The 144179-nt window shown below is 42.5% G+C and overlaps 4 protein-coding genes, 4 long non-coding RNA genes and 1 pseudogene across 26 annotated transcripts; 4 read left to right on the top strand and 5 right to left on the bottom strand.

The window, feature by feature from the left end:
- Positions 1-3129: 3129 nt before the first annotated feature.
- LOC139574012 (regulator of chromosome condensation-like) lies at positions 3130-12164 on the top strand. Of its 3 annotated transcripts, none has more exons than XM_071398101.1 (10): positions 3130-3450; positions 4289-4420; positions 4612-4805; positions 6077-6256; positions 8292-8388; positions 10049-10171; positions 10322-10465; positions 10848-10967; positions 11097-11249; positions 11408-12164. In XM_071398101.1, the coding sequence occupies exons 2-10, from the start codon at positions 4345-4347 to the stop codon at positions 11581-11583; spliced, it is 1263 nt and encodes a 420-aa protein (XP_071254202.1). In that variant the 5' UTR covers positions 3130-3450; positions 4289-4344; the 3' UTR covers positions 11584-12164. The 3 variants fall into 3 exon arrangements, with proteins under 3 accessions (XP_071254202.1, XP_071254204.1, XP_071254203.1); XM_071398103.1 differs by having other exon boundaries at positions 3294-3450; positions 4618-4805; XM_071398102.1 differs by having other exon boundaries at positions 3298-3454.
- Positions 12165-16267: 4103 nt separating this feature from the next.
- Positions 16268-55375, bottom strand: LOC139574011 (transcription elongation factor A protein 3-like). Of its 14 annotated transcripts, XM_071398085.1 has the most exons (21): positions 55110-55375; positions 36053-36115; positions 35730-35835; positions 35514-35622; positions 34895-35398; positions 34669-34812; positions 31521-31607; positions 31149-31238; positions 29888-30019; positions 29637-29705; positions 28040-28096; positions 27590-27700; positions 25421-25489; positions 22636-22698; positions 22401-22475; positions 22127-22287; positions 21850-21905; positions 21493-21648; positions 19961-20107; positions 19640-19711; positions 16268-19512 (listed from the first exon to the last, which is right to left on the bottom strand). In XM_071398085.1, exons 1-21 carry the CDS (start codon positions 55176-55178, stop codon positions 19504-19506), a joined length of 2349 nt encoding a protein of 782 aa, XP_071254186.1. In that variant the 5' UTR covers positions 55179-55375; the 3' UTR covers positions 16268-19503. The 14 variants fall into 14 exon arrangements, with proteins under 14 accessions (XP_071254186.1, XP_071254189.1, XP_071254187.1 ...); XM_071398088.1 differs by lacking the exon at positions 27590-27700; XM_071398086.1 differs by lacking the exon at positions 28040-28096.
- Positions 55376-56682: 1307 nt separating this feature from the next.
- LOC139574010 (uncharacterized) lies at positions 56683-59150 on the top strand. Of its 2 annotated transcripts, XR_011674685.1 has the most exons (4): positions 56683-56851; positions 57276-57415; positions 57605-58588; positions 58782-59150. It is a non-coding gene; the product is annotated as an uncharacterized lncRNA (long non-coding RNA). The 2 variants fall into 2 exon arrangements; XR_011674684.1 differs by having other exon boundaries at positions 57276-58588.
- A 10153-nt stretch (positions 59151-69303) lies between these two features.
- LOC139574009 (uncharacterized) lies at positions 69304-75893 on the top strand. The gene is made up of 3 exons (XR_011674683.1): positions 69304-69619; positions 73411-73510; positions 74206-75893. It is a non-coding gene; the product is annotated as an uncharacterized lncRNA (long non-coding RNA).
- Positions 75894-79795: 3902 nt separating this feature from the next.
- Positions 79796-80512, top strand: LOC139574008 (uncharacterized). Its single transcript, XR_011674682.1, has 2 exons — positions 79796-79969; positions 80408-80512. It is a non-coding gene; the product is annotated as an uncharacterized lncRNA (long non-coding RNA).
- A 3062-nt stretch (positions 80513-83574) lies between these two features.
- On the bottom strand, positions 83575-86114 carry LOC139574007 (GPI mannosyltransferase 2-like). 2 transcript variants are annotated; one of them, XM_071398083.1, is made up of 3 exons: positions 85724-86114; positions 84414-85580; positions 83575-84251 (listed from the first exon to the last, which is right to left on the bottom strand). In XM_071398083.1, the coding sequence occupies exons 1-3, from the start codon at positions 85784-85786 to the stop codon at positions 83961-83963; spliced, it is 1521 nt and encodes a 506-aa protein (XP_071254184.1). In that variant the 5' UTR covers positions 85787-86114; the 3' UTR covers positions 83575-83960. The 2 variants fall into 2 exon arrangements, with proteins under 2 accessions (XP_071254184.1, XP_071254185.1); XM_071398084.1 differs by having other exon boundaries at positions 83575-84201; positions 85724-85926.
- A 443-nt stretch (positions 86115-86557) lies between these two features.
- On the bottom strand, positions 86558-110852 carry LOC139574006 (AT-rich interactive domain-containing protein 1A-like). 2 transcript variants are annotated; one of them, XM_071398081.1, is made up of 20 exons: positions 109080-110852; positions 103423-103641; positions 102653-103276; positions 102307-102441; positions 101367-101607; positions 101027-101116; positions 100528-100701; positions 99591-99915; positions 97085-97230; positions 96465-96571; positions 96001-96216; positions 93973-94177; positions 92853-92982; positions 92491-92678; positions 92242-92401; positions 91885-92010; positions 91579-91675; positions 90516-91377; positions 90186-90316; positions 86558-89755 (listed from the first exon to the last, which is right to left on the bottom strand). In XM_071398081.1, the coding sequence occupies exons 1-20, from the start codon at positions 109992-109994 to the stop codon at positions 87830-87832; spliced, it is 7017 nt and encodes a 2338-aa protein (XP_071254182.1). In that variant the 5' UTR covers positions 109995-110852; the 3' UTR covers positions 86558-87829. The 2 variants fall into 2 exon arrangements, with proteins under 2 accessions (XP_071254182.1, XP_071254183.1); XM_071398082.1 differs by having other exon boundaries at positions 96007-96216; positions 109080-110850.
- An 8946-nt stretch (positions 110853-119798) lies between these two features.
- LOC139574005 (GPN-loop GTPase 2-like) lies at positions 119799-127906 on the bottom strand (annotated as a pseudogene).
- Positions 127907-135221: 7315 nt separating this feature from the next.
- On the bottom strand, positions 135222-138125 carry LOC139572501 (uncharacterized). Its single transcript, XR_011674435.1, has 4 exons — positions 138030-138125; positions 137535-137655; positions 135668-135784; positions 135222-135510 (listed from the first exon to the last, which is right to left on the bottom strand). It is a non-coding gene; the product is annotated as an uncharacterized lncRNA (long non-coding RNA).
- Between the last annotated feature and the right edge of the window lie 6054 nt (positions 138126-144179).

The raw sequence follows: 144179 nt of genomic DNA, 5'->3' as shown, positions 1-144179 counted from the left end.
AGCAATTCCAAATGTTTGGCTATGATATTCGAGAAAATTTCAGAGGTGTTAAACTCGGATTTCACATAAATTGCAACCCCTCCTCCTTTACTCATCCGATCCGTTCTAAAAAAAACGGGTACCCATCAATAGAAATCGAGTTATTTGACACAGATTTATTTAGCCATGTTTCTGATAAAACCATTACGTGTGCATTTTGTCGTTTTGGCCCATTTTCTAATCATGTCTATTTTTGGAAATGGACTTCTGACATTAACATGTAAGAGGCGTATATGTAAGAGTGCTACAAATGTAATTGCAGAGAGACACTAAGTTCCTGGTGGTATTGACATGATGGTATCGTCGGAGTGCTTGCAAATTGTATGGCATAAAGCATTCAGCCTGTTTAATCCAGGATAGCATTGAATAAAGAGCAGGCAACAGTAACCGATACATAATGCCGGTTTTTAGAGGTATTTCAGCACTGGTGTGCAACGACCAGTAGACGTGTAGAACAAGGTAGGTTTTCTAATTCTACTGCGCTCGCGTAGCAGGTATTGCGCGCAGACGACGGTCCTGACAACGCAAGCTCCAACTCCAGAAAGGTGAAGAAAAAAATAAAGGCCTTCTCAATCTGAAATATTTGTACAAGTAAAATAGAGACTGAGATCTAAAAATAATAGTTGTTATATACAGCATCTACCTTCACATAAAAAGTATTTGCTTCTGTAAACAGGATCAGGGTCATTAAAACATGGAAACTCTTAACTCTGATCTCAAGGATCACACATACAAACGGACAGACTGATTGGCTACCAAATCTGATAATACTTTTGGAATATAATAATACTTGCTTGGTATATGATTTCCAGTCTCTTGAAATACTTTGCAAATGCAACTTATTTCGATGTGAAAACTGAAATGGTCCATTCATTCCTTTTCCATAGTCACTCTTATCCTGAGCAATTGCATACATTTTCGTACTAGTCTCATGTTGAATTGAACCCACAACCCTAGCATTGCAAGCGCCATGCTCTTCCAACTGAGCCACATCATCACAAACCACTACTTGTCTCAATGTACTCAAATACTGTATTGTGCATTGTTTTTCTTCATGGTGATGGAAAGTCTACATGTACAAACCTAGATGACCAGCCTATGTACAATACAGTAATGTACATTTACATTAAGTGGTTTGTAAGAATGGTAAATTAATACCCTACTAAAAGTGTTTGTTTTCCATGTTATTTGATCAAGAAAAATATTTAATTTGATGTGGATGTTTTGTGTCTTTGCCCATAACTTTTCACATTTTGATGTAAATGTTTGAGGACAGGGTTTTGTTCTTTCTGGATGCCATTAGAATGACAATTGCAGAGAAAGGAACAGGGCAACAACTTTTACAATTCCAACTATTGAATCCTGCAAGATACTGTTCTAAATTATACAACTACCCTTTTCGCCAAAGCTGAGATGCTGAATTTTTGGGGGGCCAGCCTTGTTGCCCAAGTCTACATTGGTAGCTAATACTAGTAAAGGCCCAATGTACTACTTTTGTGGGGGGAAAAATATATATATATAATATAGCATTTATCAATATAGCTAATACAGTATGTATATTATATATATATATATATATATTTGATATCGTTTTTTGGGGGGGTGCTGCAGCACCATCAGCACACCTTCTTCCCGCAGCTACGCCTCAGTTGCCAGTCTGGGCCTAAGCCTGTGTTCCTGGTCTCGACCCAGTATCTCTTTTATGAATGACTTCGGATAATTCCAGAGTGTACCAGGCATTAGATTTACCTTTAACCCTTAATTAAATCCCTTAAGGGATTATCATTATCCACAATAGTATTGAAGACATTTGCAAAGAGGCTCAAAGCTAAATCTGGTTCAGGGACAGCTGAAATACAATCAAAGTCACTAAAATAAAGATTGTGTAAAAAAGCCTGTTCACGGAAGTTTTTGAAGTTTCTCTGTGATGACACAAGGCTTAGATTTTTGTATTCTCACATCTCTAACACAAACAACTGGGCAATGGTCACTAATACGCCAGTAGAAACATATTTCTCAGAGGTATTCGTTAAAATACAATGAATCAGAGTTGACTTTGAAGGATCTTTAGGGTTGGGCCGTGTAGGCTTAGTCACTAGCTGGCCTAGGTTTAGATCCTTAATACCTACCACATACATGTGTACTCCTCCTTTTATTTCCTAGATTCCTTTCCTCCCATCCTCTCTCCTTTTCTGTTCCTCCTTTTTCCTCCTTTCGTAGCGTTCTTTCCTTTCCTACCTTCCTTCCCAATCTAAATGTTCTCTCCCCCTTCCCTATCCTTATCTCCTTACCTTTCCTAGCTCCTTTTCTCTGTTCTCTTTTCCTAGCTACCTTTCTTTCACTACATCCCTTTCCTCACCTCCATCCCTATCTACCTTTCCTATATTAATTTAACTATTCCTTTTATTTCCTCCTTTTCTTTCCTATATTCCTTTTCTCGCTCTCTTTCCTACCTTCCTTTCCTTTCCTAGCTTCCTTTAGAGAAGCACCTGCTATCAATATGCTTTGTATCCCACATTTACTCAAGTGTTTCCTTTTTTTGTGGCAGATATCAACCACAACCAGTAGAGGAAAGGAACGGAAGAAGGAATGGAAGTTAGGAAAAGAGGAAATGAAAATAAGCTAGGAAAGAAGGAAATTAATATAGGAAAGAAAAGGAGGTCACGTGTGTGGTAGAGATTAACCACAGCCAGTAGATGGTGATAGTATTTGTTTTAGTGACAGGCTAGTTTAAAGCTGCAATATGTAACTTTTGGGGCAAACCGACCAAATTCACATAGAAATATTAGTTATGTCATTCTCTCATTCAAAGCAAGTCTAAGAAGCGCTAGTTCTATTTTATGTGCGCTATTTCTGAGTTTTTGCTTCTTTTACTTTGTTTTGTACATAGGCTTCAAACAGCTGACAATACGATATTTTTTTTGTTATGGAAAATATATTTCACAGCGGTTTAGCTCGTACAATGATTATCTACACTAGAAGTGCTTGTTTTGTCACATAAACGTATTAGAACTATTTTAATTTTAGCAACCAGGAAATGGCGGAGCGATTTCTGTGTAGCAGCTTTAAGACCTTGATCAGACTGACAGCCATTGCAGCATAATCGATTCTGCAGTCAAACTGTTTTTAATGGATATGTGTGCAACAAAAGTTCAACATTTACCCTTTGCTACTATTTCTGTCAAGTCTATGCATACGTTAAGACTGCATTCGTTTTTACTTAACGGTACGTTCTAAATAGTACATACAGTGTGCAGTAATAGGCAAGACAGATGTCTAACACGGCCGCTGTCTCTTTAAAAATTGATGGGGCGTGGTCTGTGTGGAACAGTTGTAGACTGGGATAGCATACAGTACACCGCACGAGTGGTGCTTCGTCTCTGTCAGCTACCAAAGTGATCCACGGTACAGGCAAGTATGTCGGTATTTAATATTTTTACTTTGGGGGAAACGCGTATATCCCGTTTATCTGCGAGATGTTTAGTTATTTTGATTCGTGTTGTCGGATATGTTCATCTATGTACCAATGAATCAGCTAGCAAGCGTTAGCCAACTCCTGTTAAATGTTTGCTAGCCTTCCCTTTTAAAATGTAGCTAGATAGTGTTAGCCTTGTGTTAAAATAGCGAACATGATAACACACTTTATGGTTTAAACAAACACATTTTCCAAATGTTAGCCAGCTAACGTTAGCTAGATAAGTTAACGTTGTCATTGCAGTCACTGGCGCTTGTATGCGAACATTAGTTTAGTTCTAGCTGACTAAGTTCTGTATTTACTTTAACAATGTACGTTACACCAGTATAACAAATGTACCGACAATTGAGGTCAGTACTAGCTATAGCCATCACCATATTCTTGGGACGTGTATCAATCACATGGCTAAAGTTAACAGGGTGGTTGTTTGCAGCCGGGAACAACTAGCTATATTATTGTGCGCCTTTTCGGTTGTAACGTTGCATACCACCCTACTCATGTCCAAGTCTCGCTGCACGTACATCTTGTGGAACAGCTGTCCGCACTGGTTAGGCTAGCCATTGAATGAATAATAGATAGTCCCTGACATCTGTTCAAGTCCAAAACCACACTGCCCTCTTTCATAGGTCACATTTATTTTGTAACTGATATCCTACTGCAGCAATATTATTGTACCCCAGTATTGGAACTGTTATCTGGAATAGTTCTTCCTCTAATGACCTTCCTAAAACAACTGTTTGCTATATTAAATGCAGTCATTTTCTGTCCCTACAGGCTTGTTTCCCCCTCAAGTCTTCTCACACTAGTTTTGTGCAGGGTCTGTTGCAGCCATGCCTGCAAAGAAGGCTCCTAAGAGACAAAAGGAAAGTAAACCAGAGGAAGTAAAGGATCCTAAGAAAGTTAAAGGTAAGCCACGGACTAACTCCATTAAGCCAATGTGAAGTCTATTGTGAGATGTTCGATCTCTTTGTCAAGCCGACTACTTGAACACACCCTAGTATGAGTCCTTTTGAAATAAAATCTTTATCAGTGTCTCTGCCTGTTCATTTTGCCGTTTTCATAAAGATACTACAGTTTGGATTAAACAATACTGTTAGTGTCAGTTTCCCACAGCAGCCATGGGGAGGAGAAGGGTCTGGTTCTAGTGCTGGGCCAAGGGGACGTAGGACAGCTGGGTCTGGGAGAGGACATAATGGAGAGGAAGAGGCCAGCCCTGGTGACACTGCCTGAGGGTGTGGTGCAGGTGGCGGCGGGGGGCATGCACACAGTCTGTCTCAGTGACACTGGAAATGTGAGTGAAGGCGGCAGATCCAACTACAACTGTCAAGATACTGCATCCTATTTCAGTAATCCAGATTAACCATGCTACTGGTCTTTAAAAGCATGCTCAATTGAGAATATTAAGTGCTTTTTAGTTCAGGCCCTGTATTCATGAATTGTCTCAGAGCCGTGTTTATTTCTTCAACAATTACAAAAAATACTCGTCAATGACTTATTTTTCCTGACAACCAAGTGACGATAACGAGATGCCCTGAAGAAAAACAATAACTGTTGAAAAATATTTTTCGTTTTAGATGACATTTGTAACGAGATCAGAATTCCACGAAATCTTATGATTGTGTCCAATCATGAGCATGCATGCCTTTGTGGAATTTAATGCAATTCTCTGAGGTCTTTCAGTTGCGCTGGCTGATTTAAGCTGATCTGTCTGTCTCTATCACACACATCTACCAGGAGGTCACTCCAGTCACTTCTCTCTTTTGAGAACCCTTCAATTGTAACTAACCTCAACTAGAACCACACTCTTACTTTCATATAGGCTATTTTTGCTTTGATCACATCAGAAGCTCTTATTTTGTGCTCTGTTATTCATCTGTGATGCTCTCGCGTGCGGCAAATGCGAGGACCGTTGCTTTTTCCTGATTGGAAATGCTAAGGCTATTTGATAAAATGTTAGGAGTACATTAATCATTTTGGCATTGTTGGAAAGCTCAGGTTTTCACACTTAAAAAAAAAGGGGGATTACTGTTATTTACCCACATCACAAGGTTGTGATGGGGAGAAAATGTGAGTTGTATGGGCCTAAATTGTTTAACCTGTAGGCAAGGCTTTGTAGCCAATATGATAAATAATGGCTGGCATTGTAACCAATCTGCCACAAGCAACGTTGCCAGCTATGTGGGAATAGTAGGCCTATTTGGACAAGGCTATCTTAATGTGAACATTTATTGAAGTTGGAGGTAAATATGAATTCTTTCATGGGGGAAGAAATGTAGAGTAAAATGTGACAAACTACGAAAGAGGATATTTCTAAACTGCCTGATAGCTAAGACTACAAAGCTAAATCTAAAATGGCTGTCAAAATTAACACTGGCTCATAGAGTGCTGATCTAGGAAAAGGTCACCTCACTTTTATTTAAAAGGCAAAACTGATCCTAGATCAGTACTCCTACTTGGGAGATACTTTGTGAATATACATGCTGTACTAAGATTAATTTGGGGCTGGGAAACCGTATCTTAATGAAATATGACTTAGTAACAAGATGCTTGTCACTGGTGTAGATCTACACGTTTGGCTGCAATGACGAGGGTGCTCTGGGTCGAGAGACTACAGATGAGGGCTCTGAGATGGTGCCAGGGAAGGTGGCCCTGGACAAGAGGGTGGTTCAGGTGTCTGCTGGGGACAGTCACACAGCTGCACTCACAGATGACGGTGCAGTATACATTTGGGGCTCCTTCAGGGTGAGTAGGGGACAGGGTTTAACCGCTGTCAAACACCCTGGAAACTGTTGCGCCATTCCGTTACTCAAATAATCTTAAATTGACTTGCATTTGCATCTGCCTTTAACTAATCAAATGGAATACAATTTTATTTGTCACATGCTTTGTACACAACAGGTGTGGAATAACAGTGAAATGCTTACCTATGGGCTTTTTTCAACAATGCAGAGAAAGAAATTGAAAAAATAATAGAAATTAACATGTAAAAGTAATAATAAATACACAATGAGTAATGATACCCTGTGCATATAGCCAAGTTATCTGTACCGAGTTGATGTGCAGGGGTACGAGGTAGGCATGTACAGTTGAAGTCGGGATGTTTACATACACCTTAGCCAAATGCATATAAACTCAGTTTTTCACAATTCCTGACATTTAATCCTAGTAAGAATTGTTTTAGGTCAGTTAGGATCACTACTTTATTTTAAGAATGTGAAATGTCAGAATAATAGTAGAGAATGATTTATTTCGGCTTTTATTTCTTTCATCACATTCCCAGTGGGTCAGAAGTTTACGTACACTCAATTAGTATTTGGTAGCATTTCCTTTAAATTGTTTAACTTGGGTCAAACGTTTCGGTTAGCCTTCCACAAGCTTCCACACTAAGTTGGGTGAATGTTGGCTCATTCCTCCTGACAGTTGGTGTAACTGAGTCAGGTTTGTAGGCCTCTTTGCTCACACATGCTTTTTCAGTTCTGCCAACAAATCTTCTATGGGATTGAGGTCAGGGCTTTGTGATGGCCACTCCAATACCTTGACTTTGTTGTCCGTAAGCCATTTTGCCGCAACTGGAAGTATGCTTGGGGTCATTGTCCATTTGGAAGACCCATTTGCAACCAAGCATTAACTTCCTGGCTGATGTCTTGATGTTGCTTCAATATATCCACATAGTTTTCCAGCCTCATGATGCCATCTATTTTGTGAAGTGCACCAGTCCCTCCTGCAGCAAACACCCCCACAACATGATGCTGCCACCCCTGTGCTTCACGGTTGGGATGGTGTTCTTCAGCTTGCAAGCATTCCCCCTTTTTCCTTCAAACATAACGATGGTCATTATGGCCAAACAGTTCTATTTTTGTTTCATCAGACCAGAGGACATTTCTCCCAAAAGTACGATCTTTGTCCCCGTGTGCAGTTGCACATTTCTTTATGGCGGTTTTGGAGCAGTGGCTTCTTCCTTGATGAGCGGCCTTTCAGGTTACGTCAATATAGGACTCGTTTAACTGTGGATATAGATACTTTTTGTACCTGTTTCCTCCAGCATCTTCACAAGGTCCTTTGCTGTTCTGGGGTTGATTTGCTCTTTTCGCACCTAAGTGCGTTCATCTCTAGGAGACAGAATGCGTCTCCTTCCTGAGCGGTATGACAGCTGCGTGGTCACATGGTGTTTTATACTTGCATACTATTGTTTGTACAGATGAATGTGGTACCTTCAGGCGTTTGGAAATTGCTCCCAAGGATGAACCAGACTTGTGGTGGTCTACAATGTGTTTTCTGAGGTCTTGGCTGATTTCTTTTGATTTTCCCCTGATGTCAAGCAAAGAGACTGAGTTTGAAGGTAGGCCTTGAAATTCATCCAATTGACTCAAATTAGAAGCTTCTAAAGCCATGACATAATTTTCTGGAATTTTCAAAGCTGTTTAAAGGCGCAGTCAACTTGGTGTATGTAAACTTCTGATCCACTGGAATTGTGATACAGTGAAATCTGTCTGTAAACAATTGTTGGGAAAATTAATTGTCATGCACAAAGTAGATGTCCTAACCGACTTGCCAAAACTATAGTTTCTCAACAATAAATTTGGAGTGGTTGAAAAACGAGTTAATGACTCCAACCTAAGTGTATGTAAACTTCCGACTTCAGGAGTACATGCACTGTATAACTAGGAATAAAGTAACAGATAACAAACAAAAGCAGCAGCATATGCCACCTATCATATACTAATTTCAGGTAACCTGCAATTCTCACTAATTTCACACATTGTCCCATTTGCGTTAGGATAACAGCGGAGTCATTGGTCTACTAGAGCCCCTGAAGAAGGTTACTGTGCCTGTCAAGGTCCCCATGAAAGGGCATGTGATGAAAATAGCATCAGGTGAGAAAAGGGAGATCTGTCCCCAAGTTTTAACCTTTCTAGGACACACATTCCGCTAGCGAAGCCCCCCCCCCCCCCCTCACAACATTCCGCTGAAAAGGCAGTGCGGGAAATTCAAAAATATTTTTTTGAAATATGTAACTTTCACACATTAACAAGTCCAATACAGCAAATGAAAGATAAACATCTTGGTAATCTACCCATCGTGTCCGATTTAAAAAAAAAAAAAAAAAAAAAAAAAAAAAAATTATAATAATGCTTTACAGCAAGAACACAACATATGATTACGTTAGGTCACCGCCAAGTCCAAAAAAAACAGCCATTTTCCCAGCCAAAGATAGCAGTCACAAAAAGCAGAAATAGAGAAAATTAATCACTAACCTTTGATCTTCATCAGATGACACTCATAGGACATCATGTTACACAATACATGTATTTTTTGTTCGATTATGTGCATATTTATATCCAAAAATCTTAGTTTACATAGGCGCCATGTTCAGAAATGCCTCCAAAATATCCAGAGAAATTGCAGAGAGCCACATCTAATAACAGAAATTACTCATCATACACTTTGATGAAAGATACATGTTTTACATAGAATTAAAGATACTTGTTCTTAATGCAACCGCTGTGTCAGATTAAAAAAAAAGAATCGGAAAAAGCACACCATGCAATAATCTGAGACGGCGCTCAGATATAAATAACATTTCTCCGCCATGTTGGAGTCAACAGAAATACGAAATTACATCATAAATATTCCCTTACCTTTGATGATCTTCATCAGAATGCACTCCCAGGAATCCTAGTTCGACAAAGTGTTGTTTTGTTCGATAATGTCAATTATTTATGTCCAAGTAGCTACTTTTGCTAGCGCGTTTAGTACACATATCCAAAGTCCCGCATAACGTCGGACGAAAACTTCAAAAAGTTATATCACAGGTCGAATAAACTTGTCAAACTAAGTAGAGAATCAATCTTCAGGATGTTGTTAATGAACTTATCCAATAACGTTCCAACCGGAGCATTCCTTCGTGTCTGTAGAAGTAATGGAACGCAAGGCGACATCATGTGGAATGCGTGTGACCAGGAACTGGCAATCTGCCAGACCACTGACTCATTCCCTCTCATCCGGCCCCCCAACACAGTATAAACTTGATTCAACATTCTACAGACTGTTGACATCTAGTGGAAGGCGTAGGAAGTGCAAATAAATCCATATCTTCCTGGGATTTGAATAGGCGACGAGTTAAATCAACCAGCCTCAGAATCTCCATATCCTGTTTGGAAGTTTGCCTGCCATATGAGTTCTGTTGTACTCACAGACATAATTCAAACAGTTTTAGAAACTTCAGTGTTTTCTATCCAAAAGTAATAATAATATGCATATATTAGCATCTGGGACAGAGGAGGCAGTTCAATTTGGGCACGCTTTTCATCCAAAGTGAAAATGCTGCCCCCTATCCCTAAAAAGTTAAGGTTTCTCTGCAGAAGTTCTGCTTTCCCGGAGGTCTTGACCACATTCAATAAAAATATAATGATTATAACTGACTTGATTCCTTATTCTGCAGGTCAGAGGCATGTTTGTCATACAGCTACCATATAGTTTCTTGCTCAATGCTGCCCTGGTTATAAGACAATATTCATAACCTCTGACCCCCAGGTAATGACCACTTGGTGATGCTGACCGCAAGCGGTGACCTCTACACATCAGGCTGCGGAGAGCAGGGGCAGCTGGGAAGGGTGCCGGAGCTCTTTGCCAACCGAGGGGGCAGGAAAGGGCTGTGTATGTACCAACTGAAACCATTTACTTCTGACAGTATTCATTCAGCTGTAGTTTGGGTGTGAGCACTTGTATGATAAATGGATATCTGCACAATTATTCTCTGTTTTGACTGCTGTGGGTGACAGGACATGTGTTTCTGTATGATTACAGTGCGGTTGCTGATACCTCAGATTGTGAAGGTCCAGTCTAGGGGCAAGGTTCACTTCACAGATGCCTTCTGTGGGGCTTATATGACCATTGCTGTGTCAAAAGGCCACGTCTATGGATTTGGACTGTCAAACTACCATCAGCTTGGTGAGCGTAGATAAAAATGTATTTGATAACCTTCAGATATACTGTAACAGAACTTGGTTTATCCTTCAAATTTATCATCCAATTTGAGCTTATTTCATCTTCAACTATAGGTTTCCATCCACTTGGCAAGGTTTTCATGGGAAATTTAAAGATCTTTATAAAGAATATGCACATTTTTACTTTATGGTTATATCAGTATATGCGCATAAAGGAATTCCCATTGCCATTTTTTTTTATCCGACACGATACTTGCATAGAAAAAGGTTGGCTGGAAACCTGGTTATTTATGCACACTGAGTCTCTATGCTTTAGAATTGCAGTTGGGTGGGTTGGAGAGTGTCACACAGTAACCGTTGACCATAAACTTCTGTACTGTTTCCAGGGACCAAACTCATCAACACATGCTTTGTTCCAATAAAACTTACCTCCTTCAAAAACTCCACCATTAACTGGATTGGCTTCTCAGGGGGACAGCACCACACAGTCTGCCTCGACTCTGCCGGTAAGCGCATTGGGGTCCATCTTTTATTTTAAACACTCCTGATCAACTATGTCAGAACTTGGACTGTTCAAGAATCTGTCAACTGCACAGTGCAGCACAAATTGGGAAGATGTCTCTGTCCCCCTATAGGGAAGGTGTACAGCCTGGGTCGGGCGGAGTATGGGCGTCTGGGTCTGGGCCAGGGGGCAGAGGAGAAGAGCGAGCCAACGCCTGTGGAAGGACTGGATCTAGCCCAGGTGGTGGCATGTGGGGCGTCGGTCAGCTATGCTGTCACCAAACAAGGTGAGGTCATAGCTAGTGTGTTTCTTCTCGTTTATGAAAAAATAAAAGAATTAACCTGCTGATGCTGTGCATGTCTACGTTATGGTGTGTAATTGTGATGGGAATGACTCCAAGGCCATTGTCTGTATATGGTCCACTGATGTGTGTATCTATTGCAGGGTCTGCATATGCCTGGGGTATGGGCACTAACCTCCAGCTTGGCACAGGTGAGGAGGATGACGAATGGAGCCCTGTAGAGATGACGGGCAAGCAGCTGGAGAACCGCATAGTACTGATGGTGGCCAGCGGCGGGCAGCACACAATCCTACTGGTCAAAGACAAGCAGGAGAGTTGATGTATCCTCAGGTAGGGGAAGGTTGCCCTTGTTGGTCTGTACCAGAAGGATCTGTGTTAAATATCTACATGTGGGGGAGGGTTTTTTGGCTGAATGTGACTTCCTGTGTTGAGCCAGGTAAGCCGGAGCGGGAACGTGGTGATGGGAAAGGGGCTAGTCTATGTTAGAGGGCTATGATCCGTCCCGCTCAGTGCAAAAATCCCCAAATGTATTTGGATGTGGTTCAGTAGATCGTGATCAACAAGCAAGCGAAACCATTTTTTATTTAGTTTATGCTTAGTATTTTTTTTTTATGAGAATCTTTAGGATGCCAGTCTGTATGTTTGCGGGGGAAATAATGGACAAGCCTTTTAATGAAATCCAAGTCACAGCCTTTTAAGAATCCCATTTTTGATCCAAGCAATAAACCCTTCCACGGCATCCGTAAGATGAGTACTAGTATTTCTTGTCAGCAAGGTCCTTTCATTTGAAAGTCTGGCCTAAGGTGTCTTGAACCATGTAGTTTAGACAGCTGTTCACTGTACCCCCTTGCACAATTATTTGCTGGTCCAATTTGGAAATAAAAGTACAATTTTACTGTTTTGATCTTTATTTTGATTTGTGTACTGCAATGACAAACTTTGTTCAGGGGTTGGCGCTCGCAATACAGTGAGGGCCCACTTAGTAGATGGCCATAGTGATGACTTGAATACAACAGCCACACATTTATCAGTCCGCCAACATATATTTCTATAAGGCAGCCAACGTAAATTGAAATAACTTGAAGTTGTAAATGATTGTTCTGGGGCATAGATCAAAGCTACAGGCTACCTTTGTGCTAGTGAGAAGGGAAATGTTGTGTCCTTGGATTTTTCTACTGGCTTTCATCTGACTTAAGTATGTGGAATTTCTTAAGCCCAGGTAGCTGCCATTTTTCTCAAAGCTTTGAAATGCTAAAGAACCTCTTCTATGCACTTAATTGACGAGCATGGCCTCATCCCACTGTTTGTATCAAATGTATTTATATAGCCCTTCGTACATCAGCTGATATCTCAAAGTGCTGTACAGAAACCCATCCTAAAACCCCAAACAGCAAGCAATGCAGGTGTAGAAGCACGGTAGCTAGGAAAAACTCCCTAGAAAGGCCAAAACTTAGGAAGAAACCTAGAGAGGAACCAGGCTATGAGGGGTGGCCAGTCCTCTTCTGGCTGTGCCGGGTGGAGATTATAACAGAACATGGCCAAGATGTTCAAATGTTCAGCATGGTCAAATAATAATAATCACAGTAGTTGTAGTCAGTTAAGAACAAATTCTTATTTTCAATGACAGCCTAGGAACAGTGGGTGAACTACCTTGTTCAGGGGCAGAATGACATTTTACCTTGTCAGCTCGGGGATTCGATCTTGCAACCTTTTGGTTACTAGTCCAACACTCTAACCCCTAGGCTACCTGCCACCCATATTTAGCTATCATACTCTAATTCCACTGATTTCAAAACTTGATCCTCCAGAAAGTGGAGAACAACACTTATGCAGCTTCACTACACAATACATTTTTTTTAAAAGCCGTGTTCGACAGGATTACCAACACAGACTGACGAGCTCAAATAGCCAGAAGACTTCTATATGGCAGACCAATCTGAACTCATCTCTCGGCATGTCCAGCCCACTCATTATCTCAGCCAATCATGGCTAGGGGGAAGGTTGCTCGCTTTTTCTGTGGCTTAACCAAGGCTCATAATTTAACAATTTTATTCGTATTACAGATGGCATACTAGTTTGTTAAGGCACATGAAAGTTCACGTTTGAGAAGGCATTTCTGCCAAATAAAATGCATTTTGATTAAAAAAAATGGGACTTGCGACATATGCCTGGGTTCCTGAATCAAGTCACATGCTCTCAATGCAATTTGATAGGAGTGACGCCAAATCCAAAGTGGCTTCCCTTGACACTTTTTTGGTGAGCCAGGATCATTCGCTGTTGAGCACACTCAGTTTAGCTCAACGCTGATTGGCAATTATTTTATACTTTTTTTTTTTTATCAAGGGAGGCCAAATGCTTGCTGACTTCCTTTGCTTTCAATGCTACATGTGGCAACAATGTCATACTCTTTTGGACCAGACAGCATCAGATAGATGGCCTACACATACAGAGACAGAGGGGCACCGTTTCACTCGAATGCTTTCTCCGGTGAGATACAGTACATTCAGCCTCTTGTGAATTGAAGGAAAATTATGAAACACAGAGAGACGAAAGATATCATTTTTTTTTCTCTGTAAATGTTTTGTGGAAGCCTGGCTTCCCTTGGCATCCATGAATACACACCACTGAGGCTATGTGAGAGATTATAGACCTGCAGTCATTGTCCAGATTTCAGTTTCCATTTAACACATCGGAACAGCAGGCTACAGTTCCCATGACGTGCCATAGGTCTATTTGAAGTCCCCATCTTGTGACTGTCAAATTTGTATAGCGCCTCACAATCATCACACATAACACTGCTATCTGTCTTTTACCACTTCACCAAATCTTTCCAAAACATTACTTTTCTGGCCCTCGTTTTATTTTCCACTCTCTGTATACACCCTGTATTACATGCCTGTATTTTGTTTGCCCACACTAGAGTTGAGCTTACCCCTCTATTCTGCCCTCAGTGATGTCCAGTCCCTAATACACACTCATCGACTTGGTTAGTTCCCACACAGACACTGTTAAAACACAACTGAGACTTTTGCGTTAATCATGCATTGATGTAATTTGGAAAGAATTTGAGCTACATGGATTTTAAATTGGGATTAAACCCTTAGACTTCATACTACTAATTCCATTTCCTGTCCTCTATAGATTGCAAGAGAGCAATTTGAGAAATTGAGAGTGAAAACTTGACAAAGACATGTAACTATTGTTGGTGGACAATTTGATGCTTTCAAATACATGTTTCTTAGCTCATGGTTCTATATTTTTTTATTCATTTTTATTTGTGGCAATGATATTCTGCTCGACCAAAGTCACACTTGCAAGCCCTCAAGTTTGGCCTGTCCGCTCGCGGGACACATCCTCTGCTCTCCGCAAAATTTCTGTGCTCCCGACTGGTCTGTATTCTGTCGGCTCTCATCCTCTGCTCTCTGTTTGCTTGCTCAATGGTGCTCGACAGCACCATCTCGCTCACAATAGACAGGCTGCTTTGAGGCTATACATGTAATGTTTATAACTACAAGGGGCTGTAGAAAGAATCTGTGAACAACATGATTTCTTATATTTGGTCTGTTGATATTTCATGTCTGTCTCCTAATCCTGTCATGTCCTGTCAGGCTACCTTCCAATGTCGTACTTAGAATGAATGACTTCATTCTATGTACTGTAAATATTGAAACAGAGCCTCAGTGAATTTGAAAATATTGTTTTTCCTATTAATAAGAGACATTACAAAGAGTCAATGATTTAAAAAGCCTAATTTCACATAGCTGGAAATGTGAAAAAGGCCAGATAAAAAGGGATGGATCAAAATGTACATAATGGGTACCTGGAGGAAAATGGGGAGGGTTTAGTAATTTTTTAAATTTCAGTCAATGGGAGGGTTTAGTATTTTTTTAATTATAGTCCAGGGGAGTGTCATGTAACTTGTAATAGATGAATTGTCAATATTTCTCAGTGTTTAAGAATTAGTTGCTTATTAGGCTTTATATAGATGTGTGCCCGATGCCGCCCATTATCTCCGATTCTCAGCTTTGGTCAGCGATGCTATTTAGTATGGCTTCAATCAAATGACCCATGGCCTATAGGCTACAAAGTGCATGCTCGGAGAGGCACAAAGCAAAGTTATATTTCTAAGATTTCTGCTGGGATGGTGTAAATACAACTAGGCTGCATTACACACTGCAATGGATATTTCAACCCTGAGCCCCAGCCTGCTCTGCTTTTGCTGATCAAAAACGTTGTATACTGCCTAACCAATGGTTGTGCTGTGTAGACCTACGGCGGCAGTTCAGGAGGCGAGTCAAAGGTTCTATAGATTTGTTCATTTTATTAGGCCTATTCCAAAAAATGCACGCAGACTAGCCTATAGTCTGTTCAGTTTGAGAAGGAGGACCAGAGGTCAACTTTGCCAGCTTGCTACTAGTATAATTGATTTTATTAAAAACAATAGGTTTCTCACCCATGATGTATTTATCAGACATATTGACCTCACAATAAGCCAGATTCAAGTAACTTAAAATGTGGTGCTGAAATGGACAGCTCATGGTGCTGAAAGTAGGTAAATTCGAGGAAGCATAATTACTTTAAACTGTCTTCATTTTAATTAGACTTTACTAACAACAAAAGGGCTTTGTGTTGGAGCCTCCTCCTTCCTATTTAAGAAATAAGAGTTAGGCCTACTTGTTTGACAGATGGAATTAGGCTCGACTGCTATATCCATAGATTTGTCAGTCAATTCCTCTAGCCACCATGTACTCTTTAAATAGCTTACCTCAGTGCCAGTGAAGGGCTGTTAAGTTAAGACTAGAATTGAGGGGGTATGACAGAGTATACCATAGCCTTTCATTAAAGAAAATGGTATAAAGCACAGGCCTACTCTGTTTAACTTAAGATTTTGAAAATAAAACGGATCTGATTAAATAAAGTGATCTAAAACAACGCTTTGGTCAGCGATGCTTTGCTAGAAACAAGCTGTAAAATACATGAGAAAGAAGTGACTCCGATGCATGTGGGGATATCATTGTTTAGTTTATTTAACATTGAGGCTGATCTACAACCTTCTATAGCCCAGGAGACAACATTTACTTTGCTTGGGAAGTAATCTAATTCTGTCACAATCAATTGATTAAGTGATTCACTTTCTGTACAATAGAATATGTTTAAACATAGGCAGCTTTTAGGGAAACACTTGTGACCTTCTCTCATTGGGTTGAGCCAAGGAAGAAGAGTAGCCAGCATGTAAAGCTTACATTTTTCTGCATTGGTAGGCCTACTTTGTCTGGGTTGGAAAGGTAGGCCTGCCTTTTGAAAGTACCATCCTCAGATTCCAAAGGATATCTCAGATTTAATTATTATTGTTATTATTATATTCATTGCAAACAAGACACACTGATTTGGCATTGGAGAAATATGATAAGATGAACACATAGGCCTAGCTCGGTAATTTGTGTGGTATTAAAGATTCTGCTAATGTGTAAAATGTCTATAAAATGCAATTCTTTTGATAGATTCATGCAATGTTTTTACTATGAAGGAGATCTTTCCACCCCATCTCTTGTCCATGGTGGTCTGCGAACCCACAACCTGCAGCCCTGTGAGCTATCAAAATTCCTGCGATGCCATGGTTAAAGTACAAAGAAAAGTTTCTAAAACTGCATATCTAAAGCTCTGTTCTGTCCAAGAAGTGAGGGTAAACGGTAGACATGTTCTCTGCTATTCACTTTATACTTTAATTATTATTTTGGGTATAGGGGAGGGTCACTTGTTTTTTTTAAAGCGTTAAGTAAAATATATTTTGCTGAAGGGCTATCCATTTTCATTTCAGAGGTCCATTTCTCTCCATGTAACCCTCATTATACAGTACCAGTCAATAGTTTGGACATACCTACTGATTCAAGGATTTTTCTTTATTTTTTACTATATTCTACATTGTAGAATAATAGTGAAGACATCAAAACTATGAAATAACACATATGGAATCATGTAGTAACCAAAAAAGTGTAAACAAATCAAAATATATTTTAGATTCCTTAAAGTAGCCACTCTGCCTTGATGACCGCTTTGCACACTTGGCATTCTCTCAACCAGCTTCACATGGAATGCTTTTCCAACAGTCTTGAAGGAGTTCCCACATATGCTGAGCACTTGTTGGCTGCTTTTCCTTCACTCTGCGGTCCAACTCATCACAAACCATCTCAATTGGTTTGAGGTCGGGTGATTGTGGAGGCCAGGTCATCTGATGCAGCACTCCATCACTCTCCTTCTTGGTCAAATATCCCTTACACAACCTGAAGGTGTGTTGGATCATTGTTCTGTTGAAAAACAAGCGCAAACCAGATGGGATGGGGCATCACTGCAGAATGCTGTGGTAGCCATGCTGTTTAAGTGTGCCTTGAAATCTAAATAAATCTCAGTGTCATCAGCAAAGCACCCCACACCATCCCACCTCCATGCTTCACAGTGGGAAACACACATGCAGAGATCATCCGTTCACCTACTCTGCGTCTGGAACCAAAAATCTCAAAAATTGATTCATCAGACCAAAAGACAGATTTCCACCAGTCTAATGTCTGTTTCTTGGCCCAAGCAAGTCTCTTTTTATTGGTGTCCTTTAGTAGTCGTTTCTTTGCAGCAATTCGACCACTAAGGCCTGATTATTGCAGTCTCCTATGAACAGTTGATTTTGAGATGTGTCTGTTACTTGAACTCTGAAGCATTTATTTGGGCTGCAATCTGAGGTGCAGTTAACTCTAATGAACTTATCCTCTGCAGCAGAGGTAACTCTGGGGTCTTCCTTTCCTGTGGCGGTCCTCATGAGAGCCAGGTTCATCATAGCGCTTGATGGTTATTGTGACTGCACTTGAAGACACTTTCAAAGTTTTGACTGACCTTCTTGTCACAACACAACTGATTGGCTCAAAGACATTAAGAAGGAAACAAATTAAACAAATTACCAAGGCACGGCTGTTAATTAAAATGCATTCCAGGTGACTACCTCATGAAGCTGGTTGAGAGAATGCCAAGTGTGCTAAGCTGTCATCAAGGCAAAGGGTGGCTACTAAATGTTTATATTTTTTTGGTTTACTACATGATTCCATATGTGTTATTTCATAGATTTGATGTCTTCACTATTATTCTACAATGTAGAAAATAGCAAACGTAAAGAAAAACCCTTGAATGAGTAGGTGTGTCCAAACTTTTGACTGGTACTGTAAATAACATTCACTCTCTAAATGATATGTCATTTGCAAGTGGGTGCTGTTACAGGATACATTTTTCTTCCTCGCCACTTAGTGGTACAGTATATTGACATTCCATTTCACCTGTTACTCAAACACAATTTGACAATTACATAATTTGATAAATTAGCATAATTTCAATACTGTTTACTCATTCAATTATGCTGCAAAGCAATACATATGAAAATAACCAACTCCACTTATTCATAAATATTTATAGACATTTTAGCTGCTCTTTGAAATGTCAGAGCGAAACCCACAAATGACAAATTGTTTTTTGGTCTTTAACTTATCTAGAAAAATGAATTATATTATTCCCTGAAGCCCAAACTGAAGACCAAACGGTGACAATAAAACCTCAGAAGTTGGGGCTTGAGATATTAACAATAAATATGTCTTAATTGAAATGGGTTGCATGAAAAGCTTTCATACTGTATTTCTGATTTGTTCTGTGGTCTTTGCAGATTTAAATAGAATATACCCCAAAAAATTAAGATGCATTTTTGTTGTCTGTGAAATTCATAAAAGGCATCTCCTCAGCACCATTGAATTACCTGTGTTCAACTAGGACAGATTAAATGACACAGCCATCAATCTGGAGACTCTCAACAAGTCTCTTACACAAATGTTTTCAACTCCCATTAATTTATCATTATTTTTTAAATGTAAACTTTATTTAACTAGGCAAGTCAGTTAAGAACAAATTCTTATTTACAATGACGGCCTACCCCGGCCAAACCCGGATGACGCTGAGCCAATTGTGCGCCGCCCTATGGGACTCCCAATCACGGCCGGATGTGATACAGCCTGGAATTGAACCAGGAACTGTAGTGACGCCTCTTGCAATGAGATGCAGTGCCTTAGACCGCTGCGCCACTCGGGAGCCCATCTTAAAAAGTCAATTATAAATCGTAAGTATTCATTTTTGTAAAATTACTCATTGCGAAACATTATAACCCTTCATAGAAAAATGTGGTCTGCAACATCGTCATTGGAGCTGGGCCACATCAGCAGAACTGGAATAGAAAACAAATTAATATTAGTAAATGTATAGATTATTTATGTCTGTGGACCATTGTTATGCCTCAGAGACACCACTGTATGTGCTCGGCTTTATCTGAACTGGTGAGGGAAATGTCTCACCTTCCAGCGGTTCCCGCACTCGTTACACAGAACAAAAGTAGTCATAGGCTCATCAGCGCTGCGGGTCTGCATCTACACACACACCCCAAGAAATACGAAGGCAGCTTTCATACAACAGCATAGGCTGTATCCACTGTATCTCACTGTGTAAAATGGAACTGGAACTGGTAGAGCGAACAAAATAAAACTGATATTGGGTCAGTATGTAGAGCATATGTATGTTTTCAGTGCAGTGAGCCGTGTGTATCTGTTTAAGTAAAATACAGTATATACTTGGTAATAAGCAGAATAGGGTGTGTATGCAGAGTATGGTATGTTTACCTGGTTGTAGGTGCAGTTCTTTTTGTTGCACTTGCTGCACTGAAACAGGTCAGAAATGGTACCGCTGGTTTTGGACAGCTGGTGTTCCCTAATGGCCTCCTTAGTCAGATTGTTCCTGAGCTGTTTCAGCTCATCACTAGCCATCTCCTAGATAGATAGATAGATAGATAGATAGATAGATAGAGTTGAAGTCGGAAGTTTACATACACCTTAGCCAACTACATTTCAACTCAGTTTTTCACAATTCCTGACATTTAATCCCAGTAAAAATTGTTTTAGGTCAGTTAGGATCACTACTTTATTTGAAGAATGTGAAATGTCAGAATAATAGTAGGGAGAATGATTTATTTAATGTTTTATTTCTTTCATCACATTCCCAGTGGATCAGAAGTTTACATACACTCAATTAGTATTTGGTAGCATTGCCTTAAAATTGTTTAACTTGGGTCAAACGTTTCGGGTAGCCATCCACAAGCTTCCCACAATAAGTTGGGTGAATTTTGGCCCATTCCTCCTGACAGAGCTGGTGTAACTGAGTCAGGTTTGTAGGCCTCCTTGCTCGAACACACTTTTTCAGTTCTGCCCCCAACTTTCTATGGGATTGAGGTCAGGGCTTTGTGATGGCCACTCCAATACCTTGACTTTGTTGTCCTTAAGCCATTTTGCCACAACTTTGGAAGTATGCTTGGGGTCATTGTCCATTTGGAAGACACATTTGCGACCAAGCTTTAACTTCCTGACCGATGTCTTGAGATGTTGCTTCAATATATCCACATAATTGTCCTCCCTCATGTAGCTACCTATTTTGTGAAGCGCACCAGTGCCTCCTGACTGCTGCGTGGTCCCATGGTGTTTATACTTGCGTATTCTTGTTTGTACAGATGAACGTGGTACCTTCAGGCGTTTGGAAATTGCTCCCAAGGATGAACCAGACTTGTGGAGGTCTACAATTTTTTTCTGAGGTCTTTGCTGATTTCTTTTGATTTTCCCATGATGTCAAGCAAAGAGGCACTGAGTTTGAAGGTAGGCCTTGATACATCCAGAAGTACACCTTCAATTGACTCAAATGATGTCAAATAGCCTATCAGAAGCTTCTAAAGCCATGACACCATTTTCTGGAATTTTCCAAGCTGTTTAAAGGCACAGTCAACTTAGTGTATGTAAACTTCTGACCCACTGGAATTGTGATACAGTGCATTATAAGTGAAATAATCTGTAAACAATTGTTGGAAAAATTACTTGTGTCATGCACAAAGTAGATGTCCTAACCGACTTGCCAAAACTATAGTTTATTAACAAGAAATTTGTGGAGTGGTTGAAAAAACGAGTTAATGACTCCAACGTAAGTGTATGTAAACTTCCGACTTCAAATGTAGTTGGATAGACGAAATCTCTGAGGGAAATTTGTCTACTCTACTCAATATTTTGGTAGGTGCTTGACTTTCTTGACTCTCTCTCTTTGATACAACATCTTAGGAATATGTTTGAGGCAGGGGTGGGTCATGGGTTGATATGACAGAAGTTTACAGTACCTCAGCAGACATGATGGCGAAGCGTCTCAGCTCGATGCCTCCAGCCAGGACGTTCTTCCGCAGTCCAGGGTTTTTGGGGTCCTTCAGGTTGCTGATGCGGCTCCGCACCCTGTTTTTATACTTCATATCTGTGGATCCCATCTCTGTGTAAATATGTGCAGCGGAGGATAGTTAAGGAAGCTTTCATCACCGTCTGACTGAAATATCTAACGGTGACAATAAAATATCAAACAAATATAACATTTGTTATATTCAAAGCCAAGAGAGCAAATGGCAGCTCTGCAAACACACTGCAACCTGAAACCAACCCAAATTGGTAAAATACTTCAGAAACACATGCAGATTTAAAAGGATATGATCTTCAATCTCTGCTGCCATGGAGTCACAGTTTGTCCCAAATTCTTTGAAGTTGTCTGAGGAGATAAAACTGAGGATATTACGTTTCCTCCTTTTCATCTACAAAATCTATCAAGCTGTGTGTAATGTAACCATTAGTAATTTCCATACTGTACTGTATGTGTGAATGAATGTGCATTGAATGAGTCACTTAATGTGTAGATTGATCTCTTTTATCTCTGTGAGTGTCTGTACTTGTACTCCGAGTCATTCAGTTAGTGGCTGGTCTTTTCCCCACCATCTGTACGTAGAGCAGCAGCCAGCATCTCGATGCACTTGTCCCTGATGGTTTCTCCAGTGGCAAGGCAAGGGGACAGGGGAACCCCTGCTGAGCTGAAGGAGGGGGACATGGGACTGGTGGGGGTGGAGGGGATCTTTGGCATCTCTGGTTTCCCTCTCCTGGTCATCGTTTACACAAGCCAGATAGCATATACGTTAATCAAGAGTTTAAAATCTGATCCATATTGATTTCAGTAGTACAGTAGATAGTATTTTCCAGTTAAAAAGGGTACCGTTCAATACTGTCCGTTGAGGACTTTCTCTGCAGAGGGCCAGGGTGAGAGGACTTGGAGCCATGAAATTCTTTCCTGAAACAAACACAGAGACAGAAAAAGCAATGGAGTGAACTAACATCCTTATCTTAATGTGCTCCATTATGCAATAAATAAAAAGGCCTTAATGAAGCAGTAAAATAAATAAGGAATGGAAATGTGCTTTTCTATCTGCATAAGAAAGGGGCCCTCTTACGTCTCGCTAGAGAGCTTCTTAGCTGAGGGTGAGTTGCTAGTCTTGGAATCCACAGAGTCCCTCCTAAAGAGAGGTAGTAAATGAGGAATGATTTGAAAGTGAGAAAAGGGGGTTACTACCCACTGATTGATTCAATGTAATTTCAACAAATAAAATAAAAAATCCATGTGACAACTTTGTCAAGAATGTGGAAAAAGTACACTTTTTTTCATCCAAATTTTAACTAAAATGCAATGACATGGCTCGCTTGCAGTGGTGTAAAGTACTTGAAGGAAAACTCCACCCCAAAATGTGTCTTTTAGTATTTGTTTCATTAGTCAATTGTTGATATAGTCCCAAAATATTTTTATATAATATTTAATAGTCATAATATGACACAAAATGCATCATACAGGCAAGATTGGTTTCAGAATAGAGCAATTCAGAAAAGAGCAAATCAAGTTACAGAACTTTCAAAATGCAGAAATGCATTTTGCTTCATATGACGCAAGATTGCTGTATTTAGAAAGTTGCAAAACGCAGCATCATATGATGCAAAAACCATCATACAGGCTAGATTTCTTAGTCCATTGTTGATGTAGACCCAAAATAGTTTGTATGTCAGCAATCAAGATGCCTGATTATTGTATTTTTCAAGTTACGTATCTTGAAAACTTGATTGCTGACATACAAACTATTTTGGGTCTAGATCAACAATGGACTAAGAAATCTAGCCCATATGATGGTTTTTGCATCATATGATGCTGCTTTTTTCAAAATACAGCATTTTCTGCATTTTGAGTTTTTCTTTAAGTAAAAATACATAAGTAGTTTTTTGGTGGTATTTATACTTTACTATTTATACACTGAACAAAAATATAAATGCAACATGCAACAATTCAAAATATTTTACTGAGTTACAGTTCATCTAAGGAAATATGTCAATTGAAATGAATAAATTAGGCCCTAATCTATGGATTTCACATGACTAGGAATACAGATACGCATCTGTTGGTCACATATACCTTTAAAGAAATGTTGGAGAGTAGATCAGAAAACAATTCAGTATCTGGTGTGGCAATCATTTGCTTCATGCAGCGGGACACATCTCCTTCGCATAGAGTTGATTGTGGCCTGTGGAATGTTGTGTGGCCTGTGGAATGTTGTCCCACTCCTCTTTAATGGCTGTGTGAAGTTGCTGGATATTGGCGGGAAATGGAACCCGCTTTCGTACACATCGATCCAGAGCATCCCAAACATGCTCAAATGGGTGACATGTCTGGTGAGTATGTAGGCCAAGGAAGAACTGGGACATTTTCAGCTTCCAGGAATTGTGTACAGATCCTTGCAACATGGGGCCGTGCATTATCATGCTGAAACACGAGGTGATGGCGGCAGATGAATGGCACGACAATAGGCCTCAGAATCTCGTCACGGTCATTGATAAAATGCAATTGTGTCCGTTGTCCGTAGCTTGTGCCTGCCCATACCATAAACCCACCACCACCACGGGGCACTCTGTTCACAACGTTGACATCAGCAAACCGCTCACCCACACAATGCCATACACGCTGTCTGCCATCTGCCCGGTACAGTTGAAACCGGAATTCAGCCGTGAAGGGCACACTTCTCCCGCGTGCCAGTGACCATCGAAGGTGAGCATTTGCCACTGAAGTCAGTTACGTTGCCGAACTGCAGTCAGGTGAAGACCTTGGTGAGGACGACGAGCACGCAGATGAGCTTCCCCGAGAGTTTCTGTGCAGAAATTCTTCGGTTGTGCAAACCCACAGTTTAATCAGCTGTCCGGGTGGCTGGTCTCAGACAATCCTGCAGGTGAAGAAACCGGATGTGGAGGTCTTGGGCTCACATGGTGAGACTTGGTCTGTGGTTGTGAGGCTAGTTTGTTGTACTGCCAAATTCTCTAAAATGACTTGAGGTGGCTTATGGTAGAGAAATGAACATTCAATTATCTGGCAACAGCTCTGGTGGACATTCCTGCAGTCAGCATGCCAATTGCACGCTCCCTCAAAACTTCAGACATCTGTGGCATTGTGTTATGTGACAAAACTGCATATTTTAGAGTGGCCTTCTATTGTCCCCAGCACAAGGTGCACCTGTGTAATGATCATTACTTCTTGATATGCCACATGTCAAGAGGATGGATTATCTTGGCAAAGGAGAAATGCTCACTAACAGGGATGTAAACAAATTTGCGCACAGAATTTGAGGGAAATAAGCTTTTTGTGTATATGGAACATTTCTGGGATCTTTTATTTCAGCTCATGAAACATGGGGCCAACACTTTACATGTTGCTTTTAGATTTTTGTTAATTATATTTTTGGCAACTTAATCCACTACATCCCTAAATAAAATAAGCACTTTTAACATACATTTTCCCTGGTACCAAAAAGTACTTGCTCAGGCAGGACAGAATAATGGTCCAATTCACACACTTATGATGCGTTGTCATCCCTACTGCCTCTGATCTGGCGGACTAACTAAACACAAATACTGCATTTTGTAAATTATGTGAGTGTTGGAGTGTGCCCGTCTGTCTAAAAAAATCTACTAGCATTTACTTAAGTATGACAATTGAGTACTTTTCCCACCACTTTTCGCTTGTTATGTAGATTTCATATTGATGTCACATAATTTGGCTATTCAATCGAATATCAATTAAAACTAGATGCTGACGGATGTACTTCGCCCACTGGGTAGCTCATGGCAACGTATTATGGCATTTAGCAGTAATGACCAGAGAAGTGTCAGTCATAGTATTGAATCTGAATGAGAGCCGGTACCTACCTGTCTGATTTGGAGTCAGTCGAATGACGTTTCACAGAATGGCTGGGCTTGGAGTCAGTGGAGTCCTTTCTACAACAACGAGAGAGAGAGGAAAACATGTCACCTTGTGACACTGCTGTCTGTTCATCTGAGTGAGTGTTAGATATTGAGAGTGACGAGGTAAAGCTTTAAATTATATCCTGTTTTTACTTTCATTTGACCATTTTACTACTACTACTCCCAACTGATCAGCAACAGCAGTGGTAACTCCCAGGTACTGTTCTCTACTGTGAGCAAGCTCCTTAAACCTGTGAACAACTCTGCTACCTCAGCCTCCCCAGAACGGTGCAATCAATACCTTCGCTTCTTCCAAAGCAAAATTGAAAACATCAATGACACCATGCTGTCCTCTCCAGCCCCTGTAGTTGATCTACACAGTCCTACGCTCCCTGAGTCAAGGTTCTCCATGTTCACCACAGTCACTGCAGCTGATGTAACCAAGCTGGTTAGAACAATAAGGCTCATCACTTGCTCACTTTACCCTATCCCCACCTCATTTGTCAAGACCTAGTTACCTGCTCTGGAGCCTTTTTTTCACAGACAATCATTAACAAGTCCCTCACCACTGGATGTGTCCCTCCACAGCTCAAACTCGCCACAGTCACAACAGTACTTAAAAAGCCTGGATCTGACCCTGACAACCTCCAGAACTACAGGCCTATCTCCAACCTGCCCTTCCTGAGTAAGCTCCTCAAACGTGCTATGTCTAGCCAACTCCAACAACATCTTGCCACTCACAACCTACTCGAGCCCTTCCAGTCTGGTTTCAGACACAGATACTGCCTTGGTAAGGGTCACCAATGACTTCCTCATGAATGCAGACTCTGGGGCTGCCAGCATCCTCATACTGCTGGACCTCAGTGCAGCATTTAATACGGTCAGCCATGCCATTCTGCTGGACCGCATGGAGAAGCTACTGGGCCTGTCAGACACTGTCCTGGACTGATTCAGGTCCTAAGATCACTGATCCGCCAGGGGGGTCCCTGAAGGCTCGGTCCTAGGGCAACTACTGTTTTGGATCTACATGCTGCTACTGGGAAACATGGACTGGGCTTTAACTTTTATGCTGATGACACTCAGCTGTATATCTCCACAAACACTTCCAATGCCACTGCATTCCTCGTCAGTTGCCTGTAGGACATCAAAGTGTGGATGCAGCGGCGTTTCCTGCAGTTAAACTGCAAAAAGACAGAGGTCGTCCTGATTGGCACTCGCATCATCGACTAAATAGGCAGCTACAGTCTCAATATTGATGGTGTCAAGGTCCTCCCCTCCAGTGAGGTTTGCAATCTGGATGTGATATTTGACAGTCAGCTCTCGTTTTAGGCCCACACCAAAGTGTTTCCAAAGTTACATTTTTCCATCTATGGAACATTGCCAGGTTACGACCTATACTTTTACAGCCTCCAGCTGAGCAACTCATCCACACCTTTATCTTATCCCGTCTGGACTATTGTAATACCCTGTTTGTTGACAAATCTGACACGTGCCTAAGAAGGCTACAATATGTCCAGAACTGTGCTGCATGTGTCCTCACCCACAACTCCCCCATGAGCACATCACTCCAGTGCTGTTCAACCTCCACTGGCTCCGCATATGCTCACACATTGACTTTAGAATCCACATCTACCAAGCTATCCACAACTCTGGACCCAACTATCGGTCTGACCTCACACTCCCTTCGCTCCTACAGGTCCATATCCCTTCAGCAGTACCACAGCAGACAAAACAACTATGGGTGACAGGGTTTTCAGTGGCGCGGCTTCTCGGCTGTGGAACGCACTTCCAGCTTCCAGTCACTGTCAGGGCTGCAGCTTCTGGCCTTGCTTAAGGCACAGCTAAATAACTGAGCTGTTCACAAAAGCTTTCAATGACCTATGTTAATTCTGTTCACCGGATCGGACGACACCTGTATATAGCATTGATTGTTTTCTGCTTTTATTATAATACTTTTTTTTCAGTGCCTTGGGTGTGTGAAAAGAGCTTTACAAATTCAAATATTTCTTTAATTATTTTCCTTCAAAGTTCACATCATACAGGTTTAAAAGTGAGGTCAATAAGTGTTTTTAGAGTGAAGTTCACTACATCCACCAATTATTGTGTACAGAATATGATCCTGCTTATGCAGACCTGTCTTTCTTGCCATCCAGACTTGGCCTTTTAGAACGTTTTGATTTGGAATCTGAGGAGTCCAGACTCTGCCTTTTAGCAGGTTTTGGTTTGGAATCTGACAAATCCTTTCTGAAACAGGACACATTTGTATGTATGTAACATTTGCATGTATTGCAGCCATAGCTGATTGGCAAAAAGCACACAGCAGTCAGGGAGCAGGCATGCTTGATCAAACAGCCTCACCAGCAGAGGGCAGACTAGATGACAAGGTGGCAAAGCACTGACAAATATACATATATTATTTCCCTAATGAAGACCTCTGCTCCAATGAAGGGGTTAACAAACAATTCTCTAATATCACAAAATACACAACCACAACTCATGTCAGTGGGATTCAATTTAAACAAGCACATAGGCCCACATGCAGTGTATAATTATGCATGCACCTGTGGACTATGGCTTGCCAACCTTTCTTTCTTGGCATCAACAGATGTTTTTTTGGGCACTTTGCTATCGGAGTCTTTTCTGCAAACGGAGAACGGTTAGCAGTGCTTTGCAACTGTTGTCATAATAATCTTAATCTAATTTAACAAAATTACATCATTATCATCATCCGCATTTACAGAATGTCATGATAAATACAGTGTCTTCGGAAAGTATTCAGACCCCTTGACTTTTTCAACATTTTGTTTTGTTACAGCCTTATTCTAAAATGGATTAAATAAAACAATTTCCTCAGAAATCTACACAGAATACCCCATAATGGCAAAGCGAAAACAGGTTTGAGAAATGTTTGCAAACTTAAAAACAAAAATACCTTATTTACATAAGTATTCAGACCCTTTGCTATGAGACTTGAAATTGAGCTCAGGTGCATCCTGTTTCCATTGATCATCCTTGAGATGTTTCTACAACTTGATTGGAGTCCACTTGTGGTAAATTCAATTGATTGGACATGATTTGGAAAGGCACACACCGGTCTATATAAGGTCCTGCAGTGGACAGTGCATGTCAGAGCAAAAAACAAGCCATGAGGTCAAAGGAATTGTCCGTAGAGCTCTGAGACAGGATTGTGTCGAGGCACAGATCTGGGGAAGGATACAAAAACATTTCTGCAGCATTGAAGGTCCCCAAGAACACAGTGGCCTCCATCATTCTTAAATGGAAGAAGTTTGGAACCACCAAGACTCTCCCTAGAGCTGGCCGCCTGGCCAAACTGAGCATTCGGGGTAGAAGGGCCTTGATCAGGGAGGTGACCAAGAACCCGATGTTCACTCTGACAGAGCTCACGTCTGGAGGACACCTGGCACCATCCAGCCATTCAGCGGCAGGGACTGGGAGACTAGTCAGGATCGAGGTAAAGATGAACGAAGCAAAGTACAGAGAGATCCTTGATGAAAACCTGCTCCAGAGCGCTCAGGACCTCAGACTGGGGTGAAGGTTCACCTTCCATCAGGACAACGACCCTAAGCACAAAGCCAAGACAACGCAGGAGTGGCTTCGGGACAAGTCTCTAAATGTCCTTGTGTGGCTCAGTCAGAGCCCAGACTTGAACCCGATTGAACGTCTCTGGAGAGACCTGAAAATAGCTGTGCAGCAACGCTCCCCATCCAACCTGACAGAGTTTGAGGGGATCCGCAGAGAATACTGGGAGAAACTCCCCAAATACAGGTGTGCAAAGCTTGTAGCGTCATACCCAAAAAGACTCGAGGCTGTAATCCCTGCCAAAGGTGCTTCAACAAAGTACTGAGTTAAGTGTCTGAATTCTGATATATTTTTTTATTATTAATAAATTAGCAAACATTTCTAAACTCGTTTTTGCTTCATCATTATGGGGTAGATTGATGAGAGAAAAAAACAATTTAATTGATTTAAAATAAGGCCGTAACCTAACAAAATGTGTAAAAGGGGTCTGGATACTTTCCGAAGGCACTATATAACAGGAACTATTAACTGACTGTTGAGTACTATATTTATCATGATATTAGGAACATGTACTGAAAAGGCTAAACACAATTGAGCACACTCAACATGAATGAGGTAGTATAATTTACAGATCCCAGACCTATCTTTTTTCACATGGTCAGAGGACGTCACCTTCAGAGAAACGGGTTTGTAATCTGACGACTCTTCTCTGGGTAGCAAACAGCAAAGAAAGTGATGTTTGAAACAAAAAAATGCATTGTATCGAAATGAATAGAATCCATTAAGCATATCTGTCAATAGGAGCAGTTCAACAATGTCACAGAGAACAAACATCGCTGACACTCAAAAGTAACCACACAACAACAAAAAAACATGCAACATCACAGCGACCTCTCCTTTTTGACTTCCACTGACGGGCGCTTCACATGAGGGGGAGGATGGAGATGGAGAGGAAGAGGAGCAAATGGAGCATTGGGGTCCGGAGGCTCTTTTCGAACCACAGAAATCCGCAGAGGCTCTTTTCTAAATGTAAAATATTATTTTCAATCACTACTATTCATCATTACTATCAATACTATAGTAGCAAACTCATGTTTCAAGTTTTATTAGTCGTATATAGGGAATACACATGCACCACCCAACGAAACGCTTACTTGCAGGCAGTGGTGTAAAGTACTTAAGTAAAAATACTTTAAAGTACTACTTAAGTAGTTTGAGGGTATCTGTACTTTACTATTTATATTTTTGACAACTGTTACTTTTACTTCACTACATTCCTAAAGAAAATTATATACTTTTTACTCCATACATTTTCTTTGACACCCAAAAGTAATTACATTTTGAATGCTTAGGAGGACAGCCAAATGGTCCAATTCACACACTTATCAAGAGAACATCCCTGGTCATCTCTACTGCCTCTGATCTGGCAGACTCAATAAATACAATAGCTTCACAATAGCTTCACAGTGTTGGAGTGTGCCCCTGGGTATCTGTTAAATTATTATTATTTTTAATTGGTGCTGTCTGGTTTGCTTAATATAAGATAATTTAGGATAATGTATAATTCAACTTTTGATAACTGTTTTATTTATTTAACTAGCCAAGTCAGTTAAGAACAAATTCTTATTTACAATGATTGCCTACCGGGGAACAGTGGGTTAACTGCCTTGTTCAGGGGCAGAACGACAGATTTTTACCTTGTCAGCTCAGGGATTCGATCTAGCAACATTTCGGTTACTGGCCCAACGCTCTAACCACTAAGTTACCTGCCACCCCAAGTAAATATACTTTAGTATATTTTTGCAATTACATTTACTTTGATACTTAAAGTATTTGGTTTTAAATATACTTAAGACTTTTACTCAAGTAGTATTTTACTGGGTGACTTTTACTTGAGTCATTTTCTATTAAAGTATCTTTACTTTTAGACAAGTACGACAATTACGTACTTTTTCATCACTGCTTGCAGGTTGCTTCTCGACAATGCAACAACAATAAGAAGTAATAAAAGATACGAATACGAACGAACATAAAGTAGAATAAAATACACATTTTTAACATAAGTATAATACAGGAAGCACAATATATACTGTAGTCCAATATGTCTTATGAAATAAATCTAGATTACGACAGAAGAGAAGCTGACTCTAACCTCTCCTTCTTGACCTCTGCTGCAGTGGGCATAGAAGGATGAGGATGAAGAGGAGGAAGTGGGGAATTAGGGTCAGGAGGATCTTTTTTCCTAAATGAAAAACCAACAAACTAAATAATCCATTGCGATTCTGAAAACTTTAGTCATTTTCTGTGTATCGCTGACAGTTTTCACCAAAAAAGGAAGAACATGCACATAGTTGCAATGTTTTTGACTTTGCTGTGCTGTATAATGTTTAACCTATGATAACAAAACAAAGAGTGAGGGGCAGTTTTCACTGTGTCTGATAAAACAGAGGTAGGTGATGATCGAACACAAACTATGGACCATAGTACACAACTCAGTCTATTCACAAACAGCATGCCCTCTGACCTCTCTTTCTTCCCCTTCACTGAGGGACGTCTGGACGGAGGGGTGGGACGAGGATGAGAAGGAGACAGAGTGTCTGAAGAATCTCTCCTGAATGGAAATCGAAATATTCCAAATGAAATCTGAGAAGAAAAAAATCTATCCAGAACTAATACAACTAGCACAAATCGAATGATTAAGGAAAGCATGCATAATTTACCATGATCACACTGTGCACCATGCAGAAGTGGGTGCTGGGTAAGTCACTCTTCAAGTCACTACCCACTGGGCACAAACTGATTTAGTTGTATTCTTTAACGTTGATTCTTGGTTGAAATTGAGAAATTAATCTAACATATCAATTATTCATTTGTAAACAAACTGGAAATAAAGCCAGACTAAGTCAGTGGCACAAAATACACATGTTGATGTCCAAATGTTGATATTTGGTTGAGTTGACAATCAAACGATTCAAGATCACTTTTGCAATACAGTTAAGACATTTTGTCTCCAACTAAATAAAAGGTTAAAGAATAGGATTAGGCCAGTGGCTTAGATGAAACTATCCAAGCATTATATATCCTTTAAATGTTGATATTTGATTGTGTTGACAACCAAACAATTCAATATGACTTTTGTAATACAAACTAAAGTAACAGTATTTATTCAACCGTTTTACTGCAGTGGGCAAAACAGGGTCACACAGTGTTTCAAATCTACTTTGAAACAAAGGTATACACCTCACACACATGGTTATGGGCTTAAAAAAAGAAGACACCTGTACCATGTCAGATATATACAGTTGAAGTCGGAAGTTTACATACACTTAGTTTGGAGTCATTAAAACTTGTTTTTCAACCACTCCACAAATTTCGTGTTAACAAACTATAGTTTTGGCAAGTCGGTTAGGGAATCTACTTCGTGCATGACACGAGTCATTTTTCCGACAATTGTTTACAGACAGATTATTTCACTGTATCACAATTCTAGTGGGTCAGAAGTTTACATACACTAAGTTGACTGTGCCTCTAAACAGCTTGGAAAATTCCAGAAAATGATGTCATGGCTTTAGAAGCTTCTGATAGGCTAATTCACATAATTTGAGTCAATTGGAGGTGTACTTCTGGATGTATTTCAAGGCCTACCTTCAAACTCAGGGCCTCTTTGCTTGATATCATGGGAAAATCAAAAGAAATCAGCCAAGACCTCAGGAAAAAAATTGGAAACCCCAAACAAGTCTGGTTTATCCTTGGGAGCAATTTCCAAACGCCTGAAGGTACCAGGTTCATCTGTACAAACAATAGTACGCAAGTATAAACACCATGGGACCACCCAGCCGTCACACCGCTCAGGAAGGATATGCGTTCTGTCTTCTAGAAATAAATGTACTTTGGTGCGATAAGTGCAAATCAATCCCAGAACAACAGCAAAGGACCTTGTAAAGATGCTGGAGGAAACCTGTACAAAAGTATCTATATCCACAGTAAAACGAGTCCTATATCGACATAACTTCAAAGGTCGCTCAGCAAGAAGCCACTGCTCCAAAACCACCATAAAAAAAGCCAGACTACGGTTTGCAACTGCACATGGGGAAAAAGATAGTACTTTTTGGAGAAATGTCCTCTGATCTGATGAAACAAAGATAGAACTGTTTGGCCATAATGACCATCGTTATGTTTGGAGGAAAAAGGGAGAGGCTTGCAAGCCGAAGAACACCATCCCAACCGTGAAGCACGTGGGTGGCAGCATCATGTTGTAGGGGTGCTTTGCTGCAGGAGGGACTGGGGCACTTCACAAAATAGATGGCATCATGAGGAAAGAAAATTATGTGGATATATTGAAGCAACATCTCAAGACAACAGTCAGGAAGTTAAAGCTTGGTCGCAAATGAGTCTTCCAAATGGACAATGACCCCAAGCATACTTCCAAATTGTGGCAAAATGGCTTACGGACAACAAAGTCAGGTGTTGGAGTGGCCATCACAAAGCCCTGACTCTGACCCTAAACTTCTGACCCACCGGGAATGTAATGAAAGAAATAAAAGCTGAAATAAATCACTCTCTACACTATTATTCTGACATTTCACATTCTTAACATAAAGTGGTGATCCTAACTGACCTAAGACAGGGAATTTTTACTTGGATTAAATATCAGGAATTGTGAAAAACTGAGTTTAAATGGATTTGGCTAAGGTGTATGTAAACTTCCGACTTCAACTGTAGATGTATAAAATGTATAATTTTTTTTTTGTTTGCATCCCAATATTACATCACAGAAATATAACAAACCCGTTTGACTTGAAACACCGTATATATAATTCTATTTGTTTATTAATTTTGAAATTATGAAAAATATTAATAACATTCCACCCATGTGGCCACTAGGTCATTTGACTGCATGAAAGGGCTACGATGAGTAACACATCTATGGCCACATGTTGAGGCTAGCCTACTGTAACTATAAATGTCTTCTTATGTAATCATAGAAAGTGTGCATGTTCAAGATAGCGTGCAAAGGTTGCAGTTCTGTGGAGGTCTTCACAATTGCTATAATAATCTGTGCAGAATCTCTACAGCATTGAACACTTGCACTATGTACTTGTAATGTTATCTCAACTGCAATCCAGGTAATTTGGTAGTGCAATTAGATGAAGCACAGTGATAAAACATGAAGTTGTTTTATAAATACCTGACATTGTTTTCACCTTTTGAACTTTGTTGTGCTTTTAAAATGGTTGAAAGCACACTGATAACACATTTAAATGAGAACTAAACCAATCTAACATTGTTTTCCCATTGGAATTGAGATATGCTTTTAGATGGTTGTAAGCATAGTGATAACGCATTAGTAATTCAACAAACTTCCGGCTGACTTTTTGAGTGGGTGAATAAAGTTTGAAATCTCAATGATCAACGTCTCCACCAAATATTACCCACATTTCCACGTTGAAATGACGTGGTGTGCCCAGTGGTATGCTGTATGAACAAGTCAGTTAAACAACAAGGTTAGTGTGCAATCCATCTCAAGGGCGTCCAATATAAACATCTCAAACTATACCCTTATATCTGTACAAACCACTCATCATTCAGTAATGCACCAAAGCATCTGAAAGTAATACAGTGTTCTCAGAAAAGTTCCATGCGTAGACACCAGAGTATCTAACCATCCTGACCTCTCTCTCTCCTTCTTCACCTCTTTTTTCACCCCTTTATTCACCTCCCCAGACATACATCTGACAGGGGGAGGAAGGCGGGGTGGTCGGGGGGGGCGAGGAGGAGAGTAACAAGCGGGGTAAAGATCATCCAAGACGCTTCTCCTGAAAACACAACACATCCCTGAGGCCCAGCCTTTGTCCTCTCTAGACTGTATGGAATCAAATTAACAGAGGCATCTCTCACCTCTCAAACCCTCGTCTGTGGTTTTCAACAGGTCTCTCTTGTCGGGGTTCGTACATTGGTATCTCCTTTCTGCGTTCCTCTGTGTGTCTTTCCTTTCTCAGTTCATCTGCGAAACGCTCCCTTCTGGGTTCGTCTGTGTGGCTCTCATTTTTGGGTTCTTCGAGATAACTTTTTTTCTTGGGTTCTTGCACATGTCTTTCATTTTTTGTTTCATGTATAGGTACATGTCTTTCTTTTCTGGATTTTTCGAAGTGTCTCTCCTTTTTGGGTTCTTCTAAGTGTTCTACATGTCTTTCTTTTCTGGCATCTTCTGTATGTTTTCCATTTTTGGATTGTTCTGCATGCCGTTTGTTTTTGAATGCCTCTGTATTTCGCTCCTTTTTTAGGTCAACAGCTCTCTCATATTTTTTGTGTTCAACATTGTGCTTCTCTTTTTTCCGTTTGTCAGAGTATTCTTCCTTTTCAGATTCAGGATCTGAATCAGAAACATCCAGCCTCTTGTGACTATAGCAAAAAAACACAGACCACACCAGATACCGTATCTTCCCCTTTTCTATGTTTACATTTTTGCCTTCACACGCAGGCAATGGTTTGAGTGAGTGTGTGTGTATGCACCTACCTGGTGTCTTTCTCTAAGGGGGACCTGACTGGAGACGCTGTGGATTTGTTGGAGTCAACCCCATTCTTCATCTCATTGGGCCTCTCAGTACTCTGAGTACGTGCAGCATCTAGGGGGCAAAGAGGGTTGAAAATGATGTCTCTACATACTGTGTATACTGTAAAACACAACTCCAGACAGCTCCACTTTCTAAAAGACAGTCTCCTACAATCCTACCCAGCAGTCTCTTCCAGTCCTTGATGAGGATCTTGGCCAGGGAAACGACCTCGTCGTCTGTGCAGTGCTTCCTGATTCCATTCACAGACATGCCGATCCTCGTTTCCTATTCAGTGGAAAGAATGGTTTGTTGCATGTGATCCTTGAAATAATGAGTTTACACTTTTATAATGAGTTCACACTTTTGGAGTAGGCATAACTATATAATCCATTCCCTGTTTGTGGGGAAATTGCACTGACTGCAATGTATTCCTAAAATAGCCTAAAATATTAAACTTCTGTACACCTAAATAATACATAACAGGATATTCCTGGTCCTCTACCTGCAGAAGTTTCAGCGTCATGTTGAAGCTCTTCAGTTCATTCAGCAGGTCCAGGGCACCCTCCTATGTACACAAACATGGAGATGATGGTATTGGAAGTTGTAGCCAACAGGGAGAGGAGCAGAATTATTTATTTCCATTACATATATAGTACCAGGGGTGCAACTTTCACTGGGAACGGGGGGGGGACATGACCCCCCTCATTCTGAAATTGCATTTTTGTTACCCCCCAGTTTTAGCATTGCATTGTGATACAAAAAGCGGCATCGGTGTGCTTTAGGACCATGCGGACGACTCAGAGTGGTCGGGTAGGCTGTTTGGTGGTTTTAACCAGCTGGATTTAGGACCGTGCGGAGACAACAAAGCATGCGAACAGAGGCAGCTGTTGTATGTGTGTGTTGTACTTTTTTTTCTTAGTTGTAAAAGCAAGCAGAGCAGAAACTGTCTACTCTTTATTTGACTGATGTAGCTGGCAAGGTAACTGCTTTTTGACCTAACAGAAAAAAAAGTATTTATTCCCAGAGCTGAGCTACTACTGTAACTGACATGTAATGTTAGCTAATGTTTCATCCCCTCTCGACTGAAGTTCTGTCTGAAGTGAATGAACTAACTTAGCTAGCTTGCAAGCTATCTAGCTAGCTAGTAGCTACCACAGCCAGTTCAGCCTAGCTACCTGTCAGGTAGCAATATCTAACAGCTGTTGTGCAAAAATGTTTTCTAGCTTTTGTTTTGTCTCGTTTCAACAGAAGTAAATTAACTTGGCTCGTTTTCGCCAGTTGATGTACCATTAGAGCTAGCCAAAAGTTGGCTAACGTTAAGATATTATTTTTCCCCCAACAGTCAGTATACAGCAGCAATGAAATGTTATTGATCTGTCAGTTTCCCTAGGTAATTAGCTACTTTTCACACTGACAATAATAAACAGCTCTAGAGGCTTCACTGTCATGGTGCACAGTTAGGACACAACACTATTCTCATCATGTCTTAGCAGTATCAGATGGTGACAGATGTCCCAGCAGTGTCAGACAACCAGGGACGACCAGTCTACGGAGCTCAGGTGAATTTTACAGTATATTATAACAATCAATGAATGGATACAAAGTTCCATCTTGAGTTCATGGGTAGTCTACAGTCTGGGATCTGGGAATAATGGTAATTTAAATTATTGAACCATTGATTCTATTCTTGGATAATATAATGTATGAATGTACACCAAGTTAATTGTTTGTCATGCCTCATCTGAGCAGTATCAAATGGTGACAGGGGTCTCAGCAAAGTCAGGCAACCAGGGAAGACCAGTCTGTGACGGCACTAGAGGTCGACCGATTAATCGGAATGGCCGATTAATTAGGGCCGATTTCAAGTTTTCATAACAATCGGAAATTTGGACGCCGATTTTTTTTTTACACCTTTATTTAACTTGGCAAGGCAGTTAAGAACACATTCTTATTTTCAATGATGGCCTAGGAACGGTGGGTTAACTGCCTTGTTCAGGGGCAGAACGACAGATTTTTACCTGTCAGCTCGGGGATTCAATCTTGCAACCTTACGGTTAACTAGTCCAACGCTCTAACCACCTGCCTTACATTGTACTCCACGAGGAACCTGCCTGTTACACGAATGCAATAAGAAGCCAAGGTAAGTTGCTAGCTAGCATTAAACTTATCTTATAAAAATCAATCAATCAATCATAATCACTAGTTGACTACACATGGTTGATGATATTACTAGTTTATCTAGCGTGTCCTGCGTTGCATATAATCGATGCAGTGCGCATTCGCGAAAAAGGACGGTCGTTGCTCCAACGTGTATCTAACCATAAACATCAATGCCTTTCTTAAAATCAATACACCGAAGTATATATTTTTAAACCTGCATATTTAGCTAAAAGAAATCCAGGTTAGCAAGCAATATTAACCAGGTGAAATTGTGTCACTTCTCGTGCGTTCATTGCACGCAGAGTCAGGGTATATGCAACAGTTTGGGCCGCCTGGCTCGTTGCGAACTAATTTGCCAGAATTTTACGTAATTATGACATAACATTGAAGGTTGTGCAATGTAACAGGAATATTTAGACTTATGGATGCCACCCGTTAGATAAAATACGGAACGGTTCCGTATTTCACTGAAAGAATAAACGTTTTGTTTTCGAAATGATAGTTTCCGGATTCTACCATATTAATGACAAAAGGCTCGTATTTCTGTGTGTTATTATGTTATAATTAAGTCTATGATTTGATATTTGATAGAGCAGTCTGACTGAGCGATGGTAGGCAGCAGCAGGCTCGTACGCATTCATTCAAACAGCACTTTTGTGCGTTTTGCCAGCAGCTCTTCGCAATGCTTCAAGCATTGAGCTGTTTATGACTTCAAGTCTATCAACTCCCGAGATTAGGCTGGTGTAACCGATGTAAAATGGCTAGCTAGTTAGCGGGGTGCGCGCTAATAGCGTTTCAATCGTTGACGTCACTCGCTCTGGGACTTGGGAGTAGTTGTTCCCCTTGCTCTGCAAGAGCCGCGGCTTTTGTGGACCGATAGGTAACAATGCTTCGAGGGTGGCTGTTGTCGATGTGTTCCTGGTTCGAGCCCAGGTAGGGGCGAGGAGAGGGACGGAAGCTATACTGTTACACTGGCAATACTAAAGTGCCTATAAGAACATCCAATAGTCAAAGGTATATGAAATACAAATGGTAGAGAGAGAAATAGTCCTATAATAACTACAATCTAAAACTTCTTACCTGGGAATATTGAACACTCATGTTAAAAGGAACCACCAACTTTCATATGTTCTCATGTTCTGAGCAAGGAACTTAAATGTTAGCTTTTTTACATGGCACATATTGCACTTTTACTTTCTTCTCCAACACTTTGTTTTTGCATTATTTAAACCAAATTGAACATGTTTCATTATTTATTTGAGGCTAAATTCATTTTATTGATGTATTATATTAAGTTACAATAAGTGTTCATTCAGTATTGTTGTAATTGTAATTATTACAAATACATTTTTTTTTTTTTTTAAATCGTTATCAGCTTTTTTTGGTCCTCCAATAATCGGTATCGGCGTTGAAAAATCATAATCGGTCGACCTCTAGACGGCACTGAAGAGAACTTTTGCAGATGAAAAAAAAGAATACAAAAAGGTACAAGAACACATTTACCTACTTAGGACATCCCCCCAAATATATTTTACTAAGAAATTCCAAGAATTCTTAAATAATATAAAGTCAACTTGGAAAATCATCAATCAATTGTTGAATAAGAAAAAGTAATCTACAACTATCCCATCTCAATTTATTGTTGGAAATAAGACATATAGTGATCCTGAGTTAATGTGGGTTTTAATAACTCTTTTTGTGAATGTGGGTTCCTCTTGCTCAAAGAAAATAGAGAAAACTGATGTAAATCCCTTGTTAAGGGACATTTCCCTTCTCCGTTTCAGTTTGATCCTACTGATATAATGGAGGTAATTGGTAACTTAAAGATATCAGCAGCAGGTCATGATGAGATTGGTGCCTCTGGTGAAATCAGTGTCTTCTTCGATTATTGAGCCTCTAACGTACATCTTCACCAAATCTATGCAAACTGGTATTGTTACTAAAAGTTATCCCCTCTATAAATCTGGGGATCGAAGATATTTTACAAATGATCTCCCATTATCTGTACTACCATGTTTTTCAAAAATCCTACAAAATTGGTGTATAAGAGAATGTTTAAATCAACACTGTATTCTATATGAGCACCAATATGGTTTTCATAAAAAACTACTCCACAGATATGGCTCTTTTGCAACTTGTTGATAAAATCTTTACAGCCCAGAACAATAATGAATACACTCTTGGAATCTTTTTCAATTTATCCAAAACGTTTGATCATGAAATATTACTTTCTAAATTGCAATATTATGGTTTGATCACGATTATGGTTTGATCATGATTATGCATATAATTGGTTACTTAGTTATGTTTATGATAGAAAACAATTTGTTTATGCTAACTGCTGTGCATCAACCAGGGTTAAGACATCCTGCCACATGCCACAGGGTTCGATAATTGGATCTTTGTTATTCCTAATCTATATCAAATCAAATTTTATTGGTCACATACACGGGATTAGCAGATGTTATTAAATTACACAACATATACCCAATACACACAAATCTAAGTAGGAATTAATTAAGACTATATACATAAGGACGAGCGATGTCAGAGCGGAACGGACTAAGACACAGTAGAATAGTATAGAACACTGTATATACATACGAGATGAGTAAAGCCAGATATGTAAACATTAAAGTGACCAGTGTTCCATTCCTTACAGTGGCCAGTGATTTCTAGTCTATGCCTATAGGCAGCAGCCTCTGTGCTAGTGATGGCTGTTTAACAGTCTGATGGCCTTGACATAGAAGCTGTTTTTCAGTCTCTCGGTCTCAGCTTTGATGCACCTGTACTGACCTCGCCTTCTGGATGATAGCGGGGTGAACAGGCAATGGCTCGGGTGGTTGATGTCCTTGATGATCTTTTTGGCCTTCCTGTTACATCGGGTGTTGTAGGTGTCCTGGAGAGCGGGTGATTTTCCCCCAGTAATTCGCTGGGCAGACCACCCTGTGGAGAGCCTTGCGATTGCGGGCGGTGCAGTTGCCGTACCAGGCGGTGATACAGCCCGACAGGATGCTTTCAATTGTGCATCTGTAAAGGTTTGTGAGGGTTTTAGGTGACAAGCCAAATTTCTTTAGCCTCCTGAGGTTGAAGAGGCTCTGCTGTGCCTTTTTCACCACACTGTCTGTGTGGGTAGTCCATTTCAGTTTATCAGTGATGTATACGCCAAGGAACTTAAAGCTTTCCACCTTCTCCACTGCGGTCCCGTCGATGTAGATAGGGGGGTGTGCACCCTCTGCTGTTTCCTGAAGTCCACGATCATCTCCTTTGTTTTGTTGACGTTGAGTGAGAGGTTGTTTTCCAGGCACCACACTCCCAGAGTCCTTACCTCCTCCCTGTAGGCTGTCTTGTCATCATTGGTAATCAAGCCTACTACTGTTGTGTCGTCTGCAAACTTGATAATTGAGTTGGAGGCGTGCTTGGCCACGCAGTCATGGGTGAACAGGGAGTACAGGAGTGGGCTGAGCACGCACCCTTGTGGGGCCCCAGTGTTGAGGATCAGCAGAGTGGAGGTGATGTTTCCTACATTCACCATCTGGGGGCGGCCCGTCAGCAAGTCCAGGACCCAGTTGCACAGGGCGGGGTTCAGACCTAGGGCCTCAAGCTTAATGATGAGCTTGGAGGGTACTATGGTGTTGAATACTGAGCTATAGTCAATAAACAGCATTCTTACATAGGTATTCCTCTTGTCCAGATGGGATAGGGCAGTGTGCATAGTGATGGCGATTGCGTCGCCTGTGGATCTATTGGGGCGGTAAGCAAATTGAAGTGGGTCTAGGGTGGCAGGTAAGGTAGAGGTGATATGATCCTTGACTAGTCTCTCGAAGCACTTCATGATGACAGAGGTGAGTGCTACGGGGCGATAGCCATTAAGTTCAGTGACCTTTGCCTTGGGTACAGGAACAATGGTGGCCATCTTGAAGCATGTGGGGACAGCAGACTGGGATAGGGAGAGATTTAATATGCCCGTAAACACACCAGCCAGCTGGTCTGTGCATGCTCTGAGGATGCAGCTAGGGATGCCGTCTGGGCCGGCAGCCTTGCGAGGGTTAACACGTTTAAATGTTTTACTCACGTCGGCCACCAAGAAGGAGAGCCCACAGTCCTTGGTAGAGGGCCGCATTGGTGGCACTTTGTTATCCTCAAAGAATGTGAAGAATGTGTTTAGACTGTCCGGAAGCAAGACGTCGGTCTCTGCGACGTGGCTGGTTTTCCTTATGTAGTCCCTAATTGCCTGTAGTCCCTGCCATATACGACTCGTGTCTGAGCCGTTGAATTGCGACTCCACTTTCTCTATACTGACATTTAGCTTGTTTGATTGCCTTGCGGAGTGAATAACTACACTGTTTATATTCTGCCATATTCCCAGTCACCTTGCCATGGTTAAATGAGGTGGTTTGCGCTTTCAGTTTCGCGCAAATGCTACCATCTATCCACGGTTTCTGGTTAGGGTAGGTTTTAATAGTCACAGTGGGTACTACATGTCCTATACACTTCCTTATAAACTTAGTCACCGTATCCGTGTATGCGTCTAGATTATTTCCGCAAGCTACCTGAAACATATCCCAGTCCATGTGATCAAAACAATCCTGAAGCGTTGATTCTGCTTGGTCAGACCAGCATTGAATAGTTCAAAGCACGGGTATTCCTGTTTGAGTTTCTGCCTATAGGAAGGAGGAGCCAGATGGAGTTGTGGTCAGATTTGCCGAAAGGAGGGTGGGGGAGGGCCTTGTAAGCATTCCAGAAGTTTGAATAGCAATGGTCAAGAGTCTTAGCAGCGCGAGTAGTACAGTCAATATGTTGATAGAACTTTGGCTGCCTAGTCCTCAGATTTGCTTTATTAAAATCCCCAGCTACAATAAATGCAGCCTCAGGATATGTGGTTTCCAGTTTGCATAAAGTCCAATGAAGTTCTTTGAGGGACGTCGTGATATCGGCTTGAGGGGGGATGTAAACGGCCGTGGCAATGACAGAGGAGAATTCTCTTGGGAGATAATACGGTCGGCATTTCAATGAGAGGAATTCTAGATCAAGTGAACAAAAGGACTTGAGTTCCTGTATGTTCCTAGAATTACACCATAAGTCGTTAATCATGAAACACACCCCTCCGCACTTCTACTTCCCGGAGAGATTCCTGTCTGCGCAATGTACTGAGAATCCTGCTGTCTTTACAGACTGACAGAGTATCCTGAAAGAGCCATGTTTCCGTGAAACAAGGTATGTTACAGGCCGCGATGTCTCTCTGGAAAGAAATCCTAAGCTCATCAACTTTGTTATCCAAAGACCTTCCTACTGTGTCTTCTACCGTACTTCCCATTCTCTTTGCTGATGATACCAATTTGATTTTATCATCACACAGCCATTTTTATGAACTAATTAATGAAGCCAACTCAGGCATGGCCCAATTTTCTGAATGGTTACAGATAAACAATTCAATCTTGAAAATGTAAAAAATAAAATCTAACTTCATTGTATTCACTAGCAAGAATAAGAAATATTGTAAAGAAAAAGAGCCAGAATCTCAATTGGTGGGAATGAAATGAAAAAAGTCACATTCACTAGATTCCTTAGAGTTCTAATTGATGAAAAGTTAAATGGAAAGATCATATTCAATTTGTCAGCAGCAAAGTGAGGAAATCTGTTGGTATCTTCAGAAAGATTAGTGGTTTGGTTCATCAGGCTTGCTTCCTAACTCTATACTATAGCTTAATTTACCCATATCTCATTTACTGTAATATTGTCTTGGCCAGTACATAGGCCTCCATCCACACAAATTACTCATCATATTCTTCCAGGTTAATTCTGAAATCCATCTATATAATGGTGTATGGTGAGAACCTTGACCCTTCCCACTGCCGCACCTCACATAGTCAATTCTCTATCAGATACAGAGGTACCATACTCTGGATTAGCTGTCTGAATCGCCGTGTCTCCAGCTCGCCCAGCTACTCACTGGATCCAATGATCACTCGGCTACGCATGTCTCTCCCTAATGTCAATATGCCTTGTCCATTGCTGTTTTGGTTAGTAATTATTGCGTTATTTCATTGTAGAGCCTCTAGCCCTGCTCAATACACCTTAGTAAACCCTTTAGTTCCACCTCCCACACATGCGGTGACCTCACCTGGTTTAAAGGATGTTTCTAGAGACAATATCTCTCTCATCGTCACTCAATGCATAGGTTTACCTCCACTGTATTCACATCCTACCATACCCTTGTCTGTACATTATGCATTGAATCTGTTCTACCGTGCCCAGAAACCTGCTCCTTTTACTCTCTGTTCCGAACGTACTAAATGACCAGTTCTTATAGCCTTTAACCATAACCTTATCCTACTCCTCCTCTGTTCCTCTGGTGATGTAGAGGTTAACCCAGGCCCTGCAGTGCCTAGCTCCACTCCCATTCCCCAGGCGCTCTCATTTGTTGACTACTGTAACCGTAAAAGCCTTGGTTTCATGCATGTTAACATTAGAAGCCTCCTCCCTATGTTTGTTTTATTCACTTCTTTAGCACACTGACAACCCTGATGTACTAGACGTGTCTGAATCCTGGCTTAGGAAGACCACCAAAAACCCTGAAATTTCCATCTCTAACTATAACATTTTCTGACAAGATAGAACTGCCAAAGGGGGTGGAGTTGCAATCTACTGCAGAGATAGCCCGCAGAGTTCTGTCTTACTATCCAGGTCTGAGCCCAAACAATTTGAGCTTCTACTTTTAAAAATCCACCTTTCCAGAAACAAGTCTCTCACCGTTGCAGGCTTACTATAGACCACCTTCTTCCCCCAGCTGTGCCCTGGACACCATATGTGAATTGATTGCCCCCCATCTATCTTCAGAACTCGTGCTGTTTAACACCCTGGCCATCCTACAATCTAAGCTTGATGCCCTCAATCTCACACAAATTAATCAATGAACCTACCAGGTACAACCCCAAATCCGTAAACATGGGCAACCTCATAGATATCATCCTAACCAACCTGCCCTCCAAATACACCTCTGCTGTCTTCAACCAGGATCTCAGTGATCACTGCCTCATTCCCTGTGTCCGTAATGGGTCTGCGGTCAAACCACCACCCCTCATCACTGTCAAACGCTCCCTAAAACACTTCAGCGAGCAGGCCTTTCTAATCGACTTGGAAGGATATTGACCTCATTCCGACAGTAGAGGATGCCTGGTTATTCTTTAGAAGTGCTTTCCTCACGACCTTACATAAGCATGCTCCATTCATAAAATGTAGAACCAGGAACAGATATAGCCCTTGGTTCACTCCAGACCTGACTGCCCTTGACCAGCACAAAAACATCCTGTGGCGTACTGCATTAGCATCGAATAGCCCCCGCGATATGCAACTATTCAGGGAAGTTCGAAACCAATATACACAGGCAGTTAGGAAAGCAAAGGCTAGCTTTTTCAAACAGAAATTTGCATCCTGTAGCACAAACTCCAAAAAGTTCTGGGACACTGTAAAGTCCATGGAGAATAAGAGCACCTCCTCCCAGCTGCCCACTGCACTGAGGCTAGGAAACACTGTCACCACCGATAAATCCATAATAATTGAGAATTTCAAGAAGCATTTTTGCATGGCTGGCCTTGCTTTCCACCTGGCTACCCCTACCCCAGTCAACAGCCCTGCACCCCCCAAAGCAACTTGCCCAAGCCTCCCCCATTTCTCTTTCACCTAAATCCAGATAGCTGATGTTCTGAAAGAGCTGCGAAATCTGGACCCCTACAAATCAGCCAGGCTAGACAATCTAGACCCTCTCTTTCTAAAATTAGCCGCCGGAAATGTTGCAAACCCTATTACTAGCCTGTTCAACCTCTCTTTCGTATCGTCTGAGATCCCCAAAGATTGGAAAGCTGCCGCGGTCATCCCCCTCTTCAAAGGAGGAGACACTCTAGACCCAAACTGCTACAGATCTATATCTATCCTACCCTGCCTTTCTAAGGTCTTCGAAAGCCAAGCTAACAAACAGATCACCGACCATTTCGAATCCCACCGTACCTTCTCCGCTTTGCAATCTGGTTTCCGAGCTGGTCATGGGCGCACCTCTGCCACGCTCAAGGTTCTAAACTATATCATAACCGCCATCGATAAGAGACAATACTGTGCAGCTGTATTCATCGACCTGGCCAAGGCTTTCGACTCTGTCAATCACCACATTCTTATCGGCAGACTCAGCAGCCTTGATTTCTCAAATGACTACTTATCAGACAGAATTCAGTGTGTCAAATCGGAGGGCCTGTTGTCCGGACTTCTGGCAGTCTCTATGGGGGTGCCATAGGGTTCAATTCTCGGGCTGACTCTTTTCTCTTTATAAATCAATGATGTCGCTCTTGCTGCTGGTGATTTTCTGAGCCACCTCTACGCTGACAACACCATTTTGTATACTTCTGGCCCTTCTTTGGACACTGTGTTAACTAACCTCCAGACGAGCTTCAATGCCATACAACTCTCCTTCCGTGGCTTCCAACTGTTCTTAAATGCAAGTAAAACTAAATGCATGCTCTTCAACCGATCACTGCCCACACTTGCCCGCCCATCCAGCATCACTACTCTGGACGGTTCTGACTTAGAATATGTGGACAAATACAAATACCTAGGTGTCTGGTTAGACTGTAAACTCTCCTTCCAGACTCACATTAAAGCATCTCCAATCCTAAATTAAATCTAGAATCTGCTTCCTATTTCGCAACAAAGCATCCTTCACTCACGCTGCCAAACATACCCTTGTAAAACTGACTATCCTACCGATCCTTGACTTCGGCGATGTCATTTACAAAATAGCCTTCAACACTCTACTCGACAAACTGGATGCAGTCTATCACAGTGCCATCCGTTTTGTCACCAAAGCCCCATATACTACCCACCACTGCGACCTGTATGCTCTCGCTGGCTGGCCCTCGCTTCATATTCGTCGCCAAACCCACTGTCTCCAGGTCATCTATAAGTCTTTGCTAGGTAAAGCCCCGCCTTATCTCAGCTCACTGGTCACCATAGCAGCACCCACCCATAGCACGCTCTCCAGCAGGTATATTTCACTGGTCACCCCTAAAGCCAATTCCTCCTTCGGCCGCCTTTCCTTCCAGTTCTCTACTGCCAATGACTGGAACGAACTGCAAAAATCACTGAAGCTGACTAACTCTCCCTCACTAACTTTAAGCACCAGCTGCCAGAGCAGCTCACAGATCACTGCACATAGCCTATCCAACTACCTCATCCCCATACTGTTATTTATTTTGCTCCTTTGCACCCCAGTATCTCTACTTGCTCACTCATCTTCTGCACATCTATCACTCCAGTGTTTAATTGCTATATTGTAATTATTTCACCACTATGGCCTATTTATTGCCTTATCTCCCTTATCCTACCTCATTTGCACACACTGTATATAGATATTTTCTATTGTATTATTGACTACATGTTTGTTTATTCCATGTGTAACTCTGTGTTGTTGTTTGTGTCGCACTGCTTTGCTTTATCTTGGCCAGGTCGCAGTTGTGAATGAGAACTTGTTCTCAACTAGCCTACCTGGTTAAATAAAGGTGAAATAATTTTTTACATTTTTTATTTTATTTTAATTCCACATTATTTATTACAAGATTTATTTGGGGTTCAGTGAATGATTTGTCCCAAATACAATGCTTTAACTTTTTGAAATATTTAGGTCTAACTTATTCCTTGCCACCCATTCTGAAACTAATTGCAGCTCTTTATTAATTGTTGCAGTCATTTCGGTCACTGTAGTAGCTGACATGTATAGTATTGAGTCATCCTCATACATAGACACACTGGCTTTACTCAAAGCCAGTGGTATGTCTTAAGTAAAGATTGAAAAAAGTAAGGGGCCTAGACAACTGCCCTGGACAATTCCTGATTCTACCAGGATTATGTTGGAGAGGCTTCCATTAAAGAACACCCTCTGTGTTCTGTTAGACAGGTTACTCTTTTTAGCAGTATAGCAGGGGTTGTAATGCCATAACACATACATTTTTCCAGCAGCAGACTATGATCGATAATGTCAAAAGCCACACTGAAGTCTAACAAAACAGACCCCACAATATTTTCATTATAATTTCTCTCAGCCAATAATCAGTCATTTGTGTAAGTGCTGTGCTTGTTGAATGTCTTTCCCTATACGTGTGCTGAAAGTCTGTTGTCAATTTGTTTACTGTAAAATAGCATTGTATCTGGCAAACACAATTTTTTTCAAAGGTTTACTAAGGGTTGGTGAAAGGCTGATTGGTTGGATATTTTAGACAATAAAAGGTGGCTTTACTATTCTTGGGTAGCAAGAATATATTCTTTACTATTCTTGGGTAGCATAATGACTTTTGCTTCCCTGCAGGCCTGTGGGTACACACTTTCTAGTAGGCTCAGATTGAAGATCGGGCAAATAGGAGTGGCAATATCGTCCCCTATTATCCTCAGTAATTTTCCATCCAAGTTGTCAGACCCCGGTGGCTTATCATTGTTGATAGACAACAATAATTGTTCTACCTCATCCACACTCACTTTACGGAATTGAAAAATTACAATCCTTGTCTTTCATAATTTGGTCAGATATACTTGGAAGTGTAGTGTCAGCGTTTGTTGCTGGCATGTCATGCCTAAGTTTGCTAAACTTGCCAATGAAAAAAATCATTCATGTATTTCACAATATCAGTGGGTTTTGTAATTAACCTTCTCACACATGAGTTCCAAATATTTCTAACGGTCACCCCAGCGTGAGTTGTTTTATGCACGTGATGTCAGAATGCCCTCACTGTTCCAAAATGTGATTATTACACAACAGGACAGTTAACACGCGCTGCCTGCTAATTATCTATAGGCTGTGTTTCAACTTGTCAATTTCAAATTATTCTATAACAAGTTGTACTTTCTAACAACAGTTTGTAGTGAGGTGTGTTCCGCCTCCTCTTTGATTCACATAGAAGTAGTCCATTTCAGCGTTGAGGACAATTTATGTTTGAGGCTTTACTGAGCCAGATAAAATTCTCTCTTCCAGGAGAACCCACCGCACTTCACTCATGTTAGAACATTTTCTTGCTGGCGCTCGCTTTGCCTTCCTTGTTGTTTTCCTTACACATAATAACTTTGGACATGTGTGCGTTCCTATCAAAAGTAAGTTCCTTATTTTCTGTACATCGTGTTGTCGTTTCGACTGTAGGCGCATACAGTATGTATATCCTCATTACACACCACAGATCAGTATGTATGTATGGAGCATAATGTATTTACAGTTTTATTCACAGGTTTTCAATTACTGGTGACAAATAATGCATCCCGATTATTGCATATATTGTAATGGACACCTATGATCTGTGTAAAATACTTTTTTGAAGGTTGTACTGATTATAATGAGCTAAGCTATTTGCCAGCTATGTGTGGCGCCATGTTTGTTGACATTATACAATGCATTCTGGGTGTCAAGTAATCTGCCAGACCAAAGATGTTATAATGAGGTGAAGGAATGGTTCACTCATCTTTCAGGTAAACTTCCAGAAGTGAATGAAGGGAAGTGGAGGATCGTAAAGGACACACCCCCTTCAACATGCATACTATAAACAGACGAAAACTCATCTTGTCTCCTCTTATCATCTTTGGTTGATGCGAGAAAAAAACAAGCATGGCGGCGCGCACATACTACCCATCGTCGGATTACTTTTGATTTCTAAAAAGTGTTTTATTTATAAATAGTAATTTATATTAGCTAATTCATATTGTAGTTTCTGTCAGCCGAGAGATATAAAAATATGACCGCTTGTGTTATGTCAATCTTTCCTCAGTTAGTGCTACGACAAATGTAGCTTACATTTTTCCGGTTTGGATGATTGTGTTTGCTGTAGCTACTTCTGTGAACGTCTTAACATTGCAACATTGCATCCAAAAATAAACTGCTCACATTCTGGACATAACTTTGTAAGGACTTTGTTTGTGCAAAATGTTTCTGAAAAAACTGTGTGGCCAGCTCAAACGCTGATTGTTGCGTCATTCGAAACTGGACATTCTAAATAAGCGTTCTAATCACACCGGTTTGATCGTACGCTACAGGGACCACTGTAGAATGATCACACCTGTGTGTTGGTACGTGTAAAAAGGTTAAGTGCCTTATTACGTTATAATAGTTTCTGCATGTCGTGTTGTCATTTCTACTGTAGCATAATATTTTTGTGTATATTCCTTATAACTGCGGCCGCGCGAGGTAACGTTACTCATTTCATAACCTTTATGGTGTTATACTCAATGCTTAGGTAGCTAGCTACATTCTTCTATTAGCTCTGGGAAACAATGCTAATTGCATCAGAGAAGTATTAGCATGTGTTGTATTTTGAAGCTACCCTGGCCTTATGACTCCCAAGTGGCACAGCTGTCTAAGGCACAGCGTCTCAGAGCCTTAGGCGTCACTACAGACTGCGTTTCTATCAAAGTAAGTGCCTTATCACATTATAATAGTTTCTGTATGACATGTTATACCGTTTCTACTGTAGCTCACTGTGTGTATGGAGCATAATATATGTGTATATTCCTTATAACCGCGGACACGCGAGGTAACGTTACTCATTTCATAACCTTTATGGTGTTATACTCAATGCTTAGGTAGCTAGCTACATTCTTCTATTAGCTCTGGGAAACAATGCTAATTGCATCAGCGAAGTATTAGCATGTGTTGTATTTTGAAGCTACCCTGGCCTTATGACTCCCAAGTGGCACAGCTGTCTAAGGCACAGCGTCTCAGAGCCTTAGGCGTCACTACAGACTGCGTTTCTATCAAAGTAAGTGCCTTATCACATTATAATAGTTTCTGTATGACATGTTATACCGTTTCTACTGTAGCTCACTGTGTGTATGGAGCATAATATATGTGTATATTCCTTATAACCGCAGACACGCGAGGTAACATTACTCATTTCATAACCTTTATGGTGTTATATTCAATCGTGCTTATGTAGCTAGCTACATTCTTCTATTAGCTCTGTAAAACAATGCTATTTGCGTCAGAGAAATATTGAGTTGTTGTATTTTGAAGCTACCCTGGAAAAATGGAAAAAGATCTTATACCACTTGTTCGTTTTCTGAGTCCATTCCACAAAGCAGTTTATCATGTCCGCCTTATCCACTGCCCCCATTTTGAGGTTATAGTCAAGCACGCAGTCTGGTTTGATTTTTCTCTCTCCCGTCAGGTGGTCCACCTTCCCAGGTGGTCGACATGGTTGCTGTATGGACAGTGGAGAGGACATGGATATCTCGTTTGTCATGCCACTTTACTGCCAGCTGTTGACATTTCTTATTTTGTATAACGGGTCATTTAGGATGGCGGTAACATTGTTAATGAAATGCAGTCATCGCAGCAGAACTAGGAAGCAGTCTTGGGAAAAGAGGGTGGCAAAGAAGGGAGTTGCAAACATAGGATCTGTGCTCCAGTATTCTCTTAGGGAGTTCTTCTTTACTATCCCCATGAGAAGGACTGTCACCAGGAAGGTATACATTTCTCTAATTGTGGTTGTTCCCCCCACTCCTGGCTCTCTCTTCTCCTGTAGCTCCAAGGCATAGTGATTGGTCCCCTCTACTATGTCTCCCACCAGCTCCTCTGTCAGAAACAACTTGAAGCACTCTTTCTCAGTTGGAAATGGCAAGGGTGTTGCACTCCAGACTGGGACTCATCAAAGCAAACAGCAGCGCCAGGAGGGGTGAAATGGCTGGTGGGTTTCCAGCTACCACAGAACTCCTGTACTTCATCCACTGTCGGTCTGCCTCCATCACCACCAGCATCTTCAAAGGGACCTGGGACTTTGTCAGTGGACAAGGGATCCTCAGATTTAGGGTTCTCAACGGCTACAAGGTTGGGGGGCAGCTCCTCACTGTCACTATCTGATTCCTGACCTTCATACTCATTGTCAGAATTTTAAAAAATCTCCAGAATTTCCAAATTTGTGAGTTGTCTCCTTTTGAAAGACATTGCTAATGCTACAGTTTAGCTCACTAGCTACATACATAAACAACAACACTGAATGGCTCAGAGTGGGAGTGAGAGATTACGTGATTGACTGCCGGCACATGCCACTTGTATAAATAAATCACTATCAGAAAATGTTTTGGGTGGTAATTATTTATATATTTACTGTTTTAGTCACGTTTTCAATTACTATTGACAAATGATGCATTCCGATTCTTGCATAGATTGTAATGGGCACATATGTGTGTAAAATACTTTTTTGAAGGTACTGATTATGATGAGCTAAGCTAATTCCAGCTGTGTGTAGCCATGTTTGGTTGACATACAATGCATTCTGGGTTTCACGTAATCGTCTGCTGGACCCAAGATGTTATAACAAAATTAGGTGAGTAAGGGTTCATTCATTTTTTGAGGACTTCCGGAAATGAATGGTGGGATGTGAAGGATGGTAGATGACACCCACCCTTGAACATGCAAACTATAAACATACCAAACTCATCTTGTCTCCTCTTATTATCTTTGGTTTCTGTGAGGGGAAAAAAGCATGGCAACGCACAGAAACAACCCATCGTCGGATTACTTTCAAATTCTAAAGTGTTTTACTCAATTATTTAGATCAATGGTGAGCTCACCCGTGATGTGATTAATTATAAATAGTAATTTATATTAGCTAATTCATATTGTAGTTTGTCAGCGATTTATACAAATATGACCGCTTGTGTTATGTCAATCTTTCCTCAGTTAGCGCTAGGACAAATGTAGCCTACTCCGTACGGGAGTTGTAGCGATGAGACAAGATAGTAATTACTAGCGATTGGATACCACGAAAATTGGGGAGAAAATGGGATAAAAATTAAAATAAAAAAATAATAAAAAAAAGATGTGATCAATACATGTTGATGATTTCATTCCTGTGCTGTTGTAGGTTGACTGAACCGGAACCAGGTTGCAGGCACTGGTTACAGTTTGAAGCTTTTTCTTCAGTGGGAAGCTGTATTGTTGTCAATCACTTGTTTTCTTTGGTGCAAATAAACTAAACTAAAACATATTATCTATGTGCAGCAAACACTTGACAAGCCAGAAGCTTCAAGTTGTAAAACACAAAAGGAAACATATTTCAATATGTTATGCTCTTGTGAAGGCTGGCTGAGTTCTGGCATAGAGTATGTTCTTTTATGTCTACAGATTCTCTCTTCTCCCTGTTTTTGTTGGCTTGGAAATGTTGATAATTGAGCCTTATCAGAATACATTGTGTAACCTAGCATTTATAGTGGCTAAGAAATGCATTGCCATTAAGTTATGTATCACTAGATTTAATTTTTTACAAGATTAAGGCTATACTGTGCAACTTTCAAAAGGTCTGAATGCCTTATATGGAATACTATATGACAAAAGGAGTCTGTATTGAAAACATGCCCACATCAGGGGAGATACCTATTTAGGCAATCCCTAGCTACTGGGCTGCTCAGTCCTGGCCCTGGGGGTCTGCCGTACTGTTGGTTGTAACAATGGCCTTGGCCTAACACACCTGAAACCAATAATGAATGTTTCTCTAAGATCCTAAAGCTGAGTGGGGTGTGTTGGGTTGGGGCTCTGCAGGGCCGTGGACCCCTAGGGGCAGGAGGGGGCGATCCAGCTATATTGTGTGCAAGTAAAAAGAGCTCTACAGTACTATTAGGCCATGATATGAATTATAGTGCCCTCCGTAATTATTGGGAAAGTGAACCATTTTTTATTCTTTTGGCTCTGTACTCCAAAAGCTTGGATTTAAAATCAAACAATGACTACGAAGTTAAAGTGCAGACTGACAGCTTCCATTTTAGGGTATTTTCATCCATATGGGGGAACCGCTTATAAATTACAGCACTTTTTCTACATATCCCCCCAATTTTGGGGGAGCAAAAGTATTTGGGACAAATCCCCGTATATGTGTATTAAAGTAGTAAAAAGTTTGGTCCCACATTCATAGCATGCAATGACTACATCAAGCTTGTGACTCCACACATTTGTTGGATGCATTTGCTGTTTGTTTTGGTTGTGTTTCAGATTATTTTGTGCCCAATATAAATTAATGTTAAATAATGTATTGTGTCATTTGAGTCACTTTTATTTAAATAAGAATATGTTTCTAAACACTTCTACGTGAATGCTGCCATGATTATGGATAATCCTGAATGAATTGTGAATAATGATACATGAGAAAGTTAGACGCACAAATATCATACCCCCAAGACATGCTAACCTCTCACTATTTTTGGGGGGGTATGATATTTGTGCATCTAGAACTTTCTCACTCATCATTATTCACTATTCAATTAGGATTATCCATAGTCATGGTAGCATCCACGTTCATGTAGAAGTGTTTAAAATATATTATATTCTTACAATGAAAGTGACCGCAAAAGGGTCATATTAGATTGTGTAGAAATGCAGGAAATGAGCTCTAGATGCCTAAAAATTCTGAAGGAGGACCTCCAGACCCCCCACCAGGTTATGTCCCCGTACTTCTAAAACCAAAGTTGCACCCCTGTGTTGACTTGGAAGAGCAGAGTGATGGTGGGACCATAGTATTCTTTCATTCATGCTGCAAGCAGGGTTTGTACTGTAGTTAGTAGGTCTACTGTAGCTGCTGCACATGTTTCTACAGTCTGTTTTTATGGAGCATGGTATTATTGAATTCATGCTGCAGGCAGAATTTGTACTGTAATTAGTAGGCCTATTGTAGCAGCTGCACATGTTTCTACAGTCTGTTTTTAAGTGATCACACTTAAAATTACAATTGACGTGTAATCAATGTAATCAATTGTATTAATCATAATTACAACCAATAACAAACTGTGATATTATAATAACTACTAAAAAATATTGTAATAGTAATGTAGCCTAATTGTCAAAATAGTTGTGTTTATGTAGTCTACAGCAGGCGCTGTTAATAAGGAAATTCATTCAAATGTATCAGTGAACGACTTGCATTCTACAATCCGCAAAAATAGCACTGCACAATTGGCCCATACTAACAACAAACAGGCCCATAGTACGCCACTGTCACGACCTTGCGTTGTTTACGTTCGGTTCCATGCATGGAATAGTTGTCGAATACCAGTATGCTTTAAGTCTCACACTTTTGCATTAGTAGTTTTATTCAGTGTGTGTGTATATCGCACGGTCTTGCTTAATAGGCTAAATCTGGACAATTCTGTGCCAAACACCTGTTCAGCATTTGCTACTTGAACAACTGTTCCTCTCGGGACAGTGCACAACTTTTTAAAACACAACCTCGAAATGTAAAACTTTGTATTAATGTAGATAACTATAAAATGGAATACGTCATTGCAAATTCAAAATAAAGCATGTATCTACACATGATTTCATAGATTTGACTGCACGAGGTGACAGAAAAACATGCGACATAAAGAAAGGTGTCAAAATACATTCTCACCGTGTTATTTCTAGACACCATTTTGTCCAGCTTTTTTGCAATCCGAATTAACTCCTCTTCTCGCGTCATAGTTTATGCATGCATTAAACGTACAATAATATATATTATGTAAAATGCTATATAATAAAAAATACGAAATGTAAATGTTCATCCTACGTAGATAGAACTTTACGTTATGGCGCGATCCATGCCATTCAGCGAAGGGGCGTGTCCTCAAGTTACAGGCAGAAGGACAGTTGTCGGATCGTCTGACCATCAGGTCAAAATGCCCATGAGACACATGGCAACAGCTAAATATAGACGTTGCTATGGGTCTGACACTAATATCGTCTTTATATGAAAAATATTGAATAACTTCAAAACGTACTTTAATACAGTGGGCTATGCAAACTGTTTCAGAGGACTTTGGAGTGAACCCCAATGACAATGGGCCTTGCGCAATAGAGCTCACCAGTCTGTAGTCCTAAACACCTGAAATTAGTTACTCTGGTTCTTATAGGGGAAATTAATTGGGAAATAATGGGGTTTTGGGATAAACGTCGAAAATAAGGTCTAAGGTTAACACATCTTATATGTTTTGTTCTATGAGATAAAGTATATAAAGCCTTCATAATTCATAAATGTCATGATATTATGTGCTTGTTTTGATTACATACATGCTTCAAAATTCACAAGAAGTGACGTTAGCTGATGACATTATCTCACAGAACAAAACGTATATGATCTCTTAAGTCTGTGTTAACCACAGACAATTTTTTGTCTTTTATACCCAAAAAACATCAACTTTCCCATTACTATTGCTCTCTACAGTTGCGTATCCAACCACACAGTAAAATATCCCACTCTGTGTGTCTACACTTTAGTTTGAAGATATAATAAATAATTGTTATATGATATACCTTATAAGTAAACCATGTAGCCTAATGTTTGATTAATACAGTGAAATATGGCAATCATTTATATATGTTTTAGATGACTAACAGGGGGCGCTGTTTTGAAGCCACCGCGCCTCCATCTTGGCAATCCCCCCAACCAGGGACGTCACTTGAGATTCATGGATGGGGGGCTAAACCTCTTTTAGGGGTGTCTGGCATACTCCCTGTCCGTTTATTGTTAGCTAGCAGTCTCAAGCCACAGAAGTAGCTAACATTAACTGAAATGTTAGCTACCAGTAGGCCTAACGATGCATGTACACTAGATAAGATTTGTGACCTGTTGCCACAAGAAAAGGGCAACCAGTGAAGAACAAACACCATTGTAAATACAACCCATATTTATGCTTATTTATTTTAACTTGTGTGCTTTAACCATTTGTACATTGTTACAACACTGTATATATATAATATAACATTTGTAATGTCTTTATTGTTTTGAAACTTCTGTATGTGTAATGTTTACTGTTAATTTGTATTGTTTATTTCACTTTTGTATAATATCTACCTCACTTGCTTTGGCAATGTTAACACATGTTTCCCATGCCAATAAAGCCCCTTGAATTGAATTGAATAGTGGTAAATTGCCGCGTGCCGCTTAGGCCGCCCATTGTGACTCGGTTGTGGGCGTGCTGGCAGCATATAGCAGCTTTTCGATTGTGCGTCAAGAATTCAGTATAGCAAGTATGTATGAAGGTCTGGTTATTAAATGGGTACATAGCTCAATAGTAATATCCTCTAAAACGCTCTGGTGACAAACAAACTTTCCTCCTCTGTTTCCAATTATCTACATGGCTGGGATAACCTAATGTAAGTAAATACATTTTAAAAAATGTTTTAACGACGTATTATTAGCAAACTAGCTACAGTGCAGGCTAACTCAAATGAGCTGCTAAATGAACAGCTAGTTATCTAGCCAACGTCACATACTGTATAGATAGCTGGCCAAGTGAATTAAATATCAACAGCTACCTAACCTCATATTAGCTCGGTATCTTGATGTATTTATCACTGTAAAAAACGAACTCAAAATGCATTTGTAGGTAACTAGCTAACAGCCATGGAGGGTGAAGGGATAGCAGCCCCAACTGTCAAAGTGAGAGAGTAGGCTATTCTGGATAGGGCAGGTACTTTTGTGTAGTTCCTGTCCCTAGAAGTGAGGACAGAGATAATAGTAACATAATATTCAGTACGGTATAATTTGACTATAATGAAGTCTGTTTCTTGTCCTCAGATAAAGAGAGCTATGAAAGCCTGTCTACATATGAAGAGCAGTGGTTCTCAGTCCTGGGGTCTCAAAAGTGGTGTACATTTTTGTTTTTGCCTTAGCACTGCACAGCTGATTCAGTTGATCAACTCATCAAGCTTCGAGTGGTATTAATGTATTAATTCTTTGATATGATCCTGTTATTGTCACATGCTATACCTGCACATGTGTGTGCCCATGCAACTTGATATCCATTGTTTTCATGAGTTGTTATAAGGTATATTATACTTTAGTAATCCACAATGACCCGGTGATGTAAAAGTCTAATATTTACATTGTCTTCCATATTACTACAGATACCTTGTAACTGGAGATTCCTTCAAAACGATTGCCTACAGTTAACATATAGGGCAGCGCAAGGTTGGGTGACCAGGGCCATCTGGGACTGCCTCCTGGGGGAATTCAGGTGTGTGAAGGCTACCTGTGTCCTGCATATGTCTACATACAATGAGGATGGACACGAGGACCAGGAGGGGATCTGCAGCTTGCCGCCGTGTGCCAGAGTAGAAGTCTGCTGCTCTGCGGGATGTTAAGGATTGGGTCCAACAACGCAGCAAGAGAGGCAATCCATGTGCAGGAGATCTTCACCTCCTACTTCTTCGAAGAGGGTGCTGTTCCCTGGCAACACCATAGACTACACTATGCACAACCAAAGGCTCTTAAGAGCCATTCACATTGCCATTCACATTCCATTCACATGTCAACTGCTGTTATTGAAATCACAGTTTCTCTCCCATTGATTTGTACTTCTTAGGTGAGGGTGCTGTTTAGCTAAGGGTGTGATGTCTGTACAAAAACAAAACAGGCTATTTTAAATCACCCATATTGATTTTTCTTTTTAAACAATTAGACACCCTATAACCCACACACTCATGTATCAATCTGATTGATGGATGGTGTTGTGCAGTAAACAGACTCGGGTGTATAACTGTAGCTTCTAACACCTTCAAAGAATAGGCAAGAGGGCCAACCATGGAGAATAGTAAGACACTTCATTATTTCTATAACTACGCTATATTGTTTGTCCTCGTGTGTCCGTTCATGTTTTTCAGCATAAAGTACTCTGCAGCCACTTAGTGTGGTGTGGACACCAGGTGAGGCCACACCAGGATTCCTGTTGAAAACTGTCGCTTTAAAGACCTTATTTTCTCAATAAGTCACTCTCCTTCACTTCATCCCTTTCTCCTCTTCTCGCTAAATCCTCTAGGTTATATCAGCTGTGTCGGTGAACCCCTCCTGCATCTGAACTGGCTACATAAGAGGGCACAGCATGATCAGAGGTGAGCGGTCACTTGGTCAGGTCAACAGGAAGTGTTGTAAAAGAGATGCTTTACATTGAAATATAGATAAAGTAGTCCCAGAGTTAATGATCCAAGGTCAGTTTTGCATTTCACCTCCTGATTGATGACTAACAACATTAGAATAAAAACAAGGTTTAAACATGCTCTCTCTCCATCTGTCTCTCGTCTGCAGATATGATTTGATGTGAGAGATGTTGCCAACCCCCAGTACTATCATCGCCATCTCACCCGCTTTTAAGATGAGTATCTCTCGGCAGCCCAAAGGTTATGTAATTGTGATGAACTGAGAATATTTAGGTAGCATTGTGATTCATTAATCATATGCTGCCTTCCCCTTCTCCTATGTTTTACCTCTTTCCCTTTGTCTTTTACACCTCTCCCGCCACCTCTTTCTTCCTCTGTTTGTGCATTGAGATGTGCAGATGTGCATTGAAGTACAGATTGAACTTGTATTTATAATATTACAATTATAATATTTATAATGCATGTATTTATAACACTTGGATAATGAGCTTTTCAATAAAGCATTTTACATTCTCTACTGGTTGAAATTAAGTCTCATTTGATGAAATACTACACCTATTCTGTGTTTATCAGATCAATGCAGATGAAGGGCATTAGATATTGAGATGAACTGGTTTTAGACTATTTACATGATGCATAGGAAGTGTAGTGTACTGTTTTTCTGTATATATGAATTACAAATCAGCTTTTAACTATTTAAATCCTGTTTCTAGTCTATTAGTTTCAATGTGTAACCATTGATGTCCCAGGACCAAGATTGGTAAACCCTGTTGAAGTGTATAATTGTAATACATACATGCAGGCACAGTCATTCAAAGACTGGTAGTTGATACTCCTGGTATTGGATATGACTGAAAAATAATCTCAAAGACATTCATATCTGAACTGCACATTTATTTGCCACGGTAGAGTACATGATCAGTGAATATATTAAAATGTACAGGCTACAATGTGGGGATCTCATGTATGGTAATAACTACATGTATATACGACTTGCATCCTTGGCACAAAGTTATATTCTACTCAATCCATAGGCTTCATTGATGTCATTCAGACTGTTATGAAGTTAATACAACTGGCTATGATAGCTGAGGTTCATAGCTAGGTTCTGAACTAATATGTATACTAAACGTTTGGGTCAATACACAGATCAGCTAGATAGCTAGCTACACATCCATAGGCATACAGGTATTTGTATCCTCCACTGCACAATAAGCAAGAACATAGCTAGCTACGTTTTTTAATATATCTGCAAGGCAAGCTTACAAAATTGTACATTCAATTTGCAGTAAATACTTAAGCTAGCTAGATTCTATACATCCACTGTTTCACAAGACGACAGCCTGGTTTGCTGGTTGTTTCAGGAGTCCGTAAAACATTAAACAACCAGAATTACAATTTCATACTCTTGTCACAACACCCATACATCTAGTCAGCTAGCTGGCTAATGTTAGCTTGCTAAATCGCGATTTTCGTAAATGAACTTTTTATAATAAAAAAACGTATGCATAATCGTTTGTCTCTACATTAACATATTCCTGTCAAATACATTTATTTTTGCATGATTCCTTATGACGTTATAATTACATGTGCTTCCATCCTAGTATTTTTGTCAGCCATCTTTGCTGAAGAAAGAATAACATTCACTAGTGCGTGCAGCAGCCTCTGCAGCAGCAGCCTCCCCCAGGTCCTAGTGCCTGCCCTTTAAGATGCGATGGAACGGTTGACGGGGGGAAAAAATAAATCAGAAAATATATTGATTTATTTAGGAGGGGCTAATTAATATTTTAGGGGGCTAAAATAGGCCTAGCACGTTGTAAAACATATTTTGGAAGCTTTAGAAATGCATTTATTAATGTCTACATTTCGTTTTGCCATGTTTATTCTATTAGACACCTTAATGCATTATTATAAATTATATTATGTGAGCTAAACATACAAATACAAAATATATATAATAAAACTGTTTCCTTAAAGTATCATTTTTAGATAGAAAGTGTTTGACTGTTACTGTCCCCACTACAACAAGACAAATACTTAAATACATGTAATTTTGTCCTTACAACATTTAATTGAAATACTGTAGCCAATAGCAATCCAGTGTTTATATACATCATTGAATATGGCATAGGGCGCTATTCATGTGGTGATACACCTCCACTTTAACAATCTACACAGCTCTGACAGCTGCAAAAAAACAAACTAGTAGGTAGTACACAAGTGTACACACAAGTTGGAGCTTTTTCTAGTGTTCTCATGAATTTACTATGGGGGAAAGTTGGAGTCACTTTATTGCGCAGGAATGTTGGAGTCCCTTTATTGTGCAGAAGATGTTGCTCTGGTGTTGGGTTTCTTATCATGAGGACTATTTTGACAAAGTTGTGTGAGATGGGGTTGTATCTTTAGTGTTCTTTACAAACCTTTTCTGTCATCCAAATTAGTAGTTTTAGAGGATTTTACCTTAGATTGGCTTACCCCGGCCTCAGACCATTTTTAGAATATTTGTCTTCGCTTTAACCTGACTCCAGTTGCTTTGTTAAAGAGATGCCTCTCTCTAAACCGCTTCACACAAAGTGTTGATCACTGTCATTAAGGGAGAAATTGTCTGTGGTCAAGCCAATTCCAGTCTATTGTATTGAGGGAATTAATACATAGCATACATCCCAATGTAAATTTAATTTCATGACCTGTTTATTTCTTCAAACTATGTTCAAATCGAAGCCACAGACAATGTTGCAACTTGCAATATAAATTTCAATGAATAGCCTGCACTGCTAAACTTTAGGAACCCATAGCCATTTAATTGGGGGGATATCAGCCTTTTGAACTGTGAACACACATAGTAGAGGGTAAACTCGAACTACCCCCCTTTTACCCTCCTTTGCCAAGTAAAGTTATTTGCATTAGATATACAGTTGAAGTCGGAAGTTTACATACACCTTAGCCAAATACATTTCAACTCAGTTTTTCACAATTCCTGACATTTAATCCTCGTAAAATTCTGTGTCTTAGGTCAGTTAGGATCACCACTTTATTTTAAGAATGTGAAATGTCAGAATAATATTAGAGGGAATTATTTATTTCAGCTTTTATTTCTTTCATCACATTCCCAGCAGGTCAGAAGTTTACATACACTCAATTAGTATTTGGTAGCATTGCCTTTAAATTGTTTAACTTAGGTCAAACGTTTCGGGTAGCCTTCCATTTTGGCCCATTCCTCCTGACAGAACTGGTGTAACTGAGTCAGGTTTGTAGGCCCCTTGCTCGCACACGCTTTTTCAGTTCTGGCCACAAATTTTCTATGGGATTGAGGTCAGGGCTTTGTGATGGCCACTCCAATACCTTGACTTTGTTGTCCTTAAGCCATTTTTCCACAACTTTGGAAGTATGCTCGGGATCATTATCCATTTGGAAGACCCATTTGCGACCAAACTTTAACTTCCTGACTGATGTCTTGAGATGTTGGTTCAATATATCCACATAATTTACCTCCCTCATGATGCCTTCTATTTTGTGAAGTGCACCAGTCCCTCCTGCAGCAAAGCACCCCCACAACATGATGCTGCCACCCCCGTGCTTCACGGTTGGGATGGTGTTCTTCGGCTAGCAAGCTGAGCGGCCTTTCAGGTTATGTCGACGTAGGACTCTTTTTACTGTGGATATAGATACTTTTGTACCTGTTTCTTCCAGCATCTTCACATGGTCCTTTGCTGTTGTTCTGGGATTGATTTGCACTTTTCGCACCAAAGTACGTTCATCTCTAGGAGACAGAATACGTCTCCTTCCTCAGCGGTATGACGGCTGCGTGGTCCCATGGTGTTTATACTTGCATACTATTGTTTGTACAGATGAATGTGGTACCTTCAGGTGTTTGGAAATTGCTCCCAAGGATAAACCAGACTTGTGGAGGTCTACAACTTTTTTTCCTGAGGTCTTGGCTGATTTTGATTTTCCCATGATGTCAAGCGAAGAGGCACTGAGTTTGAAGGTAGGCCTTGAAATACATCCACAGGTACACCTCCAATTGACTCAAATTATGTCAATTAGCCTATCAGAAGCTTCTAATGCCATGATAATTTTCTAAGCTGTTTAAAGGCACAGTCAACTTAGTGTATGTAAATTTCTGACCTGCTGTAATTCTGATACAGTGAAATAATCTGTCTATTAGCAATTGTTGGGAAAATGACTTGTGTCATGCACAAAGTAGATGTTCTAACCGACTTGCCAAAAGTATAGTTTGCTAACACGAAATTTGTGGAGTGGTTAAAAAGCGAGTTTTAATGACTCCAACCTAAGTGTATGTAAACTTCCGACTGTAGCAGACTGTAGCAGCCTATGATTTATACTCTCCTACAACTTTTCCAAAAGAGAGATGCACACTGCTTACAGGAGGTGCCGGCACCTCTTAAACCCTCACAGAAGAAGCCTGAAAGCCCAATGTCATCAACAGGAAGTTAGTAACCATCCTCCCTCAAACACTGTAGTAGCTATAGAAAAAATGGCATTGGTAGGCTTTTGGAACTAAAGAACAGTTAAATTGTTAGTATTTTCCACCACCGAACATTTTGAAATACTGAATATACACTAGCGGCACACTTGTAATCTAAAGATACATGGAGTACCAATTCGCTGGACTGGATTTTGAATCATGTTGTCGATGTAAAAACTTGTCGGAGATGGACCTCGTTCTTTTTAGAATAAATTTTTTTCCCAATACATTTGAATATGTTTCTTGTTTTTAGTTTACTCATCTGTTCATGCACTAGATTGGAATGCAAAGTCTGTTGCAAGTGGAGAAGGTAAGGAACATGTCTGTCCGCCCTGAATTAAAGACCAAAGCTGGTTCAAGAAAATGGTGATGAATAAAAAAGTATACCAGTTTCATTTAACGACCAAAAAATTGGCAGCTGTGCCATACAGGTTGCAAAATAGTTGGGAAGAGATTTTCAATGTACCGATTCCATTGCACATGGTTTATGAACTAATATACATATTGACGCCGAATTCAAAACAATTTTTAAATTTAAATTATTACACAAAATTCTTGCAACCAATAATATGTTATATATTTGGGAGATACAACCATCCCACTTCGGCAGAGAAGAGACAGAATCATTAGATCACTTGTTTTGGTACTGCCCATATGTAGCTTGTTTTTGGTCGCAAGTTCAGGAATGGCTGAAGAATTGCAACATTTACCTGGAGCTAACTCTGTAAATATCACTGCTGGGTGATATGAAAAGGCATAGTCAATTGATTAATAATACTCTGAGCAAAACATTTTATCTTTAATTTACGATCTGTACAAACTATGCCTAAATTTACAAATACAAATCTAAAGGTGTTTGTTTGTGGATAGTGAATTGCATTTGTGGATAGTGATTTACATTTGTGGATAGTGATTTACATTTGTGGAAAGTGATTTACATTGGTGGATTGGTACATATTTGTACAGATCACGATACACAAATACTAAATGCATGCTGTGTTCACAATACATTTGGCATGATATTGATCCCATAGACACCAGCCTCCCGATTTGATAATTGCTAACTGTGTGCCTGACCCTGAATTATCTATATAATTATTCTCATCCATTTGTATTGCTCTGGCAGACAAACAAGCCTTAGAGTAAAAAATATAACAAATCCTTGGTTCTCTATAGAACTTTCAGATCTTGTTATAACAAGAAATCAGGCCTCGTCCAAGGCTAGAAAAACGGATGCTGTAGCTGATTGGCAGCTTTTCAGGCAATTGAGAAATAGATGTACTTCCTCAATTAAGAAAGCTAAATCATGCTACTTTCTAAGTTCTGTCTCAGACTCTGCTGGTGATCTGTCTAAACTTTGGAAAACAGTTTATGCACTGAAAACGCACAGAAATTAATCTCCCTCCCTGCCTAAGCAAGTTATCTCAAGGTCAAGCATCTTTACTGAGAAATGAGATAAGTGATGCTTTTAATCAACATTTTCTCTCTGCAGGACCTTTTATTTTAAGTAAATTGTGGTTTAATCGACCCTGGTCAGTCAATCAACTGTTCTTCCCTCTCCCAGCCTCTAGTTAGCATGATGGAAGATGAGTCAACTACTAGTGAATCTTTGTTTTCATTTCAACGACTCTCTACATGTGATGTGCTACATGCCCTGCTTAAAATGGATGAAACAAAATCCACTGGGGCTTATTTGCTTGATCCTTTCCTGCTGCAGCTTTCTGCTCACCTAATTGTAGAAGCATTGACACATACTGTATTTTTAACCAGACTGTAAAACTGGTTAGAGTTGTGGTTGAATAAAGGACTGTATCTGTGAGAAGGGGATTGGACAGAGATGGTGGTTGGAGATAGGATGAGGAGGACTGATAGTCAGTGTAGGGGCAATTCGACAGCCACCCAAATGGAACCATATTTTAATTCTATCCTCTTAAGAATTTCCACTGTTTGATGGTGCCGGAGGGGAAGGCTGCCGTCCTATTGGCTCTTAACCAACTATGCTATTTTGTTTGTTTTGTCAAGTTGTTCGTACGACATTAAGAACATACAGCTGGCGGGTTATACACTATCGGTGGGACAGAACAGAAGCATCTGGTAAGACACAGGGCAGGGGCCTATGCATTTATGTAAACAACAGCTGGTGCATGATATCTAAGGAAGTCTCAAGGTTTTGCTCACCTGAGGTAGAGTATCTCATGACAAGCTATAGTCCACACTATCCACCGAGAGTTTTATCTCTGTATTTTTCGTAGCTGTCTACATACCACCACAGACCGATGCTGGCACTAAAACCACGCTCAATGAGCTGTATACCGCCATAAGCGAACAGGAAAATGCTCATCCAGAGGCGGCGCTCATAGTGGCCGGGGACTTTAATGCTGGGAAACTTAAATCAGTTTTCGCACATTTCTATCAGCATGTTAAATGTGCAGCCAGAGGGGAAAGAATTCTAGACCACCTTTACTCCACACACAGAGATGCGTACAAAGCTCTCCCTCGCCCTCCATTTGGCAAATCTGACCATAATTCTATCCTCCTGATTCCTGCTTACAAGCAAAAATTAAAGCAGGAAGCTCCAGTGACTCGGACTATAAAAAAAACTGGTCAGATTAAGCAGATGCTAAACTACAGGACTGTTTTGCTAGCACAGACTGGAATATGTTCTGGGATTCTTCCGATGGCATTGAGGAGTACACCACATCAGTCACTGGCTTTATCAATAAGTGCATCGAGGACATCGTCCCCATAGTGTCTGTACGTACATACCTCAACCAGACGCCATGGATTACAGGCAACATTCGCAATGAGCTAAAGGGTAGAGCTGCCAATTTCAAGGGGGGGCCCTCTGACTAACCATCAAACAGGCAAAGCATCAATACAGGACTAAGATCGAATCGTGCTACACCGGCTCCGACGCTTGTCGGATTTGGCAGGGCTAGCAAACTATTACAGACTACAAAGGGAAGCACAGCCGAGAGCTGCCGAGTGACACAAGCCTACCAGATGAGCTAAATAACTTCTATGCTTGCTTCGAGGCAAATAACACTGAAACATGCATGACAGCATCAGCTGTTCTGAGTGACTGTGTGATCACGCTCTCCGCGGGCGATATGAGTAAGACATTTAAACAGGTCAACATTCACAAGGCTGCAGGGCCAGATGGATTACCAGGACGTGTACTCTGAGCATGCGCTGACCAACTGGCAAGTGTCTTCACTGACATTTTCAACCTCTTCCTGTCTGAGTCTGTAATACCAGCATGTTTCAAGCAGAGCACCATATTCCCTGTTCCCAAGAACAGTAAGGTAACCTGCCTAAATGACTCCCGACCCGTAGCACTCATGTCTGTAGTCATGAAATGCTTTGAAAGGCTGGTAATCGCTCACATCAACACCATTATCCTAGAAACCCTTGTCGCCTATACCTGGAAGTGGTCTTCAACAGAGCGGCCCAGGCTCTCTTCCAGGTACTGTGACAGCGGCGGATGAACATCCGCGGAACGGAGAGCGTCAGGCACAAACATCCGGTTATCAGGGTTCGGCTGGGACCACTGTGCCTCCCGGACCTGTTTCCGGTTATAGCGGCAAGAAAGGGCATCTGGCTTGACGTTCTTGGACCCTGGCCGGTGGGAGAGGGAAAAGTTGAACCGGATAAACAGCAGGGCCCATCTTGCTTGCCTGGAGTTGAGGCACTTGGCGGTGCGGATATTCTCCAGGTTTTTGTGGTCGGTCCATACAATGAATTGATGTTCCGCCCCTTCTAGCCAGTGCCTCCATTCCTGCAACGCCATCTTCACCGCGAGAAGCTCCCGATTCCCCACATCGTAGTTCCTCTCCGTGGTGTTGAGGCGGTGGGAGAAGGCGGTGCAGGAATGCAGCTTATGGTCCAGCCCCCACGCCGACATCCGAAGCTTCAGCCTCCACCACGAAGTGACAGGAAGGGTCAGCATGAACCAGGATAGGAGCAGTGGTGAAGCGGTGTTTAAGGTCCCGGAACACCCGTTCAGCGGCAGAGGACCGCATGAACGGAACCTTGGTAGAGGTGAGTGCAGACGGGGGAGGCCAGGGTGCTAAAACCCCAGATAAAGAGGCGATAAAAGTTGCCGAACCCCAGGAAGCGTTGCAGCTGCACCCTGGACGTAGGCTGAGGCCAATCCACCACCGCTCTCACCTTCTCAGGCTCCATCTGGACACTCCCAGCAGAGAGGATGTAGCCCAGAAAAGGAATGGTGGAGCAATGGAAATCACACTTTTCCACCTTAACAAACAACTGGTTCTCCAGAAGGTGCCGGAGAACCTGTCGGACATGGAGCACGTGTTATTGGGGGAGTGGGAGAAGATGAGGATGTCATCAATGTAGATGAAGACGAACCGGTTCAACATGTCACAGAGAACATCATTCACCAGAGCCTGGAACACGGCAGGGGCGTTGGTGAGGCCAAAGGGCATGACCAGATATTCGTAGTGGCCGCTGGCCGTGTTGAAGGTGGTCTTCCACTCGTCCCCCTCTCGTATCCGCACCAGGTTGTATGTGTTTCGTAGATCCAGCTTGGAGAAACAGTGGCCCCCTGGAGCGGCTCGAAGGAAATGAGTGGTAGCGGATAACTGTTCTTCACAGTAATGTCATTGAGTCCCCGGTAGTCAATGCACGGGCGCAGGGTCTTGTCCTTTTTCTCCATGAAGAAGAACCTGGCGCCAGCGGAGAGGAAGAGGGACGGATAAATTCTGCAGCTAGGGAGTCCCCAATGTAGGTCTCCATAGCCTTGGTCTCTGGTCCCGACAGAGTACAGACGTCCCCGGGGTGGCGTTGTGCTAGGGAGCTAGGTAACAAAAAGAACATGATGACAATAACTTAACTAACCATTTACTTTATTCTGTGTCATTTCCATGTAAAAGTACCCATGAGCACCAACATGTAAAGTTCATAGGAGCATGTCAAATTGTTCTGGAACGCTGTTTGGGTCTTTGCATGTCAAAAAGGATACATGTCAAATAACACTATTTGATGCGTCAAATAAGCTTGTTGACCAAGCAGGGCCTGAATATGACTGCACATCAAGTAAAAATGTAACACGTTCATGAATTTGTATGTAGTTATTACACATTGATTAAACTATCACTCGTATTTCCTATGTCACAACGATTCATCGATACGTATACTATGATGCTGGTAAAGTTTTGTCTCGCGCACCTGCTGCTGCCGCACGAGCGCAGACACACTTCCCTTACTAGCGCAGACATACTTCCCCAAGCTCTGGACAGTGCTGGTTATTATTTTAAAAAGCTAGCTAGCTGATGGATGCAAACAATGTTCTTCCCCAAAAACATAGCAAAACGACATCTGTTTCAGTAGCTAGGTGTCATCATCTAAAATACCCATAATTTATAACACAGTTCTTATTTTATTAATGGTGGTCGGACCCACCTATGTGAAGCTATCCACAATAAGGATTAGCCACAATAGTGAAATTTGCGGTTTGTCTTCAAAATAAAAGTCATTGAAAGTGATGCAAATGAATACAAATAGTGGAATCATGCCATAATGGAATAGTTCATGCTAAATGAGTTTGGTATGTTCTTAAGTAAATTCAACAAAATACAATAATTTGTTAATTTTACAAAAATGTGTTAATCACACTGGATGTATTAGACTTTAGAATTGCATTGGGGGCATACTTATTTCACTGTACAGCCTTACCTATGGATTGTGGATCAATGACATCGGGTATCAGTCTACTCAGTGACACCCAGAGAACATTAGCGTCATAGCTCTTATTGCCGGACTCTGAAACCTGTCATGGAAATATTCAGTCAATAATATTTCTCAAAACCGGAACTTTTGAATTCAAATAGACTTTATTACAAAGTAACAAAGCCGAGCCGTCCCATGGACCAACTGAACTTTCCAGTCTCAGCACTCTCCTTTTATACAGTTGCTTAGTTACCATTCTCTTATTGGCTCATTAGGGTATAGGTTATATTGGTGGTATGATAGCAATGACACAAAAATAAACAGACATGCACACTCCTAATGTAAGTGCATGTCTAATGGTGACTATAACTGATTAACTAATGTGCCTGTCCAAACGCCTTCACAAGTCCAAGCCTATGGTGCCCATAAATGATTAACCAATGTTCTTGTCCAAAGGCCTTCACAAGACCCAGAATGACCAGGCCTGTGTTGATCCAGCTTTGCACAATCACATGGATTCTGCTTACATTCTGCTTACGCATGTCTAATGGTAAACCCTATATTGATTCTGCTTACTACTTCTAAGAAAACAGGATCGGTACTGGAAAATGTCCAATAAACCACTGTGAATTGAGCCACATGTATTGTGCCAGTCAACCTACTATGTGTATTGAATACTATTCCAGAGGAAAAACCATACGACCTGGATGTTTTGGAGCCTGATAACTCTGAGGAGGACTTCGGGGGAAAAAGCACTTGTGTACTGAGTAGACTGATAACCCATTTCATTGATCCCCAATCCTTAGGTAAGGCTGTACAATGCAATATAAATGTCAATACAGACAATAGGCTGACTGGAGAGGTGAATTCCCACAGACAAAGTCCTGCAATAAGAGCTACTACGAAGCTAATATTTGCGTAAACTTTTCAGTTGTGTTCTGTAGGTGTCACCGAGTAGACTCATACTCCATTTCATTGCTCCACATTTCAACACTCCAACCTTGTTTAAGAATATCTAGTCTAAATATGGCATGACTCCACCAATTGTAACCTTCTGCATCGCTTTCAAATATAGACTTTGCTTTCGAAGGCGAAACACAAATTCCACTCTTGTGGCTAATCCTTGTTGTGGCTAGCTTCACAACACATAACCCGGTCCGGTCAAGCCATACTAGCCAGATGAAGGTAGCTGGCTGTTTATAATGTTTGTTTTGGGCAACAGGGCAACAGTAGCTGGCTAGCTAGTTATTTCAATAGGAGAACAACAAGTGGCTACCTAGATAATACTGACTCGCATGGATTCCTAAACCATTGCTAAGAATAATGAAAATGACTGCAGTTTCTACAGGTCGTAGTTTTCCGGCTGGTTGCATTGGTGCTATCTAGGTACCACGCTAAAACTAGCTAGCTACTCCAGAAGTTGCTAATTACATCTGTGTCAAAGATATTTGCAAACATTTTTGTTCGTGCTCGTTTGATCCTAATCTAATTTCAAACGCTCACACAGACGTTTTCCCATTTGGTCAAACAAATAATGCCTTATTACCGATGCAGTATTGTACAGCTTTGACAGTGATCGTAATGGTGGCGCTTGGCTTGCATGTGCAAATTTGCACACACAACATTCTATAATAGAATTGTGTTATTTGAGCGTCAAGTGTATATTGTTTTTGACATGCAAAGACCCAAACGCGATCCATATTTGACACATCAAATAGCACTGTTCGACTGGTCAAATAAGCTTGTTGACCAATCAGGACCTGAATATGACTGCACGTCACATAAGAATTGAACGCGTTCATTACTTGTTTACGTAGTTATTACACATTGATTAGCGATTCGTATGCTATGATGCTGGTAACGTTTTGTCTTGCGCACCTGCCACTGCTGCACGAGGCAGACACTTCCCCACGCTCTGGGACAGTGCAAACAATGTTCTTCCCCAAAAACATAGCAAAACGACACAATCTGTTTCAGTAGCTATAGTTAGTTAGCTATCTATCTAGCTAGGTATCATCTAAAATACCCCTAATTTATAAAAGTGTTCTTATTTGGTTAATAATGATCGGACCGACCTATGTGACGCTAGCAACAATAAGGATTAGCAACAACAGTGGAATTTGAACGTCACTTTCAAAATAAAGGTCCCTCATTGACAGTGATTCAAATTAATACAAATAGTGGAATTATGCCATATTTGGAAAAGATCATGCTAAAGACTGGAATGTTGTTATATAAATTCAACAAAATACAATAATTTGTTAATTCAAAAAAACATCTGTAGAAATCTGTATAGAAATAGAAATAGTGTCTGTATTAGACTTTAGAAGAGCCTTACCTATACAGCCTTACACAATTTCATTGATCCACAATCCATGGGTATCAGTCTACTCAGGGACACCCACATAACACAACTGTGAAGAGATTAAACACATATTTGCATTGTAGCTCATATTGCGGGACTCAGAAACCACTGTGAAATTAGCCACATTTATTGTACCAGTCAACCTACTATGTGTATTGAACACCAAAAACAATACAACGTGGATGTTTTGGAATCTGATAACTCTGAGGAGGACTTTGGTGGAAAAAGCACTTGTAGACTGATACCCCATTTCATTGATCCACAATCCATAGGTACGGCTGTACTGTACAGTGAAATATGTATGCCCCCAATGCAATTCTGAAGTCTAATACATCCACGGTGCGATTTCAACAGATTTATATTTTTTGTTGTCAATTTAACTAATTATTGTACCTTGTTGAAATCATATAACATTCCAAGCTTGTTTGTCTCCCAGTCTCCACTGAGTAGAATTGTCATGTCAGTAGTGTTGCTACTGCAAAATCTCTCAAATGACAACTGAAGTGGAAAACGATCAGAACGAGACTCCTCTGAGGCAGGGGGGAAAAAACTAACAGAGTAGAAAGCTAATGACTTTTAAATGAGCAATGGTGCAGTTCCTACGTTTAATCCTCACAGGAATGATCTACAGAATACAAAACCAAATCAAACAGCCCATAATAGTACAAGCACAGCTTATAGTCATAATAAGTTGTAGGAGCGCTGAACATCTTTGATACAACTGACCTAGCTATAAGAAGTTTCAAATGAATAAATACACAAATGGTTGACTACCACACAGCGGTCCTCCACAACTACACACACAGTTCATTTAAGTATATTGAAGGAAAAGTAGGCATCAATGGACCTACCCCAATTGCTCTACAAACTATAAAAAGTATCTAGAATGTACTAATGGTGTTATGTGGAAGTAGATAACACACCCTTGTGGCCAACAGCATTACCTTCAGTGTAATGTCATGTTACAGATAGTAGTCTATGATAAACGACCAGTTCAATGGATATATGGTTTCATGCCACTAGTAGCACAGGCAAAGGTCACTTCAAGGCAAAATTACATCTTGCATTGCCTGCAAGCGGTATCATCTTACACTTCTAGAAGTTCTGTGCTTCAAACATGATGTAAATCATTACATATCACATTAATCTGTACCTAACTTCTCTACGAAAAAAACAACATGTAACATTACAGTAAATATACATGAGGAAAAAGAGGGAACCAGGCATCACATTTCAAAATCCAAAGCTAATTTTAAGTTAATTGAACAGTTAACATTGTGTTCAAATGTATTAACTGGCCTCCAAAACACAGAAGAAACTCAGCAAGCAGTAGTGAATTTGTATCAGTGCTTAAATGAGAATAAATGTAAAAGGAACATTCAAATTATTTTCCTAAAGCACATGCTCATTTAGCTTGGAAAATCAAAGTCTAGTACCATTCAGTTCAAACAGAATACCAGAATAAATTCATTATCACATGTACACCCTCTCTCTGCCTCACTGACACTCTCTCTTAAACATAGTGAGAAATAAATATACAAAAGCAAGTCTGAGTTTAAATCCAACAATCAATCTGAACACTTTTTGTGCCTAAGAAGAAGAAAAAAAGAGGTCCAACAGATTATGATGTCTGTAGTGGGAAACAGGCCACCACACCCGGCCAAACACACAGAAATACAAATCATAGAAAAAGGAACATAGAATGCCCACCCAAATCACACCCTGACCAAACCAAAATAGAGACATAAAAAGCTCTCTACGGTCAGGACGTGACAAATATTTTGATTTGTTTAACACTTTTTTGGGGTTATTATATGATTCCATTTGTATTATTTCATACTTTCGATGTTTTCACTATTATTCTACAATGTAGAAAATAGTCAAAGAAAAACCCTTGAATGAGGTGTTCTAAAACTTTTGACCAGTAGTGTATGTCAATGCAACAGGTCAAAATGGTAAGATTACAAGAAAGGGGCTCTGGGATTGTTTACTTCACAAGGTGCTTATTCCACTTAACGGGACACTGTATAATTTGATGTGTTTGAAGTATGATTCTGTATACTCATGGTTTTATGAAAACTTCCTGCCCAAGTTGCAGGAAGCTCGATTAAGAATTTTTAGGACTAAGATGTAGCATTGTGAAAACTAAGTACATGTTTATTTATTTCTTCCAGGACTGATGAATGTCCACTACCAAGTTTACCAATGATTATGTATCTCTCCCTTTGAAAGTCTTCCTGAAGCAGGTGCCTTAGGAGAGCAGTTATTGAGACTGTGTACTATACAGTATAAAGGTACCTGGATCCGGCTGTTAAGGGAGCTCCCAAATTAAGTAAGGCCCGGACATCTTTTTGTTTTTACCCAACATTTTACCACACACACCAGCACCCACACACAAACTCACCGGTTATGGTGTTAATAGTGCGTTTGATTTGTGTGGGGTCTTTTTATTTTGGTTTTAATGGATTTTTCACGGGTTAGAAAGGATGCAATTTAAAAGGCACACAAATGAAATTGTAAATTCTCTTGAATTTAAACCCAATGTAAACCTGGTACACTAAATGTTTGAAGTGTCTTTAAATAATGAGTCTGAGGTACAGGGAAAGAAAAGGGAAATAAACAGTCACTTAATGGGGTGGAACTTTGTTTCCATTGAACATGTCATACAAATAAAAGCATTTTAATTAATTATCTGAAGAGTGCTATGGTTCTTTTTGATGACCTCTGTTCTGACTTTTTGGTGAGGCCTGATCACCCTCACTAGAAAGGCTAGAGACCAGGGGGTTGACTTGAATATAATATGTAAACACTGATAATTAGGAAGAAGTTTATCATTTATCAATAGTCCTATGTGTGATTCTGACCATGAGATGGACCGAGAGAGAGCGCTGCCCCTGAATGAGGGACACCTGTCTCTAGTCTATTTTACAATTACTTGAATTACCTTATGGGATACAATTATTTAAAGATGGAGTTATAAAGGGTTGTAGCTATCAACTGCCTTTTCTTTCATGCTTTTTCTCTCAGGAGCGACATGGGTCCATGTAGAGTGAGCATGGAGAGAGATCCAGTCCAAACTTCTCTCATGCTGCTGGGGTACTGGTAGGGAAATGGACAAAGACATAATGACTGTAAAGGACAGTGGCGGCTCAGATGAGAGACATTATCAAGGGCCATCCACTTTGAGCATGTGCCATTAAAAGGAAAAACTGAAACACTATCTGAAGATGAACATGAAACGGCAGGAAATGAAGAATGAGTGCCGTGAAGGGGGGTGGTCAATTGTGCCCGTAATTGATTTAGGCTTGTCCGAAATTGATTATTTGGGTTAATCAGGTTGATTGTGGAGGTCTGCATACTGCGAAATTTATAGTAATTTAGACCAAGAATGCATTGAGATACCAATCTGTCATTACCACAACTGATGAGAAAAGGGAGGGTCTTAAAGTGATAGAACCAATGTGAAGCACTAAGAATTGTCATTCTAAATTTGGGTTAGATAATTAATCAATAGTTATAATTATGATATGGAAAGGCAAGGCTTCAAAAGACAGAGCTATGCCCTAAAAATGTGAGGAGAGACACTAGATTGTAGCTTGGGCTAACCTTGCCCCAATCTCATTCCTAGAAAGGTTGGTGTGAAACTGTTATAACGTGTTTTCTTTCTCGTGAAATATTATTAACATGCTGTAAGGCGATCTGTGCCTCTCTGGCTGATAAGACTTCAGCAGCTATCATGTTTTCTACTCCTCCAGAGGATGGGGAAACAGTTAGATGCAAACTCTGGATGAGCACCCATTTCCCCCTGTAGATACAGATGATGAGGTTTTCATAATGATTGAAGGTTTTCTTTTAACAAGTTGAGGGTAAGGTCATCTAAACCCTTAACCTGTTTGCATTATGTGGAACACTGAGCTGATGAGCCAGCACCAACCTTTTGAAGGTCTTAGTAGAATTGTTAAACAACAGGGTTTTATATTTTGACTAGGTGGATGTCCCAGGGACAGTTAGGACATCCACATAGGTCAATGCAACCTGACTGTGGTAAGAAATATGGAGACAATGGTTAACATTGAGATTTATTCACCTCTGAATCTACAGATCCATTGTGTATGTGTGTGCATTTTTGATACTCACTCCCATGAATAAAGTATTATGATTATAGTATTACCATACTAATTGGATTGTACAACCCAGAATGAAGGGTTTGATATGAAGTGTCTTTTTTTCTGTGTTGATTTCCCTTATTTTAATAGAGTATAGAATATTTTGATATAGAAGCTAAAATCTAAATGGTTACATTAAAATGTAATGATTATCACACAAGTGATAAAAGGATGGAATATAAGGGGAATTTTAATGTTTGTGCTTTACTTATAACTCATTTCTTTCTTCTATTCATGTGCTGTTCCAATAACCAATTTCTGTGTTCATGTAAGTGGTTGACTGTACAAATCTTCACTATCAGTAGCTGAAATTTGGCAGTACGCCCAGACCGTGTTTTGAGAACGAACGAAAGATATCTCCGTTTCAAGGTCTCAGCTTAGAGAGAAGCCTCGTGAGGTATTGGTCTGTCACATGTTATGAACCAGTATTGGTCGGTCACATGAATTAAACGGTTATGATTAATTAACTATGCTAAATCATGCAAATATAACTTGTCTGTGTATAGCCGTATATAAGACAACTGCTGGGTCTGCCCAGGCGCGCTGACAATAAACAATGATTCATAAGATTCACTTCGAGTGTCCCTATGTAAGAATTTCCACGACAGTAGCACAAGACGTGTTCACAATTTCTTACACCTGTTCACTACTAATACTGTAACACCACAATAGAAAAGGAAATTATCATCACACAAGACTGTCCTGAATTTAAAAAATATCACCCAGTTTCTTCGGCATCTTTCTTAAAAAATATGAACTTACCGGTAACTGAACTGGAGGTCTGGACAGAGGGATCTGTTGGCCAAGGTGAAGATAGTCCTCTCTGTACTCCATCTGCAGGCTGTATTGCCAACTATTTTTCACTGAGATCCGCTCCTTGATTTGTTGCTAGATGACACCACAGCACCAATTTACCTTGCTTTGGCATAACTGCGGTCCCCGACATAGTGGTTTTGCCCCCTCTCCCGCCGCACACCCTTGTGCACCATTTATGTAGACGTCCCCATTTTCCGGGGACAGTTCCCGTTTTTAGTGGCCTGTTTACTGGAGCTGTCTCCGGAAATGTCCCCGTTTTTAACTGTGCGTTAAAAACAGACTGCAAAGTGAAATAATATTTTACGTGGCAAGAAAGACCGGGCAGCAGAGTCTACCGGTTGACGTCTCAATCGCGTTGTGCTTGTTTTGTCCAGCAGAGGGGGCTGCTAGCTATATCAGCTTCATTCACTCTTCTTCTTCTAACTACTTGCTCGCGCTAGTTTTAGAGAAAACTGCTGTGGAAAACTCGGCCAGAAGCTAGCAAGTGTCAAGTGAATCCATAACATCACCACAAACATCTTTTCAAGCCAGGTAAGCTACACTCGTTTGAAATACTAGCTAATGATGTTATGTCACAACTTATTATATAGATAAATGCTCTGCTTTATAAGGTTTTAAATAGGTTATGCTAGCTAACATTAGCTATGTCGACTAAGTTATCTAGCTAGGTTAGCCAGCTGCTGTCATGGTAGCTAGGTTAAATAACGTTCACATGTAAACATGCAGTGGACGGGCTATTTTGAAAATATGATTATATTAAATTAATGCACAATTATGAGAATATTTGTAGATTACAATTTTAATGGTTTGGCATTATAAGTAGTGTGAAAATATATTTTGACATTTTCATGGATAACATTTGCATAATGTTTTCTGTTAGAGAGTGGAGAGGAGGAAGACTGGATAGGAAGAAGAGTGAAAGAGATAGGGGAGGAAAGATAAAGATATTATTACAGAGCCTGCCAATGTATTATTCCAAACAATGTTTTTGAGATAAAATACAAAAATGAGGCAAGCAATGGGAATCTGTTAACCAAAGTATTTGATCTAATAGTGTACTATTTATTATTAAAGATTGGAGAAGAAGGAAAAATTAAGGGAGTAAAAAGAGTGAAGCGAGGAGAGTGTGGAAGAGTGAGGTGGAAAGGTAAAGAGAAGGAAAGGAAGACGATTGGAGGAGAAGAAAAAGTTGAGAGTAAGAAGAGTGACACAAGGAGAGTGAAGAAGAGCAGACAGTGGAGGTACAATGGCTCTTTCCAAGAAACGGAAATGCCATTTTAATGACAACATGATGAGAGAATTTCCATTTATACGCTCAGGTCAAGACGATAGAATGGTTAACTGCACCCTTTGTAATTCCTCTTTTTCAATTGGCAGCGGGGGAAGAACGGCAGTGGTAGAACATCAACAGACAAAAAAGCATAAAGCCTCTCTGATTGCCCGTGTTGGTATGCCCTCTGTCACCACATTCTTCAAGAAGGTAGAGCCTTCCCAAGAATAATATGATTTAGTTGTGCAGGAGGGTGTCTTTGCATACCACACTATGCGACACAATCATAGTTCCAGATCTATGGACTGCAGAGCAGAACTGACACGAAAGCTTTATGAGCCGAAGTTTACATGTGCTAGGACAAAATGTGACGCCACAGTGAGTAACGTGTTAGCACCATGGGCAACTACTTTGGTAACACAGGACCTAGACCAGGTTGAATTTGTGTCCCTCGCCATTGACGTGTCCAATCATGGACATGTAAAGCTGCTGCCAATAGTAGTCAGATATTGTAAGATATATGGTGGCAACATCTGTGGAAACAAAACTGCTTGATTTTGTTGAATTGAAAGGAGAAATAGCAGATGAGATTGCAGCTGAAGTCCTGGTGGTCATCCAAAAATGTAACCTGCAAAACAAACTGTCATTCTCTGCCGACAACACAAATACCAACTTTGGAGGACTGAATAGGCTGGGGAGGGTCAATGTTCATACCAAAGTTAAAAATGCTCTGCAGCGGGAGGTGATTGGCTTAGGTTGTCCTGATCACATCATTCATAACACGGCCAGAATAGCTTTGGATATGATTCCCCTTGATGTTGAGTACCTGCTCAAAGATATTTTCATATTTTCACCGTCAGAGTAGAAAGACTGAAGAGCTTTTGTGAGTTTGTTGGCCAGGAGTACCATAACATTTTAGGACACAGCAATGTTTGCTGGATGTCCATGCTCCCTGTTCTAGAAAGAGTGCTGAAAAGTTATGTGCCATTTTAAATCCTTTTTTCTTTCTGAAGACAAATGCCCTGTTGTCCTGCGAACAATGTTCGAAGATCCACTGACTGAACTTTGGCTGGACTTTGTCCATGGAAACTTGACCGTATTCAGTGACACGATCAAGATGCTTGAAGGCCAGGACCGCTGTGCTGTGAAGTCAGCTGCAATTCAGAGAAACATTGAGGCAAAATTGACTGCAAGACGTGATGACAACTTCATTCCAGTTTTGGTCAGAGGACTTCTGAGAGAGCTAGAGGGAAATGGTGCAATGTCTAAAGAGAGCTTTCTCAAAACATCCCAATCATTCTTCACTACGGCTGTAAACTACTTGCAGGCATTGGGAAAGCACACAGATAATCTAAAAGATTTACATTGTCTCCTTTTAAAAAGGCAACCTCAGCGTGAAGAGATCCAGAAGGTAGCAGCCACACTGCAGGAAAAATGCCCAAATGTGACCATCAATGAGGATGCATTGCTTGACGAGGTTACTCGGAGACACCGCTTAGTCAGAGATGGAGCAAGGTGGTTACCCACTTCAAAGAGAACGACATCCCACACACTAACCTGGCTAGATTAGCGTCTGTTGTCATGTGCTTACCTGGAAGTAGTGCACCAGTCGAGTGTTCTCCCAAATGAATGATATATGGACAGCAGCAAGAAATAGGTTCACTGTTCCTACCATCAAGGCCATGCTTATTGTGAAGACAAACTTCAACCTCCCCTGCCAGGAGTTCATGGAGAAGCTGGCCAAAGACAGAGCAATCCTGAATAAGATACATTCTTCCGAGAAATATACAGATTAGGTTGGTATAAGTGGTAACTACATAATATAATCTCATCATCGTCTTATTTCTTTATTATGTTGTTAAGTATTTCACATAGACTATTGTCTGTTTTTTCAATTTTTCTCATGTTCTCTTCTGCTCTTATTCTACCCAGACTACCAGGACCAGGAATGGCTGTTCAGATCGGACAGTTCTGTGTTTCTGTAATATAGTTGTTTTCTCTATCACAGTGTGCCTGTTAGAGTAAATACATGAAACCGGAATTGTCCCCCTTTTTTTATTTCATAGATAATAACATTGGATATTTTAATGATATATTGATCGCCGAACTGGAAATGTCCCCAGTTTTAATTTCAGAAATCTGGTCGCCTTACATTTATGTGATTTATGTTGCAGAGACAGCTTCTCCCGCTCTCGTTTGGCAACTTTTCCCACTTAATTCTGCCACAAATGAAACCATTGGTGTCAACACTCCCTAAGGGTAGCTTGAAACGTAGCTGAATTTGTCACTAGAATCTTTTATTCCCCCCAAAATAGCTGAAGGGGTCTGAACTCACTAAATAGGCTATAGGGGGCTTGCAGTTGTCACAAATCACCTAGCAACTGCACCAGGCGCCATGTTGGAAGACCAGAGTCAGTATGTTCGATGCCTCCAATGGTCCACTTGACTAGCTGCGTTCTGCTACCACTGTAAACTTCGGGAAGATTGCAAATTTTTTCTAAGGACCCAGAAAACTGAGGCAGTGGGAGAACCTATTCAAGTAAGTAAATATATTTAGAAAATTATCAAAAAGTATGTATTATTAGCTAGCTTCGGCTACCGTAGTTAGCTAACTTTACATACTGTATAGCTGGCTAAGTGAATTAAATATCACCTGCTTGCTAAATTCATATTAGCTAGTTAGCTAGCTATCTTGATGCATTTATCGTTGTAACTAAATGCATTTGTAGCTAGGTAGGTAGCTAGCTAACAACCATGGAAGAGGATGAAGGGATTAGCTAGCAGTTCCAGCTGTCAGAGAAGGGAGAGTAGGCTACTCTGGATAGGGCAGGTACCTATGTGAGAGGACATTGTAAAAAATATTCTCCAGTTCCTAGCGAGAAAAACTGAGGACAGAGTGAGATAGCAACATACTATTCAGGGCTGTCTAATTTTAGTATAATGCTGCCTGATTCTTTGTGATGTTTTCTGTCCTCAGAGATCTGTGAAACCCTGTCTGCAGAAGAGGTCGCAATGAATGTCCCAAGAGAATAAGGCTACATCCTTGTATACCATGGATTAAATGTGTACCTATGTTGGCAAATTTTGTGAACAAAAAAAACTGTTTCAAAGTCACACACAATGTATAAACCTATTACAACTGGAGCCGGCCAACCCTGCTGGGTGTGCACACTTCTGTTCCAGCCCAGCACTAACACGCCTGATTCAATATAGCAAACTTAATAATCAAGTGTGCTATTGCTGGGCTGGAATGTAAGTCTGCTCACCAGGAGATCAGTGGAGCGAGGTTGGTCACTGGTATTGACTTCTTGGGTATGATGCTACAAGCATGGCACACCTGTATTTGGGGAGGTTCTCCCATTCTTCTCTGCAGATCCTCTCAAGCTCTGTCAGATTGGATAGTTAGCGTCGCTGCACAGCTATTTTCAGGTCCCTCCAGAGATGTTTGATCGTGTTCAAGTCCAGGCTCTGGCTGGGCCACTCAAGGACATTCAGAGACTTGTCCCGAAGCCACTCCTGCATTGTCTTGGCTGTGTGCTTAAGGTCATTGTCCTGTTGGAAGGTGAACCTTTGCCCCAGTCTGAGGTCCTGAGCACTGGAGAAGGTTTTCATCAAGGATCTCTCTGTACTTTGCTCTGTTCATCTTTCCCTCGATCCTGACTAGTCTCCCAGTCCCTGCCGCTGAAAAACATCCCCACAGCATGATGCTGCCACCACCATGCTTCACTGTAGGGATGGTGCCAGGTTTCCTCCAGACGTGACGCTTGGCATTCAGGTCAAAGAGTTCAATCTTGGTCAGTGCTGGGGCCTATCCTGTTTTTAATTTACACGCTCCCTCTCGGGCCAAATCCTCAGACTATAACAACTGCTACGCTAACAATACCCAGGTTTACATTAACACCAAACTGGACACCATCTCTGCTCCAGTAAAACTCAGCAGCTGCCTAGGGCATGGATGAGAGAGAACTTCCTCCAGTTGAACTGTAGCAAGACTGAGGCTATGCTTATTGGGACACCCAAGCAGGTCACCAGTGCTGGAAACATTTGCCCTACAATCAATGGCCAGGCCATTGATCTGTCCTCTCATCTCCAACCTGGGAGTCAAGTTTGAGCCTTTCCTGTCTTTAGATGCCCACATAAAAAAATATGTAAAGTATAATTTTTCCTTCTAAAAAACATTGCCCGAGTCATACCATCACTCTCCCAGCCAGATGTATAGAAACTCATCCACGCCTTTATCTTCTCTCAGAACGACTAAGGCAACATGCTGTTTTGGGGGGGCCACACTACAGAGGCTCCAACTAATCAAGAACAGTGCTGCCAGGGTACTGACTAGGACCAAGAAGTCAGACCATATCACCCCGATCCTGGTCCAACTCCACTGGCTACCGGTCAACTACAGGATCGACTTCAAAATCCTCCTGCTTGTATTTAAAGCCTTGAACGGATTGAGCCCCACCTACATCACCGACCTCACCTCATCGAGCCACCTTGCACACTCCGCTCCAGCCAATCCCTACTGCTTCAAGTCCCCAAGACACGTCTCCAAACTATGGAGAACAGAGCCTTCTGCTCCCTTTACCCTCGCCTTTGGAATACTCTTCCTGTCCATTCTAGACTCTTTCTCATAGTCCTAGTCCCAATCTGAAATGTATTTAGTGCCATCCCACTATTGCTTGCCTTGATTCTGAATGTGTTTTATTGGGGAATGGCCGTGGATGTCCGGCTTTTTCTGTGCCTCCTTGGGGACCAATGGGGGACGGAGAACCCACATCAATAGAAACCCTCCGAGCAGGGTGGGATGCTGGAGCCTCAGACACCCTCGAGGCCTGTTGTGAGAGGGAGCTCAGGGGTAGAGGCCTGTGGTAGAAACCCCCTGAGCTGGACCCTCAGGAGACAGGGTAGATGATGGAGCAGGAATCTCTGGAAGCAGGTGGGTGAAATGGTTGGTCAGCAGGATGTCCAGCTCAGACATATTCCTCAATAAGCTGAGTTTCCACATTGGAAATTTGGCTAGTCAATTTTATCCCGGAACTGTGCAAAATAGGTGCAGCTCCTACATGGGATGAAACGTTCACCGTAGCCTCGGAAGGTGGTAGCCGCCTATCTGGAAAAAACAGCATGATCATTACACAGGTGCACCTTGTGCTGGGGACAATCAATGGGCCGTTTTGACAACGCCACAGATGTCTCAGGTTGAGGGAGCGTGCAATTGTCATGATGACTTCAGAAATGTCCACCAGAGCTATTGCCAGATAATTTAATATTTATTCCTCTACCATAACGTAGTTTGAGAATTTGGCCGCATGCTTAACCGGCCTCACAATCGCAGACTATGTGTAACCATGCCAGACCAGGACCTCCACATCCAGCTTCTTCACCTGTGCATCGTCTGAGACCAGCCACCCAGACAGCTGATGAAAGTGTGGGTTTGCACAACCGAACAATTTCTGCACAAACTGTCAGAAACCATCTCAGGGAAGCTCATCTGCATGCTCACCATCCTCAGCAGGGTCTTGACCTGACTGCAGTTTGGCATCGTAACAGACTTCAGTGGACAAATGGCCACTGGAACGCTGGAGAAGTGCGCTCTTCACAGATGAATCCCAGTTTCAACTGTACCAGGCAGATGGCTGAGCGTTGTGTGGGCAAGCAGTTTGCTGATATCAACGCTTTGAACAGAGTGCCACATGGTGGCGGTGGGGTTATGGTTTGGGAAGGCATAAGCTTCGGACAATGAACACAACTGCATTTTATTGATGGCAATTTGAATGCAGAGGCCCATTGTTGTGCCATTCATCCGCCACCACCACCTCATGTTTCACGGCCCCGTGTCCCAGTTCTTCCATGGCCTGCATACTCACCAGACTGCTACCACTTCCAATTCAAATGAGCTCAAAAAAAGTGATTGACATTTTTGTTTTGTGTGACTATAGACACGTTCTAATTGAGCGAGGCGTCAAAGCGGACAACCCGCCCGCCCGGCTTCATTTGGATCATTATAATTCAAAACAATACATTCTAAAATAAACCTTGCACACTCTCCTTTGAGTTTAGACCGTTTGTTTTTAGACTATCCATAGAAAGGCTTGCTGTCTGTGGTGCTGAAATGCTGCAAGCAGAATCTATCAACAAAAACGCTAATTATTTGTGATGCTTTATTACACAGTATCTCTTTAGTAAACAAAAAAGACAATGAAATGTTATTAACACATGCACTCAAAAGCACAATGAGACAATGGAACTTTCAAGTGAATGGAATAATCAGTGCATCAATGCTGGATTGCAAATCAATCCAATTTTTGGGGGGGATATTAAAATAAGCAATTTTCTGAAAGTGAGATGGAGTGCAAATAAAACGCTTGAACCTTATTGCCTAACACTAACAGAGGTGAGTAGCCAGTTGCTATCTAAAATGGCACTGTCTATTTATGAAGCAGGCAGAAAATATGGACACGCTTCAGCGCTATTATTATTGCCCTCAAATAGTATTTTGTGCACACATCAGGTCTTCTGTAGAAAGTGTCAGGTCAAGTCCATGGTAAGAAGTTACAGTGCAGTGCCAGGCCCATAAGCCAATAGGAGATGAAGTACCCTAGAATCCATCGCGTGGGGATAGAGCATGTCTTCCAGTGGGACAGTAGATGAACAATGGGGTTTTGGGGTAAGTACAAGAAGACAGTCCTGGGTGTCCCCCGCTGCTGCCCCTTATTGGATGTGGGTGGTGACCTTCGCTGAAGGAGAGGCTCGTAGAGTAAGAGCAGGTGGGCACTGATCCAGAAAGGTACAGGGGAGGAGGAAGACAGAAACCGGGTCAAAACCTGGAGAAATCAGTAAAAGATAACATTAATGGACTAGATGAGCTGCCTGTATTTCATAAAAATCTTCAAACACGCAATTTGTTTAACATTGTGATTGTTGTTCCCCAACTAGACCTGTTAAAATCCCCTTACATATACATTTTCCACTGATTCGTTCCTTACCTGCACATGCATGCAGAATGTTCCAAATCCCAGGAGCATTGTAGCATGCACCACATATAAAAACACCCTGGGGCTGTAAAATCCAGGTGTGGGTTTGTCTGGCCGTTTGTTTGCCCCTCTGTCCCACAGCCCCAGTCTCAGACACCTGGCTGGGTTATCCCTATAGTACATGTAGGCCGCCACCATGCCCAGAGTTGCCATGGGCAGCGCCAGCAGGAAGTTGGGTATCTGCTTAAGCTGGAAGTAGCGCAGGAAGCCCACATCCAAATACACATCCTGGATATGAGAGTAGAGCAGGGGGAGGGGTCGCAGGCACCAGAGGGGTGGGGGTGCGTTTTCGTCAGGGACCCTGTATCCTTTATCCTCAGCAAGCTGGATGAGGGCAGGGGAAACCTGCTCCAAGGAGAGGGAGGGTGTACAGAACGCCCTGTACCCATAGTACTGGAAGACCAAGAAGGGGAGGGCAATAACTGCTGTGCCCAATGCAGCCGTGAACAGGAGACGAGCGATGATCCAGGTGTAGTGGAGGCATTTGTTGTGTCTGTTATTGTCCTTACGCAGTCCCCAGTACTTGTAGAGTGCCTGTTGCAGGGGCAGATACAGCAAGAATCCTACATTCACAAGTCCATTGGCTCGTGCAGCAGTGGCTATACTCAGAGCCAGGCAGGCTCGGAGGGTGTATCCTCTCTCTAGGAGAAAGAGGCCCCCGAAGGTCAGTGCAGCAAACAGGCTCTCTGAGTAACCAGCCATCATGAAGACATTGGCAGGGGTGAGACAGTAGAGCAAACTGGAGACTAGAGCAAGACGCCGGTCCTGCAGCACCACACGGCCGAGTCCATACAGTGCGATCACACTCAGCAGGAAGAGGGCGCTGTTACCCAAGGCAACAGCCAGTAGCAGGCGTCCACGCAGTGTAAGACAGTCACTGAGGGGCAGTAGTATAGTCTCTGCAAGCCCCCGCAGTATGACAGGGAACAGGGGGAAAAAGGCATAGTTGTGCTCATACAGGTAGCCCCTCTCAGCAATGAAGAGGAAATGCTCTGCATCCCAGTGGGAAAGGCCCCCTAGAAACCATTGCACTGCAGGATCCAGAAGCAGAGGCTCCTCCTCTGCACGTGGAGTGAATGATTCAGCTTCGTGATCTGGGATTGCAGCATTTAGGAGAGCCTGAAAGGGAGGCATAGCAAACATGAGATGATAAGCACACACCAATGATACTTTTCTAATTGACTAACATCCAAGTCTTTCAGTCTGTGGACGCCATGCTGTAGTTAACCAGCAACTATTGTAAATAAATAATTATTACTGACCTGTATTAGTAGTGACAAGCCTCTTGTGGTTGCGGCGAATTGCAGAACCGTCTTCACGTCCATCTGTCATTACTATGAACAGCCTTACCCATAACAATATCTAGCGCGAGCTAGCTTGGTGTGGATGGAACGAAGGCAACACAATTTAACCTCTACAAATACTCGAAATAGACGGTGGCAAATGACAAAACGTTGACATTCATTTACACACGGCCTATTTTTTGCTTATTTTTTTTTTAACGTTACACATCTTTACCTTTTTGATTAGAGAAGCCAGGTCATAACCATAGAACATAAGGTCGGAAACCTTCACAATCTATTGTTGGAACCAGTTGGTCCGCAAAATGTTACTTCCGGGGGAATTCTCTATTTCAAAATAAAAGTTGGAGTGAAAAAGCGATCGTCTCAAGCTGTTAAACAGAGGGGAATAATATTAGCTTTGAATGATGTTCAGTTATCATTATTGCATAATGAAATTCTACAATAACTTATGACCTTTCATAAATCAACTAATTATGATACCATATAAAGTATAGATTTATCATTTATCAACAATGGACTAGTTTGTCTTGATTCAAATCCTAGAAACTAGTCAGAACCAAGGAAGCTGAGACAAAGGGGGATTGCACACAAGTGTGCAGGATTTTATCCCAGCCCAGTACTAACATAATAACCTGATTCAGCTTATCGATTAGTTGAACCAAGTATTATAGTACTGGGCTGGAATAAAAATACATGCACACCCAGTACATTCACACAGCCAGGGATTGTAGAACAATTGTACATCTGAGAAAGACACTGCAAGTCCAATGGAACAAAACCAAACATCTTACGAAGATTTAATGTACATTTATTCTTACCACGTGGAACATATAGTATAAAGATTTCATACTGAATAAATGATATTCATTGAACCAAAAAAAGGGAAAAGGAGGAATTTACATGTTTTTAGCTACAGTCTGAAATACAAATATCCATATCGCTGGAGAAAAGAATTGTCAAATGTGTGTTTCTTCATCTAGAGTTTTTTTGTTGTACCAGGAGAGCAGATTTGATCCGAGTCTGCCGTACTAAGGAGCCGTGGAGTGAGAGGCCGGAGGGGAGAGGGTCTATCAGCAGGGACTGGATGACAGGAACCAAACTCATGGGTCACCTTCCATTCCTCATCAACAAAAAGTGTGGGAATAGTGACACAGACAGAGACAGAGAAAGGAAGTGTAATGTACAACATCATATATATACACCACAGCAAAGCTGCATCTTAAATTGAAAACCAGTCCTAAGAGGTGATTTATTTTACAAGGGTCAATTCATACAATCAAGGGCTAAAGAGAGGAGGTAAGGGTGTTGTAGTAGGTTCTCGGTACTTTGGGGAAAGCCTTTTAGCTTTTAACGTCAAAACTAAAATTACCTTTTAAAACTCTAGTAGAGCTGCATTGTCAACGTTTTTCTGTATGAAATTTGTTTACAGAATGCCTGACACTCAAGAGCAGTACGGTACAGAAAATGCCCTACAATCTACTGCACAGGCCTCCCAGTGAAGGTGTCTCAACAGCCAGCTGAGTTGTAGGCTGACTGGTAAGCATCCAATTAGACACTATACCATCAGATCAGGCTGTTCCTCAGCCTGCTTTACCTCCAAACATGGACCAGAGTCTGACTCACTCACTGTGCTCTCGAGGAGAGAGCAAGGGCACACATTATGCCCAAACTTACTGTAAACAAGACAGCAACTTTGGTTACAGTTTGTTTTTCAGCTATTTATTCATCTTTATTAAAAATACACCCCCCCCCCCAAACATGTGGAACACTCCTAAACCCGGGTTCCCGCTCTATGTCATCTAGTTGGCATTAATGTTACAAGTTGTGTCAGTTTGTGGAGTCTCTTGTTTGTAAATCCACCACTGCAGCTTTGTGACGTCCCTTCTCCTTGAGTGAGAACAGCGAGAGAAGGCTCAGAGAATGGAATCTGAAGGGTTTGCATAAATTAAAAACAGTCACTTGAACTTTCCCTGCCCCCTACACACATACAAGCCAGGTTGTAACCAGGGGGTGAGGGGGGGGGACAAAACCAAGAGGAGGTGGAGCCAAAGCTCCCTACAGCTGTCATGACTGGCCAATCAGAAAGAGTACATCGCAGATAACATGAGACACCACCGAGTTCATGAGAGGTGACACTGAGAGGTCAAGGAGGCGTGACTCGTAGAGTGTGAACTCTGAGTGGTTCTCCTCCACCTTGGCTAAGGCGTGCAGGGCCCGGGCCGCCCGCCGCATCATGTCATTACTGGTGGGCTCAAAGTGCATCCCCTGCAGGTGCAGCAGAGAGCTCTGGCTCTGCTGTAGCTGGGTGGCCGCCAGGCTGTCCTCCAAGAAGCCCAGGAGGTTACCCACGCTTCCCTTCTGCACGGCAATGGCGCGCGCTGCCATGCTGTCTCCCTGGGCCAGGTTGGCCAACAACACCACCGACATCTCCCTGCAGACGGCCACCTTTCTCTCCCCAACCAGCCGCACCAAGGTCCCATAGAGCTTCTCTAACCGACCCAACGGCGGCGTGGCCAAGACCAGGTCCACATTGTTGTCTTGGATGCTCAGCTTGCTGAGAGTCTCCAGGACCAGTCTCTGGGGTGACATTGCGCTGTGGGGCCCCAACGTGGGGAAGGGGTCTTGGGCCTCAGCCGAAGGGCACACGGCCCAGTGGAGGAGGCCGTCCAGCAGCGGAAGGCAGATGCTCTCGGGGTAGATGGAGAGGTCCAGCTGGCCAGAGATGTTGGCAAGAGTGACCAGGCAGTTCTCCCTCAACAGCGACAGGCAGTCCCACCACCATTCGTCCCTCTGGCCAAGGCAGTCATCAGACTCCTCCTCCTTCTCGTAGGTGAGCGGGGCCTGCTTCCTCTCAGGGTGGCGGTGGTGCAGCAGCACTAGGCGACCCAGCAGCAGCATGAGGCCAGGGTGTTTGGACATCTCCTGGTCGTTGCCAGGCACGAAGGAGAGGCTGCGCACGATGTTGGAGACGCAGACGCAGCGGCGGGCTAGAGCGTCCTGCCAGTTGGCCAGTGTAAGCAGTGGGCCCTCGTCCTTGCTGTGAGGCTCGTCCTCCACCACACGCTGGGGAACTTGTTGACGAGGAGGGCCACTCGGTTTGTTGTTCTCCTGCTGGCTCTGGGGCTCTTCCGTCTGTGACGTTTCCTCTGTCTCAGCGTCCGAGTGCTCGGACTTTCCCTCCTTACCGTCGGCTGAGGTGTCGGTTGTTGTTGAGGCCTTCTCTGTGGATGATGGCTGGGAGGGCCTCTGATCTCCCCCACCTTTCTGCTTGTCTTTCTCTGTGGGGGTAGCATTGTCCTTGTCCCCCACCATCTCTGTTCCTAGCCTTTTCCTTTTGGCTGTTGGGACGACCAGCACTTGTTCTCGTGGGACCAGAAATTCCTCCCTCCTCTCAAAGTGGGTCTGGATGTGTTCTGTGCTGTCTCCCCCGCCGGCGCTCCAGTGGAGCAGCCCACTGTCGAACTCCTGCACTTTTCCTCTCTGGCTTGCCCTGCCTGCTGGAAACGGGTCCTTCTTCCGTACCATCTTCAGGGGGAGCTTGTCGAACTTGCTTGCCTGTTTGGGTCTCTCCTGGGGGGTAGCAGGGCCCAGGGCAGGGGGGTCCGATGAAGAGCTGGGCTGCTCAAAGTTAGAGAAGCTCTTCTCCTCATCTTCAGTGTCCTTCTCTTTCAGAGTGTCCCGTTCTGAGCACGACTCCTGCTCATCCTCTTGCTTCACCGGAGCCTGTCCCTCGATTGTCGTCCCGGCCGGCTGTTTTGAACGCTGCACCACCACCTCTTCTTCTTCATCATCGTCGTCATCCTCCTCTCCCTCTATGTCCTCCACCCCTGATTCCTCATCTTCCGTGCAGCTCCAGTCTCTGTCCAGGGCGTCAGGGTCCAGTAGAGTCCTCTGGCCGGGGTCGCCCACCTCGTACTCACGCAGGATGCCGAAGATCTCGATGAGGCAGCGCCGGAAGTACTCCACCACCAGCTCCAGCAGGCCAGGCAGCTGAGAAGATCAAAAGTTTGTATTGTATGATATGTTGTGCATGACAGATAATATGCAAATAGGGTTTGGGAATAGGTGAAATTTTATAATTTGTGAAAGGATAAATGTAAAAACAAAAGAAGCACTAAATAAGAAAATATTACACTTCTGATTGTATGTAGTTTTTTTTGGAAAACCTATATCCCACATTGTGGCCAGTGTAATAATAATTTGGTGGGTGCTTATATGTCCTATTTCACACATGTACAAGTGTGTAAATTGTTAAGTGTTTTGCATATCCGACTCTCCCCAAGACACCGTCAGAAAGTGGGGTCACAGCTAGGGTCTGGCAAAATTAGGTTTAAGCACCTTGCTCAGGGATTCGAACTAGCGACCTTTTGGTTACTGGCCCAAATCTCTAACTGCTAGGCTACCTGTCTTGTTAGCTCACCAAATTGAGGTTGAAGGTGGAGATGCTGTTGTCGTCATACAGGAGGATGTTGATGGTGTCGAGGGCCCACGTGCTCTCAGCCAACAGTCCAGACTTGAGGGACATCATCACCCTCCAAGCCTCTGGGGTCCCTATGGAGATATACAAATACAGTATTTTAACTTATGCTGATAACCTTCACAGTACTGATAGACCACACAATACAAACACTTTCAGAGAGCTGAAGCAACCTATCATTGTAGTGTCCAAATGGGATCACTAAATAGTTAACACTGTATACTGCATGTATAATAATATTGTGGGTGGAGTTCTGGGTTGTGATAGCCATACCAATATCTTTCGTGGTGAGGCGTCGGCGTGGTTTTAGGACAGGGTGGGTGGCCTCCACTGAGCCTGGGGGAAAGGGCATGTCTCTACGGATCAGAGGGGACTGCACAGACTGGGGCACTATGTGAGAGGCAGGGACCGGGGGCCCTGCCTTTTGCATCTTGACGCCACTGTGCATGTAGGGAGATTTACTGGGCGACGTCCGGCTCTCCATGGGGCCACCGCGGGGCATGGGGGAGGGACTGGACACCTGTGGAATGTGGTTCTGCATGGCCTGAGCGGATTGGTAGTTGGACTGCAGGGTGCGGGTCATGGGCGGGCCCGTCCCTCCAGGGACGTAGGGGGGCTGCCGAGGGCCCATCTGACCTGGCCCCCATTGGGCCTCGTGGTTCATGCGCTGCTCCGATGACATGATTTCCTCCGAACCGCGGTTCATGCCGGGGTGTCCGGGGCCCTGGGCTGAGCCCCCTGGGGGGCCACCCTGCCGGTTGGGGTAATTGCCAGGATAGTTCATCTCCCCGCGGCCCTGCCACACGCCACCCTGGGGGCCGTCAGGGCTTGGCTGCATCATCTGAGGGGGCATGGAGGGCTGGGCGTTGGGCCCAGTGGTGGCCTGCATGCGCTCTCTGTTGAAGGGGAAGGGGAACTGGCCCTGGGAACCAGGCATGCGGCGGTCAGTGCCGGGGAAGGAGCCGCTGCTGTACTGTGGTTGGTACATCTCTGGCTGACCAGCAGGGGGTGCAGAGGCCGCCCCTGGCTGCTGCGGTTGTTGCTGCTGCAGCCCTGCACTGAAGGGCCCGCTGTACATCTCCCCCTCGTGTCGCTTCGCTGGTGGACAGCCCCCTTCCACGGGACGCTTGTAGTTCTGCACAGAGCAAAGACGTTTAGGTAGGCGGTGCCATTACATTGCATCAGATTAATGTTGATGACTATTACTTTCCCCCTATGGCTATTACTCATCTATACAGTAAGTACTACTTTTTGGGGTAATAACACATTGCTACTGGTTACCACTTTACAGTGACGTCACACTTCCAGTGCATACACAGTGAGTTGGAGCCATCACCTGTTGTTGCTGTGGGTACATTCCTGGCTGTTGATTGGGATAGGAACCACCAGGGGGAGTACCATGGCCAGGATATTGATTACCATAGGAATCATTCCTGTAAACAACCACAACACATCAGCAAGACATTCCACATAAGCCAAGTGCCTAATATTGAAACAGTATACTGCTAGTGTGCCAATAAACCCTCATTGTGAAAAACAACCCCATCTTTACAATATTGCAGGACTATAAATGCTGGGACAGTCAGTGCATGGTGTCTGTCTGCACCAGACATCGCCTGAGATAGAGGGGTGCTGAACTGACCGTGGCTGCTGCTGTGATGGGTAGCGGTTTGGCGAGTACATCCCTGTGTCGGCGTTAGCGGGCATCAGGTTTGGCTGCGGTGCACCAGATACCATGCTTCCCTCTGGGCCCATCCCCTGCTCTGGCCTGGTAAACACCACCATATAGGACAATGTTGGTTGACCACACTTAGTACAAATTATTTCCATTAAAAAAAGGAAATGAGCACACTGCTACACAGTCATGTGTAGAATGCGTCATGCGTCTATAGAATTATACTCAATATGGCCGCCAGTCCACCCATCGTAGACACATTGATTTGAATGTCCTTTCCAGTAATTATATTTCTACGGCTTATAAGCGTGTGTAGGGTCTTACCTCCTCTCGTAGCCTTGTCCGTAAGGGCCTGGTCCATACTGCTGTCTCTGAGCCATCGACATGTTCCCCATAGCACCTGGTGGAGGCCCACGGTTAAACTGTTGCTGCTCAGCCATCCCACTGTTAGGACCCTGACTGGCAGGCAAGAACTGCTCCCCAACTGGAAATAAATACACACTGTCAGCAAGGGACCCAGCTTCCCAGCACCATCAGTTTCTAGGGATCTTTCTTGTAACCTCTTCTACCCACCTTTCCGCATGGCACCAAAGGGGTCTTTGTTAGGCCCTGGACCCTCATAGGGCCCTGGACCCATGCGACCTGGCATCTCTGGGGTGCTCATGCCAGACTGGTAGCCAGAGTTAGAGGTCATGGAGTTCCTTCTGGGGAAAGTAGGGTCACTACCGTCAGCAAATGGGTCCTGCAGCGCCACATTGCTCCTAAAAGACAGGGGGACGTTTAGTGAGTAAATAGGGGTTCATCAAAGCGGATAGCAGAATTGGGGTGAATTCCATTTAAATTCAATAAGTAAATTAAACGTCCAATTGAAGAATTGAATCTCCTGAATGCAATTGATAACTCAAAGAGGATGAGATTGAAGCGCTGCGACTCACCTGGCCCCGGGTGGCATCTGGGTGGGGTGTGGGGTGGAGGCAGGTGTGGGGGGCTTGAGGTCGCTGCCCTCGGCCATGGAGCTGCTGGTGGACTGGGGGGTCTGAGGGCCCTGGAGAGAACCGGATCCAGCTACCGGGAAAAAAAAGAGGGACAATTCAATTAGAGTTGACTTTCATCGGGTGGTTCGAGCCCTTGGATGCTGATTGTCTGAAAGCCGTGGTATGTCAAACTATATACCACAGGTATGACAATAATTACTATTTACTGGTCTAATTACATTGGTAACCAGTTTATAATATCAATAAGGCACCTTGGGGGTTTGTGCTATATGGCCAATATACTAAGGCTATGCGTTGGGTCGTGGCTAAGAACAGCCCTTAACCGTGGTATATTGGCCATATACCACGCCTTATTGCTTAATTATACAGGTCATTCAATCGACATTTCTACCAATACTAGACTGTGGCGAAATTATCTTTATGAATGCAGCTGCCACTTCATTAAAGCCGTTAGATACATTTAACATAGTGCACTTAGTTGTTATTATGGAGTCAGGTTCAGTACACGTCACTGCATTCTTTACCAGATAGTAAGCTGGTCCTCTGAATTCAAGTAGGTCGATGTATTGCTTTATTTTGATTTCTAAAGTTCTCTTACAAAAATACCCTATCTCAAGGATGGCTAACTCTGGAAATCTCTTCAGTCTCCACAGAGTTAGGTAAATCTCTGTTTATTTTCTTTGCACCCCATGTATGGAACAATCTACAGTGTTCCCTACAACTGGATGTGCTGGTGCCTCTCAGGCAGTTCAAAATGTTGATTGGGAACCTCTTTCCTGATGAATGTGATTTTTGACAAAAATATATTTTTATATTGTATTTTGTAAATTATGCGTATGCAGGGCTCCATTGTGAAAGAGATCTCGGTCTCAATGGGACTCCCTGTTCAAATCAAATACATTAACTTCACAACAACAAAAAATTAAAACCTTTTTACAACGAAAATGAGCGTTTCATATTGGACAAGATCAGGTAGTCCCAACCAGTTTCAGTCCGTTTTCTATCGTTTGATGCCTAATAATTACGACCCAGCATAGTGTGGATAACCGTCTGCACTGACCTGGGGAGGGTGGCTGGACCTTCGCCTGGTTGGCCTTCTTGTTGTCAGTGATGATCTCAGGAGGGGGGTCCTCCCCACGTTCGATCTTGCACTCGAAGGCGTACAGACACTGGATGTACTGCTTCTTCAGGGAGCTGGCGGCGCTGCTTGACGTGCCAACGTTCAGGTTGGTGGACAGCTCACGCCACTTCTTGTTCTTGTTCACCTGGACATAGAGCATGAAGATAGGGACATTAAAACAGGGACCAGAGAGAAGGGGATGAACAAATAATAACCAAGAGATTGTGCATGGTGTGTTTATACGTGTTCTAAGGTGTGTTTGTGCATGTGTTATACTTATTTATTGAACCTACACTACCGTTCAAATGTTTGTGGTCACTTAGAAATGTCCTTGTCTTTTAAAGAAAAGCAAAGTTTTTGTCCATTAAAATAACATCAAATTGATCAGAAATACATTGTAGACATTGTAAATGTTGTAAATGACTATTGTAGCTGGAAACGGCAGATTCTTTATGGAGTATCTACATAGGCGTACAGAAGCCTATTATTAGCAACCATCACTCCTGTGTTCCAATGGCACGTTGTGTTAGCTAATCCAAGTATATCATTTTAAAAGGCTAATTGATCATTAGAAAACCCTTTTGTAATTATGTTAGCACAGCTGAAAACTGTTCTGATTAAAGAACTGGCCTTTAGACTAGTTGAGTATATGGAGCATCAGCATGTGTGGATTCAATTACAGGCTCAAAATGGCTAGAAACAAATAACTTTCTTCTGAAACTTGTCAGTTTATTCTTGTTCTGAAAAATGAAGGCTATTCCATGCGAGAAATTGCCAAGAAACTGAAGATCTCTTACAACGCTGTGTACTACTCCCTTCACACAACAGCGCAAACTGGCTCTAACCAGAATAGAAAGAGGAGTGGGAGGCCCTGGTGCACAACTGAGCAAGAGGACAAGTACATTAGTGTCTAGTGAGGCGGCTGTTTCTCAAACAAGTCCTCAATTGGCAGCTTCATTAAATAGTACCTGCAAAACACCAGTCTCAACGTCAACAGTGAAGAGGCGACTTCAGGATGCTGGCCTTCTAGGCAGAGTTCCTCTGTCCAGTGTCTGTTATTTTGCCTGTCTTAATCTTTTATTTTTATTGGCCAGTCTGAGATATGGCTTTTTCTTTGCATCCCGGAGTCGCATCTTCACTGACGTTGAGACTGGTGTTTTGCAGGTACTATTTAATGAAGCTGCCAGTTGAGGACTTGTAAAGCGTCTGTTTCTCAAACTAGACACTAATGTACTTTTCCTCTTGCTCAGTTATGCACCAGGGCCTCCCACTCCTCTTTCTATTCTGGTTAGAGGCAGTTTGCGCTGTTCTGTGAAGGGAGTAGTACACAACGTTGTAAGATATCTTCAGTTTCTTGGCAATTTCCCGCATGGAATAGCCTTCATTTCTCAGAACGAGAATAGGCTGACAAGTTTCAGAAGAAAGTTATTTGTTTCTAGCCATTTTGAGCCTGTAATCGAACCCACAAAATCTAATGCTCCAGATACTCAACTAGTCTAAAGAAGGCCAGTTTTATTGCTTCTTTAATCAGTACAACAGTTTTCAGCTGTACTAACATAATTGCAAAAGGGTTTTATAATGACCAATTAGCCTTTTAAAATTCTACACTTGGATTAGCTAACAACGTGCCATTGGAACACAGGAGTGATGGTTGCTGATAATGGGCCTCTGTACGCCTATGTAGATATTTGATTTTTAAAAAATCTGCTGTTTCCAGCTACAATAGTCATTAACAATGTCTACACTGTACTTCTGATCAATTTGATGTTATTTTAATACCCCAAAAATTGTATTTTCTTTCAAAAACAAGGACATTTCTAACGGTTGTGTATATTTATCCAGGAATTCCCATTGAGGTCAGAAGACCTCTTTTATAAAGGGAAACCTGGCCAAGAGGGCACCTCAATAGGGAAATAAATAGATCAAACACACTACAGTGTATGCATGCATAGTACAGCACAAACCTACACTGACCTGTGCGAAGCCTCCAATCTCCTTGACCGAGACGTAGAGTCTGAAGAGGTCTAGGGGCTTGCGGCCCACAGCAGGCAGGTTGGTCATGCCCATGGCTTTTTCCTCGATAAAGCCCAGGTAGCGGTCCACCCACATCTTCCTCTCGAGCTCGGGGCCCAGCTCGTACAGACGGGTGATCTTCTCGTTGGTTGTCGTGGAAGAGCTCGACTTCTGGAAGGCGGCAAGAGAGAGCCGTCATGAGGGAAAGGGTTGGGTTATAAACCCATTGGTCTTATTTCCCTTTAGTAGCTAGCTCATTGGCAACTGTAATAACCACGGAATAAAATCAAAAGTATGATGGTAACATGTGTGTTAACGGTTTACAAACAATATGGTTTATAACGTAGTTTCTTTTAACGTACACACAAGCCCTAAACAAAATTGTCCCAAGTGGACAGACAAAGACATTATCTTATCACCTTGGATTTAGTCGGTTCCGCTTTCGGTGTTCCGTCCACTTTGTTGTTCATCTTCTGGCCCTGGTTCATTTTCCCATCCATACCAAACTCTGGACTTGGGGCCAAACCTAGATACAAGGGTACATTGTGGGGTTGAGCACTGTTCAACAGCTTTTGAACAACAATTCTCGGGATCAGGACATATACCAAACAAGTGCTGAATGACCAGAGGCAGCTGACATTTTTTGTATTCTAATTTCAGAGCATTACAGACTAACAAAGATTCCCCCATAGAACTTATTCATACCGCGGCCATTGTTCATTGACCAACGTTATCTTCAAACAGGATAGGAAATGCTCTGGTGAAACCAATGCAAAAACTTTCCTCAAGTGTGACTTAGATTAACAACGACTGCACTAAAACAATATTTGTTTTGGAAAACTCATCCGTCTATGCTAGAACTTTCAGATGAGAAAAAGGTCTATTGTGAAAACACTGCAGACAAATTGCATCAGGCCTTACTTACTGGCCACCCCAAAGCAAACCTATGCCACTGACCACTGTCCCAACCAAAGTCATCCTGCCATATCAGAAATACCTGGGGCACCATGGAGCAACAGTATTGGACAACAGTACTCACCACTGGAGTTATTGGCCATGTTGGGCCCCATAGGGAAAGGCGAGCCGCCCTGCGGGTTCATCATGCCAGGCATGTTGTTCATGGGAGGGCCATAGGGGGCGCCAGGGCCCATCATGCCAGGGGGCATGTTGGGGTAGCCAGGCATCCTGAACGATGAGGGACAACCACACTTTTAGCATGTAGCATGATTTCAGAGTGAAACACATTCCTCTCCTGCTGAAAAAAATCAGTTATGCAACAATATCACTAAATAAGCAAGACTGTTATGAGTGCCATTGCAAGGGGGAATTCCTTGTTCTTGATACAAACATGTCTAGTGACTTTGTACAACTGTGAAGACTGTAAAGCCTAAAGAGAGAGAAAATATGCTGAATCTGCATCTGAACTTTCCAATGCTTTTAATGTGTTTGGATGTAATGTGAGTGTCAGGTATTCCTCGTAGTGACAGGGGCTGGAGAACATCTCGTCTGCCTCTGCCTGTCTACCTCTCAGTGAGTCTGTCTTCAACTCATCTGCTTTCTCCTGTTCTTTATTTCCTGCTGCTCTAATCACTCCTCCTCTCACTGCCTTTACAGGACCTTCAACGTACAGGAAAATCTACTAGTTAGGACCAGATATCACATACTCAACACATTAACAATGATTATAAAAATAACATATTGGGTGGAGGCACACACCTGTCTATATAACGTCCCACAGTTGACAGTGCATGTCAAAGCAAAAACCAAGCCACGAGGTCAAAGGAATTGTCCGTATAGCTCAGAGACAGGATTGTGTCGATGCACAGATCTGGTGAAGGGTACCAAAAAAAAGTCTGCAGCATTGAAGGTCTCCAAGAACACATTGGACTCCATCATTCTTAAATGAAAGAAGTTTGGAACCACAAAGACTATTCCTAAATCTTGCAGCCCGGCCAAACTGAAAAATCGAGGGAGAAGGGCCTTGGTCAGGGAGGTGACCAAGAACCCGATGGTTACTCTGATAGAGCTCCAGAGTTCCTCTGAAGATGGGAGAACCTTCCAGAAGGACAACCATCTCTGCAGAACTCCACCAATCAGGCCTTTATGGTACAGTGGCCAGACAGAAGACACTCCTCAGTAAAAGGCATGGCAGTCTGCTTGGAGTTTGCCAAAAGGCACCTAAATGACTCTCAGACCATGAGAAACAAGATTCCCTGGTCTGATGAAACAAAGATTGAACTTTTTGGCCTGAATGCCAAGCGTCACATCTGGAGGAAACCTGGTGGTGGTAGCATCATGCTATGGGGATGTTTTTCAGTGGCAGGGACTGGGAGGCTAGTCAGGATTGAGGGAAAGATGAACAGAGCAAAGTACAGATAGATCCTTGATGAAAACCTGCTCCAGAGGGCTCAGGACCTCAGACCGGGGGCGAAGGTTTATCTTCCAACAGGACAACAACTAAGCACACAGCCAAGACAACGCAGGAGTGGCTTCGGCACATGTCTCTGAATGTCCTGGAGTGGCTCAGCCAGAGCCCGGACTTGAACCCGATCGAACATCTCTGGCAAAACCTAAAACTAAAAACCAAAAGAGCTTGAGAGGATCTGCAGAGAATGGGAGAAACTCCCCAAATACAGGTATGCCAAGCTTGTAGCGTCATACCTAAGAACTCGAGGCTGTAATCGCTGCCGAAGGTGCTTCAACAAAGTACTGAGTAGAGGGTCTGAATACTTATGTAAATGTAATATTTCAGTTCTTATTTGTAATAAATAATCAAACATTTCTAAAAAAACGTTTTTGCTTTGTCATTATGGGGTATTGTGTGTAGCTTGATTAGGGGGGGAAAACTATTTAATCCATTTTAGAAAAACATGCTGTCCACACCGCCCGCGTCGCATGTGCGAGCGTTGCAAAATTAATATACATATACATGTTATTCAATCATTGCATCCAGACTGCGCGAGCATCTGCATAGCCAGACATTAAAACAGGACTTGGTTCTATTTGTGACGCACTGCAAGTCCTGCCTCTCCCATCTCCTCATTGGTTTATAGGAGCATATACCCACATGGGTGATTGAAAGATGAACTGAGGTCCACACTCCAGTCCAGTTGTCAATGGTAATGCACCTTAAAGTTGGTTGCCAACCACCATATAAAGTCCAAAGAAGAAGCCTGAAGGAGGAGAGATTACTAGAAAAAAACCTTGGTTTACCCTTTTATCTGTGGATTAATTGTCGGAGTACATTGTGCCTTGTGCATTTCAGGTAAAATAACAACCCAATGTTTATAGCCCAGGACTAATTTTTATCCTTTTCGACCTGTCCCCAAATGAATATTGTTGGTTCAGAGTTAGTTTTGATATTTCAACCTGCGTGTCCTGATCGCGTCTAGTGTGGGTGGACAAAATCAACATGCACGCGAGCGAGCTGTCTGGTCAGCATGTAAGGCTGTAACGTAACAAAATGTGGAAAAAGTCAAGGGCTCTGAATACTTTCCAAATGCACTGTACATGTGTAATATGGTTTAGTAAAGAGTACAGCGTACCTGCTGTGTATGGAGTTGGTAGCAGCGTGTTGCATGACTACAGCTGCAGCCTCCTGGGCCTTCCGGTTGAGGCCGGGGGGAGGGCACATCCCTGAGCCCACCTGAGGTGGCATGTTACCCATGTTGGGTGGCATGTTGGGCCCCATGTTGGGGCCATAGGGACGCACTCCCACCTGGCCCGGAGGCATTCTACCAGGGGGGATGCCTGCATACGGCAGCCCCCCTTGCCCAGACATGGGGTTGCCAGGGCCAGGGTTCATGGGGTTACCCATGCCTGGGTAGTTGGCATTGGGCATGTTGTTGTATCCAGGTTGCCGGGGATAACCTGTAGTAGAATGGACAAAAACAATGTGTGTAAAAAATGTATGTTAAAAATGTTTAATAAACACTGCTCGGGTGACATTGGGAAGACTAGTTATATGCGCAAAACAACAAACTAAATCTTTAATCAACTTGGGGTTCTATTGTGAAATGTGTACATGACTGCTAATTTCTGTTGAAGTTGTGCAAGGCACTATACTGAGCTGGCAGTGGATTTGTGCACACTGAGCTATGAGCCTGCCATCACAGTGGCAGCTCTACTGACAGGGGGGGCTTTGCTATGTCAGCTGACTGTTCTCCATGGCTAAAAATAGCTGCGCTAGGCTCAGAGAGGGAGGGATGAGCTGATAGGAGGGAATTCCTATGAGGCAAAAATACATATTCCATTGATTTGGCTGGAGGAACAAACAAGAAGCAATTTGACAGGATGGTGAGATAATAAAGTGGGACGCATTTATACATTGGCAGTCAGAGGATAACCAAAATGTTAAAGATCAAAATGATTAAAAGTCTATTTGGTATATCAACTGAGTTGTTATTTTTAAAGTGCACCAAATGTTGATATTTTGCCACCAGCCCCTTTCCTTTGTTGCACAGTGTAACCCACAGAACTCACCTTGTGGGCCATACTGCCCACCCTGAGGTCCGTAGCCCCCCATGGAGTTGTTCTGCTGCTGATAAGGTCCCATCCCAGGGTGCACCTGGCCTCCAGAGGACTGTCGGGGTGACAGGGGAGAGGCAGACTGTGGTGAGCCGTAGGGGGGCATCTGGGGGTTTCTCTGCATGAACCCTGGCAGGGTCAGAGAAGAGAGTGAAAGAGATGTTAATCCTCCAACAAAACACTGGAAATCTCTCATAAGACACATCAGAAGCCTTCGGTACAGAAATTTGCCAGTATTTACTTAGAACGTACATGGTAAAATGGCAATTACATGTAATATTATTTGAAGTACCAGAAAGTACCTATTGTTACCAGAAAGTACCTATTTTCTGGTAAGTACCAGGTACCATAAAAGAAAGTGCAGCCTAAGTTTCATTAAAACAGAACACTGTCAGTGATCCCTGCAGAGCGGGGTAGTACTGTGTGAGGGGATTCTCAGTTAGGGTGAACTCACCTCTGTCCTGGGCCATGGGAGACTGGCTCATGGCGGGGTGCAGACTCCCGTCAGACTGTACACTCGATGGTCTAGGCGGCATCTGGGTCCCTAAACAACAATATTTAAGGGACACTTAAGTTAATCCAACAAAATGACCATAGATTGAAACAGTGGAGCTACTGCAGCCAAGCACCTTTTAAAACCGTATCATTTTAAAAGATTATTGGCTGCAGTAGCTCCACTGTTTCAATCTATGGTCATTTTGTTGTCATCGTGTATATGTATAACAAATTGCATGTGTCCTAGTACATGTCAGAAAAACCCATGTATGTGTGCGCACTCGTGTATGTGTGTTCACCTGGCATTGTGGCGGGTGAGAGGGGTCCCGTGCGGGAGGTGGTGGCACTGGCAGGGGAGCCGGCGGGCGACGGCGAGGGCCCTCGGATGCCTGGCAGATGGGGAGAGGTGTGGGGCGAGAATGGCGACTGGGCCAGGTTGCTCTGCTCGCCCTGGCTGCTTGACACACCTGAAGTGCTCACGCCAGGACTCAGAGCGCCATCCGTACCAGTGCGAAGGTCATCGATGGAGCCTGAGAGATCCTGCAGACACACAAGACAGGAGAGAACGGGACCTACGGTGAGGAGACGCTGTATAAAAACGCCGGCCTGATGGAATCGACATGACAGCCATTAGCTGACTGTACAGTTAGCAGTGAGATGTCTTGATAACGACTCCATGCACTTCCTGTAGCTCTGTCTACTAGCACAACAGAAGCACATACAGGATGCAAGCACAATTTAATCTCCTCAGTCTTGGAAAGCATGGCAGCACACTTTCTACTAGGTTTGGAGACATGTGACACACAGTTATGGTTATTGATCTTGTCGAGGAAAAGAGATAGCATATTAGAGCAGGGGGTTGTCATGGTTACGGTGGATGTGTGCCGACTCAGCACGGAGCAACCCTGCCATGTAAATTTTATACAATCTGATACCGTCGCTTTCGCTCTCGTTTTTATCCAGGCCCGAGCTCTGCTCAAATTTACTAATATTCATCTCCCAGACTGCCACACAACATTTCTGCAAGTTCGCTATGCATGCCCAATGACATCTACAGACACACACACACTCAAATGCCATACAAAATAAACACGGGTAGCATTAATTAACCACAACACCACACACACCGGTTTGACTATGTTAAGACTAAAATGGGTCACATGGAATCACGCAAACATGTTTCAATGCATTATGATTTCAGAACAATGTAATAATTTTATTTATAGACGTATAGTATACCTTTGCACAGGTTGGGTGAGGACTCACGGGTAGGCTGGACGGCCGGCCTTGTACGCTGACGTCCTCCGAGCCACTTTTGGGCTGGTTGGAGGGAGGGGCGCTAGACTGGGAACTGAACGAGTCCTGGGATATCTCCTGGGGGAGAGAACGAGACAATCAGTATTGAAGAGCATTCACATATATGTGTACATGAGAATACACAGTGACAATACCAATGCCTTCCATCTGCTGAGCAAGTATGGCAACCGGTACTGCACGTTCAATGACGATATCAAAGGTACCTCAATCAAAAAAACATCAATTGCGCGCGCGTGCACGCACACACACACACCAAATTCAGTTGTACCTGCTGTGGTGGAGGAGGGAAGCGTTGGTAAGGTGACTGCTGTGACTGTTGTTGTTGTTGCTGTGGAGGATTCTGGGAGTACGATGCAGGCTGGACCTGTGGATGCTGGCTGTGACCTGGTGGTTGCTGAGGGGGTTGAGTGGGTGTCTGGGGTTGCTGCTGCTGTGTGGAGAGCTGCTGTGGGCCCTGCGTGGGTGGATAGCTAAGCTGGGGCTGCGACCCTGCTGGGACCTGGGAGCTGGCCTGCTGTGGTGGCTGGCTGGGAGGCCCCTGTTGCTGGGGGTAAGGAGGCTGACTAGACTGGGTCTGAGCCTGGGCCGGGCCCTGGGAGTAGGGAGGCTGAGACTGCGGGGTCCCTTGGGATGGACCTGGCTGCGGGCCCTGGGACTGGGGGGGCATATGGGGCTGCGGATAGGGCGGCCCACCCTGGGCATGTGAGGATGACGTCTGGGAAGGGTGGGACTGCTGAGGGTAGGGTGTCTGACCACCCTGCTGTCCCGGAGGTGCCTGGGGGTAAGGCCCTTGCTGCTGGCCTGGGTGTGAAGCCTGGCCCTGTTGGCTGTAGTAGGGCCCTTGGCCCTGAGGCCCATAGCCTCCTGGTCCCTGCTGTCCATAAGATTGCATCTACACACAAATACATACCAAAGTTAGAAATCAAGCAAATGGGTAAGCATATGACAAGCAAGCCATATAGTAGTGTGTGAAGAGAAGGATGGCTGATTTCGGAGTGAGAGAACGTAAGAATAAGTCAGCTTGATGACACCACTGACCTGCTGCCCGTAATGCATGCTTCCCATAGCCCCAGGGGTGCGGCCCTGAATGGCCACCGGGTATCTCTGGGAGCTAAGTGGACCGTAGCCTTGGCCCGGGTATGCATGACCCTGCTGGGCTCCTGGGGGAGGCCCCTGCCCAGGCTGTTGTGAGTATGGACTGCCCCCCTCGTACGGCTGGCCTCTCATTTTAGCCATCGTATCCATTGCACCTGGGGGCTGTGGAGCAGAAGATCAAATACATGAACAACACTTCATAACATGAACACTATAAAAAATTATGAGAGGTACGGGTGACAGGATGTACCATAGCTCACAAAATACTTGGATACGGGCAGATGACTACACTATAGTTTATAAGCACTTTAATTATCTAGCAGGGGTCTCTCATGCAAGCCAACTCAGACATTTCAAGCTTCCCAACACAACAAGACATTTACATTTAAGTCATTTAGCTGACGCTCTTATCCAGAGCGACTTACAAATTGGAAAGTTCATACATATTCATCCTGGTCCCCCCGTGGGGAATGAACCCACAACCCTGGCGTTGCAAGCGCCATGCTCTACCAACTGAGCCACACGGGACCCTACAAGAGCTATAGGGACGCATTTTCCCATCCTGATAGGCAAAAAAATAAAAAATATGACAGAAGGCAAGTCCATAGAACACATGAAAGCATTACAAGAGCAAAGGGAACGAGGGGAGTTTTATTTATAAAAATTTTCCCACGGTCATTAACCTTTTTTGTGCAATAGTTATGGAGCTATATATATATATATATATATATATATATAGCTCCATAACTATTGGGAAGGGTATATTATATATATATATATATATATATATATATAGCTCCATAACTATTGGGAAGGGTATATATATATATATATATATATAGTTGAAGTCGGAAGTTTACATGCACTTAGGTTGGAGTCATTAAAACTTGTTTGTCAATCACTCCAATTTCGTGTTAACAAACTATAGTTTTGGCAAGTCGGTTAGGACATCTACTTTGTGCATGACACAAGTCATTTTTCCAACAATTGTTTACAGACAGATTATTTCACTTATAACTCACTGTATCAGAATTCCAGCAGGTCAGAAATGTACATACACTAAGTTTACTGCGCCTTTAAACATCGTGGAAAATTCCAGAAAATTATGTCATGGCTTTAGAAGCTTCTGATAGGCTAATTGACATAATTTGAGTCAATTGGACGTGTACCTTTGGATGTATTTCAAGGCCTACCTTCAAACTCAGTGCCTCTTTGCTTGACATCATGGGAAAATCAAAAGAAATCAGCCAAGACCTCAGAAAAAAAATTGTAGACCTCCAAAAGTCTGGGTAATTCTGGTTCATCATTGGGAGCAATTTCCAAACGCCTGAAGGTACCACGTTCATCTGTACAAACAATAGTACGCAAGTATAAACACTATGGGACCACGCAGCCGTCATACCGCTCAGGAAGGAGACACGTTCTGTCTCCAAGAGATGAACATACTTGTGCGAAAAGTGCAAATCAATCCCAGAACAACAGCAAAGGACCTTGTGAAGATGCTGGAGGAAACCGGTACAAAAGTATCTATATCCACAGTAAAACGAGTCATATATCGACATAACCTGAAAGGCCACTCAGCAAGGAAGAAGCCACTGCTCCAAAACCGTCATAAAAAAGCCAGACTACGGTATGCAACTGCACATGGGGACAAAGATTGTACTTTTTGGAGAAATGTCCTCTGGTCTGATGAAACAAAAATGGAACAGTTTGGCCCTAATGACCATCGTTATGTTTGGAGGGAAAAGGGGGGAGGCTTGCAAGCCGAAGAACACCATCTCAACCATGAAGCACAGGGGTGGCAGCATCATGTTGTGGGGGTGCTTTGCTGCAGGAGGGACTGGTGCACTTCACAAAATAGATGGCATCATGAGGAAAGAAAATGATGTGGATATATTGAAGCAACATCTCAAGACATCAGTCAGGAAGTTAAAGCTTGGTTGCAAATGGGTCTTCCAAATGGACAATGACCCCAAGCATACTTCCAAAGTTGTGGCAAAATGGCTTAAGGACAACAAAGTCAAGGTATTGGAGTGGCCATCACAAAGCCCTGACCTCAATCCTATAGAAAATGTGTGGGCAGAACTGAAAAAGCATGTGCGAGCAAGTAGGCCTACAAACCTGACTCAGTTACACCAGCTCTGTCAGGAGGAATGGGCCAAAATTCACCCAACTTATTGTGGGAAGCATGTGGAAGCCTACCCGAAACATTTGACCCAAGTTAAACAATTTAAAGGCAATGCTATCAAATACTAATTGAGTGTATGCAAACTTCTGACCCACTGGAAATGTGATGAAAGAAATAAAAGGTGAAATAAATAATTCTCTCTACTATTATTCTGACATTTCACATTCCTAAAATAAAGTGGTGATCCTAACTGACCTAAGACAGAATTTTTACTAGGATTAAATGTCAGGAATTGTGAAAAACTGAGTTTAAATGTATTTGGCTAAGGTGTATGTAAACCTCCGACTTCAACTGTCTGTATGTATGTGTATGTATATATCGCTCATCTCAAATGGAGGGCAGTCTGCCCAATCTTAAATAAACACATCCCAGCTGTGCTTCTGTTTGGTTCAGGGGGGGGCAATTCTGGCTCTGAATGAATGACATAAATGGAGGGAAAAGTAGCCTACTCACTGTTCTCTGTTATGATGCGAACACAACTATGAGTCAGGTATCGTCTCAATGGAGAAAGTTTTCTTAAATCTCTAGGCCTCCATCTCCTCAACATTTTAATTTCACTCTATGTAAATCGCTACCCTTAGGCCTATCAGTTTAACTTGCTCAACTCAAAACAACCTAAACAAGGGTCGTCAAAAGATTCCATGTCGATAACAACATTAATAACAACAAATGGACAAGCTAATGAAAACATAAGCATTCATTTACCACAGTCGATTCTTATGGGCTTGGATTCTTTATCTGTACCATTGTCAATGCACACTGCTCTGAGACTTGAGACAGCTCTGGCACGTCACTGCTAAACAAAGGCCTTTAGAAATGGAGGGCAAAAAGCGTTTCTTGACATTTCCCAGCTTCCAGATAATTAATTGAAATAAATAAAAGCAGCACATGGCTAATATGCATAAGACAGAGTGGAGACTCCCTAGGCGGGGGAGAGGCGGCTGGACGGTCTCTGTGATTGGCCAAGGGGGTTAGAAGGAATTCTTAGTCACACACAGAGACAGAGTGGCACATGAGATACAGCAGCTACTCATGCCACACACACGGCTCATGTTCACCTCGCTATGCAGTGTCAACACAGGAATACATCTGTATGTCATTGATAGATGAACCAAACAAATGGGACATAGTGGATGATGTCTCCCTAACATGTTGTCTCCCTAACATGTTAACATTGGCATGCATTTCCAACCTAACAAAGATCCTATTGATGAACAAAACATTGTCAGGTAGAAGTTTGTTAGGGAGAAGTAAAGGTGAGTGAGTATTACAGCTTTAATATGCTAGTGAGTTATGGCATGTAACCAAAGACAGCCGGGCATCCATCAGATAGGCCACACTGTAGTCTCGAAGCATGTATATATATATAATTTCCTGACAGTTGGTTAGTTCTGGGCGATGTAGATAAAACTGCTCTGACGACCTCAGCTTTCCATGATATTTAAAGTGGTCACGCCCAAATATGATTGCTCCAAATATTGTTCTCAGGTACTGCAGCAAGTTCTTGTTGTAGCCTACATAAGGGTTTCCCAAACTTGGTCCTAGGGCCCCCCCCCCCCCCGGGTGCACGTTTTGGTTTTTGCCCTAGCACTACACAGCTGATTCAAATAACCAACTCACCATCAAGCTTATTATTTTAAATCCGCTGTGTAGTACAAGAGCAAAAACCAAAACATGCACCCAGGGATGCCCCAGGACCTCAACTCGGTCAAATTCAGTTGCTTCCAAATGTGAAAAACCCTGTCAAAATGGTCTGCGCAACCTGACCTTGTCAAATAATGTTAATTTAGCAATGTCTTTATTTCACTCATATCACACCCACAGTCTTTGATCCTTCAAATTGTTATTGTGTTAAATGTTTACATTTTTGTGATGGATTGCTCATCTGGCATCTAGAGTACACATCTCAACCACTAAGAAAAATTCCTTCGTTTCAGATTTGTAGCTCATAAATGCATGGTGCAGATACAAAAACTTTTTAAAAGGACTGTAATAATACATTATTAACTTGAGTGATTTACCTTGCCATTTTACTTTGATCCAAAATGAGAGGAGATAGTGGATGCTTAACAATGAGGGTCAATTTACTATAGCCATTTTCATCTGCCTTTCTTTATAGGATGGTGCAAATACGGTTACTAACTGATACGTGTAGGCTACAAAGTTCCGTAAACTCTTCTATTTGCCATGTTGGTCGTGGTTGCGGTTTTGTTTATGAATCTAGAAATTCAACAGGTATGGGTTAGACTATAGAATGTAAAAAACATTTTTTTTTTTAAGTGGCACACAATATCAAACTGGATTGACAAAAGTTAAATGTGATTAACTTGATCAATGGGCCAAACTCTGACCATCTCTCCTTATTATAGAATGCATGCGGAATAGTGCAAACAGGCATGTCATACGTGTGGGAAACAGATGATTGCAAAGTAGTAATTTAGAGAAATTGTCAAAAATGTGTTAAGTATGAGCTCTCATGGATTTGTGCAGTGTGGAGGAGTGCACTTATCAGGATTTTTTTTGTTTGCTTTACAGCATATGCAATTATAAATGGCCAAGAGCACAGGATGAGGAGCCAATCAGATCTCAGCTAGCATGTCAAACCAAGACCAACTGTCTACTGGGTTTGACAGCAGGATTTTTACCTCCACAATTCAAATCCCAGAGCAAAGCAACCTGCACTCAGTCACTCAAATCACTAGGCCAATGTTTACAAGCAGAATGCAGTGGTGGAAGCAGTTCCTGACAACAGAGGCACCAAATGACACTCATAAATAAATAGGCCAGTGTGTGTTGATTAAAATGTAACATTTTACATAATTTAGTTATTAGTACAGTCCACTTAAAATCAGTTTCAAACACACGTGTACACTTGTGTCTAGGCAACATCAGTGTTCTGGGCTTGCAAATGTTGTGCATTGACTTCACAATTTCCATAATGATCAAAACAGACTTGTGGACATAAAAATGTATAGTCTATTCATAAACATTAAACCGTATTCCAAAACGACTGACGTTAGCAGTGCAAACGATAAGAAATAACCTATTAAGGAATAACTGTTTAATTACGTTATATACCGTCCTGCCGAGAAACAAGTCTGAGTAATGAATATAGGCCTTTAGAGCTTTTTCACCTCTTTCAAGATTCGGGCCTCCATTCTCTGAACGTTCGAAGTTCAATCTCATAAGGAGGATTGCCGAAGAAGAGACGCTTGAAAGTGATAGAATTCATACAAACTAAATAAATACTGTTTAATGAGGTGGTGTTGGAAAAACGAGAGGCAGCCATTTTAGAGTGTCTTTGCAAGCGAACTGGCTCGCAACAATGGCTGGCCTGCTACGTTGTGAACTACATACATAAGATTACACCAAATGTACAGTAATAAAGATTCGGTGGAACATGGGCCTTTACCTGGCTTCTACCTAGGGGTTGCCCTGTACTTCCAGGGCTCATAGGCGGCGGATGATGGGTCCTTTGTTGCCAACCCGGATTCCCCCCTCCATACTGACCGCTACTGCCCGTGTCTGTTGATCCCTTACTAGCTCCTTCCTGATTACTATATTCACTAGATGGGTAATTTGGATATACCCGCGTGGTGCTTGGAGAGGTTAGGAGCTGGTTGAGGGTTGGGGTAGACGTTGGCTGTGGATTCCCCATATTATATCTCTGATTGTTGTAAGATGCAGCCATTGCTGTGGGTCCTCCTGCTGGTTGCTGCTTAACGTTAGCTGGCTGTCCCCCAGCAGCCGGAGCCTGGGTATTACGCGAGGGGTTCATGCCGTATCCTTGGCCAGAATAGGGAGTTCTGTTCGGGAATGGATTGTAATTGTTAAACTGGTGGTTAGAAAAGCCATGGTCGTGCGAATTGGGTTGATATGGGTCCATCATATTGCTCGACTGCACGGCTGGACCTGCAGCAGCTGCCATGCCAGGGCTTTGTTGTCCGCCATGTTGATGAAAAGGGGCCCGGCCGTAGTGTTGACTGTATCCATAAGAAGGTGGAGGAAAACCGGACCCATGGTGGTGTACCATCCCGGGATGGTTATTCCCCTCGGATCCGATGGAATCATTCTGATTATTAATAGTCCTGGACGGGTTCCCGTTCCCGTTCTTCATCTCTGGTTCCCCTCCTCCCCCTGCATTTCCAACATCGGCCCCGTCCTGCAGATCCCCCCGGCCCGGAGATCCGCGCTCTAATCCCGACTGCTTGTTTTCCTGCTGCTTTTCCCCCAGTATAGAATCCTCATTTGGGTCTCGATCCGGCTTCTTTAGTTCGGAAGGCGGGCTTGTGTTGAGAGTGGCGGCGCTGGCGACCTGAGCGGCCATAATACCCCCCTCTCTCGGCGAGTCAGTCACAATCAAACGCTAGCATTGAATATAAATAATTGTTTATAACCATTTATCCTTGTCCCGACTCATTCCCACCCCTTTCACCGGACCGAATCCGGTTGTCTCCTGATTCCGATGTGAAAATAATTGTACACGTAATAATACACCTCAAGGATGCATAAACAGACATATATTCTGGGGGTTCTATTACTGGGCGAGAGTAGACGCAAGGAACGGAGCGAACCAGCACGAGGCTCCGCGAGATACAGCCATTTTACTGAGCCGTACAGACAAAAGTAAAGTACGGATTGGAGCTCAGTGGGAACACGGAGTGGATTCGTTCAGTTTTACATTGCATACGGGCACAAGAATGGTTGCATTTGTAAAGTGATGTTTGGGTTTTAAATGTTACTATTCTCAAAACATGCATCATTTCTTTGTTCCGTTCTATCGACAGTTTTTGAACAATTCAACATGCGACAGGCCAAGCAGGCACCTGATGATTGAGTGATTATGTTTTAATAATTTGGAAGTCTGAATAATAATTACTATTAAATACATTGTTTCATTATGATGTATCCACGTTCAATGAATATCGTTTGGTTGAAAGACTCCTGCTCTGGGCAAAGACTGAGGGGGTAGCATTTCACCAGTGTCGATGTGTCATCGTGTGCGAACTGCGGAGCGCATACTATGGGATGAGGTCGCAAGAATGAATGAGGAAGTGAAAACAATTAATAAGATAGTCACACATATCAGCTACAATCTGGTCATTTTAGCATGTTCTAAATATCAAAATTCAGTTGGGCCTAAAATTAATATTAGCTCAGAATTGTAGAGGGAAAACCTTGCCTGAACGAGACTAATGCACCCTCTCACTAATTCCACGCCCTCTCCCTACCCACCCCCTCTCTGTCTGTCTCTCTCTCCTAACGGCAGCCGCGCAAGCAGAAACACTCCTCTTGTGAGTGTGGGGGATGGGCAGTGAACACAGCTTTCTCAGCCGCCAACATTGAACTACGCTGGCCAACCCTGACCTTGCCCTGAGGTGGGGAATCCCACTCACAACAAGAGTTTGTTAAAAAAATATATATATATATATTAACATGTTGCATCTTGTTTTTTGAATGTATCAAAATTCCTTGAGGGGTGGGGGGTGAATTGGGTTGTTGCATTTAAGCCATATTCGGATCAATGTGAGGTTAATCTACAGTCCCCCCATGCACACACAGACACAGTTGTAAAGGGAGAGCTAATGAAAAAGGCAGTAAGTGGCAGTCAGGAGGCACAATCACATGTATAAACATTGACAACACACTTCATGAATGATGGTACTTTGCCCAGTACTCTAAAATTACCAAAATCCCTTGAGCAAGGCACTTAACCCTAATTTGCTCCAGGGTTGGCGTACTACACTATGGCTGATCCTGTAAAATAACACATTTCACTGCACCTATTCGGTCTATGTGACAATAAAGCATCTTATAGATTTGTATACCAGACAAGCTAAGTTACTTCTATGCTTGCTTCGAGGCAAGTAACACTGAAACATGCATGAGAGCATCAGCTGTTCCGGACAACAGTGATCAAATCAAAAACTTTATTTGTTACATGCGCCGAATACAACAAGTGTAGACCTTACCGTGAAATGCTTACTTACAAGCCCTTAACCAACAGTGCAGTTCAAGAACAGTTTACCAAATAGACTAAAATAAAAAATAATAATAAAAAGTAACCCTAAGAATAACAATAACGATGCTATATACAGGAGGTACCGGTACCGAGTCAGTGTGAGGGGGTACAGGTTAGTTGAGGTAATTTGTACATGTAGGTAGTGGTAAAGTGAATATGCATAGATAATCAACAACGAGTAGAAGCCGTGTACATAGGGGGGGGGGGGGGGGGGGGGTAAATAGTCCGGTGGCAATTTTATTAATTGTTAAGCAGTCTTATGGCTTGGGGGTAAAAGCTGTTGAGGAGCATTTTGGTCCGAGACATGGCGCTCCGGTAACGCTTGCCATGTGGTAGCAGAGAAAACAGTCTATAACTTGGGTGACTTGAGTTTCTGACAATTTTATGGGCATTCCTCTGACACGCCTATTATATAGGTCCTGGATGGCAGGAAGTTTGGCTCCAGTGATGTACTGGGCCATACGCACTACCCTCTGTAGCGCCTTACGGTCAGATGCAGAGCAGTTGCCATAGCAGGCGGTGATGCAACTGGTCAGGATGCTCTCGATGGTGCAGCTGTAGAACCTTTTGAGGATCTGGGGACCCATGCCAAATCTTTTCAGTCTCCTGAGGGGGAAAATGTTTTGTTGTGCCCTCTTCACGACTGTCTTGGTATGTTTGGACCATGATAGTTTGTTGGTGATGTGGACACCAAGGAACTTGAAATTCTCAACCTTCTCCACTACGCTGAGCTGTAGTCAATGAACATCATTCTCACATAGGTGCTCCTTTTGTCCAGGTGGGAAAGGGCATTGTGGAGTGCGATTGCGTCATCTGTGGATCTGTTGGGGAGGTATGCAAATTGGAGTGGGTCTAGGGTGTCCGGGAGGATGCTGTTGATGTGAGCCATGACCAGCCTTATGGCTACAGATGTGAGTGCTACGGACGGGAATCATTTAGGCAGGTTACCTTCGCTTCCTTGGCACAGGGATTATGGTGGTCTGCTTGAAACATGTAGGTATTACAGACTCTGTCAGGGAGAGGTTTAAAATGTCAGTGAAGACACTTGTCAGTTGGTCCGCACATGCTTTGGGTACACGTCCTGGTAATCCGTCTGGCCCAGCGGCTTTGTGAATGTTGACCTGTTTAAAGGTAAAGGTTTTGTTCACATTGGCTACTGAGAGCATTATCACAGTCATCCAGAACAGCTGGTGCTCTCATGCATGCTTCAGTGTTGCTTGCCTTGAAGCGAGCATAAAAGGCATTTAGCTCGTCTGGTAGGCTCGCTGTCACTGGTTAGCTCGCGTCTGGGTTTCCCTTTGTAGTCCGTAATAGTTTTCAAGCCCTGCCACATCCGATGAGCGTCAGAGCCGGTGTAGTAGGATTCAATCTTAATCCTGTATTGATGCTTAGCTTTTTTGATGGTTTGTCTGAGGGTATAGCTGGATTTCTTATAAGCGTCCGGATTAGTCTCCCGCTCCTTGAAAGCGGCAGCTCTAGCCTTTAGCTCAATGCGGATGTTGCCTGTAATCCATGGCTTCTGGTTGGGATATGTACGTACAGTCACTGTGGGGACGACGTCGTCGATGTACTTATTGATGAAGCTGATGACTGAGGTGGTGTACTCTTCAATGCCATTGGATGAATCCCGGGAAACATATTCCAGTCTGTGCTAGCAAAACAGTCCTGTAGTGTAAGCATCCACGTTATCTGACTACTTCTGTATTGAGCTAGTCACTGGTTCTTCCTGCTTTAGTTTTTGTTTGTAACCAGGAATCAGGAGGATATAATTATGGTCAGATTTGACAAATGGAGGGCGGGGGAGAGCTTTGTATGCATCTTTGCGTGTGGAATAAAGGTGGTCTAGGATTTTTTCCCCTCTGGTTGCACATGTGACATGCTGGTAAAAATTTGGTAAAACTGATTTAAGTTTGCCTGCATTAAAGTCCCCGGCCACTAGGAGTGCCGCTTCTGGGTGTGCATTTTCTTCATTGCTTATGGGCTTATAGAGTTGGTTCAGTGCGGTCTTAGTGCCAGCTTCATTCTGTGGTGGTAAATAGACAGCTACGAATAACATAGATGAGAACTGTCTTGGTAGATAGTGTGGTCTACAGCATATCATAAGGTACTCTACCTCAGGCGAGCAATACCTTGAGACTTCTTTAATATTAGACATCACACAAGAGCTGTTATTGACAAGTAAACACCTCCCCCACCCTTTGTCTTACCAGACGAAGCTTCTCTGTTCTGCGGTGAATGGAAAATCCCGACAGGTCTATATTATCCGTATCATCGTTCAGCCACGTCTCGGTGAAACATAAGATATGACAGTTTTTAATGTCCCGTTGGTAGGATAATCTTAAATTGTAGGTCATAGATTTTATTTTCCAATGATTGCATGTTAGCAAGAAAAACAGATGGCAGTGGGAGTTTACTCGCTCGCCTACGGATTCTCAGAAGGAAGCGGACCCTCCGCGGACCCTTTTATTCAAGCAAATTACTGGGATCTGGGTCTATTCCAGTGAAAGCAGTATATCCTACTCGTCGGACTCATTAAAGGAAAAAAAGTTTCTTGCAGTCCGCAGTGAGTAATCGCTGTTCTGATGTCCAGAAGTTATTTTCGGTCATCACACTCTCCGCAGCCAATGTGAGTAAGACCTTTCAAATAGGTCAACATTCACAAGGCCGCAGGGCCAGACAGATTACCAGGATGTGTACTCTGTGCATGTGCGGACCAACTGGCGAGTGTCTTCACTGACATTTTTAACCTCTCCCTTTCTGAGCTTGTAATACCTACATGTTTCAAGCAGACCACCATAGTCCCTGTGCCCAAGAACACTAAGGTAACCTGCCTAAATGACTACCGACCCGTAGCACTCACATCTGTAGCCATGAAGTGCTTTGAAAGGCTGGTCATGGCTCACACCAACACCATTATCTCAGAAACCCTAGACCCACTCCAATTTGCATACAGATCCACAGATGATGCAATCTCTATTGCACTCCACACTGCCCTTTAACACCAGGACAAAAGGAACACCTATGTGAGAATGCTATTAATTGACAACAGCTCAGCGTTCAACAACATAGTGCCCTCAAAGTTCATCACCAAGTTAAGAACCCTGGGACTGAACACCTCCCTCTGCAACTGGACCCTGGACTTCCTGATGGGCCGCCCCCAGGTGGTAAGGGTAGGTAACAACACATCCGCCACACTGATCCTCAACATGTGGGCCCCCTCAGGGGTGCGTGCTCAGTCCCCTCCTGTAGTCCCTGTTCACTCATGAGTGCACGGCCAAGCACAACTCCAACATCATCATTAAGTTTGCTGATGACACAACAGTGGTAGGCCTGAACACCGACAACGACGATACAGCCTATAGGGAAGAGGTCAGAAACCTGACCGTGTGGTGCCAGGACAACAACCTCTCCCTCAACGTGATCAAGACAAAGGAGATGATTATGGACTACAGGAAAAGGAGCGCGCCCCCATTCTCATCGACGGGGCTGTACTGGAGCAGATTGAGAGCTTCAAGTTCCTTGGTGTCCACATCAACAAACTAACATGATCCAAGCACACCAAGACAGTCATAAAGAGGGCACGACAAAACCTATTCCCCCTCAGGAGACTGAAATGATTTGTCAAGGGTCCTCAGATCCTCAAAAGGTTCTACAGCTGCACCATTGAGAGCATCCTGACAGGTTGCATCACTGCATGGTATGGCAACTGCTTGGCCTCCGTCCGCAAGGTGTAACAGTTTAACTTTAGTCCGTCCCCTCGCCCCGACCCGGGCGCGAACCAGGGACCCTCTGCACACATCAACAAGTCACCAAGTCACCCACGAAGCATCGTTACCCATCGCTCCACAAAAGCCGCGGCCCTTGCAGAGCAAGGGGAACCACTACTTTAAGGTCTCAAAGCGTGTGACGTCACCGATTGAAACGCTATTAGCGCGCACCACCGCTAACTAGCTAGCCATTTCACATCGGTTACACTCACCCCCCTTTCGACCTCCTCCTTTTCCGCAGCAACCAGTGATCCGGGTCACGGCACCAATGAAACAGTTTAACTTTAGTCCGTCCCCTCGCCCCGATCCGGGCGCGAACCAGGGACCCTCTGCACACATCAACAAGTCACCCACGAAGCATCGTTACCCATCGCTCCACAAAAGCCGCGGCCCTTGGAGAGCAAGGGGAACCACTACTTCAAGGTCTCAAAGCGAGGGACGTCACCGATTGAAACGCTATTAGTGCGCACCACCGCTAACTAGCTAGCCATTTCACATCGGTTACAAAGGCACTACAGAGGGTAGTGCGTACGGTCCAGTACATCACTGGGGCCAAGCTTCCTGCCATCCAGGACTTCTATAGCAGGCGGTGTCAGAGGAAGGCCCTAAAAATTGTCAAAGACTCCAGCCACCCTAGTCATAGACTGTTCTATCTGCTACCGCAAGGCAGGCGGTACCAGAGCGCAAAGTCTAGGTCCAAGAGGCTTCTTAACAGCTTCTACCCCCAAGCCATAAGACTCCTAAACATCTAACCAAATGGCTACACAGCCTATTTGCACTGCCCCCCCCCCCCCCCCCCCGTACGCTGCTGCTACTCTGTTATTATCTATGCATAGTCACTTTAATAACTCTACCTACATGTACATATTACCTCGACTAACCGGTACACCCTCTATATAGCCTCGCTATTGTTATTTTACTGCTGCTCTTTAATTATTTGTTACTTTTATTTCTTATATTTTTTGTTATTTTTCTTAAAACTGCATTGTTGGTTAAGGGCTTATAAGTAAGCATTTCACTATTGTATTCTGAGCATGTGACAAATAACATTTGATTTGATTATAACGGCAGTCGGGATATGACCTTTCAAGGTACTACAGTCTGCCATTATTTTTCCAATGTTAGCACCATCTGTGTCTGCGCCTACATCCCCAACTGATATGAGAAGAGGCATCTATATAGAGGTCCATACTAAATATCAATCTTAAACGGCCGTTTTTAATACCAGGGAATAATAGCAGAAAAACCTGGAAGGATTTTGACCTTTCACTAAGGACAAAAGGTCTCAGTGAGATGGAAAGAATTGTCCCCGTTCTCTCAAAGCCACTATACTGTTAATACATAAGGGAAGAGGCAGGAGTTGTTGTCCCTTTGGAAGACATGCAGGGCCTTCCCATCCCAGAAAACAGACACAGGGCCAGTTGTGCAGAAACACAGATTTACTGTGGCTTCCTCTCCCCTCAGTTTTTTTTTGCTTTGGCCACCTGTAAAAGCTGGAGTATAATTTTCTAGGGATCTAGGGAAGGGGATTTGGATACACTGGTGCCATCTCCTGGTCAGAAAGAAACTTAAAACAATTACAGTACCCAATATCTCCTATTTATACTTAACAAAAATCATGTTGGTTTCATGAGCTGAAATAAAAGATCCCAGAATCTTTCCATACGCACAAAAAAGCTTATTTATCTCAGATGTTGCGCACAAATTTGTTTACATCCCTGTAAAATAATATTTCTCCTTTGCCAAGATAATCCACCACCTCAACAGGTGTGGCCTATCAAGAAGCTGATTAAACAGCATGCTCATTACATGGGTGCACTTTGTGCTGGGGACAATAAATTGTCACTCTAAAATGTGCACTTGTCACAACACAATGCCACAGATGTCTCAAGTGTTTAAGGAGCGTGCAATTGGCATGCTGACTACAGGAATATCCACCAGAGCGTTTGCCAGAGAATTGAATGTTCAGTTCTCTACCATATCAATTTGTAAGTCGCTCTGGATAAGAGCGTCTGCTAAATGACTTAAATGTAAATGTAATAAGCCGCCTCCAACGTTGTTTTAGAGAATTTGGCAGTACGTCCAACCGGCCTCACAAGCACAGACCACGTGTAACCACGCCAACCCAGGACCTCCACATCCGGCTTCTTCACCTACAGGGATCGTTTGAGACAAGCCACCCGGACAGCTGATGCAACTGAGGAGTATTTATGTCCATAATAAAGCCCCTTTGTGGGAAAAAAACGAATTCAGATTGGCTGGGCCTGGCTCCCAAGTGTGTGGGCAGGCCCACCCATGGCTGCGGCCCTCCCCAGTCATGTGAAATCCATAGATTAGGGCCTCATTTATTTATTTCAATTGACTGATTTCCTTATATGAACTGTAACTCAGTAATATCTTTGAAATTGTTGCATGCTGCCTTTATATTTTTGTTCAGTACACATAACTGTAAATAAAGGTATATTGTCACATTAGACCAGAGTTATGCTTGGCCCAGTCTCCTTCACCAGCCATGTGTTTTAATCAAATAAAATTTCGGGAAGCCATTTGATTACCTGTTCGGGAGTCTTATGGCTTGGGGGTAGAAGCCGGTGCCTTTTGGACCTAGACTTGGTGCTCCAGTACCACTTGCCGTGCGGTAGCAGAGAGAAAGTTGCAGAGGGAGGTGTTTAGTCCCAGGGTCCGTCCTTAGTGATGAGCTTTGAGGGCACTATGGTGTTGAACGCTGAACTGTAGTCAATGAATAGCATTCTCACATAGGTGTTCCTTTTGTCCAGGTGGGAAAGGGCAGTGTGGAGTGCAATTGAGATTGGGGTAGTATGCAAATTGGAGTGGGTCTAGGGTTTCTGGGATAATGGTGTTGATGTGAGCCATGGCCAGCCTTTCAAAGCACTTCATTGCTACAGACAGGAGTGCTACGGGTCGGTAATCATTTAGGCAGGTTACCTTAGTGTTCTTGGGCACAGGGACCATGGTGGTCTGCTTTAAACATGTTGGTATTACAGACTAGGTCAGGGACAAGTTGAAAATGTCAGTTAAGACACTTGCCAGTTGGTCAGCGCATGCTCAGAGTACACGTCCTGGTAATCTATCTGGCCCTGCGGCCTTGCGAATGTTGACCTGTTGAAAGGTCTTACATCAGCTACGGAGAGTGTGATCATACAGTCGTCCAGAACAGCTGATGCTCTCATACATGCTTCAGTGTTGCTTGCCTCGAAGCACGCATAGAAGTTATTTAGCTCGTCTGGTAGGCTTTTGTCACTGGGAAGCTCACGACTGTGCTTCCCTTTGTAGTCCGTAAAAGTTTGCAAGCCCTGCCACATCCAACAAGCGTCAGAGCCGGTGTAGTACGATTCAATCTTAGTCCTGTATTGATGCTTTGCCTGTATTGATGGTTCGTCGGAGGGCATAGCGGGATTTCTTATAAGAGTCCGGGTTAGAGTCCCACTCCTTGAAAGTGGCAGCTCTACCCTTTAGCTCAGTGCGGATGTTGCCTGTAATCCATGGCTTCTGGATGGGGTATGTACGTACGGTCACTGTGGTGACAACGTCATCGATGCACTTATTGATGACTCTAAGTAGGGTTAGTTTTGACTGCCAATATCCTGACAGTGTATTGTTTTTACATGGAATAAAGGTTTACAAGAAAGAAATTATCCATGGATAAAACATATCAACATTCATCTATTTATTGGTTTGCCAACAAGCCTCTGGACACTGCTGGTATGAACTGTTTTCTGAGCATATGAAAGTCAAGATTACTTCTACCTTTCTAGATGTTCAGCAGCATTCATTCCATTTAAGCTACATCTTTGAAAGGTTAGCAGACAACAAATCAGGACAGTGTGACTAATACTTTGGAGATAGAACTCCATTCCATGTTTTGAAAACAGCTCTACTCTATGAGCTAGGTGAATTACCAAGGTGGTTATAAGTGTATATTTGAAACCTCTATCATTTTACATCCTTAAAGCGAGCATCCAAATCAGGACTGGTTAAGAATCTTGCCTACTACGTTGCACACGTCTATTGTTTTAATCCGCCTGTGAGCTTCTTTCTGTTGGCTATCAGCTGCCACCTTTGGAGAACAAAAGGTTCCTGAATAGATTCTGGAGAGAAATGAAGGGAACAGCTGCATCCAGGGACCAGTACCGATGCTGCTGATCTGACTCAAGCTCCAATCTGAATTCTCCCTCTGCCTCTTCCTTATCTAAATGTGTCACAGGTCTGGGGTAGATAGGGAGATGATGCTCAGTTTGAGATAGTCCACCTCACCCTCTCCTGGTCTGCACCTATTACACAGAGCTATAGGTCCACACAAACACACAAGAGGGCACATCTGTAAATGTCTGTTGTACATGCATGTAAGACCAACTTTATTAATTTAAAAAACACGTAACAGTTGATTTTTCTGATCTGCAAAGGGATTCATACCCAATGTACAGACTGAAGGGCTGACCAAACTGCCCTCACACACCAGGGTATTTCTCATTACAAAATGTAAATAATTTTCTGTAGTCCAGAGCTCCTGGATTTGTCCATCTTTTTCACTGGCAGAAGAGATGAGCATTTGCATCCAACTAAACAACACACTGTAGTCTGTACTAACACTGGAATTATAACCCAGCCAAAAAGCCAAGGATATATCAATTCAAAATCTTAACACAGATTGATCCAATTCTTGGATTGTGGGGTAAGAAGCAGTTGGCTTGGATTCTCTTTGCAGTCTGATGCTTCTAACCATTTCTCTCCTCTATATAACCAGAACCAGCCATATCAAGCTAAAAGAGTGAACATTTACGTGTTCAGTAAACGAGCGAAAGAAGAATACCATTTGCTGCGTTTGACACACCACTTCCACTGGACAAATGTACTGTCAGTCCTTTGCTGGCACAGTGCAAGCAACATGGAGGTCAGCAGCATCCATTGATTGGTGTCTGGTGATTTACAGATCCATCACCACCTCCTCCACAGTCTTTTCACCATCTCCAACATACCTCTCTTGCACTCCTAGAGATCTAGGGGTAAAATTTAAGAAAATCGAATCAAAATTATATTTGTCACATGCACCGTAAACAACAAGTGTAGACCAACAGTGAAATCCTTAGGCGTGTAGACCAGTCATCTATGGTAAGCAGCACTCTACAGACAGATCTGTTAAGAACAGAACACACTATTCAAACTCAAATAATTGTCATCACTTGCTGAGACTGCTTAAAAAAAAAGGTCCAAATGCAACAGTTAGTATCACAATATCAAATCCTTTCTGGGTAACTATTAAGTACCCTACTGAGATCGTTCCTTTTTACAATTTTTAAATAAAAACAAAATTTTATTCTCAGCAAAGATCAATTTCTCAAGCAAGAATTTTGCGAGGACTGTCTGGGAGTGGTCTAAGTGGGGAGGGGAAAACGGAAAACTAGCTGTTATTGGCAGAGAGGTTTGAAACTCTCTTATTGGTCTATTTCAGTGATAATGCCCGAGAAGCCGGTGTTTGGATTAATGATAATGGTGCCGGAGGAGATGGCTACCTTTTTACGGTTCCCTAACCAATTGTGCTATTGTGTGTTTTTTCACGTTATTTGTAACTTATTTTGTACATCATGTTTCTGCCACCATCTCTTACGACCGAAAAGAGCTTCTAGATATCAGGACAGCGATTACCCACCCCGTACTTGAAGATTGTCTATTTAACAAGTCGGACGCAACAGATTTACTCCAGACACCCGACAAGGCCCTTATCCCCGTCATTCGCAGGAGAAAGAGACAGAGATATCAGGGACGTAGGTCTGGGTGCCTTGGAAGGATCAGACGGCAATTGGGTAATCTGCCTCTACCATCGGTCCTATTAGCCAACATACAATAACTTGATAATAAAATAGACGAACTACGAGAACGTATATCCTACCAATGGGACATTAAAAACTCGGTTTGAACGACGATATAAATAACATACAGCTGGCGGACTTTACGCTTTTTCAGCAGGATAGAACAGCCGCCTCTGGTTAGACAAGGGGTGGCGGTCTATGTACATTTGTAAACAACAGCTGGTGCACGAAATTTAAGGAAATCTGGAGGTTTTGCTCACCTGAAGTAGAGTATCACATGATAAGCCGTAGACCACACTATTTACCAAGAGAGTTTACATCTATATTTTTCGTAGCTGTCTATATACCACCACAAACCGATGCTGGCACTAAGACCGCACTCAATGAGCTGTATATGGCCTTCAGCAAACAGGAAAACGCTCATCCAGAGGCGGAGCTCCTACTGGCCTGGGACTTTAATGCAGGGACACTTAAATCCGTTTTACCTCATTTCTACCAGCATGTTAATGTGCAACCAGAGAGAGGGGGGGGGGGGCACTAGACAACCTTTACTCCACACAGAGACGCATACAAAGCTCTCCCTCGCACGCCATTTGGCAAATCTGACCATAATTATATCCTCCTGATTCCTGCTTACAAGCAAAAAATAAAAGCAGGATGCACCAGTGACTCGGTCAATAAAAAAGTGGTCAGATGAAGCAGATAATTACCTACAGGACTGTTTTGGTAGAAGACTGGAATATGTTCTGGGATTCTTCCGATGGCATTGAGGAGTACACCACATCAGTCACTGGCTTCATCAATAAGTGCATCGATGACATTGTCCCCACAGTGACTGTACGTACATACCCCAACCAGAAGCCATGGATTACAGGCAACATCCACACTGAGCTAATGAGTAGAGCTGCCGCTTTCAAGGAGCGGGAGACTAACCCGGAAGCTTATAAGAAATCCCGCTATGCCCTCCGACGAACCATCAAACAGGCAAAGCATCAATACAGGACTAAGATTGAATCGTACAGGGCTTGCAAACTATTACAGACTACAAAGGGAAGCACAGTCGCGAGCTGCCCAGTGACACGACCATATCAGATGAGCTAAATTACTTCTATGCTCGCTTCGAGGCAAGTAACACTGAAACGTAAGACAGAATCAGCTGTTCCGGACAACTGTGTGACCACGCACTTCGCAGCCAATGTGAGTAAGACCTTTAAACAGGTCAACATTCACAAGGCCGCTGGGCCAGATGGATTACCAGAACGGTAATCCGTGCATGCGCTGACCAACTGGCAAGTGTCTTCACAAACATTTTCAACCTGTGCCTGATTGAGTCTGTAATACCAACATGTTTCAAGAAGACCACCTTAGTGTTCTTGGGCACAGGGACTAAGGTAACCTGCCTAAATGACTACTGACCCGTAGCACTCACATCTGTAGCCATGAAGTGCTTTGAAAGGCTGGTCATGGCTCACTTCAAAACCATTATCCCCAGAAACCCTAGACCCACTCCAATTTGCATACCGCCCCAACAGATCCACAGATGATGCAATCTCTAATGCACTCCACACTGCCCTTTCCCACCTGGACAAAAGGAACACCTATGTGAGAATGCTCTTCATTGACTACAGCTCAGCGTTCAACACCAAAGCTCATCACCAAGCTAAGGACCCTGGGACTAAACACCTCCCTCTGCAATTGAATCCTGGACTTCCCGACGGGCCGCACCAAGATGGTAAGGGTAGGTAACAACACATCCGCCCCGCTGATCCTCAACATGTGGGCCCCTCAGTGGTGCGTGCTCAGCCCCCTCCTGTACTCCCTGTTCGCTCATGACTGCATGGCCAGGCATGACTCTAACACCATCATTAAGTTTGCTGATGACACAACAATGGGAGGCCTGATCAACGACAACGATGAGACTGACCTCTTCCCTATAGGCTGAGACCTGGCCGTGTGGTGCCAGGACAACAACCTCTCCCTCAATGTGATCAGGACAAAAGGAGATGATTTTGGACTACAGGAAAAGGAGGACCGAGCACGCCCCGATTCTCAGCGACAGGGCTGTAGTGGAGCAGGTTGAGAGCTTCAAGTTCCTTGGCGTCCACATCACCAAAAAACTATTATGGTCCAAACACACCAAGACAGTCATAAAGAGGGCACGACAAAGCCTATTCCCCCTCAGGAGACTGAAAAGACTTGGCATGGGTCCTCAGATCCTCAAAAAGCTATACAACTGCACCAGTGAGAGCATCACTGCCTGGTATGGCAACTGCTCGGCCTCTGACCGCAAGGCACTACAGAGGGTAGTGCATACAGCCCAGTACATCACTGGGGCCAAGCATCCTGCCATCCAGGACCTCTATAGCAGGCAGTGTCAGAGGAAGGCCCTAAAAATTGTCAAAGACTCCAGCCACCCTAGTCATAGGCTGTTCTCTCTGCTAACGCACGGCAAGCGGTACCGGAGCACCAAGTCTAGGTCCAAAAGACAGGTTCTACTCCTAAGCCACAAGACCCCTGAACAGCTAATCAAATGGCTACCCAGACTATTTGCATTGCCCCCCCCCACCCCCCTCTTTTACACTGCTCTTACTCTATGTTTATCATCCTTACGTCCTCATTTTAACTCCACCTACATGTACATATTACCTCGACTAACCGGTGCCCCCGCACATTGACTCTGTACCGGTACCCCCTGTATATAGCCTTGCTATTGTTATTTTACTCCTGCCCTCTAATTATTTGTTACTTTTACTTATCTATTGTTTACTTAACACTTTTCTTTTCTTAAAACTGCATTGTTGGTTAAGGGCTTGTAAGTAAGCATTTCACAACACCTGTTGTATTCGGCGCATGTGACAAATAACATTTGATTTGGAGAGTATAGTGCTCAGCATATGTGGAACTCCTTCAAAACCGTTGGGAAAAAATTCCAGGTGAAGCTGGTTGAGGGAATGCCAAGAGTGTGCAAAGCTGTCATCAAGGCAAAGGGTGGCTACTTTGACGAATCTCAAATCTAAAATATATTTTGATTTGTTTAACACTTTTTTGGTTACTACATGATTCCATGTGTGTCATTTCATCGTTTAAGTCTTCACTAATATTCTACAATGCAGAAAATAGTAAAAATAAAGGAAAACCCTTGAATGAGTAGGTGTCCAAACTTTTGACTGGTACTGTATGTATGTATGTATGTATGTATGTATGTATGTATGTATGTATGTATGTATGTATGTATGTATATATATATATATATATATATATATAATATAAATAACACATAGGAACATTTTGTTTTGGACTGAACTGGACCTTTAAAACCTTTTACATTTAAAATTGCTTTGTTTCATAGGTTGAGCATGTGAAATAGACTGGTTAATAACAAATACATAAATCAATATAGCAGCTGTGAGTAAAGGATACAAGGTGAACTGAAAGTCTGCTCCCACAGCGGCTGACATCATTGCATGCCAGGTTCCTCTCCTCCAGGTCTCCGAAGCTGTAGCCGTTGGCTTTGTCCACTGTCCGCAGGACCTGCGTCATACTCTCCCTGTCCTGGAGATAGAGCAAAGTGCAGGATGTCAGTGGTTAAGTGGCAAAAAATGTAAACGCAAGCTTCATCCTCCAGGTTGAGACTACAGTGTTTTACCCTTACCTCACCTTCTAAAATGGACCAGTATTTATTGAGTTTAGACAAAGTGTTATCAAGGTTGTGTTCACTAGTAGGCAAGAAGTGGAATAAAAATATCTGAAACAGAGAGGTACTGAACTTTATGTCCCATAATAAATATGACCCAGAACCAGCAGATGCCAAAGAACCAGTGAACTTCTAAAAGGTAGCAGCAAAGTCTCACCTGCACATTGAGAGGCACAAAAGAGACAAGGCCGTAGTCTTGTATGACCCCTGCGAGTTTCTCATTTAGTTTGAGGAACTTCTTAAAGGGTCAGCAGCCAAGTGATCCAGCAGTTATGTCAGGTCCATAACATCTGTGTAGAAGTCCAGGTTGAAGGCTATCCCAGAGACAAAGTGCAAAAATGAAACAAATCCCCCAGCTAAAGACAAACTGTCAAATCAAACACTTCTGAGGGAAACTGAGGGAATATAGCCATACAAAGCCCATATTCATCATCACTCAGGACGTCTTATCAAATCAAATGTTATTGGTCACATACACATGGTTAGCATCTCACCCAGTTTGCCGTACTGCTCGATGAGGTCCATCTTGGAGAGGATGTTGACGTGGGGTAGCTCCACGTGCAGCATGGTGGACAGGGAGGTGCACAACACCGAGATGAACTTAGCTGGGTCAGCGCAGTAATGAGAGTCCACAAGGTGCACTGCAGTCAGCTGAGAGTGTTTAAAGAGGGAGTGTTAGTGAGACAGTGCAGGGATTCAATTATCTGGCCCAGGGTATCCCGGTGGGGCGGGTTTGCACCGGGTGAAATATGATGACATTTGTTTTTGAAACGGGTTGCCCCCTTGGAGGTGAGCCGGGTTGGCTTCTACTTTTATTAAAAGCAAAAGTGATTGCTTTTAATAAAAACGCTTTATCTGCCTTCCCAATGAAAACTAGTTTGAAAATTAAAACATATATTTTATGGAAAGAGATGCATTTCTGAACAATGAACCATGCTGTTCGATTTGAGAAGGGCGCTCCTCCCTCACCGATTTTGCCCGTTAACGTCACAGGCCATTGACTGGTGCACCGCTGCTCAGGTTATTAGAACTAACTCAGTGATATGAGCACAACCTCTAGGCCCTATGACTCAACACTAATAAAGCACAAGCCCATAAAACATCAATACAAATAGCTAGGCCTACTTGTCAAAGCCCCAAATTCACCATCAATACAGCAAACAATACATTTCTTAAATTAGGCTAAATTATACTGAATGTGTCTTGCGTGGATTGACATACTACACAGTGTTTATTTTGGGGAATCATTCATACATTCATACTAGGAATCACAACATTCCAGCACCAAAGGGCACAAACATTTTAGAATCCTGAAGCATCTCACCCTGAAGTTCCACTTGGCCAGCTGAGAAAATATTTTTTTCACTGAGTTCTGGTGGGTGTACAGCTCCACCTGACCAGGACAGTCAAACATGAAGTAACAGTCACTATGTTCCTCTAACTTGGATTCCAGACAGTCCAGATTGGCCTCCAGGTACTCCATGCAGTACAGGAGTCCACCATTGGGCCCCAGCTTCAAACCCTCCATCTAAGGTGACCAGCTCTGAAATATCCATGGCACAGGGGTATGGGAGCCCTTCATTTGCAGGGTCCATGTTCACCACAACTACCTTCCGTCCCAAGTGACTCAAGAACTCCTGCATCCCCCAGCAGTATGTGGTTTTACCTGAGCCAGGAGGTCCAATGACCACCTGGCCAAAGCGTAAGGATGGAGGCTGCGGGGGCTTGGTGGCCATGATTACTTCTCCAAAGCTCTGACTTGTTAGGTTCCCATCTGAGGAGAAAACAAATGGTACATGCCCATCACTGACCCCTGTCCCGAGCCACTAACCACCACATATGGTCCTTGCCTCAGGTTAGCCCATTCATAGAAGCTAACTACATTTAGCACCTATTAATGATAGTATCTTCTGCCCGGGGAAGTTTTGTTAGGTGCCCCGACACTCGTTCTGAACGTTAACATGCATCATTTACAGTACGGTTTTGGAAACATAAAAAGGTATGCATCTTTCATATCAGCAAGAAATTATTTAAAAAAAAATGTAAGGTTAAATTACTACGCACCTTTATAGGGTTACGCTGCGAAAACACCGACAACGCCATTGCATTTTGGTACACCAGAATTACATTGATTCCCAATTAAACACTGCGTTTGCCTTGCAGCATTGCGTTGCAGAGGCAGTCGCAGTGCGTTCGGTGTAAATTGGATTTGTCGAATGTATGCGTCAAACTGTTTGCGTAGACGGCTTGACAAATGGTAGCAGAAGCTGAATGTTGAACTTTTGTTGCATACATATCCAGATGATGCTGCATACTATTTTGCGCAATGACGCTGTCGGTGCGTTAAATAGTCTATTATTGGGCTAACTGAGGAACGCTGCTCAATTCCGTTCTCTTATATTGAGGCGGAGTTGAGTTTTGATAACTTTTGCTAGCAACAACAACATCCGCCTCGATTAAAGAGAACGGAGTTGAGCGTTCATCAGCCATTATGGGCCTAGCGCAGCGTTTCCCAAACTCGGTCCTCAGGACCCCAAGGAGTGCACGTTTTGGTTTTTGCCATAACACTACTCAACTGATTCTAATAATCATCAGGCGTTGAAAAAAATATCAACCAATCATCAGGATTTGTATCGGCTGTGTAGTGTTACGGCATAAACCAAAACCTGCACTCCTTGGGACTCCGACCGAGTGGATATAATATGTGGAATGTTCCAACAACTTCGTAAATAACAAGGTTGCCAACAAACAACACAAAGTTGTATAGCGGCAGCATGAAATACCAGGTAGGGAGCTGGCAATTTCGTTGAGTTTTTCACACACCACGTTTATTCCTTCTTATATAGTATCCCTTCTTTCTTTTCTCTCCAAAACTCTTGAACGTGCAGTCCTTGGCCAGCTCTCCTGCTATCTCTCTCAGAATGACCTTCTTGATCCAAATCAGTCAGGTTTCAAGACTAGTCATTCAACTGAGACTGCTCTTCTCTGTGTCACGGAGGCGCTCCGCACTGCTAAAGCTAACTCTCTCTCCTCTGCTCTCATCCTTCTAGACCTATCGGCTGCCTTTGATACTGTGAACCATCAGATCCTCCTCTCCACCCTCTCCGAGCTGGGCATCTCCGGCGCGGCCCACGCTTGGATTGCGTCCTACCTGACAGGTCGCTCCTACCAGGTGGCGTGGCGAGAATCTGTCTCCGCACCACGTGCTCTCACCACTGGTGTCCCCCAGGGCTCTGTTCTAGGCCCTCTCCTATTCTCGCTATACACCAAGTCACTTGGCTCTGTCATGTCCTCACATGGTCTCTCCTATCATTGCTATGCAGACGACACACAATTAATCTTCTCCTTTCCCCCCTCTGATAACCAGGTGGCGAATCGCATCTCTGCATGTCTGGCAGACATATCAGTGTGGATGACGGATCACCACCTCAAGCTGAACCTCGGCAAGACGGAGCTGCTCTTCCTCCCGGGGAAGGACTGCCCGTTCCATGATCTCGCCATCACGGTTGACAACTCCATTGTGTCCTCCTCCCAGAGTGCTAAGAACCTTGGCGTGATCCTGGACAACACCCTGTCGTTCTCAACTCACATCAAGGCGGTGACCCGTTCCTGTAGGTTCATGCTCTACAACATTCGCAGAGTACGACCCTGCCTCACACAGGAAGCAGCGCAGGTCCTAATCCAGGCACTTGTCATCTCCCGTCTGGACTACTGCAACTCGCTGTTGGCTGGGCTCCCTGCCTGTGCCATTAAACCCCTACAACTCATCCAGAACGCCGCAGCCCGTCTGGTGTTCAACCTTCCCAAGTTCTCTCACGTCACCCCGCTCCTCCGCTCTCTCCACTGGCTTCCAGTTGAAGCTCGCATCCGCTACAAGACCATGGTGCTTGCCTACGGAGCTGTGAGGGGAACGGCACCTCCGTACCTTCAGGCTCTGATCAGGCCCTACACCCAAACAAGGGCACTGCGTTCATCCACCTCTGGCCTGCTCGCCTCCCTACCTCTGAGGAAGTACAGTTCCCGCTCAGCCCAGTCAAAACTGTTCGCTGCTCTGGCACCCCAATGGTGGAACAAACTCCCTCACGACGCCAGGTCAGCGGAGTCAATCACCACCTTCCGGAGACACCTGAAACCCCACCTCTTTAAGGAATACCTAGGATAGGATAAAGTAATCCTTCTTACCCCCCCCCCCCCCCCCCTTTAAAAGAGTTAGATGCACTATTGTAAAGTGGTTGTTCCACTGGATATCATAAGGTGAATGCACCAATTTGTAAGTCGCTCTGGATAAGAGCGTCTGCTAAATGACTTAAATGTTAAATGTTATTCCGAAAAATGTTGGTACTCACACTGGTAGCCTATGGACAAACTAATAATAAGCTACGTGGTGAGTTGATGCCTATTCGGCAGCTAGGTAAATTGATCATGCTACTTTGTATGCGTTTGTTGGCATCCTTGTTATACGTTATTTAAGTTTTTGAACAGATTCCTGATGGAACGTTCCACAAATTATACCTACCATGGGAAACTAGCCAGGTTAGCGCAGATACGTGTAAACATTTTACGGACTAACATCTTTAAAATTAATATGAACATTTTATAATTTTGCTAGTTAGCACCAGTGGTAGAAGTACACAATTGTCATACTTCAATAAAAGTAAAGCTACCTTAATAGAAAATTACTAAAGTAACAAGACTTTTACTCAAGTAGTAACGTTAAAGTATTTGATTTAAATGTACTTTTCAAAAGTAAATGTAATTGCTAAAATACTTAAGTATCAAAAGTAATTTCAAGTTCCTTTTAGTAAACAACCAGGTAGCACATTGTTTTTCATGTATTTTTTTTTCTTTAGGAATGTAGAAGTAAAGTGTCAAATCTAAAAAGTACCGATATCAGCCAAAACTATAAGTAGTACTTTAAAGTTGTTACTAAAGTACTTTACAACACTGGTTAGAATAGCATTCAATGCAATGTCATGCGAAGTGATGATGCGCTAGCTAGCTATTCATATTGCAGCTAGCTTGCTAATTAGCAGCGTAGTAAAAGTATCAAGACAATAAGCTAAAATAGCTAGCAAAATGCTACTCAAAAGACATAAGAACAAATAAGTGTTGTAAATGTACTAACCAGCACCAACTTCGCCACCTGCCGCCGTTAAATTTGGTTATTGGAAAACCTGGACAACACTGCTGTGAAACGGGTAAGAATAAGTAACTACTTCCGTGTCACGGTTTCCGGAATCGTTCAGAACAAAAGTCCCACCCTGTATACTAAGTAAAGGAATAGTTAGTCAATCAATTGTCGATATCTTTGACTTATCATACAAAGAACTACGTATTTCTATAAGATACTATGTAAGAAAAAAATGTTCAAGCCTAAATGGTCAATGTTTTTTGTGTGTACGTGTATCATTAATTGCAACTTAAAAAAGTGTATTGTGACCTGACTAGATCATAAAGGAACAATTGTCCAGACAGAGGTTTGAGTTCACGAATTGACTGTTTCTTAACCCAACTTTACACAGGCTACTGTTTGGCCGCAGCCCACGCCAAATAAATGAAATATACCCCACAAACCAACCGTGACCTTCTCTTGTGAAGCCAAGACGTAAGAGAGAACAATGGCTAAACCTGGTCTTAACTTCCAATGCTTTTAACTTCCCCCCCCCCCTCCACGCCACTCCGCCAACCACCAGGATGCCCAGCATCCTCGACTTTGGCGATGTCATCTACAAAATAGCTTCCAATACTCTACTCAGCAAACTGGATGCAGTCTATCACAGTGCCATCCGTTTTGTTACCAAAGCCCCTTATACCACCCACCACTGCGACCTGTATGCTCTAGTCGGCTGGCCCTCGCTACATATTCATCGCCAGACCCACTGGCTCCAGGTCATCTATAAGTCTATGCTAGGTAAAGCTCCGCCTTATCTCAGCTCACTGGTCACGATAACAACACCCATGCGCTCCAGCAGGTATATCTCACTGGTCATGCCCAAAGCCAACACCTGCTTTGGCTGCCTTTCCTTTCAGTTCTCCGCTGCCAGTGACTGGAACGAATTGCATAAGTTTATATTGTGTTATTGGGGCGGCAGCGTGGCCTAGTGGTTAGAGCGTTGGACTAGTAACTGAAAGGTTGCAAGATCAAATCCCCGAGCTGACAAGGTACAAATCTGTTCTCAACTAGCTTACCTGGTTAAATAAAGGTAAAATTAAAATAAATGCATTTACCCAGACTGTTTGTTCCTGACTCTATTCTAATCTTCATGTTACCTGATGAAATTGCTGTACAATATGATGTTGTTGCCATCTAATACACATTCAAGTGCCCTGATTGTATGTGTGCATCTACACCCTGGCCCATCTACTGTTGCTAGCCGCAATTATAACCTGTGCTCTGATATCTGCTTCACTGATTTCTGCTCTTGTAAAAGCCTGGGTTTTCTGCACGTTAACACTAGAAGCTTAAAATGTATCAATTGAAAGTGTGTGTTCACAGCTCCAGTCCAGATGTGTTGGTCATTACTGAGACGTGTTTTGAACACTGATGTTAACCTAACCTATAAACCTTTTCAGCAAGACAGTGGCAATCTTTACCAAGGAACACCTTCAGTGCTCGGTTGTCTCAACCAAGTCTGTCCCCAAACAGTTTGATTTGCTGGTTTTAAGCATAAACTTTCAAATAGCTCTTTGTTGACTTACGAACATAGTCAACCGAAAGCAATTTACCTACACATTATACTCTGTCCAGCATACATAGCAAGCACACATATGAATTGCCTAGTGTAATCACATTTTCAGATAAATATACATATACAAGATTTACACCAAATGATCCAAATCTACAGTAGCATATACCTTTTGAATTAGTCAAACATGTGTTTTCTGATGCTTCATTTGTTGTGGTAGCATATAGAAGAGCACAAACATACAGAATTTCCATCGATGCAATGACAAACATTCATCTGGTGAAATTCCCAGTCCACCTAAGTGCCTACCATTGCCACTAACTAGAAAGGATTAGGATACAATAAGAAATGGAAAGTGGATTTAGTGGTGGGATTAAATATGTTTACAACAATCAGGTGACATCTCACAATAATTAAAATAATGTATTAATGGCTACTGTTTCTTTTGTTAGCCAAGAATTGTGTAACCTCTATTAGCAAACAGATGTTCTGACAAAGGTCTCAGGAGCAGTGTTCAATTGGTGGTGTTTTGAGGTAGTGCTAATACCTGTGAATGTGAAATCATCACATTGGGTAGCCATAGCAATTGACATCTAAAAACAGAGTGACAAATGGTACAACCATAACATTAAGTTGTAGAATAATGGACTCCTTACAGCTATATGAAATGGAGATTGAAGACATTATGCACTGACTGCAAAAATAGCTGACATGTCATGGAGTTGTGGTGGCTATTAGCCTCAACTATGAATTCTGTCATCGATGCCCTGCATTTATAAAACAGACCGATGGCAGCATTTCTGATATCTATGAATGTTTGTTTTCCAGAGCATTCCCTTTGGAGGAAGTATTAATCGATTTTGTCTCAAGGCTATGAGAGTGAATGTTGTATGAGTTGACGTAAAACAAAGTACTTAGAAAGTTGGAGCTGAATAATGAATGAAAGCTCTATACTTTCATATGAATTTAAGATAACTTATTAATTTTGAATGAAATAAGTCACCTTATGAATTATTGTTTTTACATAAGTTATTAAAAGTATTTATTACTAATGAGTTCAAGGAAGTCATGAGTTTGAGGACAATCAAATTTTATGGAATGCGTTTTGTGTATTAAATGATGCATAAAATGAAGTCATCTTATCAATTGTATTGGAAGGTTTATTGAAAGACAATCTTTATGGACATATTCTGGATTTGAAATGATAATAATCTGTTAAATGTTATATGGTGCATGATTCTCTAAAATTCCATTTTGTCTTTCAGGAACTGAAAGCCTGGGACATTTGAGATGTGATGTGACTCGCCAAGGGCATTTGCTGAAATCAGAAAGAGAACCAAGTGGAAGTTGTTGATCTTTTTGTAAATATATTGTTTAAATTCATGAGTATTATTTTTAATACATTTTTTCAATCTGTTTTTCAATTTGTCATTCTGGGTATTGTGTTTAGATTGAGGAAGAAAATTAATTGAATCCATTTTAGAATAAAGCTGAAAGTAACAAAGTGGAAAAGTCAAAGGGTCTGAATACTTTCCAAATGCACTGTAATTTGTAATTGATGAAATGTCAGTACTTAAGTGTTTTGGAATTAGTTGCTTATTAGGCTATATATCGATGTGTGCCCGATACCACCCTTCATCTCTGATTCTCTGCTGGGCACACAACATCAAGTGCGTCCATAGCCGTGGGAAGATGTTTGGGGCTAGGGGTGCTGAACATTTGACCTGTGCTATAGACGGCTATATCGGTCCGCTAATACAGGACTAGTAAAGGCCCAGTGCACTACTTTTGTGTGAGAAAAAAAAAGCATATATATCTATATATAGTACCAGTCAATAGTTTGGACACACCTACTCTTTCAAGGGTTTTTCTTTATTTTTACTATTTTCTACATTGTAGAATAATAGTGAAGACATCAACTCTATGAAATAACACATATGGATTCATGTAGTAACCAAAAAAGTGTTAAGCAAATCAAAATATATTTTATATTTCAGATTCTTCAAAGTAGCCACCCTTTGCCTTGACAGGTTTGCACACTCTTGACATTCTCTCAACCAGCTTCATGAGGAATGCTTTTCAAACAGTCTTGATGGAGTTCTCACATATGAGTACTGCTTTTCCTTCACTCTGCGGTCCAACTCATCCCAAACCATCTCAATTGGGTTGAAGTCGGGTGATTGTGGAGGCCAGGTCATCTGATGCAGCACTCCATCACTCTCCTTGGTCAAATAGTCCTTACACAGCCTGGAGGTGTGTTTTGGGTCATTGTCCTGTTGAAAAACAAATGATAGTCCCACTAAGCGCAAAGCAGATGGGATGGAGTATCGCTGCAGAATGCTGTGGTAGCCACAATGGTTAACTGTGCCTTGAATTCTAAATTAATCACTGACAGTGTCATCAGCAAAGCACTAACACCTCATCCTCCATGCTTCACGGTGGGAACCACACATGCAGAGATCATCGATACACCCACTCTGCATCTCACAAAGACACGGCGGTTGGAACCAAAAATCTCAAATTTGGACTCATCAGACCAAAGGACAGATTTCCACCGGTCTAATGTCCACTGCTCGTGTTTCTTGGCCCAAGCAAGTCTCTTCTTATTGGTGTCCTTTTATTAGTGTTTTTTTGCAGCAATTTGAACATGAAGTCTTGATTCTCCCAGTCTCCCTTGAACTGTTGATGTTGAGATGTGTCTGTTACTTAAACTCTGTGAAGCATTTATTTGGGCTGCAATTTCTGAGGCTGGTAACTTTAACGAACTTATCCTCTGCAGCAGAGGTAACTCTGGGTCTTCATTTCCTGTGGCGGTCCTCATGAGAGCCAGTTTCATCATAGAGCTTGATGGTTTTTGCGACTGCGCTTGAAGAAACTTCCAAAGTTCTTAAAATTTTCTGTATTGACTGACCATGTCTGAAAGTAATGATGGACTGTCATTTATCTTTGCTTATTTGAGCTGTTCTTGCCATAATATGGACTTGGTCTTTTACCAAATAGGGCTTTCTGTATACCTTCTCACAACAACTGATTGGCTCAAACGCATTAAGGAAAGAAACACACCTGTTAATTTAAATGCATTCCAGGTGACTACCTCATGAAGCTGGTTGAGAGAATGCCAAGAGTGTGCAAAGCTGTCAAATCTAAAACATGTTGATTTTTTTTAAACACTTTTGGTTACTACATGATTCCATATGTGTTATTTTGTAGATTTGATGTCTTCACAATTATTCTACAATGTAGAAAATAGTACAAAAAGAAAAACCCTGGAATGCTACCCTTATTACGTCTTTCATATTGTTAAACAAAATTCTAAGTCTGCCAACATTTCCTCATAAAAGTTTACAAATTTTGACCATTGGTATAAAATATTTTACCATCATTGCGGTACTTTATTTTGAAGGAAAATCGCTGAGGTCACGGCCTTATTCTTGCAGGCGGAAGGCAGGTCTAGCCAACTACTACTGGCTAAAATAATTACTTCTGGTTCAATCATACTATGGTCAAATTTACAAATGTGTAATTCATTTAGGAGACAAGAAAATAATTTAAACAAATTCCATGTATGATAAATGCTTTAATATAAACAAAGCATGAATTCTAATGGGAAAAAAGGTAATAATAGCAATAAGAAAAATTGTATCAGCATGTAAATACAGTGTTGTCATCTTTTTGGCCCAATGCTGCTACCTGGCTGCCAGCCTCTGTACTTCATGCTCGTTTTGTGATGGCGTCTCAATAAGGGATCTCCTTGGTCAATGTCTTTGGGTTTATCATACACCGTGGATATGCACAAGTCTGGTTTGGCCTTTTCACAAGTAGGAGCTCAGCTTCTCTCCATGGTACCTGCACAAAACAGCATATTGTAATCAGGGTTTTTATTTGCCTGGATGTCAACAAGAATAACTTGTAATATCCCTTAACTGTTCGTTACTCCCCTACATATCCAAGTTACAAAGGCTATAGATTTAAATATTATTGTAATAGTAAATGTTGCACTCACCCAAAGCCCCTCTTGCATTTGGGATGCTGTCCTTCATTCTCCAGGGCTTCTGGAATCCTGACCCAGGCCCTTTCCCTCCTTCCAGCCCTGCTTCTCCATCACCCGGCGACCAACGCCCTAGACAACGACAACAACATACAAAGATCAGTACTAGTCCTAGTACCAGACTGTGGAAAAAGCCATTCCTGCTTTCATGAGGAATTCAGACCACGCCAGTTACATTCTGCACACTAAATGAGAACAGAGCAATAGGTAAATGGGTAGACATTCCAGCAAATGCCATTGGTAGACATTCCAGCAGTACCTGATGCGCCTTAAGGTCTCAAAATGGCCCCTGGAACATAATGGTTAAACAATGAGCAGATAATTTTTTTTACATTTAAAACTCATCTCCTGCAATTCTACACAGTTTGACATGACTTATGTCTCAATGAGTATATGGAGGGGTATTTTCAAAACACAGTATAAGTGGAAAGCCCCCTCCCCCCTGAATATTGGACATATTCCCCCCAATCCCCCTTGGCAATTTCGCGTATGCTTCAGACACACTGAGTTACACATGCTGAGTAAAAATGTTTTCAGGCCGAAAATGCAAACATAAGCTTTTCTCGGCAGTGACTTTTCTACCAAAACCAAAGTATGGATTGCAGTCACTCCTTAGAGCAGTCTAATCTTGGTTTGCCCAGAAAGTGAGTTTGTCAATTTTCTGCTCTGCTAGAGCTGCCCTTTTAACTGTAAGTGCTGTTATTTAGAAGTCAAAACATCTAGGAGCAACAACGTCTCAGTCGCGAAGTGGTAGGCCACACAAGCTCACAGAACGGGACCGCCGAGTGCTGAAGCACGTACAAATCATCTGTCAGTTGCAACACTCACTACTGAGATCCAAACTGCCTCTGGAAGCAACGTCAGCACAAGAACTGCTCGTCGGAAGCTTAATGAAATGGGTTTCCATGGCAGAGCAGCCGCACACAAGCCTAAGATCACCATGCGCAATGACAAGCGTCGGCTGGAGTGGTGTAAAGCTCGCCGACATTGGACTCTGGAGCAGTGGAAACTCGTTCTCTGGAGTGATGAATCACACTTCACCATCTGCCCCAATGCATAGTGCCAACTGTAAAGTTTGGAGGAAGAGGAATAATAGTCTGGGTCTGTTTTTCATGGTTCAGGCCACTTACTTCCAGTGAAAGGAAATATTAACGCTACAGCATACTATGACATTCTAGACAATTTTGTGCTTCCAACTTTGTGGCAACAGTTTGGGGAAGGCCCTTTCCTGTTTCATCATTACAATGCCCCTATGCACAAAGCAAGGTCCATACAGAAATGGTTTGTCAAGATTGGTGTGGAAGAACTTGACTGACCTGCACAGAGCCCTGACCTCAGCTTCATCGAACACCTTTGGGATGAATTGGAATGCCGACTGTGAGCCAGGTCTAATCCCCCAACTTCAGTGCCCGGCCCCACTAATGCTCATGGCTGAATGGAAGCAAGTCCCCACAGCAATGTTCCAACATCTAGGGGTGTCCACATACTTTAGGTTATGTAGTGTAGTTCCTTTAACATCCTGTGTTGTGTGTTTTACCATTGATATGCTCTAGGCTATTTTTAGACCTTAAGGAGCATCAGGTACTGCTGGAATGTCTTCCAATGGCATTTCCATTTTTTTTGTGAAAGATTACTGGTCAGTCAAAACATTTATAAAGTATAAATTGCCCACACTTTAGATAAGGCCACGCAAAAAGACATAACTAATGATTAGTAAACCTACATTAAATCTCTTATGAATGGAGTAATCATTAATAAATAAACTTTTTACTAATCCATTATAAATGCTTTATTATGTGGATTGGCACAAGGACTTCCCTACCTTAGAACTTCTCAAAGTTGCCCCATTGGCTGATCTTGTCCTCCAGACCTGTCCTCCAGCCCCCCTCAGCCTCTTCTCATACCGCATGCGGACGTAGTCACCGGAGTCCATGTCACCCCATCTGTGTGGAGAGAGTGGCCCCCACGAGATTTATTCTCTATGTACACCATTACTACCTTTTTTCACTTTGTGCTGTTGTCTGTGCCTAACAATGTCTGTACCATGTTTGTGCCGCTGCCATGTTGTGTTGCAACCATGCTACGTTGTCATGTGTTGCTACCATGTGTTGTCGTTTTAGGTCTCTTTTAATGTAGTGTTGTCTCGTCTTGATGTGTGTTTCGTCCTAAATTTTGAATCTCAGCCCCGTCCCTGTAGGAGGCCTTTTACCTCTTGCTAAGCCATCATTGTACATAAGAATGTGTTCTTACATTGGACTTGCATAGTTAAATAAAGGTTAAAAATGTTCCTTCAAATGTCTTAAGACAGTGGGCCTACCTAGTTCACTCGGATTTCAAATCAGTCAACCACGTTTCCATCCAGTTTTGCCAGGAAAGTCTCAACAGCTGCGATGGAAACAGGAAGTTTCGGTACAATTTCATAAAGGCGGTGGAAACGCCTTTATGCGCAAATATTGATATTGAATTAATCTTGGGAGTCACGCAAGGACATGGTGTGTGGTTCTCCCACTACGGTTCAAAACCATGAAATTTAAATTAGGATACAGATTAAATAAATTATGGTGAATTTCACAGGCTAGTGAAAGTACATGGTATTAGCTTGATGCTCCGCTCCAATAAATGTTGAGGGTCTTATTCTTATTCGATGCTTGACTGCCGTTTTAACAAATCAAAACATTCTCGCTCTAATCTCATCATGTAGACTAGCCTACCCATACTGTATCTGCAAACTGTTGGCTTGTGCCAAGACCCGAGTAGGCGCATTTGCTATTTAACGCAACATTTTTGTGACAAAACTATGCGATGGAAAGACATTGAACGTTACATTTTTTATTCGGTACATGAACATTTAAGTAAAAAAGTAAATTTTGTGTGCACTACGTAATCACGCACTGATTTGTATCTGCAGTTTGGTGGAAACATGCAAAAATCCCCACTTAATACATTGTGGCCCAATTTTATATACACCATCCCAGCAGCGCAAAAACTCATGAAGGAAGTACATTTTCTTATAAATATTACTTTGGCCTGTGCTTTTTCCGAGCACGCTATTCATATAGCCTTTGCCTATAGCCTATAGTGTAGTCTACGAATCATTTGATTGAGACTACACTAGGCGCACTTGATATTGTGCACCTAGCAGAGAATCAGGGGGACAGCATCGGGCACACATCGAGATATAATTAGCAACTAATTCTCAAACACTGAGCAATATGACATTTAATCGATTACCAATTACATGACCCTCCCCTGGACTAAATACAAAAATACTAAACCTTTCTTCCTGACTGAAATTGAAAAAGCATTACCCTCCCCCATCTCCTCCGAGTCACAAGGTAAGACCATTTGTCCCCAAACTACTAGAATATAAAAACGGCGAAGGGCCATGTTGCACATTTTTGAAGATCAGCACACAGAGGGGCAGTGTTGCTACTGTGATCCTGAGTTCATGGAGTGCCTTGTAAGGGTGAAGGAGATTGTGGTGGAAGGCCAGGATCTCCATCTCCTATGTGGAGGCAATTTAAAGGAGTGATACTGTATTAGAAGATAAGGTAGTGGAGGCCCCACAGCCCATTGAGAATGTCTGTTGCCAGTCAAGAGAACAGGATGGAATTTTGGGGGGGATTTTGTGGCGTTCATTGCCACAGTTGTAAACTATACGGCACAAGTGACAAATAAATAAATAAATTGGTGAGAAAAGTTTCTGGGCCTGCAAGAGTTTTCACCGGAAGATCTACAAAGTATACTGGCATCGGAAGATGTCCCACCCTCCAAGGCTCCTGAGCCTGAGTAGGGATCTGAGTTTTTAAAACATTTTAACAGAAGAAAAATGTTTTTATTTGTTTAGTGTATTTTGGTAGTTTGTATGAAGATACAATTTTACCCACAATGCTCCAGTTTTTGGGGGCTCTTATGTTTTCATCCTGCACAGTAGGTGATGACAATACACTTTTTGGGGTTGTATTCTGCCAATAAACCCCAAAGAAGAAGATAATCATGCACTTACCACTGCTGCCACATGGTGCCACTGTTGTCCTTTTGTAAAGAGGTGCTCTCAACCTTCAGAACTTGATGGGTATGGGGGCTTCAAGGCAGACTAATTTTACTTGTAGCATGATTGCATAAGTATTTGTTCCCTGTGGTAATGACATTGCATTTTCCACGTAAATGTTAAGTTGATCGATTAAGTGGGACATCTCTATGATAATTTAGATGGCTTAGTGATCGGCAGCACCTCATGGGAGCTAAGTCCTCAATGCTCAGTTTCACAATCCCCACCATTTCACTCGATTCTGTGTTTATTGTTTCAGTTTTGGGCCAAAGCCCTATTGTGCAAGCATTAGTCCGCTTAGCCTACTCCCCAAGTGCACTTGGAGAGTCATTCACTCATGAACAATCCCTGTTTTCAGTTGGAACACACACCGTACAAACAAATGCACATGTATACATATGCAGACCCACGCATTCATTCATACGGACACACGCACACACGCACACACCTCTCAATCTTTCTCCATCTTCTCCCCCTTATACACCCCTAGTCCTCCACTCTAGTTTCCTCTTTGCTGTCTCCTGAGTTATGTAAATGGAGAGTGAAATCTTTGTAAACATGAATCCTCAAAGTACTATGATACAAACATTGACAGCTGCTCACCCCTGACTGCTTATGTGATTAGGCGGAAATGTGTAACTAAATCGCGAACCGAACCTCTCTTGTGACGCACCCCCTGAAGACAAGTGTTTTTTATAAAGTCTCTTCTCTTCGCTGGCTCTTGGAGCTTTATCTTCAGCTTCGTCACCATGGCAGCCAATTCCATAAGTGATATATAACTCTGCAACACATACAGTAATCAAACGGCCACCCAGACTATTACATAGTCACTTTACCCCTACCTGCATGTACAAATTACCTCGACTAATCTGTACCCCTTCACATTGACTCGGTACTGTTACCCCCTGTATAAAGACTCGTTATTGTTACTTTATTGTGTTACTTTTTATTGCATTTTTTACTTTAGTTTATTTTGTAAATATTTTCTTAACTCTTAAACATTGTTGGTTAAGGGCTTGTAAGTAAGCATTTGACAGTAAGGTCTAACTACACCTGTTGTATTTGGCGCATGTGACAAATAACATTTGATTTGAGTATTTATGATACTGTACATCTAACAGTCGATGTATGACTGTACATACATATTGCATGTTTTCATTCAATTAACTCAATCTACGCTTGACTCACAACTGTTCTGTTCATGTTTTGTCATCATCCCCACCTGCCTCAGCTCTCAGTGGGGCTGAAGACGGATGGAGTCCCTGTGTTCCTGTAATACAATGATCTGTTCTGTTTTGGGGAGAGGCACGGCACGTGTGTTGGCCCTCATCGGGGTAGAGTCCTCAGGGGTTGACCAATTCCTGTGGCCATTCCTGAAATGCCCTGGATGAGAGTTACAGTATATGCTCTGACTCTTGTTTTTGCTGTAACGGTATGTTACTAAGATCCACTGTGGAGCTCAGGCAGTGATTGCTGTGGAGCTCAGGCCGTGATTGCTGTTTACAACTGGAGAGAGGCATGTTGCTGTGGGAGGTTGGCTCTGCTGGAAAGGAAACAGGATGATGAGTGGATGAAAACATCTTAAGGAAATAGTGAGGATAGGGGATGGCTGGATGTATGTGGTATGTTGTAGAGAGTGAGAGGGATGTGTAGATGAGTGCATTGTGTTGTAGAGAGGGGGGATGAGTGTGAGGTAGTGCTGCCACAGTTACTGTATAATTGTGTAACCAATGATTATGGATGAAGACCGTCATGAAACTAAAATAAAAGTGAGGTGAGGGGGGAATGAGTGTGTCTTGTTGTAAAGAGGTAGGAGAGAGGGGGATGAATTAATGTGTTGTGTCGGAGCGTGAGGAGAGAGAGAGGGAATTGTTTGCGGGAGACTCGGCCCGTAGCATTCACGAAGGGAGATAAGGTTAAAATAAATGCTATCACAGGAGAGGTAGAGAAAACAGCCCACAGACACTCTGAAAGCACACAGACACACACACACACAGTAAGAACAAACGGATAGGAGAAGGTCATTGTTTTAAACTGAGGTTGTATGCAAGTATATGAGTGAGAATAGTAACCCGTATTCTAGCAATGTGAGAGTTTTATGTGTGGATTGTGTATGTGTAACTGTGTTTTTCTTTGTCACTCCATCTTCTAGCATAGCCATCAAACTGTATAGCCATCAGAGCCCAATGAACAAAGGCAACAAAAACAAAATTAAGCTCCATTGAAGGGGAGAGATGAGATCTGGAGATAGGAGCAGAGAGCTTCCACTGCTATCAAAGACTGTCAGTAGCATGCAGGTGCACTAAGGATTGGGCCAAGGTGTATCAGCTATGCTATCACTGTCCTACAATACATTACAGCACCTCTATGACCTCTTTACGCTGGCCTCTCTTATCATTGCTCTCTCTCCTTACTATAATTTTTTTACCAGCCCAGTACACACGAGTGCTTACATTTAAACTTACTACATGTACATACCACAGCACTATGCAAATAGACAATGCAATAGATGTATAACTTCAGACCTCATATGTAGTGAAATGCTATACCTCATGGAACTATGGTTCCCCCATGGCCTTTTCTTGTGTCTAGATTTGGCATTACTTCACTTTCACACTCATGGACATGGAAGATACTGCATGTTTAGCCTCTGTCTCCTTCTCACTCTCTCTTTCTTGTTTTACAGAGGGATTTTGAGTGTTGTTTAAGTGTGTTCCACATGATGATAGAGACTCTACATCTCACTTCTGGATCTTTGAAATTATGTTGAGAAACACTGTAGGAGAGAGGAGTGGAAAAATGGGATGTTGCTGTCAGATAGTTTGTGTTGTACATGCTCTAGCAACCATTCTCTGTAAACCTGGCTGTCTGTCAGGTCCTAAGTAGATATGAGCTGCCAGTTACCACAGCTCAGTAATGGCCTCCACAGCCCTGTCTGTCTCTGAGGCAGAATATTGGCAGTTGTTGTCATCATCATCATCATTATTGTTATATTGTCACAATAAGCCAAAGTACGTCAAGCTCTGAGAGCCACTTTGCACAGGCATAAAAGTTGCAACATTGCATGCTGTCATGGACACTACTACTACCCCTGTTACATATCAAAATGTGAATCATGGTGTAAAATTAAGTAACTCCTGTAGTTACTGTTTATTCAATTCAATAATTCAACAGTATTTTGTTTGACCATTTTGACTAGTCACAATGGCTAGGTGACCCGTTTTTACAGCAGGTCCAGCCTTGCAGAAGGGTGTTACCTGGGTGTCTCTGTCTCACAACTGTTTCTGTCAGAGAATGAACTTCTCCCTGCAGCTGGAGGCTACAGTAGGAGCACATAAATAAGCCTGCAAGCATATACACAAAGAGATATATATGACCCGTTTCAGGAAACTAGGTATATGTCACAAGTCACGATTTCACACATTCTTATCCCAGAGCTGTTTGCTTTGCTAGTTAGAGCCTAATGTTTCCTAGATAACATTGAACCTGGTTGGTTAGGTCCCAGCAGATTCATGCAGGGAAGTAACAACATGATTTGGCACTATGTTCATTGTTGTTTAACTAGCTAAAGTTAGCTGGCTGGCTCATTAGCTAACGTTACGTGACATGTGTGATCTTACACGTTGTTTACCGAGCTAGGTTCATTGTATACCTAGCTAGCTAGCTACATGCCTTAAGCTAAAGTGTACTGTTAACTAACTAACGTTAGCTGGCTGGCTCCCTAGCTGACATTATTTAAGAACGATGCTGAATGGGTGTAGACAAAGAAGAGCTCTTCACCAAACCATTTAAAGGCCATTTTCTCAAAAGTGAGTTTACAAGTTTATCAATTTCAAATTTTGCTACATAAGACTGAATCCAGGTGGTGAGTCAAATATGAGGGACACATATACAGTGAAATGCAAAGTGGTTACAGAATATGGCAGATATGGGTACATTTTACACTGACACAGTTTTGTAATAGTAAGGAGGCTGTAACTCATACTGTACTCTGGGTTATTATTACACAAAAGCAGGTGTGAAAGAGCCACACCCAGGTCTGCAGAGAAGACAGCTGGCCTTAGGGAGCAACTTAAGCAACTTTGCACTCAACGTATCACTGGGTGCTGTAGGTGTCCTGCACTCCAGGACACCTACAGCACCTGATGCCACAGGAAGGCCAAGGACATCAACCACCCAGGCCATGGCCTGTTCACCCCGCTATCATCCAGAATGCAAGGTTCGTTATCATCCAGAAGGTAAGGTCTTAGCAAACTGTTGGAAAAATGATGTTTGACCAAATACAATGCTATTTCTTTGTAAACAAATTAACAACAGACTTTCAGCATGCTTTGGCACAAATTACTGATGATTGTTTGAAAGAAATTAATAAAAAGATGATTGTGGGAGCTGTACTGTTAGATTTCAGTGCAGCCT

Source organism: Salvelinus alpinus, chromosome 4, assembly GCF_045679555.1.
Source record: "Salvelinus alpinus chromosome 4, SLU_Salpinus.1, whole genome shotgun sequence".
Taxonomy (NCBI): domain Eukaryota; kingdom Metazoa; phylum Chordata; class Actinopteri; order Salmoniformes; family Salmonidae; genus Salvelinus; species Salvelinus alpinus.
The sequence above is the reverse complement of the archived record's forward strand: the minus strand, read 5'-3'. Positions and strand labels throughout refer to the sequence as shown.

Bases quoted from the DNA above. Each gene is read 5' to 3' on its own strand.
- LOC139574012 (XM_071398101.1), top strand. From the start codon at position 4,345: ATGCCTGCAAAGAAGGCTCCTAAGAGACAAAAGGAAAGTAAACCAGAG. The intron at 4,421-4,611 runs GTAAGCCACGGA...CAATACTGTTAG, and splicing joins GGATCCTAAGAAAGTTAAAG to TGTCAGTTTCCCACAGCAGC. The intron at 10,172-10,321 runs GTATGTACCAAC...GTATGATTACAG, and splicing joins AGGGGGCAGGAAAGGGCTGT to TGCGGTTGCTGATACCTCAG.
- LOC139574011 (XM_071398085.1), bottom strand. From the start codon at position 55,178: ATGACGCGAGAAGAGGAGTTAATTCGGATTGCAAAAAAGCTGGACAAA. The intron at 35,623-35,729 runs GTAGGATTGTAG...TTTGCCCCCTAG, and splicing joins GGACTGGAAGAGACTGCTGG to ATGCTGCACGTACTCAGAGT. The intron at 20,108-21,492 runs GTACTGTAAACT...CTATCTATCTAG, and splicing joins TCGCCATCATGTCTGCTGAG to GAGATGGCTAGTGATGAGCT.
- LOC139574006 (XM_071398081.1), bottom strand. From the start codon at position 109,994: ATGGCCGCTCAGGTCGCCAGCGCCGCCACTCTCAACACAAGCCCGCCT. The intron at 101,117-101,366 runs GTGAACACACAT...ATTGTTGTTTAG, and splicing joins CTCACCCGCCACAATGCCAG to GGACCCAGATGCCGCCTAGA. The intron at 91,378-91,578 runs GTGATGGCTCCA...TGCTCTGTGCAG, and splicing joins TGTACCCACAGCAACAACAG to AACTACAAGCGTCCCGTGGA.
- LOC139574007 (XM_071398083.1), bottom strand. From the start codon at position 85,786: ATGGACGTGAAGACGGTTCTGCAATTCGCCGCAACCACAAGAGGCTTG. The intron at 85,581-85,723 runs GTCAGTAATAAT...CCTCCCTTTCAG, and splicing joins GCTTGTCACTACTAATACAG to GCTCTCCTAAATGCTGCAAT. The intron at 84,252-84,413 runs GTAAGGAACGAA...TGATTTCTCCAG, and splicing joins CATTCTGCATGCATGTGCAG to GTTTTGACCCGGTTTCTGTC.